The following is a 118,300-nucleotide window of genomic DNA, read 5'->3' on the forward strand; positions in this document are numbered from 1 at the left end:
ATGAATCAGAAACCTAACCAATGCACCAACTTCAAACCAACTTATAATATTTTTCTCAACTATATTTTTATGCATAAAGGACGAATATTTTAATATTGGCATATAATAAATAATATTAGATTCCCTTTTTAAAAAAATTGTTCTCTTCTTATCTGAAAATTAAAAATTAGCTTTCATATTAATTAAATAATTGATATCGAATTCGAAATAATTAACTTCTAAGACCAGGAAAAATTTATAATAGGAATTTATTGATTTTTAGATATTTATAATTTATATGTCATCAGAAAATGAGGGTAATATATGTTTATTTAATTAATAACTTTTGGGATCCGCCCTAAAGTTGTAAATATTGGCTAAGGCTCAGACCGGTTAGATAGGTAGGCTCAATAGTTTACATTAGTCACCTCAGGAGTTGGCTCTAGTTGTCTCAATAGTTGGCTAGACTTTGACTTTGAGCCGAAATGTATTTATTTGTTGTTTAACTCTAATTCGCTAATGGATATTACAAAAAAAATAATTTCTTAATGTGTAGCCTAAAATTGCCTTCCCATCAAAATATAGTAACCTCATTACAAAATAAATGAATTATGACTTTTATATATTTTATTTTAGTTACCAAAATTATTATGATCTTCTCAACATTATTATGTGCATGAACCTGGCTTGGGAATTTTTTTAATATTATATTAAGCATAATATTTAACATGGAATATTTATATGGGTCCCAGGTAAAAGTTAAAATATATTTTTACTTAAAAAATAGTATTCACTCTTAGTCTTAGGTTGGCCTTGGTCTGAAGTAGGATTGAGCGGAATTAAAAAGATTAGAAAATAGATATGGTTTTAGAGATTTACCTATCTCCAGGCTTGAGAAAAAAATTTGAAAATTATTATGGATTGGCCAGGTTAGAGAAAAAATTTGTTAAAATTATTATGGGTGGGGGGTGGGGTTGGGCATAAAAAATATTTTTATAAATTATATTGGACTGGGCTTGGGGAAAAATTTTTCAAAACTATTATCAACTTGGACGCTTGGAAATTTTTTATTATTACCTATGAGTCACTCAGGCATTGACCTAAAACAAATTTTTTTCTAAGCCAAAACCAAGGCCCATGAAAATCTGATTTTGATTGTATTTTTAAATTCATAATGATTTTTAATATTTTATTCCAGTTCTCAACTACCAAAATTATTATGATCTTAGGTTGGGCTTGGGGAAATTTTTTCAAAATTATTTTTTTAATATTAAATATTAGGCATAAATAGGGGATCAGTAATATTTTAACAAATAATATTGATATGGGTATCAAGTAAAAGCTTTAAATTTATTTACTCAAAACATAGTATTTACATTTAGTTTTAATGAATTGGACCTAGCCTAAAGGGGAGGAAGGGGTTATAAAGAATAAAAATTGGATATTATTTTCAGTTAACAGGTAACAACTATCATAAAAGTAAGGAGTTCTCATTCTCCGTCATTTTTGATGGGATATCTACTAGTAATTATATATGAATAAATAAAATAATTTAAATAAAATTATTACGACTTTTGATAGTTTTGAGGAAATTTTTACGGGTCATTAAATTAAAAAAGATAAAATATAGTGTAATCACTCATGATATTCTTTTAAACAAAACGATTGTGTATTTTTATGTTATATTATAGGAATTAATAAATTAATATTATATATTTTGGTTATTAAATAGAATATGTTTATTATGTAACGCACATTTATTTAACTTATTCAAATTATATTTTTATTTTAGTTACAATTTTATTTTTATATGTTAACCTTTTTAATATTATAGTCTAATTTTAGTTATATAAATAGTCGATTAAAAAAGAGAAAAGTTAATTAATAAAATATTTTTTACTTACTCTCACCATAATCGTTATTCTCTTCATGGTGTTCCGTTGGCAAAAAAAAACTCGCCACCACGTAAATTTTTTTTCCCTTCGCAATGTAAATATGAATAATAAAAAATTATAAAACTAAACAAATATATTCTATATAAAGAAGGAAAAAAAAGGTAAAAATCATTTTAAAGTTATTTCCATTATGTTTTCTTTCAAACTCGTTAACATTCCCTGGGAAATCTCTGTTTATGATATACTATTTGAATTAACTTATAATTGTGATGTGCACTACTCAAGGATACTGGGTAGTGATGACGTCTTGTTTGAATTCGTTAACCTTTAGGAAATGATCAATTGTTTTGAACTACTTAAAGGGAATTTACGTATATAAGGATTCGGAGTTTATACAACTTCATTGTATTATTGTTAAAATATGATATGTTATAATTTCTAATATATACGAATTATTAATAAAATATGGATATAAAACCAGAATTAATATATAATATTCCAAAATTGGTTGGACCACTTACTGAGATTTACTTAGACAGAATATTAAGTTAATAATTTTTCGACCAGCACATTATCGGACTCTATTAAAATAAATACTTTGCTTAATAATTTATCAGACGAGGTCTTTGACAATATTAAATCAATTTGTTCCGATACCGACAAATTAGATCTTAAAATAGTGACTAAAAAGTTAACTTAACTTACCTATTACCTGTACAAGATAAAAACATTTTGATAAACAAATTTAACTTATTACAGCGGAACTCGAGTGAGAATTTCATGCAATGGTACATAAGAGTATCGAAACTACATAAAAAATGTAATTTTTCGGACGACAGTAGATTAAAAGAAAAATTACGTACATCTACCTTAGGTGACAAAATAATATATTAATTTTGTAAAAATATTAATTTTGTAAAAATATTAATTTTGTAAAAATATAATTTAACCTTAAATGAAATGGTAGAGCTAGGAATTAAATTAGATAGTATTAATGATAAATCAGATGTTGATAACATAAGTTATATGAATAACGATAAAAATTCTGATAAAGATAAAAACTTTAACAATAGTAGTAGAAATGACAATAATAATTATTTTAGATCTGATAATAATTTTAGAAATAATTATGATAATAGAAATAGAGATAGGAATTACAACAATAATTTTAGATATAATGATAGGAATTACGGTAATAATAATTCGAGATACCACGATAATTATAACAACTATAACTACAATAACTATCGCTACAACAATAATAATCAATCTAATTATGGTAGAAATAATACATGGCATGATAATAATCAAAGAAAACAGATCCAATACGGTGACGGAAATCGTAACAATTACCAATCTTATTACAACAATTCAAATAATTATAGAGGTAGTTACAATAATCAGAGAAAGCAAATACAATATAACAACAACTCAAATAATTATAGAGATAGCGACAACAATAATAGAAAGCAAATACAATACAACAACAATGATTACAATATGAATATTGAATAAATTATTGAAGAGAAAGTCGACTCTAAAAAGAACAAAGATGATAACGATTTTAATGTTAACAACTTATCTGGTGACATGCTCAATGACAAAGATAATTCATTTATGACTACTTTAAAAGTGAACGATATTGTTACATGTATGCAAGTCGACACAGGCTCAAAACATGCGATTATACCTCATGGTCTGGCTAAAAAACTTGGTATTAGAGATGTTAAGAAATCCGAGTTACAACTTACCGCTTACGGAAATTTAATCAAGATCATCGGCATCACTCAAGTTAAAGTGACTTATGAAGGTATCTCAAAGTATTTACAAGCGGTAGTCGTCGAATCAAGTAAAAATGCCTTGTTGGGACGTACATAGATCAATGCTTTCAAAAAAATTTTAAATAAATTTATAGCAAATGTTGACACTAATTACGAAGATGGAATAAAAAAAATTGATTAAAGAGTGTGAATCCAAATTGACTAATGGGCCAATCAACAAAACAAGTGTCAAGTTACATTTAAGAAGACCAACCTTAAATTATATAGACGTATTCCTTATTCAAAAATTGATCTTGTTAGCAATGAACTTAAAAAATGGATACATGATAAAATTATTGAGCCGGTGAATGATGTCCGATGAGCAAGTCCTGTTACCGCTGTCTACAAAGATGATGCGAGTATTAGGCTTTGTGCTGATTTTAAGGACACTGTAAACCCAGCTCTAGGAGATTTCAGATACCCTCTACCACGAATCAATGATCTAATAGCTAAACTTTCAGAAGGAAAGAAATTTACGAAGATTGACTTTAAAAATGCTTTCTTACAGATCCCAATTGATAAAAGTTGCAGAAATATTTTAACCATATCTACGCACAAGGGATATTACCAATTTACTAGACTTCCTTTTGGGCTTAAAACCTCATCTGCAATTTTTCAACAGATCATGGATCAAATCTTCGGTGACATGGATGACGTCATATTTTATATTGATGATTTACTTATAACTAGAAAAAACGATGAAGCCCACCTTAACAACATAAAAAAGTGTTTGATAGAATATCATTGTTTGGGCTAATACCTAACTTCAATAAAAGTGTTTTCTTTAAAAACAAAATGAGATTCCTGGGTCATGATATTGACGCTAAGGGGATTCATGCTAATCACGACAAAATTGAAGCAATAATAAATATGCCAGAACCAAAATCAGCTGCTGAATTATCAACATTTCTGGGAATGGCTGGCTACTATAGAAAATTTTTGAACAATTTTGCAGAAATAGCCGATCCTCTCTATAAGATTGTCAACAAATAAAAATGGGCTTGAAACCTAGAACCCTCTAAAAGTTCTAATGATCTTAAGAAGTTGATTAGTCTTCCACCTGATTTGACATATTTTTACCCTGAATTACCTATAGGGATAGCCACTGACGCATCGAAATGGGGTTTAGGAGCTGTATTATTTCATACTGAAAAAGATGGTAAAGAAAAACCTATAGCTTTCGCGTCAAGAACTTTATTAAAATCCAAAATGAACTATACCAATATTGAGCGTGAGGCTCTCGCTATTATGTTCGCTATAAGGAGGTTCCAGGAATACTTAATCGGCACGAAATTTACAATTATTACTGACCATAAACCTCTAGTTCACATCTTTACCAAGGGTCTTAAGGATAATAGCACCATGTCCTTAAGACTCCATAAGTGGAATATAACATTAGGAGGATAAGATTTTAATATAAAGTATAAAGCCGGTAAATATAATGCTGTTCCTGATTGTCTCTCGAGATTACCACAAGAATGTCAGGATGAATCTGTTGAAAATATCACTATAATAAATGAATATGGGGATTTACCTATTAATTTTAATCAAATTCGTGATGAAACTTTGAAAGATATGGAATTAAAACAAGTCATGAATAATATTAAAAACAACAGGCCTATAATGAATAATATTTATAAAAACATTGATTTGGAATTAAGTATAATTAAGGAGTGTCTTTACAAAAGCAACAGAATCATAATTCCGTCTTCTATGATAAAAAATATACTACAGTCATTACATGAAGGTCACTTGGGAGCAGGAAAAATCAAATCCTTAGCCAAAGATTACATGTGGTGGCCTGGTATAAACAATGACATAGTAATGGAAGTGAAAAGTTGTGACGATTGTAACATATATCATGATAATCCTATAAAGATACAAAAATAATGGGTTTCGGCAACCAAATCTATGTGTATGCCTGTTAAAAATATTACGACTGATGTTACTTTAAAAGAAATTTTTAAAACTATTTCGCTATATGGAATACCTGAAACCATAGTTACTGATAACGGCACTAACTTTACGAGTAACGATTTTGAAAAATTTTGTGTGCTCACATCTGCTTATGACCAGCAATCCAATGGCCAGGTAGAACGCATGGTGAGAACGTTCAAAACACATATGAAAAGGAATATTAAAATTGACCTAGATATCGCACTTGGCAAGTTTTTATTTAATTACAGAAATACGCGTAATGATACTACAGGAGTTACACCATCTCAGAGAATGTTTAATCGAGATATTATAATTAAATGGGACTTATTAAAACCGTTGGAGGAGAAGGAGAATAAAATAAACGTTACTTTACCACGAAATAGAACCTTTAACGTAGGAGTTTTGTTTGGTACAAAGTACAAGGTGATGATAAATGGTGCAAAGGTATGATCACACATAAAGAAAGTGACATGATGTTTCAAATTAAGATAGAGAGAGGTATTTTGAGGAGACATTTAGATCAAATAAGAATTAGAAACTGTTTTAACACACTTATTAATTATGACTCTAAGAATTCTTTTAAGGAGGGAAGTGTGGACAAAAAATATAAAAATTACTGATAATAACGATATAACACCTATTTCTAGACCTGTGCGAATTAAACAAAAACCTGTTTATTTAAAAGAGTACATAACTTAAAATATAAAATCAGTATTAAAATGCGTAAAGTAAATTAAATATTAAAACGCTTACACTAAAACGCAAAAAATTAAAACGCTGACAATATTATACACAATCTTATTGATTTATCATTCTTCGTTTATTCTTATATCCAATTTGATGAATTATTATTTCTCATTATTCGTAACTCACTGATGATAATAACAATTTTGAAAAATGATAATAATAACAACTGAGTTTGACAAGCAAACTATATGACAAAGTCACGATTATAAGGACAACTTGCGATAAGTATATCAAGCTTACGATTTAAACAAACCAACGATTGGGACAAGCCAACGATTTCAATGACTTATGAAACAACTTGATGACCAAAACGATAAACCACTTGGACAACAAACTCTCTATGACTTCTTAGATGAAATTATGGGAAGGTTTTTTAGAAGAGTGAGAATGTTATATTATAGGAATTATTAAATTAATATTATATATTTTGGTTATTTAATAGTATATGTTTATCATGTAACGCGCATTTATTACTTATTCAAATTATATTTTTATTTTAGTTACAATTTAATTTTTATATGTTAACCTTATTAATATTATAGTCTAATTTTAGTTTGTAAAAAATATATAAATAGTCGATTAAAAAAGAGAAAAGTTAGTTAATAAAATATTTTTTACTTACTCTCACCATAATCGTTATTCTCTTCATTTTATAAAGATAATTAGAAATATTAAAACAAATTGGGCAGATCTATGTACAAATGATTTTCTGAAATTTTATTTAATTCTTCTAAATTTATAATTGTTTAGCAATTTAAATTATATTATTCAATTGCTCACCATAACAAGTATAGTATTGTCTTAAATAATAGGGATATCTTATCTAACATATCTTGGTATTTTTATACCAATATAATGAGGTTCAAGAGAGACCGGAGTTCTCCTCTGAATTTTCCTTAAATATTAATTAACCATAAAGATATGTAAATGAAAAAATATAAAATATTTTAAAAAATATGCTTAGTCTATTTTTTATGGATAAAAATAACCACGGTCTCCTGTATTAGATTTTTATATTGAAACAATATAAGTTTTATATGATTAGATTCATTTCTGCTTACAGATATTCCACACCTAGCCCCCCATAATAACAAATTAAATTTTCAGAAAATTTATAAAAATTATTAAATTAAATTGAAATGTGATGTGAGGTCTAACTAAATATAAATTTCATTTTTTTAAATTTTTTGATTTTTGAATACTTTTTATTATTATTTATAAAAAAACAAGGAGAAGTTGGTGCCAGCTAAAAATAATTTACAATAAGAAAGTTTCATAAAAGTATATTTAAACATTACACCATAATCTTTAATTCGAAATTGTATATTTCCTTTATTGTCCAAACAAGTGGAATAATAAGAATTTCCAACAAAAATTGTATTTCACAAATATAAATTAAGAACAAAAAATACATTATCTATCTTTTATTCAAAATCAATTAATAAAATGTCCATAAATGTCAATTATGTATCAACAGATACAACAGAAAGGGAAAAAAAATTATTATTAAAGTAAAGGGTAGATGGGGGAGGGGGTGGTATTGAATAAATCAAAGTTTAACTAAATCCTTTTTTATAATTTAAGTAAAATAATATATAAAAATAAATTAAATAATTATAATATAGATTTTTTTTTAGACAAAAAGATAGGCCCATTTTTATAAAATAATTACTTCCCATGTCAAAATTTCCTCTCCCCCCCTCTTTACTTTAATAATAATTTTATTTTCCTATTGTATGATTATTTTTAGCTACCACCTTGTTTTTTTATAAATAATAGTAAGAAGTATATAAAAATAAAAAAAATAATACAATATTTTTATAATTAGACTTCACATCACATTTCAATTTAATTTAATTTATAAATTTTCTCAAAATAAATTTTTAGATAATGAGTATATGTAAGATACAAGTCTGTTTGGATTAGATTTGGTATCACAATTACAGTCAACACAATATTCAGAACCATCGTTTTACCATTCTTCTACATCGTTAGATATAAAGGGGAATTTTGTTGAGATCCCACCAAGATGCATAAAAAAATGTATTCATTGTTCAAAAAAGTACAGAAGTAGAACTTACACAAGTAAAATTTTATTCCTATAAATTATATTTTTTCTAAATTTTAATTTTAGCTAATTTAAAAGACACTTGGGATTATTGCATCCTAATTTAATATCAGAAACATCTACTGTCACAACCCCTGATGTGATGCCGGAAATAAGAAAACCCTTAATTCATGAAAATTTAAAATTAAATATGCTGATATTAAGATATCTTATCTTTATTATTTCTTTTAGAACAATAGAACATGACAGTTTCAAGGAAATGATACATTAATGAAATAAAGGCTTTAAAATATGGACTAAACAAACAATGGAAAAAATTAGAAACAATATATGAATCAGCCAAACAAATAATCATTGTAAAATTAAATTATGTGTAAATTAGCAATCACTACAGATTGCTGGTCTAGTCCAAGTAGGGAATGGACATTAACGAATATATTGCTAACCATTGTTTCTTTTGAGCCTGAACAGCAAATTTCAGATTTGCTAATTAATTGTTTTGATGAGTTTGAAATTACGGCAAAGATATTAGTAATTACTCATGACAATGCAAAAAAATGTGTTTAGCGGTGTTAATATTTTGAAAGAGGAGTTCAAACTTTTATACAAAACAGACTTGTACAACCATTGTTGTCTAGCCCAAGTAATAAATTTAATTGTATAAGTAGGACTAGGGTTTTTATCAAATAAATTGGAAATAATTCATAACCTAGTCAACAAGCTTCTTACCTCGCCAAAATTAATAGAAGAGTGATCTCATGCTTATTCGACCCAGCCAAGCAATTTAACCACATTAAATAAGGGTCTTATTATATTTTAATAAATTTTGCTCGGTATTTAGCAAATTAGGTTGGTATTTATAAACTATACGTTGACTTGGCAGTATCTATTAGTAACCTATATAGTCTTATGATTTAGTCGTTTACATTATCCTCTTTAAGATTATTGATTTGGTTACCTTATTAGCCAATTCTATAAAACATTGAATAGTAGCACAACGTTATATTAGTTTAATGACTTTTTGTCAATGTAGGTTGCTAAGAATTATATCGCCCTGTGTGGTTTTTGAAAATTATAAATTGAGGTAAACCTTTTTTTATCACTTGTAATTCTTTAGACAAAATTTTTTTTTCATATTCTCAATCGAAAATATTTAATACAGTAATAAATGGATAAATTTTGTATTAAAAAATATTATATTTAGAAATGTCTTGCATTGTTCTACTTTTATTATTTGTACATAATAAATAACAAAGGATGAAATTCAGAATAATTGGTCAGAGTTTGCAAATTTCAATTAAAAAAGTATAATATATTAATATAAACTCGGCCGAATGCCGGAAAGCGAGCTGAAAGCCCGCAAAATGTGAAGTATGGGTAGGCGAAGCCCTCCATAAAATTTTTTTTAGTTGAACCCCCTGAGATTGTAAAGGCTAGTGATGTCCCTTCATTTTAATGTAGCAATGTTTTATGCATTCTTATAATCATAATTCTCTAAAAGTAATTTATTATTCTTAAGTTGCCGCTAAGTCAGTGGCGTCACTAGTGGGATGGGTGCAGGGGCTCGATCCTCCTGAAAAATTTGAATAGCCCCCTGAAGCAAAAATTTTTTTTAATAGTTAATTAATATCCTCTTGAACTAAAAATAAATTTTTTGATTGCCCACTGAATGATTTCTTTTATAATTCTATTGAGTAATATATAGATTTAATTTTATAATTTAAAAATTAATAAGTCTATCTAAATTATTCTTAAATGACTATTTTAATTATTAAATTAGATTAATATATATAAATAATTTTTTCACTATGTCAGCTTGCAATCAAATTCTGTGTTAAAAATAGAATATTAATATCACTCACTAAATATTAATTTAGCATTAACAGTTGAAGTTTTATTGACTTTTATTATTTAACTTATTATATTACCCTAATTAAATAAATATTAATTGAAAATTAACAAATTTAATATTGTAATTAGCCGAATTCAAAATTACTAATCAACTATATTATTGATATTTATATTTAATTACCATGCCTCTTCCTAAAATTATTTTCAAGGTCCAAATCCAAATAATTATAAGAGATTTATTTATAAAAAGTAAGTAAACATATAGTTTATAATTCTCTATTAGATATAATTGGCTATAAAATATTAGGTTAATTAAATACCACTTTTACAGACGTATTTGATATTATAATATATTACAGTTAATATTTTAATAAATTTTACTAATAAATGCTTTTGATAAAAAATATAGGCAATAATTTGCTATGCTTTCAAATATTTAAAGCCATCTATTTATTTAGAAATAATATAAAAAATTTAACATCTTATTATTTATCCCAGAATGGATATAATAAATAATTAGATAACTTTTCTTCTCTTTTTTACGTGTTTTTAGGAAAGATATTTTTTTCTTATTTGAAAAATAGTTTTGAGTTAAATTTTTAATACTAGTATATTTTTGATATTACATTACAAACTACTATTACTTTAAGATATAATTTACCAACTTCCTGAGGTTCAAAATTTAGAATACCTACCAAATAATTTTTCCACTCTATTTTCGATAAATATTACTACACATTTCTATTAAAAACTGGATGAATAATTTGTCTTATTTAATATGAATATAGAATATTTGGTGGGAAAATTCTGAAGATGAGATACAGAATGATAGTCAACCTGTATTGAAAGAGGAGGAAATAGGTGATGATGCCATTGATATAGTCTCACCCCAAACAAAGATAGCCCAATTACAACCATGAAGACTTCCGCTAATAATTTTTTTGAAATAAAAGATAGTATAATAGAAAATCCATTCGACGCCTTCTTTAAATCAAAAAATACTCAAATGAGTATTTTTGATAATCTATCTTATATTAAAAATATGTATATAAGATTAAATACTCCCTTGCCCTCAAGTGCTAGTGTCGAGAGATTATTTAGTAAGGCAAAACTTATACTTTCTGATCGTCGCTCTAGACTTGGGGATGATAATATTGAAATGATTTTATTATTAAAATGCAACAAATACCATAAATATTTATTTTTATCATATTAATTTTTTTTTATCAAAACTAACTATATTTTAATATTTATAAATGTTGATTTTTATATTTATACAATACAATAACATTATAAGCAAAAAATAAAACAAATTTGTTTGTAAATTTTTTTTATAAAAATGTAGCTTAAAAAGTGGCTAATCTACTTTTAAAAAATAGTAGCTAATAGCGTGCTACTTTTTTTGACAAATAGCGATAGCACGCTACTTTTAAAAGTAGCGTTTAACAACTCTGATGCTACTATTAAAATGACTGAGGTCTGCATAGTTCCATCACCTATACAACACAGGGTTTAGTTTAGGTATTAAGATACAAAAATAAATTTGGGGGAAAAATTGACGAAAATTTTTGTATGTCTATAAATATAGAGTATGTGATATGATTTAAAATATTACTTAATGCAGTGTATACACTAAAAATTTTAAAACATTTTATACATTTTCTTTTTGCTTTTTTTGGTGTTAATTGAAAAACCTTTATATTAATACAAATACAACTATTATTTTGAGATGTGCCTGAGGTTGTATTAGATATATCTGATATTTAGCTTATATTTAACTCTTCTTCGGCCATAAAATCTGGCTTAAGTCCGTCTACATGTATTTTCAATATATAAATAAATACGGAATAATATATAATTTTACCTTCAATCACGGTCTACTATATCATCAGGCTTAAGGTAAATGTCGTCCTCTTCACTTTGGTTACAAATACTCAAATTATCAGACTCTGCATTTACAGAGTCGAATAGAATAAGAAATTGATATATGCAGTCATATAAAAAATAAAATTCTAATAAAAGAATTTATACAAAATTATTAATAAAAGTAAGAAAAAATGTTTAAATTTAAATTATAATAAAATATGATCACATTTTGTGATTTTATATATTTATTATTTAAATTCGTATATTTTTTAAAATTATTCTTTTCGAAAATAAATAACCAATCCCTTCTCCGTCTCTCCCTCTCCCCCATTGTTATTTAAAATTTATTACATAAAAAAATATAAGCTTATTTTTTTTGAAATATTATATCTTATTTTAAGTTTGATTTTGCGCCTAGCTGGCACCACAAATTTTTTGTATATTTTTCCGTTTTCCTTTAATTTTTTTATATACTATGTAGTTTTTAAATCAATAAATTATATAAGTAAAATAGTAAAAAGGAGAATTGTTAGTTAATGTTATAATAAGAATATTCAATCATGGAGAAAGAAAGAAAGAATTTAAAATGAAATTATAAATAATTTTTATAGGCTCTTCGTCTGCCCCCCCCCACCCCATTATTTCTAGAAAAATTTTAAATCACGCTCTGCCCTCATAAAATTTAAACGCCTATTATTTCAATTTTTTAAGTAATTAATAAAAAAAATGATTCAGTTCACCTCTACAAAAAGTTTTATAATTGAGTAAGAATAAGAAAATATTGTATTTAAATTATGATTAAAATATTTTAAATTATTATTTATTGATATCATTTGTAATTATCATGCAAAAATAATAATGAACCATATTCTCTGGGTTCAAACATGTTCCTATTTGCTTTTAATACCTTCCTGTAATAGAATTACTATTGCCAATATTTTTTTAACCAATTTTGAACCATAATATAATTATGTAATTCAATAATATTGAAAGAATATAGTGAAGGTCAACGGTCCGGTCCTATCGGTCTTAGAACGGGACCGGACCGATTGTCAAACCGATCTTTTTGTTGAGGACCGTGGTCCGGACCGGTCTTTTATTAATATTTAAGTTTACTTTACTATTCAATTAATATATTTTTTTGTATATTTTATTTTATGATATTTTTCTAGAGGAGTTATTTAAAATTTTGTTAATTTTTTTTTTACAATATGAAAACCATAAGTTTTTCCAAGAAACATTTTACTTATAGTCCTAATAAAAAACATAGAATATGTGTTCAGTGTAATACCAAATTTAACATATTGTCAGCAACAAGTAACAAAATAATTGTTTATAATTTTTTAAGCAATAAATTAATCAAAATAAGCAGTATTATTATTAAACTATTTTGGTTATTATTTATATATCTATTTTTTCTAAAGAAACTGTCTGAATAATTCATTCAAAATAATTTAACCTTATTCTTAATAAAATAATTAGGTACCTTAAGCAGACATTTGATAAAACATAAAATTTATACTTCTAATAATGAAAATGAAAATATCTCAAAAACACAATCTACTCTTAATTTAAACATGCCCTCCACAAGTACAAAATCACTTTCTTCAATACCATTGGATAAATTCCAAACAGATCATATGAACCAACTCATTATAAGATGGGTAATAATGGACTCTCTGCCAATGAAGACTTTTGAAAGTTCAGGTCTTCATAATTTAATCAAATATTTAAACTCAACTGCTACAATTTGGTCAAAAAACAAAGTTGAAAATTTTTATACAGCTAATTTTGAGAAACTAAGAAATTCTCTAAAAGATATTTTAAATAAAAATAATTCTTTAATAAGCTTTACCACAGATATGTTGAGCAATATAAATAAAATTTCATTTATAGCCATTACTGCACATTATATTGATTCTTCTTTTACATTAAAAAATATTTTACTTGATATAAATCATATCCATTTCCTCATACTTCTGAAGAAATATCCTTAGCTATAAAAGAAGTAATTGATGTATATCAATTGGAGGAGAATATACTGGCCTGTACTACAGATAATGCCAATAACATCCTAAAAAGCATAGATATTTTGCAGAATATTTATAAGGAACAAAAATTTAAAGGCTTTAGATGCTGTGCCCATATTCTAAATCTAATATCTCAGGAAGGTTTATCATATATTACAACTATCCTAGAAAATTGTAGAGACATCCTTTTCTATAAATAAATCACCCAAAATAAATCAAGCATATGTACAAATATGTGAAAATAAGGGTATTACAAAATTTAAAATCCCTTCTGATATCCCTATTAGATGGAATAGCTCCTATTTAATGATGAATACAATTTATGAGGTATTTACATTTTTATTTAATTATTTTTAAAAAATATTTAATTTTTAGAACATGGATGCTATAGAAGAAGTACTTTTTTTGAATTACAAACAATTTAAAGGGGTTTTCTTTACTGAGTGTGAAAAAGAAGACCTTAAAGAGGCTGTAGATTTTCTAAGACCCTTCTATAAAACCACACTTGATTTATCAGGATCCAAATATCGTACAGTTGGGATTTCCATGTTATACATGGAGAATATAAATAATGAAATTTTTAATAATATAAAAAAGGATAATAACAATACAAGAAAAGAAATTCTTAATAAAATGCTGGTTAAAATGCAGAAATACCTCAAAGAATTATTTTGCTATGAATCATATGTCTCAACATTATTGGATCCGAGATTAAAACAAGTTTACATGCCTAATACTCTTAATAGAATTGAGTATATGACCAAATTTTCAAAATATTTAAGGAAAATAAAAAATAAAAAAAATACAGGAATAACGGATTCTCAGGTATATTTTTAATATTTATTTATTAAATCCTAATTTTCAAACATTTGTGCCAGGAGGAAATCAATGAATTTAGTTTTTTAGAAAGAATTTTATCCCAAAAAAGAAATTCAGAAGGGGATTATATATCGGCAGAAATCATTGAAGAAAATATATCAGAACTTCACACCTATTTGAATGAACCTCTTGTTTCATTAAAGGATGACATATTAGTATGGTGGAATACCAATAGTGAAAGGTCTTTTATATTTTTTAAATAGTCAATATAGTTTATTATATAGATTTCCAGTCCTCTCATTAGCAGCTATAAATTTTTTAGCAATTCAAGCAACATCTGTCTCCTGTGAACAAATATTTTTGAAAGCAGGAGATCTTGTCACTTAAAAAAGGAATAGGATTTCAAACAAAACAATACAAGCTTTGATGTGTATGGGCTCTTGGTTAAAGAATGGAATAGATCTACCGCCTCCATTAAGTCCCTCTTCTAATTCCTTCCAGAAGTTTTACAAACAAAGACATTAGCATTTATTTAAATTAAATATTTGTATTAATTATTATATTATTCATAATTAATTTTATATTGTTTATATAATACTCTTATATTTAATAAAATGATAAAACAAATTAAATTAGGTTAAAAAAAATATGTTTTATTTAGGACCACGGTCTGGATCGATCTTTTTTATGGACCGTGGTCCGGTCCGGTCCGAGGGTATCGGTCCAGTCCGGACCAAAGACCGGACCGTGACCTTCACTAAAAGAATATAGCTTTACAATTTTGAACTTTTTTGAGATAGAACATTGCATAATAAATATTATAGAATTTATATAGAATTTTATTATATATCAATAACGGTGGTGTTGTATGGACAATAAAAAATGTTTTATTTATTATAAATTTATCTAAAACTAAAAATGATAATAAAAATAAATATAAAATAAGGTATATAATATATGTATTATAAAAAAAACAATTTAAACGAAACACATGGTTAAAGGCTAACATGTTTAAAATAAAAGCAATTTAAGTTAAACAAATTTAAAAAATCAAACTCGATTAACATTCCCCTTCTTCTGAAAAACCTTCCCATAATCCATCTGAGCTGTCATAGAAAGCTTGTCGTCTAAATGATTTATCATTTTGATTGTCAAGTTGTTGCATAAGTCCTTAATCGTTGGCTTGTTTAAATCGTAAGCTTGATATCCTTATCTTAAGTCATAAATCGTGATTTTGTCATGTAGATTGCTTATAGTACTCAGTGGTTATTATTATCAATTTTTTAAAATTGTTATTATCATTATTATTATTAAATAGGATGTTGGATTATATGAATAATCAGAGAATTGATCAAATGTGGATGTTAGAATAATAAAAGGAATCAACAAGATTGTTAGATAATATTTTTAGCGTTTTTTATTTTTTTATATGATTTTTAGCGTTTTTTTTGCGTTTTTGTAATTAATTTAATTTTTCGTGTTTTAATATTTAATTTATTTTTACATATTTTAATATTTTAAGTTATATAATCTTTTAGATAAACAGGTTTTTGTCTACTTCGTGTCAGTCTAAGAGTCGGTGTTACAATATTTTTGTCCCCACTTCCGTCCTTCTTAGGAGAGTCGTGGTATGCAAATGTGCTAAAGCATTCTCTCTTTCTTAATTGGTCCAGGTGTTTCCTTGTAATATCTTTTTCTGTATAAACTTTAGGCCTGTTGTTCTAAATATCATTTATGACTTGTTTTAATTCAATATCTTTCAAAGTTTCATCATGCATTTGATTGAAATTGATAGGTAAATCCCCATAGTCGTTTATTATAGTGATATTTATAACAACTTCATCATGACATTCTTGTGGCAATCTCGAGAGACAATCAGGAACAACATTATATTTACCGGATTTATACAATAAGTGGTTTGCCCAGGCCTTCCCAGTTTCCCTTAATACGGAATTCACATGTTTTTTTTTACATCTTAGACTAATTGGTAAATCAGATATTTCCCCTTGATAAATCAATTAAAAATTTAACTATCTCCAAGGTGGGAAAAAATTTTCAAAATTATATTGGATATGACTGGGCTTGGAACCTCAAAATTAATATTAGCTAGCACCTGACTTGGGAATATCTTTTACAAATTATTAAGGGTTGAACTGGGCTTGATCAACTTTTTTATAATTATAAGATCTTGGATGCTTCCTAATATTGTGAGCTTGGACCTGGCATGACATCTATCGTAAAAAAATGAATAAAAATGTCATTCCCCGTCATTTTTGACGGACTTTCTATTAGTATTAGTAATAAGGAGGAAAAAAGAGAGGGGGGGGCTTTAAAAAGTATTGAGGTTAAAACGGAACATTTTGTGCAATGAGACTGCCTATGAAGCTAATATAATTTGCCTTGTGTATCGCTATGGCAAGTCTTTGTCTTAAGAAGAAGCCTTCGCGGGGTTCATCGGTTAGTTGACGAATGTGAGAGCCAAGTTCCTTGAAAAAAGATAAGGCATATTTCCCAAAAGTTGTAAGGGTTGTGGAAATGGGAATGAAAATATATTCTTGAGAGATTTCAGAATATTTCTCTATTTTGAGTGACTCCTTTTTCTCAAGAATATTAAATGTTTGGTTTGATGGAGCAAGTGGATCAATATATGAGTAGTCCCAGACAAAGAATTGACCGCGCTTCCAAAGAATTTGAGAAATCCCGTCAGGCCGTTTCCCATCATATCCGAAAAGACCGGAAGGTTCAATAGAGGGGATTTGAGCAGATCTCAGAGCTCTAAGGATGATTGAATTGCATTAACGATTCGACTTTTACACGAGCAACAGTGAAGACTATGCAGAACTGCAACCTGAACATGTGTGGGGTTGGGTACAGGGTTGCCATGTCTCCCACTATCAGCGGGAGACTCCCGCAATTTTTTAGTTTACATGCAGACATCTCTCTCCCGCAAAACTATCCCAAATGGAAATCTCCCATTTTTTTTAGTATTTTAACATTTTTAATATATAAATAATATTTTTGAGAGACATTAATTGATGATTTTTATATTTTTAAAATAATTTTAAATATTTATTCGAAAAACATGTCTAGTTTGTAAATTTCTTTCTATCCTGTTTTATTTTTATCCAATAATAAATCAACATCATTTCATTCATATAAGTCAGTACAGAGGAGTATATCAACATCGATTGCAATACAAAAATATTCTCAAATAACAAATAATACAGATGCAACTACATTTGCGGAAATCGTATACATCTATCATGTAGTTCAACATTCACAGAGCTATATCATCACAATGTGGGTCGAATCTTTTTCTCATGATATTTAACGACTCCAATATAAGTGCAAACCTTACTTGTGGCAGAACAAAAATGAGCAGGCTATCACAAGTGTTTTAGTACCTAAATCCTAGAGGTCAATTCTAGACGATTTGAAAGATGAGCATCCATATAAAATTCTAACATAATCAACTAATAAGGGAAATATTAAAACATTTCCCTCGATCCTTCGCTATTTCAACTAGAATAAGAACATTTCAATAAAACTGTTAAAATTTTTCCCTCGGATAGTGAAAAATTCAACGATGTAGCTAACCACATAATGGTAAATATAGCTGATTCAGGGTTATCATCAATGATTTGCATGTCAGCTTTCTGCACTGATAATGCCTCTGCAAATTTTAGCAAAAACCAAAGTTACCGAATTGAGGTAGCACAATAATGAATTAATACCAATTGGCTGTATATGCCATATACTATATAATTCTTGCAAGAAGGCAATAAATGCACTATCAATGGATGTCGAAATAATTGTGATGAAATTTTTTAACGAATTTAGTTATCAACTAAAAGATTTAAGGAATTAAAAGAGTTGGTGAAGTGGTCTGACTTGGAATGGTGTGAATTGTTGCATATACCTATTAGGTGGTTGTCATTAATACCTGCCATCGATAGAATTTTAAAATTTTACAAACCCTTAAAAAAATACTTCTTAAATAAAGATTTTAAAAGCTGTCCTAAAATTTTGAAAAATTTTTTAGAGTATGAAATGGCAGAAGCATATTTGGGATTCGTTTCACATGTAGGAAATCTACTTCATGCAGTTAATATTCAGTTGCAATCAGAATATTCTTTATAAAAAATATTCACAAAATCATGCTACAGCGTTGTTCATATCTACAGTTAAAAATTGATAATAAATTTTATGGCGCCACTGCTAAAAATATTATATCATAATGTTCAAATAATACTCTAATTAATACATTTTTAAATGAAGCAGATATTTTTATTAAGACAATTTTAGAATATTTACAATCAAAATTTGATTTTAATAACTCTATTTACAAATGTATAAATATTATGACCTTGGAACAGAAACCATCAATTGATGGTTTTTATAATTAATAAAATATTTAAAATACCGAAAGACATTGATTTCTTGTTTGAGGAGTTTGTAATTCTCTCTATTTTATATGATTCGCCAAAATACTTAAAGTTAGATGGTCTAAAAGCAGAGGAGAAATGGGTAGAATTTTTTCGTAATAACGATAAATCCCCATGCTTGGAAAATATATACTAGTATGCCTTCTCCTCACCTCATTCTAATGCTTCATCCGAGCGCATTTTTACACTGATGAGGACTGCCTGGAAAGGAGAGAAATCGGATTGATTTAACAACATTAGAGGCCGAGCTAATGATTAAACAAATATATAATATGTCATGCCAGGAATTTTATAAATATCTCAATAACGATGGTAAACATTTAGTTCTATTATTTAAATCTCAAATAAAATATAATTAATTTTTAGCAATGGTGCCATAAAATTTTTTGTTAATTTTTAACTGTAAAGAAGAACACATCTGCAGCATAATTTTGTGAATCTTTGTTAAGATTCTTCTGATTGCAACTACACATCAACAGCATGTAGTATATTTCCTACATGTGAAATCATTCCTAAATATACCTCTGCCATTCATTATTGAAAAAATTTTTCAAAATATTAGGACAGCTTTTATAATCTTTATTTAAGAAATATTTTTTTAAAGGTTTATAATATTTTAAAATTCTATGGATGACGTATATTAGGAACATATCGCAACCAACATTGTGCTGACTCAATTCTGTAAATACACTCTGTTTTTACCAAATTCACTGAGGCATTATCAGATCAGCTGACATGCAATTTATGATAATCTCGAATCTGCTATATTTACTATTAGCTATGTCTTTGAATTTTTCGCTATTTGAGGGGAAAAAAATTTAATATTTTTATTGAAACGACCTTAATTTTGATGAAAATGCATCTGTTAGAATTGCATATGTATGCCCATTTTTCAAATCGTCAAGAATTGACCTCCTAGATTTAGGTCCTAAAACATTGATGATAGCCTTGCTCATTTTTGTTCTACAAGTATACTTTTCATTTATATTAGAGTCGTTAAATATTATGGGAAAAAGATTCTACCAACATTGTGATGATAAGTATCTCTGTGAATGTTGTACTACAAGATAAGTGATTACAATTGCCGCTACTGTAGTTTCATCTGTATTATTACTTATTTTTGGAGTACCTTATTATGTATTTAAACGTGATACGTGATAATTAAACGCCCATCTCTATAATGTTATACACACACACACTGTAGATTTCCATTTGCGGTCGTTTTGCGGGACATTCGCATAAAATATATTTTTAATTGTAAAATTAAAATTGTTTTTTTTATAAAATTTTATCTTGTTTACGTATTTAAAAAAGATCGTTGGTTTTTTTTATAAATTAATATATTTTAATAAATCAAGATGTTATTTTATTTTAAAAAATAGTTACCGACTTTGTATTTATATAAACTATAAAAAATAATAGGCGCCCGCAAAAAATTTTTTTTAGCAATTTTTATATTTCTACCGCAATTTTTATATTTTTCCCGCATAATACCAAATTTCTCCCGCAATTTAAAAATTTTGACCTGGCAACCCTGGTTGGGTAGACAATTTAATCGCATGCGTCAGATAATTGCATTCTGGAAAGGAGTGATTCAACGCAAAATGCAATAATAGGCCTGTCCCAGTCCTTCTGCTTATTCGATTCAGGAAGAGGGTGATCCGCAATAATTTGAGTCTTCCATTCGATGATTGCATCATTATAAGACGAGTCGGGTTTTAAAAAATTAGAATTTACTATATTTTTAGTTAAAAGACAATTGGATATGAAGGCTGTTAAGGCGAGATCAGACGGAGATCTGAAACCGAGACCTCCCATCTTAGTGGGTAAAGAGCCTTGTGTCCCTGCTATTAGAGGTGGGCGCGGGCCGTGAAATTAGGCGTGAGTGTGAATAAATTTTAAATTCTGAGGCGTGTCTGGGAGTGACGGACTTCCCAAAATTTTCCGCGGGCGTGATCGGACGTGAACATAAATTTCCCCTGAATCACGGAAATTTTAATTTTTAAAATTGTTTTTTATAAGTATAAATTTGTAATTTTATAATTATAAATTTCAATTATATAATAATATTATATATTTTCTGATTTAATTTAGTTCTTTTTTAAAAAAGAATAATTTATGAAAACTAAAAATCTTCCGCATTTTATAAACAACATCCGGTATCATTTTGTTAGTTCTATTTTTTTTTTATGTTTAAGTGTTTTTTATCGCGAGACTTTATGCTAAGTCAGTTACATTTTATTTGTAAAGATCTTATCTTTAAATGCAACAGAAAGTGAAGGATTTTACAATCTAGGCCAAGAGATAAATGTTGGTGTTACATATGAATAACAAAATATAAAAGTTGTGAACCGGAAAACTCTCATGAATACTATAAGTCCAAAAATATACCATGAAATAAAATTTAAGATTAAAAGCATGATCATTGTCCATAATCACTGATATTTGGACGAATGACTATAAAAATCTAAGTTTTTAACCATTATAGGACATATTATCATTAAGGATTTTAATTAAAAACATTTGTTTTGGCCACAAGGGTAATGGATGAAAAAAACGTAAAAATTAAAGGTGCAGTCAATTCAATTTTAGGAGAATATACAGAAGTAGAAAATTACTTAAATAAATGTATAGTTGTGAGTGATAACGGAGCAAATCTTATAAGTGCATTCAAAGATGACGAAACGCTAGCATGTATATGTCATATACTAAATAATATTTGTTGTATATGCAAATACATTTTGAGAAATTAGAATGTTAATTTTTGGAAGTTATTATTCATAAATAAACTGAAAACGAATATAATATTTTTTGGGGGGAATTATTTTTTGTAAATGAACTTAAAAATTAACATAATATTATTTTATATATTTTCATATATTCAAATTAATTGTAAAACAATTATTATATATATCGCGTTAAAAAGTGAAATAAGATACATAATATTATTATTAAATTTTTTAAATATAATTTGGATTCTTTATCGAATAAAGTGATTTTCTATAGTCGTAAAGTTTTTTTTATTCTTTGTTATATTATATATTGTTTATCCTAATTTATTTAAATATATTTTATTCTTTCTTTATTTAGATTCCAATATAATAATAATTCTAATTAAGAGTTTTAGTTAACATCGATAATAATTTAATCAACTCCTATACTAATTTCAACTCAAGCTTGCAGCCACCTGCAACAATATTATGCATTATATTTTTGACAATTGTTTAACTGAAATAGCCTTAAATATAAATGGGGTAAATAAAAATAGTACAATATTACAATCTATAGCTAATAGCAAACTAAGCCACATCAACAAGATGTAATAGAAAATAACGAGATGGAACTCTGTATGATACAGAGTTTCTTAAAATCATATTCTGAAATACAGGTGTACTTGTTTAGCAAGCAAGAATTAAATAGATTAGCCACAATTGATATCAGCAGCATACGCGAGTTAGTTATATTTTTATCAATATTTAAAGAATGCTTGGATAATCTGAGAGCAGATTCTCGTCCCACAAAAAGTTTGTTGGAAACAAAAATTAATAAAATTTTGTTAACCTTCTGAACGTGATACAATAATAATCAAAACCTTAAAATACAGAACAAGATTTAATTTAAAATATTATTATGCAGCCACTATAGTAGGCTTAATTCTAGATCCGAATTTCAAAAGACTTAAGTTTTTAATAAAAGAAGAAAATGATATATATATAACAATCTTTAAAATGCTAAATGATATAAAATTAGATGATATGCATAAGTCGATGCCAACTACCATTTATAACTTTCCTAACTTATCCTAGATACATAAAAACCCGTATATTCTAAATGATCAATACCAACTATCACTTTCCTAATTCAATCTACACTCATAAAAGACCGTATATTTCTAGATGATTCTGATGAAGCATCAACATCACCGATGAAAACTGTGAGGATGAACTTAAAAGATTCATATAAGATAAATAACAAGACAATATTTTGAAGTTTTGGAAGCGATATCGGACATCGAAAAAGCTGGATCCTTCACAAGAAGACTACCAGACTAAGAAGGTATCAAGCTCAAATCGATATGTTCACCTACCGACTTCATCAATTCATAAATATTGATTAAAAAATTCAGGTTATTACACCCAAGGAAATCTACAAGTTCGAACTTATTATTATTTAACGCAGCTAGACAAAGTAAAAATGAAAGTTACATCAATTGAGTAAGTAGATTATGCATTTTAAAAAATGAGTGTTTTCTAGATGATAGTAGAGTTATTGAAAAAATAAAAATTTCGTCAATTAGAAAAAATATTAGGCAGAAAATTACGTTAAAAGATAACATTACATTAGCAGAAGTTCTTACTTTAAGAGATGATTTTGAGGAGTTAGAATTAAAAGAAAATATCTAATTAAAGTATAGGTATTGTATTATTAACATTTGTTTTCAAATATGTTTTACCATTATTAAGAGATATAATATTCGTTGACCTTTATTTAATCTGGTCTAAATGTCTTTTTATAATTTTGTTTCTAGTATTCATTTCATATAATAAATTCCCATCTTTACGCGTTACCGTATTTGTGTCCAAATGTTTTCCTTGAAAGTTTTATAACAAACTTTGTCACCCCTAACGTTATTTCTATTTGACGATATATTTCTATTAAATTCATTCACTTTATCTTCTTGTTTAAATCCCATCTGGTTCTTATAGTTCTGGAAAACATCGCTTGGTATCTTGTTGGTTTTTGCGTTTGGTGTGTTACGATAATTAAATAAGAACTTTTCTAATGCTATATCTAAGTCTATTTTATTTTTACTTTCCATATTCCTTTTCATGCTCATTATCATTGATCTTATCATTCGCTCACACTGACCATTGGACTGTTGGTGGTGAGGTGAGTATGTGTTCAATTCTTTGATCTTGGCAAAATTTCTTGAATAAGCTACTAGTAAAGTTAGTTCCATAATCACTGACTATTTTTTCAGGTATACCAAATAAGCTGATTATTTTCATCAATTCTTTAATTGTTAATTCAGTTGTTATGTTTCTCATTCTTCTAATAATAGGGAATTTGCTAAATGCGTCAACACATTCCAAAAAATTGCTATCTTCAAATTGCGCAAAGTCTATGTGCACGCGTTAGAATATTTTTGTTATTGTTTCCCATGGGTTTTGTATATTATGAGGATTGTCTGCATATTTATTACATGCATCACAATTTTTTACCTCCCGATCTATTTCTGCATTTAAACCAGGCCACCACGAATAATCTCTCGCAATGATTTCGTTTTCCATTACCTAGATGTCCTTTATGCAACTCTTGCAACATCTCTTTTCTCATATTTTATGGTATTATAATCCTATTTTCTTTTAAAAGACAATCTTTAATTAGTTCTAACTCCATATTTTTATATGTTTTATCTTTATCTGTTCATGATTCTTTATATTGTTAATTACTTCCATTAATTCTTTATCAATACTAGTTTCTTTAACTATTCTATTAAAAATTATCGGTATGTCCCAAAATTTGTCATCAATTATTTCACCATATCTTTTGTACCATCTCTTCTGTATTCGTTTGTGGTATTAATTATTGTATAGTATTATCATAATCTTCCTCAATAAGATTCACAAATTTATCTAAAATAATTCTAAAAACTGTTATTCAGCTCCTTCCCAAAAGTGTAATCTTGTCACTTTGGACCACATAAGCATTTAAGATTTGTGTTTTGTCCTCGAATGCCTTGACTTGGACAGTACCTAATACTTTTATCATTTTTCCATCGTATCCAGTTAATGTTGTATCTGATTTATCTAAGATTTTTTATTCCAATCTTTCTTGCAATATGTATCGGCAGGATTCTGAATCTAGAACTGGTACCTATTTGCATCAGTATTGGCACGTCATTCAAATATACTGTAACTTTATATGCATCATTAGCTATGTATCATTATCGGCATCCATATTGTTTATGTCCAAATTAAATAAATTATATTGTTTTTTCTCGAATTTATCATTACCATCTTCTTTTATCTCTTCTATATTTACAGTGTTTACTTTGTTTGTGTATCGTGATTGATTATTATCTTAGTTATGATATCTACAATTGCATACTTGATTTCTTCCTTGATTTCCAATATTATGATTATTGTTATGTCTTTGAATAAATCTTGAATTTTTATAATGTCTGTTATATCTGTAATTTTAATCATTATTAAATCTATGGTTATTATAGTTATTGTTATTATAACTAGTTCTATTATCAAATCTTGAAAAATTATTGTGTGAACCTGAGTAGCGTGCCCTGACGTTGTTGTAATAACTCGAATTATAGTTCTGATATCTAGGGTTGTAACTATTTCCTTGATATTTTTCTTTGAAAGTCATGGCCTCTTGTTTTCATCGTTGTCTGTTATCGTAATTAGATTGTAAATTTTGTCTTTCGTCATGGTCAGCATATCTCAGCCTCTGTTTGTTTTCCTATGTTTTCCTACCTCTTTGCCTTTCTAAATGTTTCACGGTTGTTTCATTTTCTGTTTTTTCGTTTAAAGAAATATTGTCAATGATAACATTAAAAATTGAAATTATGATTGCCAAAGATAATTTTTCAATTTCTTATTCAGAAATATAATAAAAGGCAGGAAAAATATCTAGGTTCAGTTCTCTAAAACAATATTGCTCCATAGTTTTATTCTATATATATATTTATTTAAAATACATATTTATTTAAACAAAGTTTTTTATAACTATTTTATTCTTTTAATCTATAACAATTTGAAGTTTAACCAATAACATACTAAAATAAGAAATAGAAGATATTGTTTGAACCAAATATAATTAAACCAATACCAATATTTTGTTAATCTTGAGTTTTTAATGTTGGTTCCCAGCCATAATTTAATTGCTTATATTTTAATGTCATGATTAAGCTTCAAAAATATCATGAATGAATACTTCTTTTCTTTTATAATACCCATGAATTAATATTCTATTATTAATGTTTAAAATAATAATATATCAATTCATCTTTTTACCTTCATAGTTTGAACTGCTGGACATTGAGGTTGAAATGAAATATTTGCGTTGGGACATAATTAACATTTACAAAGTGTAGCCTCAAATTGGGGCCAGGGAAGGGTTAAATCATCTTCATCTGAAGAAGTAAGTACTATGAACATAATATTCTCAAAATAAATTATAAAATAGAATAATGATATTATTATTAACATTTACTTTGAATTTTGATTGAATATTAATTAGATTAACATTCGACTGAAAATTTAACAACGAGAATTTAAAATAAAGATAAAGGAATGGTGGATGATATGAATTAAAAACTCGGCTTAAATTATTTATATTAAACAATAAATAAAGATAATTTTATTCTACAATAAAATATGTTTTTCTTTTTTAAATATTTTTTAAGAAAAAATTTTAAATATCCAGTAACGTTTTGCGTTACCGTTACTCAAAAAAAAAGAAACGCGCCCTCTAAAAAAGGTAACGAATGGCATTCCTTTTCTTTAAAAAAGGTAACGACGTTACATTTTTGACCTTACTTTACAGCACTATATATAACTATTTTATTTGCACCATAAATGGGGGCACATGGGTGCGGCTACCAATGTGAATGAATTTTTCGAAAAATTATCAAATAATTTTTAAAATTAGAGTCGTTTCCTCAAAAATAGGCACTAGATATATATCTAATATATTAGGTGAAATGAAAACTACTACTAAAAAAAAATTCAAATCTAATTCAGTTGATAATGTAGCATTGATTCCAACTTTAGCCTATTTTCAAGTTATAGGAAATGGTTCTAGAGGTTCTCCTAAAAGTATACATCTATTTACTAATTCCTACAGGTATTAAATAGTGAATCAATTTTTTATGATATTTGATTAAGATATCTATTTAATATTGGTGAAGGAGCTCAAAGATTAATTATTGAACATAAATGCAAATTGTCAAAATTATCAGGAATATTTATAACCCACTCTTCTTGGGATAACATGGGAGGATTACCTGGAATTTTACTGTGTTTGAGAGATATAGGCATTAATAAAGTTGTATTGCATGGTCCTCCCAAAGTTGAAAATCTTTTTATCATGACAAAAGGATTTATGGAAACTACAAATATAGAAATCGGTATCTAAAAACAATAATATTACAATCTTTAAATATTGCAGAGAAATATGATTATCACAAACATTATTATGATGATGGATGCCTAAAAATTGAATACATTCCAATATTTAATGATAATCCTAATTCTCTTATAAAAACTATTGATTATTCTTCATCTGACAATTCACAATCAGAGACTGAAATATCCAGTGGTAATTATAATACTATTAAGTATTTATTTTGCATTTTCTAAAATGATAATCCACAAAATGAATATATTATTTATCACTACTCTTTATTTTAGAAATGAAGTCAAATGCCCCTAAGAGAATGTCCACCAAACCCACTGACAGAGACACTGTCATAGCTTACATTGGGCAAGTAATAATATTTTTATCATACATGCTATTAATATATAAAATATATCGATATTCTATCTTGAAACTTTTTTATGATATTATTTTATAAAATAGCAGTGATGGAGGGATTTAAAATTTCTTTTAACCAATAGTCAAAAATGATTATTAACCCTCAGAAATTAAATAAAAAATATTAAAAGTTGTTATGGAAACTATCTCACCTCATGACTTTTTAAATATATTCTTTTTATCACATAATAAATAGAGAACACTAAAAAAATATTAGTGATAAATTATATTATATACTCCTTTTTTTATAAACTTTACATATAATGATGATTTTATATCATTTTTGGAATATCTAATTGTTATTGGATGATGATGATATTTTATCAAAATTCCTGTTATCATAAAAAAAAATGTAACGATATATCTCTGTACTTTACTTTATTGTATACCAAATATATATATATAAATTAAATAATATAATTTGAAGCTTCATACCAAGCCAGGAATGTTAGATATTGTCAAGTGTTTGAAATGCAAAGTTCCTGCCAACAGTTATTTATTGGGTAATTTGAAAAATGGTTTGGATGTCGTATTGGAAGATGGAACCATTGTAAATCACATTAAATCTTATTTATCTTCGATTACAAAAAAGAATGAGGGCAAATTAAATAATACAATTTGTACCAGAGACTCTGACTTTGTATATGATAGATTGTACTGTTAAAACTTTCATATATTATGTTAATCACTACCAATCTTATAAAGAAAAGTAGGTTCTTTTTTTGCCATCCATTGTAAAATGAAAATTATAAGTTTAAAAATAAATAAATAGTGCATTTTATTAAATTACTTTTTAATAAGTACACGATCACCATTCCTTTATTAAAGTATATTGGCCAATATGGTTTCTGCTGCCAGCACTTATTTTTATAAAAAGGATCTGTATTTAAATACTATATTAGAGGTATCTATATCTGTTTTTAGATGTACATTTTGATAAACTTTTATTTAACACATTTTTATATTAAAAATGAAAATATTAGAATGCAAAATTTATTCCATTTTCTATGAGCATAAATATATAAAAAAATACAGGGTTTTGGACCCGTCAAAATTTTCTACTGAGTTCAGTCCAGCCCTGGGTTCATTCGAAATTTTAAAAAGTTGGGCAGGTTCAATAGGCCAAACCCAGGTCCCGGTTTGGTCCAGATTCATAATTTTTTAAGAAAATATATCAATATTATATAAGAAAAATATATTTTAACAAAATTTTATTCATTTCATTTTTTTTAAAAAAACCTTTAAAAAAAATTATCTAAATCTTAACAGAATTAAGGGTTAATTTAAATTTTGAAAATTGGTTCTCATTAAAATATCTTAAGTGTCTTCTTACAGTCGTGCTCGATTATCAGATAGTATAAACTTTAGACGGAAAAGGCATCTTTTAACACTCACCTAAATATAAAATACTAATAAATGTTGGATTATTATAGTATACATATCAGTTATGACTTATTTTTATTACAGTAATTCAAGATTTTTATCTAATATTTTTATCAGGGACGGGAACCCAAACCCTGAACCCTCGATATTTCGCTGAACCCAAACCCTTTTTTAAAATTTAGGGTTCAGGGTTCAAACCTATTTTTTTAATTTTTTAAAAATTTATATTTTTTATTTAAAACTTTCATTTTCCTTTTTTAAAATTATGTTAAAAAAGATATAAAAAAACATGTAATTTACGATTTATATTTATAAAAGATTTCCAGAGTTCATATTTAAAAAAAATTTTTTTTTTATATTTAAGAGTCGGCCATTTTTCGTAAAAAATTTTAAATCAATTAAAATAAATTAAAAAAAAAATGATAATTATTTTAACTAATTTTAATAAGTCATTATTTTCGGGTTCAGAGATTTTTCACTGAACCCAAACCCGAACCCATTTTTTTAGAAGGAAGGTTCCCGTCCCTGATTTGTATATCCATACAGAGTTCCTATACTTTTTTCAACAAGTGTTTGACATAATTGATATCTACTTTGTTGTTTTTCTTTGGTTCCTAAATTTTTTTATTCATCATCATTTGTAGATGAATCAGATGCACTAACTGGATAAATATTATCAACGTTCAAAAGAGTAAATCTATTCACAAAATAATTAAATACCGTTATCTTTTCATCATCTATCCAGATTATTGAAAATTTTGGGTCCAGAAGAAGTACAAAGTATAAAACTTCATTAAATTTATAGCCCTTAAACAAAATAAGTGGATTACTTTAAAATGGCTAGAATGCGTTCCAAGTCGAGACAGCATTTAATCCATTAACAATATAAGTCAGGTAGGGTCAATTGTTCTGTTTGAAATGATTTAGTGGCGATTTCTATTACATTTAAAATTGTAATAATAATAAGTATATCATCCCATTTGTTTGTAATAGCCTAAAATTTTTATGCATGCTCCAGGAAAATCGAGATAATTAATTTATTTAAGGAATTAAATTATTCATAAGGTATAAAAAAAGATTCCTGAACGCGATTCTGGACTCGGGTTTAGAAAAAATGGGTTCGGGTCTAGGTTCATAATTCTAAATATTTCCGGGTTTAGTTTGGGTAGAGCACTGGGTTCGGGTTTGGTCCAGAACCCTGGAAAAATATGTCAATATTTATTTTTTCCCCATTTAAATCTATAGATATCAGTTCAAGATTATGAAGGATATTTTTAAGGAATAGAAATCCTTGCTTAGGATGCCCATTAATTATTAAAAAAACAATACCATTTAAGATTATTTTAAGGAAATAAATTTATTTCGAATTTTTTAAAATAATTTTATAAATTCTCCCCTGACTTTTAATGAATAAATTACAAGTTCAATGTAAACATTTTTTTATAAATGCTTGCTTTAAAGGAGAATTTGCTCGAAAGAATTATAAAATAGGAGTATTGACATTTTTTTTATTATTATCTCGTTTACATATTTTGTGCTCTAAATAAGAGACGGCGAACCCTGTATGTAAATATGATAAAATTGTATCTGCATTCAGATAAACTTTAAAAATATGTCTGTATCAAGATACCTATAAAAAATATCTTTTAAAAATTCCTGAAATTATACACTCACTAGATTATTTTTCAATCAATAAAATTATTCAATTTGAAAAAACACTCTTTAAGACCGAAAATATTTTGAAAAATGGGAAATGGGTTCTATCCAGCCAAATCGAATAAGACCTGGTCGGTCTTGGCTTCAGCCTAGGTCCAGTTTAAATATAAATTATTAGTAAATTAGATTGTTTAAACTATCGATCAAATAGAACGTTGTTTTTTATTTTTTGTAAATTTTTTTATATTATTTCTAAAAGTTTTAAAAAATCTGAAAAACGCGGTAATCAAGTTAACAGTTATTTCTTAATACCATAGACGTAAAAACAAAAATCAATTTTGGAAGTAACCTAATATTTTTTATTTTTATAAAAAATCAATCATAAATTACTAAAATTCTTGACCCAGTATGAACATAAATTCAAAAGAAAAATCAGCTGAATATTCATATATTTAAATATTTTCAGGTCCAGTTTGAGTAGAGACTTGTGTAAAAAGAGTCCCCGGTTCAGGTTAGGTCCAGGACACTGGTTTTTTTTAAAAATTTTCTCTTGATTAAATTTCCAGTATATTAAAATGTCAGAAATTTCTAAAATATATAAAATAATGCATGTAAGACAATGCATGGTAGTATCAATCCATAAGTACATTAATAATCATAAAGAAAACTTTGAACGGAATGAAAAAAATCCCAGTCTAATAAATATCCAAATTTATAAAAACATCTATGTCTTTAAAATGGTAAAAATTTATTTACAAATTACGATTAAATTTCAATCGATGATTAAACATGGCATAGTTTATATTTAATCATATCACAACTAATAAATAAATAGCTAAAGTCATCAAACATAATAGACACGCTAACTTACATCACCAGTGTTAAAGAAATTATAAGTTATTCTTTGGTTTGGTTCTTTCTTGGTCTTATCATTTGTAACCAGTTGTAATAAGTGAAGAAAACAAATAATTAAATCCACTAAAAGGAAAATATAAGCTTTTAATAATAAAGAACTTTTTTTACTATTAGATAAATAATTGATTTACACATGATTCATAAATACCAAATTTATTTGTTTTATATTACAGGTAAAATCTGCTGACGTTAAAGGAATAGATCAACCAGGTTTCAAATTCGCTATCGTTGACTGCCCTTCCAGGGATTACTTAAACAACCTTGTAAGTAACGCATCTTTCATCGAGTACCATCGGGACGATGATCAAGCGATCATTTCTAATCAAAATGGTGTAAATTTTTATTTTCGTTTTTAAAATAATTTTGTTTTAGAATAAATATATTTTATAAAGGTAAGGTAAAAATAAATAGGGTACACGATTATCATTATTTTTATTATAGAATAGTGGGCACAAGAACATCAGTGTTGCATATCGTAGATTCATGCAAAACCCAAATGACGTTTTTTATACTGTTAGATTTGAAATCTTTTTTATTAAAAACATTTTTTTTATCATATTGTGGCACATTGAAGCACTTCCAAAAACGTCTCTATTTCAATAAAATATATTCATTTTTGTATATATGGTAATTCAGCAATTTGTATAATTTTCATTTTTGAGATATTTCGATAACTGATTTTATTATCCTTGTCAAATCATTCATGAAAAAATTATTAAGAGCCATACACATAAGATATAAAATATTTATTAGAAACATATTTTTTATCAAATCATTTTTTTCAAAAATGTTTTTTGTCTCTCCTGAACAATTTTAAAAGATCTTTTCTGAGGTTTTGCAATGTGACCAACGATATGCCCACCATATTTAAAATTTTAATTTACCCATCTTTAAAAAATCCATTTTTGATCCTGCTAGCTTTTTGAGTGGCCTTGGGTATCTTATTCACCTTCAGAAAACGGGTATACCTAGAGATCTGCAAGAGTAGGCCCGGCTTGAACCCAGCCCCGGGTCTATTTTTTAGTAAAAGTTCGGGCAGTATCGGGTCTAATATATATTTTTTTTAAAATCCTGGTCGGTTTGGGCCTTGATTTTTTTAAAATATATCTAAATCTATTATTATATCAAAAAGGGCACCAATATTTTTTATTTAAAATATAAATATTTAATTTTATTTATAGAAACTAAACGCCATATAACATTTATCTTTTATTTTAAGCATAATTTGATTCAACTTTTAAATTTTTTCAAAAACTTATATATCTTTTATTTTGGGTATGATAATTTAAAAAAAAATTAATTTCTATATTTAATTCGGGCCAGGTGGACAAATAAAAAAAATAAGGTTCGGGCCGACAATGCTTTTTTTAAAAATGTCGGGCCAGACCGAGCTTGAAAAATTAGACCTGATGCAGATCACTATAAACCCTACATATTATTCAAAATATGCCGGTAAAATATTTTATTTCTTGTACTTGCAGTATTTCTATTTATTGATTTTTTTATATTTATTTTTATAGTGACTTGTTTTAAATTTCCTAAAAACTAAATTAAAACATTTCAAATATTGTTAAATAAATATTCCAAAGACCAAATTATAATAATTTTTTTAATTTATCCTTTAAAGCGTAACAATATGGTTTCTTTTAGAAAATATTTTGCATACATTTTATATAATTTTCTTTATTTCTTTTGATAAAAACCTCTTAGCCAAAAATTGTATTTAAGTTTTATAATTTTGCCAAATAACTTTATTGTTTCCTTATTCAAATTGAATATTTTAACATTTGGTATCTTATTATTTTACCTTAACTTATATTATATTTCATTAGGGATTTACCGATATTTTTTATCAAATCGGATCGGCCCGATATTTCACCCATTTTAAAATATCGGTTATGTGCCAATATTATAAAATTTTCCGATCCGATATAAAAGGGCGTCTTTAACAAAAATAAAATGTTATAAAATTTTAAAAAAAAGTTGTCTAAAATCATTTATTTTTATAAATAAAATCGAAATCCGTTTTTATATATATTCTTTTAATAATAATAATTAATTAATAAACATTCTGCCATTATTTTTTTGCGCATTCTGTTTATAAAAGTGTGCGATAATCTCTTCAGAATCTGTTTTTAGTGAAGCTGGTGATATTGACAGTTCCATCGCTGCAGGCTGACCTCTGGTAAATTGGAAATTTTGGTATTTCTAAGAAGAAATTTTCGATATACTAATGTTAAATATTATTTTAAATATTTATTTCAAATTTCATAATATATTTGTTTATTACTTATTATATATATAGCTTATTACTTATTATATAAAAGTGATTTAACAATAAAAATATTTTATATACTTTTAAAATTGCAATTGAATTGAATATAAACTATAAACTATTGTTAAATGACTCGTTTTGGGCCGATTTTTAAAAACGGCTAACTCAATATTTTAGTCAGAAAAAATATTGCCTGAGCTTCGAAATTTCGATAATATATGTCTAGATCATTGTTCCTTCTATGAACAAAATCTTCAGGCTTACGTAATATACACGGAAGTGCTGCCAAAAATTTTGCAAATATAATGATATTTATCAAAAATTGTAGGAAGTGCTGCCCAAATATTTTTAAACATAAATCTGTTACAAGAAATTTACAAGAATTTTGTCATCAATTGACCTATTAAGTGTGCATGTATATGTGCATCATTGGCTTATTTACGTTACTTATAATATCTTACTTGTTGACATTACAGATAACCAAGATTTTTATTTTGAAATTGATCATAAATTTTTTATAACGCCATGATGAAAAGTAAAATTTGTTAAATACTGGGAGGTTCAGTATAATATTTTTGGAGCGTTGGTTATACTATTAATATGGATATGTAGTTTAGTTTGGGGCAGGAGAATGAGAAGGAGTTGCAGCGTTAAAATTAAAGGACAAACTTTGACCATTGAGGGACATAATGTAGAGGAGGATATTGGGTAAGGTTACTTGGTTACCGGTTCAGGAGTTAATTAAAGGGTGGACGGATAGCAATATAAATAGTAATGTATATGGCTCTGAGAAACAAAATTTTGGAAATAATCAAGTGTTGCGCCCGTATAGAGAGCCCAGAGAAAATTCTCGGGGAAGAGGGGTAATTAGTTGTTATAATTGCGGTAAACTGGGTCATATGCTCAGAGATTGCCGGGAGGCGAAGTGTTTCGGTTGTGGAAAATTAGGACATTTAGCCCCTTATTGTCCGGGTAGACAAGAGAGATTAAGTTGTGCTGGTTGTGGTAGGTTTGGGCATAATAAGGAGGAATGTAATACGAACAATTACAATATTACAATAACAAAGGGGGTTTCCCACAGAGAGGTATGAGTCCAAATGCTTTAAATGTGAGGACTATTGAGCGGGAGAGAGGGGAAGAGGGGCGAACAAATAATATCGGAGAGTTAGGGGAGAAAAATATGGAATGTTTTAGATGCCGAAAGGGTGGGCATGTGGCGAGGGATTGTGAGAATTTGTGACTATATGATAGTGAAAAAATTGCAGTACAGGTCGGGGTGATATGGTTAGGGGGTACGGAGGAGGGATTTAATCAGCGAACCAAATAAAGAGGGGTGCGTAAATATGTTACAAGAGGGGATAGTCCATGATCCTTGTCCTAGAGTAATGATAAATTTGGGGGGAAGAAGGGTTCCCATGTTATTTGATACAGGAGCTGCCATTTCGGTAATTGGTTATAATGGATATCAAATATTTGGCCTGGGGAAAGGATAGAGAATGAGGGGTTGAGAATAAGGCAGTTTGATGGAACCTTGTTGGCAGCCATGGGTAGGGATAGTGGCGACATCGGAGGAAAGGGTGGAAATATTAGATTTATGGATTGTTAATCGGAATATAGAAGCTGTGATGGGTTGGGATTGGATCACTAGAATTGGTCCATGGTATAGTTTTTGGGGAGTATTTTCATGGTGGGGAATATTTGTACCAATAACGAGTGAGGAATATGCTGTTATGGCCTTGAGAGAGAATGTGTTGCCTGGAATTGAGATTATGTTGAATGAGGGAAACCGCGAAAGTCTTACAAGGAGCGAAACAAGGAGAAATAACTCTAGGAGCGTTAATTCAAAGAGCGACAATGCAAGGAGCGAAACAAGTCAAAATAATTCAAGGAGCGAACTAAGGAAAAATAATTCCAGGAGCGATAATTCAAGGAGCGGAATAAGTGAAAATAATTCAAGGATCAAAATAAAGGAAAGTAATGATATAACAGAAGTAAAAGAGAATAACTCCAAGGGCGAAATAGGGAAGAAGAATCATAAAGGCAAAATGGAGGAAAAAAGTTCCGGGGGAGAAGCCGGAGCAGGTAGAAATTACCCGGGGTACGTTGGAGTCAATGAAAGGGGTCGTGATATTACGAGGAAGGAGGAGGAAGGAAAGGTGAAGGTAAGGAAGGAGGAATCACAGAAAGAAAATCTAGAAGTGATGAATACCACCATCAGGAAAATCGAGAAATGACGAAGGAAACTATGTCCAGTGAAGAAAAGGGGGGAATTAAAGAAGACGAGGGGAGAAAATTGGCTATGACCAGAGTGCAAGAAGGAGTACGGAGATTAGTACAAAGTTATCAGGAAATTTTCAATGAAGACTTAGGATGTCTCAGAGATTATGAAGTAGACATTAAATTAAAGGATGGTTGCGTTCCAAAGTTTTGTGCGTTATGGAGGATACCGTTTGAATGGAGAAAGGAAGTGGAATTGGAGTTAAATCAATGGGTACGAAAAGGTATTGTATGTCAGGTGGAGTACAGTGAATGGGCGACTCCGTTAGTGCCTGTGAAAAAAAGCCAACGGGAAACTTCGCTTATGTGTAGATTATCGAGTTACAGTAAATCCGTGGGTAGTGGAGGTTAAATATCCCTTGCCAAAAATTGAAGAAATACTGGCTAATCTAAAAGGAAGTGTTTATTTTTCAAAAGTGGATTTCTCGAATGCATATCTGCAATTACGAGTAAGGCCGGAGGTAAGGAAGTTATTAACGATTACTACTCCGAAAGGATTTTTTGCGTTTTGTAGATTACCATTCGGACTTAATGTTTCAGCTCCCATATTTCAGCGTACGATGGCTGCGGTTTTCCAGGGAATGGAGGGAGTTTTCTACTATATGGATGATGTCTTGGTGACGGGGAAAAATCCCGAGCAACATGAACAGAGATTGGAGGAAGTATTTTGAAGGATCAAGGAGAATGGATTGAGAGCCAGCGGGGAAAAGAGCATGTTGGGGGTGACCGAAGTGACTTATCTGGGGCTCACAGGAAAGGAGGTGCGGTAGGTGGATAGAAATATGACTGGAATTAATAATATGATAATACCCAGGCATTTTTGGGGATGGTAAATTATTATCATCGGTTCGTGGAAGGATTTTCTCAAATAGCAGCGCCCTTATATCAATTATTAAAGAAAGGGAGAAAATTTGAGTGGACAAATGAACAAGAGGAGTCCTTCGAAGAATTAAAAGGTCAAATAGGAAAGGTACCCGTTTTAGTGTGCTTCAATAATGAATTGGAAGTGATATTGGCCGTAGATGCATCCAATAAAGGTGTGGGAGGAGCGCTGTTGCATTCTATTGATGGGGTAAAAAGGCCGGTGTTATTTTTCTCAAGAATTTTTAGAGCGGCAGAGACCAGGTATTTCAGTGATTGAGCAAGAAGCATTGACCGTTATTTTCGGGTTAACGAAGTGCCGTGAATATCTGATCGGGTGCAGATTTATTTTTACACCGATCACAAGCCGTTGGTGCATCTATTCCGGAAGGATAACAAGGAACTAATGCTATCGCCTAGGCTGCAAAGATGGTTATTGCTAGTAGGCAGTTGATGTCCAAGTGAAATATCGACGAGGGAGGGAAAATTATTTACCAGACATTTTATCCAGATGCGGACCTGGGGAAGATGTGGAGGAGAAAGAACAAGAACGGGCGGAAGAAATTGAACAAGGACTGATTCCTATGGCAGGAGTGTCTAGAGGCGGGCCGGTAACATGGGAAGAGATTAAAAGAGTGACTTTGAAAGATAAGGAATTGAGACGGATCAAAGCGTGCCTTAAGGGACAGAAAACGTGGTGGGTGGGAGACCGGACCTATAAATATGTACAAAAGGAGTTAGCGATAATAGATGAGTGTTTTGTGCGAGGAAATAGGAGTGTTATACCAATCAAACTAAGAGAAGCAGTAAAGGCGATAAGAATGTACAGGAATGAACCTAGTCATTGAAAATATCAGTCGAACCTGTGTTAGATGTAATTCTTGGGCTCCGATGCCCCGAAAAGATAAAGAAAGTGTGTGGCCGAAGACAGCGCAGCCTTGGGAGCGCATCCATTTGGATTTCTTTGACTTCGAAAATAAAATATATATATTAGTGGTAGATGCTTTTTCGAAATGGGTGGAATATCAGGAAGTAAGAGGATTAACAACACAGATTGTGATAAAAGTATTAAAAAATTTATGGGCCAAATTTGGGGTTGCTATGACAGTGGTAACGGACGGGGGCCCTGCCTTCATTAGTAGACAATTCGAAATCTTTTGTGCAGAAACTGGAGCGAAACACATTTTATCGCCGCCGTATCATCCGAGTTCTAATGGACAAGCGGAAAGGATGGTAGCGGTGGTCAAGAACTGGTTGAGAAAGTGAAAGAATGGAGGCGGAGAGTTGTGGGTGGCCGTGACGTACTATAACAACAGTAGAAAAGGAGAGAAGCCCTCCAGCGGAGAAGTTTTAGGACGGAGAACTAGAATTTGGTTGGATTCGCTGAAACAGACAAGACAGGGAAAGAAGATGTCTGAGGCCGGGAATGAAGCGGAATTTAAGGTAGGGCAGGCAATATGGGCTAGGATATTTGGAAGTAATAAGAAATGGGAATCTGGGGTGATCGTGGAGAGCATGGGACAATTAAATCGAGTGAAATTCATTGACGGAAGAGAGGGAGTACGGCATAGGGATCAATTGAAGAGGGGCGTGGAACCTGGGAGGTTACGATCGGGAGTATGAATAGGGGGATATACTTGATCAAAAAGTAATGGTAAAGAAACATTCATTTTAGTATGGTGCGCAATATATCCAGGAAAAATTGAAGGGGACTGTTAAACCAGAGGTGGGGTAGGCTCAATACTAAGGTGATTGATAATAATAGTAAAAATAGCGGGGTGATTGATAATAATAATAATAAGGGAATCAACCATATAATGGTTGATGGGACAAAATAGTTAATGGATTGTACAAATGGTAAATGAAGCCAGTTCGAACTGAGATAATTTCTACGGGAAATCGACAATAGCGACACATAAATGGAGGAAACTCAAGAAACTAACAACCGTATAAATTCGTGAAAACACCATAAAGCGACGAGAATTATGCCGGGTGAAAGGTGAAATGCGAAGTTGGGTTTTCAATTAGTGGGGGCGTGTTATGTGTATCTTGTTAGCGAGGAGTCACTTTGTATAATAAATGGGTTATTTGTGATTAATATTTTTTTTTGATTTTTTTTGCGCATTCATTCTTTCAATTTTTATTTGTGATTTATATTTTTTAATTTTTTTGCGCATTCATATTTATGATATATTATAAAAAATTGCTATTTTTAAAATTAGAAAGAATTATTATTATTTGTTTATTATTATGCATTAATTAAATAGATATATATATAGAGAGAGAAAAAAGAAATAAATTATTATTATTACGTTTTTTTATATTTTTTTTAAATTCAGTCATTCATTTCTGGTTTCTTGTAAAAAAGGGAAAATAGATAGAACAAAAGTATCAAGTATGAACATATTTGACTTTGAAAAACATTAATTATAAACAGTATAATTTTTACATTAATATTTAGTATTAACATTTAAAATATATTTAGTGTTTTGACATTTAAAGTATTTAATATTTGACTTTTAAAATAGTGGTGGCCAAGACGAGTCTCGAACTTGCGACCTTCGCTTTAATCATTTAATATATTTAAATGACATAAGTTATGCTATAGTTTAATTATAGATGTAATACTAATAAAAAGTATATTAAAAATTAATTGGTATCTTTACAGAATACAAAATTAGATATGATATCGGATCGTGGCCGATATCAATTTAATATCGTGTATGTCGGATCGGATCGGCCTCCAAAAAGTGGTATCGGTACATCCCTATATTTCATTATTCATACTTATTAATTATAATTTTATTATATATGTATCTTAATCTTGATGCAATAAAAAAAGAGAATTACAAAAAAAGTAACAGTTAGGAAAACTTTATGCCCTAAAGAATAGCTTTTTAAAATTTATTTTAAAAATATTTTTATTATAATTATCCTATGTGCGATTATGAATTATGCAATAGAGCTCTTAATTATGTTGTATACTAAATAAAACGCTTAATTTTTTATGTTGTGTACTAACTAAATAAAATATCTAAAAAATTTAGTTTTTGGAGTACTCAATGAGTTCAACATTTCCAGTAGCCTGAATGGGAAATATTATATTTTTATTTCACTTTTTTATTTTATATGATCCTTAAAAAATAAAAAAATAGTTATATGATATAAAATGATATATTTATGTAATATTTACATAAAAATAATTACGAATATTTGAAAAAAATTAGCAAATAATTTTAATATTTACTAAAAAAAATACGATTTTCAAAAAAATTTCAAATTATTTATTATTTGACAGAATTTTAATTTGTTATGTATTCGTAAATTTTGAATCGAATAATTTTTTCTAGACATAATTGTTCGAAGATAAAGTTCAAACAAAAGTATATTTTATTAATTTATTCCCATACAAGATATGATAGGTTCGGATTTTGCAAACACTAATGATTTTAGCTTTATAACTATCCATGGAAAATAAACATAGTTTATTTTGCCTATTATTTTACCAGGTAATTTTTATTATGGATTATTATTTTGGAGCAGTATTTAGAAACAACTTCATAAAAGTTTATGGTTTAAAACACTTTCTTAATTAGGCCAAAAAGATATCCGAATGATGGATTATAAGAATTTTAGTATTCTACATATTTTACTTCCACAATTGCGATTCTTAGCTTTTTGAATACCAATTGTACCTTTGTTTTAATATTTGTGAAGATCAATATTACTTGTTATACGGGGAATAGTATTTTAGATATCTTATATTATCAGTAGGCCTAAAAAAACGAATTAAATCGAATGTTACTATTATTCGTATTCGATTATAATGTTCGAATCGAATAAATGTGGCCATCACACGCCGTTAAGTATGAGAGCCCCAGTGTTGCGCTAGGCGTTTATAGTAGTATACCAGCTTTCATTATAATGCTGTTAAACGCGTTTATTAACTACTTCGCTTAACTCTTAAATAAATTAAGCAAATGATATCTTAATTCCTAAAAAAAATAAATGTAATTTTGTTTACCTATTCGCACAATCCACCAACAGATTCCCTGGATTCAATCGATAAACTATTGAAAATCATGGTTCATTTTACTCCCGTGGATATAATGTTAACTCAGGAATACGTGGGATGGATGCAAAAGTTTTTAGACATAATTTAATTTTTAAACATAATACTCTAATTCAAAATAACTAGAAATAAAACTTTTTTTTATGGAGTTCTTTTCGATAATATATAATTTATTCACCTATTCAAGAAGACGACCGTTTGTGTCAAGGAGTTTACTTCCCAATTGTGTTTAAAGATAATAGGTATAAAATTAATTCTCCACCATTTCAAATTTTTACCGCTAGAATCGATGCCATTAATACTAACCTAGACTTACGAGTTATTTATTAAAAATTTACATACATCGAAGTCAGCTGTGGTCATCATCTGTAGTAAACGCCATTGAAATACCTTTCACATTTCGTCTAAATGCATTTAAATGGCGGATTTCAATGCATATGGACACTTTCATTTTAATGAGTAAATCTTTAGTATTAGTAACGTTAATTACTATTTTTTAATTTGAAAAATGAAAATTACTATACTAATAGATATTTTCCCTTTTATAGTGTTGTTTAATAGGACTATATTGCCATAAATTACATCGAAATCTCTTGAACTCGGTGGGGCAAGACCTTGATTTTAAAATTTTAATTAGGGCTGGGTAAGACTCGGACTTCTACATTAATGTTAAACGAATATATTTTCCTATTGCTTTTATAAAATGTGAATAGATTTCCAATAATTTTACTTTTTTTAGAATCATTTTTCATTATAAAATTAAAATTTAATCAGTATAAATATTATAATTTAACAAAATTCAAGATTGATTAGTATTTTATAGTGTTATAAACGAACGCGTTCGAGAATGAAGTTCGTTTTTTTGAAAAAAATGATGAACGGCGTTCCTTTTATTCTTGATGAACGTTGAACGCGTTACTTTTTTATGACGAACGCGTTACTTTTTTATGACGAACGCGTTCTAGTTTAACATTCGTTCAATTTTATAAACAATTTTATTTTTATTTATTTGAAAAATTTAATATTAATCCAAATAAAAAGCTTATATTTTTTAATCAACTGTTTTTCCTTTTTCACATTTCAATTTTTTTAACACGCCATTATTATTTAATTTGAATATTATTGTTTATATTTTAATTTAATAGATTAGCATTGGATATTATTATTTCATCATCTGATTCTGAATAAATGGCTCAAATATGATATATTTTACAGTAACATCCTATATTGAAGGAACTAATTCAATTCTTACCAAATGTAAAATGTGCCCAAAAAGTATTATATCAATTTTGAAATCTTCAAGTTCCAATTATTTTATATAATATAACTAAGTAATATCATTAAATTTGAAGAAAAAATGCATTTGGGCTATTTGACCCCATAACGTTAGTTATTTTAAAATTAAAAAAAATTAGTGGCCTAAAATATGGTCAACCATTGATAGACGCAGTATTAAATGGGATTAATAAAAGATATTAAACCTATCACTATCAAATTAATTGCATATATTTTATTTTTTTTAAAGATTTGAACATATACATGAAGACCAATATGTTTTTCTGCAATTATACATCCAGTATTCAAGCTTCAATGGCCATGGATAAAACTTCCACAGAACGAACCTATAATAAACTTATAGCGTTATTGAAAAAATGCATATATGCAATAACTGTTAATTTCGAGATATCCTTTTTTTGACGAGGAAGTAGAGGATGGATTGGAGGAGGATAACTTATCTCAATTTTTTGAAGCAAAGGACAAAACAATAAATGTGTTTAATTAATTCCACACGTTAAAAGGTTGTTTATTAAGTATAATACCGCAATCCCCTCATTTACCCTGTAGAGCACGTTTTTAGTATAGCTAATGCCGTATTAACTGCCAAGCGTTCCTGTCTATCAGATAAAAATTTTAAAAAACAATTTTTATTAAAAATTAGTGAGAAAAATTTTTATTAAAAATTAGTGAGAAAAATTTTTATAAATAAAAATATCATTTTATTTGCTATATTATATTATGTTGTAATTATATTATCAAAATGAAACTATATTTCTTTTAATATGGCTAATGTATTGTGTTAATATAAGATATTTATTTATATTAAATTAAATTTTAAAAAAATTTTTGAACGAACATGAACACGTGTCTTTTTTTTGAAAGTGAACGTGAACGCGTTCGATTTGTGTCAATGAACGTACGCCTTCTATTTTTTTAGCATCACTAGTATTTCATGATTTGTGAAAAAAAAATTTAATTATATAAAATAAAATTTGTTCAGTAAAAATCTTATTCCAACATTGGGTCAATTATTTTACTGAAACCATTCATTGAGCAGGTATATTAGGAAATGGGCTAGGTTTATGATTAGACAATAATAGTTTAGGGTTAGTTTATTTTATATTAAAAAAATAGGTGTATACTTTTGTTTTTATTGCAAATGTGATGTTAGCCCTTCACCCACTACCCCCTTATAAATATGTGGGTAAAGACCTGATGAGAGCTAATGAATATTTTACTAATAATATAATTAGAATAATGGGGGGGGGGGCTATGCTATGCTTATAGGTTCCGTTACAAATTGACTGTAATAACTTGATTATTGGACGACCTTTTTTAAAATGAAACTTGGAATGTTGGTTAAATGGATTGTATATTTAGACAAATCAAAATTTTAATGCTCTAGTTCAAATATATCCCAAGTTATGGGCTTCAAAATTCGATGAGAGCCTTTTCCTTTTTTAAACAATTCAAAAAAGATTTGATTATATAACAAATTTTATATCATTTTAAAAGCTTTCAAAATATTAATGGAGAAAATAAAAATATAAATTTTATTTAGTTTTTTATAATGAATTAAAAAATCAATTATAAAGGATGTCTTAAAACGATGAAACTCATCAAATTTAAATTAAGTAAAAATGTTATTGGGAAAATAAAGATTTGAATTTTGTTTTGCTTTTATAATTTTTAGGAATTTAAAAAATTATTATAGATGGCGCTATAGTTGAAAATAATTATAATATATTTTTAAGATCGTCCTCTATAATTATATTAATTCCTAAAATTTAAGAAGAGCTAAATAAAATTTAAATCCTTATTTTCTCTATTAATATTTTTACTTAAATATTTGAATATATTGTCAATAAAGACATTTCATGAGTTTTATCGTTTTAAATGGGGCACTTTTCAAAATAATTTATTTTTGTTTTACGGAAATACAACGACACGGAAGATATTTATAATATAATTTTTTCATTTTCTTGAGGCGAATTTTATACTAAATGATATAAAATTTGTTACTTTGGGCCAAAAATATTTGAGTATTATGAGATTCGTTAAAAGAGGAAAAGGATCTTATTGATGGCCCATAACTCCGGTTATATTAAAGCTATAGTAAAATGTTTATTTGCATAAAATATAAAATCTAACCTTCATACCAAGTTTCATCCATTTATAAAATGGTCGTCCTAATCACTGGGTGATTTGTCATGGAATTACCCTTACTGAGAAATTAATTATAAAATAATGTTATAGATAAATTTTGATGAAAATTTTAGACCAAACTGTATATGATATTTATTAAAAGAAGACTGACAATTCCACGAGCATGATTCACCAGAATCGCTCACTTGCAGTAGTAACTGAAGATGCTGGAATATTTTTCTTGATTGAAAAAATAGACATATTTTTATTGTTATATTTACACTTCCCATTCAAGCTAATTATTACTTAATATTTACCTACATTGAATTTAAAAATTTCTTGTCACACTTAGGCTAAGGCATGCCAGAGCGTTCACGAGCATAATATTAAAAGATAACAAACCTAAAATTGAGAAAAAAAATATTTTTTTAAAAAATTTATATATTCCAAGTATTTACACATCAGAGATTTATCACCTACTTAATAGTCGTATTTAAAATCACTGAATAATTTATAACATAATTTTTGTTAATTATTCCTAAACACTCAATTTGCCCTAAGTCTTATAGTTATAATAAAAAATGATCAAGTAAAAAATTTTTTAAAATGCCTTTTTTAAAAGATTTGGCCCTGAAACATCGCATATGGTTTTAAACGAATCCAACAATGGGGATTTGTCATTCTTAGATACATTTCGATTCCAGGCCAAATTAAACACTGTGCATGCTGGAATATTTCCTTTTAACGAACAATTGAAACACGAATATACACCGCAACAAAGTTAGCATTCAACTGTGTTTTTTATAATTACTAGTTAAAAACATCACTCTTTTTGGGGGGATGGGGTCGGGGGCACTGGGGTATAAGGAAAATAGGACACATTCTTTCTTTCTCCTGATATTTAATAGGGGCAGCCTAATATTGAGGTGAATGGGAACTAGAAATAAAAATCAAAATACTACCCATTATTTTTTTATGAAAAAAAATAAGTTAAAAAAAATGCTTGATTGTTGGAAAGCATGTGAACGCAGACTCGCATCCATACCCTGAACATTCATTATTTTTGCTAAACCCAGACCCGAACCCTTTTTAAAAGTCACGGTTTCTAGGTTTCAAAAAAATATTAAAAAATTTTTTTTTTACCTCAAAAATAAATTAATAAAAATTTTTTTTGTTTTTCTACTTATTTTTCAAAATTTCTGGTTTTTATACTTCCATTTTATAGATAATATTTGATTATAAATGATATTTTATGCTAATAATGTAAAAGGAATTTGCTTATCTTGTTTTACTTTATATCAATCTTAGAAGTGAAATATCCTGGATTTTGTATTATACTTAATAATATTTTATTATAAATGATATTAACGCTATGATTTTTTGGGCAATAAATTAAACAAAATGGGTAGTGTTTTAGTTATAAAAAAATTTGTGTTTTTGGCAGTATTTATAAAATATGGAGCAGTAACAAATTTAAATAAAGTTGAGTTATAATATAAACTAAAATTACCCATTACTTATTTGAAAGTTATTTAATATTTTATAAAAATGTATCTTTTTAATGGAGTATAAAAAATAATTAAATAAATAAAAAAATGTTGTTATTTTGAGCCAATATTTCTTTATCTTCTCCGAACCCGGACCTTAGAACCGAACCTTTTTAAAAAAAAATTTATTCTTGAACCCTGATCCTTATTTTTTACTGAAGGGTTCACATCCCTGATAGAAAGAAACAAATCCCAATATTAACTGATTGATTTTTTTAAATTTAAAACTTTAGATGTCGTCAAACTATTCGACCAACACTTCCCTCCACAATTAAATATCTGTCACGGGACCACTATGTCGAAATACGTGTTAAGACCAATTGAAAAATGTGGCTTTGACATATCCGAATGCGTTCGCGATCTGTCCGCAAAAAAGACCCCTGGCGCCAGAGATCTTCTTAAAAAAATATCCAACGGCTGTGATATAAGGGAAATAATTGGAAATGATGATCATGGAAACTCATTGGCTTCACCAACTATTCTTAACGGGGTAGAAAGAGAGGCTATTAATAACGATGATGATAAGAATAAGATTCACGCCGAATTAATCTACGCACAAGCCATCAGTCATATGAAGAAGCAAATCGAAGGTTTCTTCATTATTTTAAAAAAGGCACTTTCGATTTTTAATATATTTTTATCGTTTTTCAGGAAGATTTCAAAATTTTCTGAGGTTTGTTTTATGCTTTAACATTCGCAATTAATGAATAACTTCAGCAATAACAGTATAATAGCTTTTTATGGTTATAATTTGTTCACTTATCTCACATTTTTTTAAACCTCCTCATTAAATTTTTTCCCCTATTAATAGGAATACTGTATTACCCATATACCTGTGTGCCCAAGTCTCAATCGGCAGCTACGGTTTTTTAAAATTTTTACTGGCGTTTATTAGCACCCCGATTTGCCACAGTCTAATGAATTGGCGATGGATTTGGCGACATTACATATTTTAAATATTATTTTTATTTGTAATTAGTATTATTTGTGCACTCTTATTTCTAAGATTGTTAATATATTAATTCTTAAATCATTTCCTTTTCCATTCCTAGATAAATTTATGTATTTCTCATTTTCCGGAATAAACTAAAGAATTTTCTTTTTACTCAGGGTCAACTATAACGTCTGTAATATTCTATTGATTTATATTAAGACAAATTTATATATAAATTTGGAATTGCAAACAAAATATAAATAAATTTGAAATCAAATTTATTTAAATTATAATTGCCATCTTTAAAGATTTGTGGGACATAAAGAGGTTCTTTTAGCATAGAGTATTAATCCAGCGATGGAAAAGATCATTTTAAGTATACTGGTAGCAGGTTTACAAAGTACTTTCCTAACTAAATTAGCAAATTAGGAATATCATGGATACTTTCTAGCATAATTAATATGCTGTTCCAGTGAGTACGATATTCAAATTTTAAAATTTCATATTCAATTTGGTGTATTGCCGAAAAACCAATTCATATTTTATTGAACTTAATATTCAGATTTAAAAAATATTATTTATTAGCATTTTAGAAATTTAACATGCTGTGCCGGTGCCATAAAAAATAGGTGGTCAGCCGAGCGGCGTAGCTCATTTTAATTGGTGACTATCCGGCATAGAGAAAATTGCTTGCGTGAGCTAGCGGCGCACAGGTTTAATTTCAGTCACGTATTACGACACTAGTTATTCTGAAACTTGACCCCCCCCCCTTGGATTTTAGGTGGGTACCTTATGAATATTTAGTGATTTGATTTATTTTAAAGATTCAGATATGGAACCAAACGCGAAATTATTAATGGATTATCCTCAATTCGTATTTTTGGGTACAGGTTCAGCCGTACCCAATAAGACTCGCAATGTTAGTTGTATATGGGTAGGTTTGGATCTGAACACATCTATCCTCATGGATTGTGGGGAAGGAAGTGCCGGTCAAATTATTAGGTTTTTTGGTAGCCTATCATCTTCTCAACCTCCTTTAAGGTACACAAAAATATAAATTAGTAAATAAAAATAAGATACATTAAATTAAAATGTTACCATATATTTTTTGATTTCGAATGTTAATTTGTAGTTATGAATTATTCAAAGGAATAATCTTTCACTATCAATTTTTTAGATTAAAAATATTTTTTTGGTGTTTTCTAGCCCTATTATAATATTTAGTAAAAAAAATATATAATATATTAATTAAAAACAAAAGTTTAAACAAAGCATATTCATTATTCGATTAAAGGATATAATGTAAAAAAGAAGGGGTAAATAATGTTTAAACAAATATCTATTGTTTATTTGTAAAATATATTTAAAACAAAAATTAATTTATAAAAAAAATTTAAATTTAATAAACACTGAGGCGGATAAGGTTTTCTGCAAGTTAGACTTTCGAAATGCCTTCATTAGCATTCATGGGAGCTCATTTTTACTCTCTTTCTTACATTTCCCCAAATATTGGAATTTCCTTAATTTCTGTTACGGATTTCCCTCGTTACTCAAATTCCGGGAATTTTCCATATCCTCTGAAGAAGGGATTCAGCAAGGTAATCCCTTAGGTCCATACTCTTTACTATAGGTATTCAGGATTTTATCAAAAATAAAAGCCTGACTTCAAACTAGATGTTAATTTATAATATCTCGACGATGGCTCTTTTGGCGGATCTTTACCCAATGTTATGTCGGCCATCGAATACGTTGAAATGGAAACTTCGAAAATTGGTCTTTTCTTAAATAGAAAAAAATATCTTACTTCAACAATGAGGATTTTACTCCCCCAGATTTTAAAATCATTCCGCACAAGGAACTTTGTTAGGTTCTCCTATCGGCTTTTCAACTTCCTTTTGTCAAAATTTTTTTGACAATCTGATTCAATCTCTTTTAAATTCGCTAAGGAATCTTCCTCATCTTCCCAATTATTAGTTTTTTTTCTCACCAAAAAATGTTCTTTCTTACCTAAATTCTTGCACATCTTTAAATCTTCCCCGACTTTCCAATATAATTCCCTCTTTAAATCCTTCGAATTAAAATTTAAACATTTTATCGAATCCCTTTTAGTCCTAAAGTTTTTGATTTTAATTGGTCATTTGCCTCTGCCTGCTTAGCAGGGAGGCTTGGATTTTCATCCCCCAATTTTATGGCAATTGCTCCTTTCTTCTCGTATATCCTTTAACGACTCTATTTCCTCGCTAATCGAGTTGAACGATCATCCACTTTTAACTTCGGCCAAACAATCTTGGATTACTCTAACTCTCCAAAGATCTGAACACCCCGTTTCTAGCCATTTAAAGAGCTTTCTAGTTCCCATGCTTCAATGTGCATTTGAAAAATTTTGTTTGTGTCTCGATCTAACTAACCTTCAACTACTCATAAACGTAAAAAAAATCCTAAAGGCCATGAATGTCTAGATGCGATTCCGAGTGGATAAAAGGAAATGTGACTTAAACCATGAGTTATTGGTCTTAGGCTAGGTTGTCTTATCCCGTCCGTTGACATCTGTGCTGCCTCTATTAAACAAGTTGATCCATTTTCTGGACATTGTTTCTCTTGTCTTAAAGTCATTGGCCGTTTTTTGCGACATGACAATCTAACTAAGTTGATCGGCAAATCTTTGATTTTGGCCGGTTTCTCCAATAGTTTGGAACCGTTAGGTCTCCTAAATTAGGATGGGTCCCGATGGCATGTCTTTAACGTCTTGACTCGGCGGAAAAAGACTTGTCTGGGATATGTCTTACGTTGTTAAAATGCTGAGTTGGCTCAAGCCGGCTCAGGAGCTGGCTCGAGTTTAATTTTGAGCCAAAATTTATATATTTAAATATTTTAAAAGAATATATTAAATATCTAAAATTTATGTACTATGCCAGCCTAGTTCTCTCATATATGTTTTCAATAATATTTTTATTAATTTTGTTTTTAAATTTTTTTTTAAACAATAATTTATATTATATTTTTCTTCTTCTCCGTTTTATGGCCATTTCCAGGTTTACCCAGTTAGGCCAGTTTTTCCTCTGATTTTTTTTTCCATTTTTGACGGTCCTGAGCATCAATATTTGTAAGATTCATGCTTCTCATATGCGCCCATATCACATTTGTCCACGTATTGTCACATTTCTATGCTATATTTTTACCCATTTGCATTAAAAAACTTTAAAAATAACGATTATGACGTCAATTTTTATGCTTCATCTAATTTTCATTTAACATGTTTCTACGTCAAAAACTTTAAAAATAACGATCAAGACAATTGTCATTTATCTAAGCCAACTCCTGAGCCGGCTTGAGCCTGAGTCAATTTTTGACTCAAAAACTAGATGATTTAGGGTTAAGCCAGCTTGGCTCAGCCGTTTAACAACACTAATCTCAAATAAATAAATTTCGGCTTGAGCCAACTCCTTAACCAGCTTAGCTTAAACCGAATTTTCGGCTCAAAAACGGGCTTAGGGCTAAGCCGGCTTGGCTCAGCTATTTAACAACACTAAATGTGTGATGTGTTATCTCATTTCACACTAATAGAAACTCAGACCTCTTGGAACTCCAAGAAATCAAAAAATGCAATGAATATAAATCCCTTTTAAATAATTTTACTTTTATCCCTCTAATTTTTAGTGTTTGGAAACCCGGTCCCCAATCCCTAAAATTTTTAAATCAATTGGGTAAAAAAATTTCAATAAGGACGGGGGTTAAAAACGAGTCCTTTCCCTTCAAACAAAAAATTTAATTTGAAATCATAAGGGAATTACAAGTTTTTCGATACACTCCCTTTTCCCTCTTAGACACACATGGCATTCCTTTTTTTTATATTTTATTTTTTTCCCCCTTTACTATTGATTGTTATATATATATTTTTTTTATACAAAAATATTTTCTTTATAAACAATTAAATTAAGGATTATTGTTATTTTTATAAATTAAATTAATTAACATTTTAAAACTCCAAATATTTTTTGCAAAAACTCTTTTGGGATTTTTTATAAACAAAATATAATATTTTTTATGAAATTTTAAATATTATTTTTAGAATTATTTTTCTTTAAATTTATATCAATTTATTTCGATAAAAATATGATATATATATCAGAGACCTGCAGAGATACCATTTGCATGTCCAGGCCCGGATTTTTTTAAAATATATTTTATTTATTTTTAATTTCTATTAATGGCGATTTAAAATATACGGCCGTACTTTTTTGGAAAAAATTTTGAGACCCAGGCCTGTATTTTTATAAAGAAAAATTCAGACCCACCGCTGCCCGGGTATATTTAAATAAATCAAAATACGGTCCGGGCCTGCAGGTCTCTGGTTATATTCTATTTTATAATAATTTCGATGTAATTGGTATATTAAAATTTTTTATAAAATCAAAATATTATAAACCCATTCCACATGTTCTTCGACTTCGAAGATGATACCTATTTAGAAAATAAAACAGTAAAAATGTAAAATATTAATATAAATTAATTATTAGAGATTACCTAATTAATCGACTGTCCACGATAACCCAACTCCAGAAATTGTTGCATATAATTGTAAAAGTTCGTAAAATCATATGGAATGAGTCCACTAAAGAGCTCAATAATATTGGTAATAATTTCATCTCGTGAATTAAGTCAAGGAGTGATTACTCTGAATTTATTTGAATACACCAAAAAAAATTTCTTTGGGTTTAAGCTAGGGCGGTAGATATTTAATCCTATCTTTGTAGTTGATTAAATGTGATTTATGAATAGATGCATTATCCATTACAATAAATGCATGAGTTGGCAAAATTAAATAAGCTTTCACATGGAATCTCGGAATAATACACCATTATAAGCTCCCTCTTTAATTTTAGAATGAATTACCCCTCCCATTCTAATTGTTCAAAGAATACTAACATTTTTACCCTACGAGGATGGGATGCACGTTGATTCATCTAAATAATTTTTTTTTGTAATATTTAAAACACAATAAATTTGACGAATATTTATAGCCCCAGACTTATTTCTTATGTCAGGCTCTTTTTTTCTATCAGCCAATATTTTTTATATATTTTCTTATAGTTGCCTTATTTTTGGGACTTGTCTTTTATCGTAAACATTATTTGTCATTAATAAGAGCATGATATTTCTTTCACTAATATGAATTTTTTTTCTTACCTCCTCTATTTTGAATAGTGTATTCCTTTTTAAAGGATCTTCATTTATTTCTGGAAATGTATCTTGCTAAATTTATGAATGACGCTGTAGACATTCCAATATATTTAGCGATCTCTTTAACCTTCATTTGTTGTTTTTCCGGTAGAGACAACGTTTTACTAACGATTTTTTCTTTTTTCCTGGTCTTGAAATAGTAGACGAGGATTATGAGTTTGCCTTTAAGTTAAAATTGACAGAAATGGATAATATAATAGTCAGAGACCTGCAGGCCCGGCCCTAAACTCGGCCCGGCCCTAAGCCCTAAGCCCGGCCGTATTTAAAATTTTTTAAATATACCCGGGCCGGGCCTAAAAAAAATTTTTTTAAACATATCCGGGCCGGGCCTAAAAAAATTTTTTTTAAATATATCCGAGCCGGCCGGGCCTTAATATTTTTTATAAAAATTTTTACATTATGAGTTAATGGTTATAAGATTATATTATATTATAGTTATGATTAATATAATATTGGGTGATGGTTAACACTACCTAACACCCACAGATCGATCTAATTATTAATTTCCTGCAAATTTATTCAAAGTATTAATATATTTTTTTATAATTCATATCTAAATTTTTAGAATATATTTTACCAAAACAATCAAATAAAGGAATATCACTTCTTGAAGTTTGTAATACCTTTCAAAGCGAAAAAGGAGAAATAAAATTGATTTTACTTAATATAAAGCATTTTTTAATTGAAAAATTTGTTTTACACAAGTATCATTTTATTTCTCTTTTTCTCTGTCCCAAATTCAAGCAATTACGTATATAGTCAGGGACAGATCGCAAGATGACGGAAAACTATATAAAAGATTATATTAAATTACAAGAGGCTCAGGAAGTAAATGAAATACCATCGACCAGTCAAATTACGACTGTTGTTAAACAAACTGAATCGTTTTATGATAAATGGGGCGATGGTAATTCTGGTAATATGTCAATACCCGATGATGAATATTATAATTACATAAATAAAAAAATAGATGAAACATTTAAGGTGGATAATTTGTTAGAGTGGTGGACGGCTCATCAAAGCGAATTCCCAATTTTAGCAAAATTGGCAATTCCTGCTTCAAGTGCAAGCTGTGAGCGGAATTTTTCCACTCCGAGAATTCTTGAAGAAATAAGAAGTAATCTTCAACCTGAAAAGGTAGATATGCTTCTCTTTCTTCATGATAATTTGTGAATTTTTAATATCTTTCTTGAGTATAGGGTTTCGTCAATCATACTGGTTTTTTACTTTGTAAACTGTCAAATATTTATTGCATTTATTATATTTACCTTGAGTCATGAAAGTTTTTAATCCTAAATTTTTCATTATTTTTTTTTACAATATTATATAATACAATTATCTTCTTTTGTTAAAAATTTATATTATAAAATAAATTATATTAATATTGTGCAATTAGATTTTATTTTCAAAGTACTATTTATTATACATGCATTTTTTAAATAGCGATTTATTTTTATTTTATAAATTAAATAGTAAATTAAATACAATATATTATATTCTCAAAATATTTTCCATTTTTAAAATTAAATATTAGTTTTATTATTTTTAAATGCAATATAAAATATATATATGCTCAAAATATTATTACCATTTTTATGAATATTAGTTTTATTTTTATAAATGCAATATAAAATATAGTATATGCTCAAAATATCCATTTTTATAAATAACAGTTTTATAATTTTTATAAATTCAATATAATATTCTCAAAATATTAGCCTTTTACATGTATTTTTTAAATAATAAGCGATAATACTCGCTGAAAAATATGTTGAATACCTCATAGGTGAATTTTTGTATATACCAGGTCGAATATAATTTTAAAAAATTCCGAGCCGGGCCTGAAATTTTTAAATCCGGGCATGGCCGTAAAAAATTTTTTTAAAAAATATCCAGGTCGGGCCTTAAATTTTTAAATCCGGGCCGGGCCGTAAAAATTTTTTTTAAAAAATATCCGGACCGGGCAGGGCCGTGCAAATGGTACCTCTGCCGGTCTCTGATAATAGTAAACATTATATGTAAATTCAAATTAGGCAGTTAATTAAAATTTTAATTTTTTTAAAGAAATTTATATAATTTTAATTATATTCTTTAATCGAATAATAAATATGCTTGGTTTAATTTTTTTTATAATATATTACATATTTTACACTGTTTATAATAATATAGTAGAAATGGTATTCACTTTCAATTACCCACCAGGTACTCTGACGAAAACGTTAATCGTATGTTAAGAACTCTCAAGTGTGTTTTCGTGTCCCATTTACACGCCGATCACCATTTAGGCCTGGTTCAAATTATCAAGTTTAAGATAACTTTTATTTAATGATTAGCACGCCAAAGAAATATTCCTAAATATGACATTTTGAAATGCTTATATTTGTCTTTTTTCTTACTATGGATTTTTTAAAATCAAGCTAATAGTTACCGTCTCTCAAATGAATAAAAACATTTTTAAAAAAATGTAAATATTATCAAAATAATTTTAAGACATTTAGAAATAGAATATTATTTCTGTTATAAATCTTTTGCCACTGGTTTCATAAAAAATCTAAATTTTTAATATTTTCTTTAAAGTGAAAGACGTCAAGCTTTTCGAGACACGGATGTCAACTATAAGTCCGATCTAAGTTTGAGTTCAGAATTGGGAAAAGATATTCCTAAGCTTATGGTCGTAGCACCGAAGGGCTTGATGAACTTCCTTAGACCCTACAGCAATAAACACCAACACATATTGACCGATATCAAGTTATACGATTTTATATTATGGAGTATATTGTGTGACAACAAAATATCTTCTTTGAACTATTGATTTGAGCATCAATTATTTAAATAACTGGTCTTTAATAGCAGTGATCTCGGATTCTTTTTCCTTCATTATTTGATGATGAATTAGAATAACCAGAAATTAAATATATTATTTTTTCTGCATCCAAAAATTTAAAAACTATTTTTTAAATAGATTCATGCCCTCGCATAACTTCCAACCCGATATGGTTGATGAATACCTTCACGCTCTTATCTGTTCCCACCTAAATCTAAAACAAGTTTTCATAGAAATAGAATTCTAGTTAAGGGTCAGATGATTAAAGATTCGCCTCATAAAATTAACCTAAGCCTTTTATATATAATTTAAGTTTAAAATTATAGTTTACAGGGTTGAAATGATATACTTTAAGTTTGAATTTTATATTTAGTTGATTGCAATGCAATTTTTAAATTAGATATATAAATATTAAGGACCCTGACGAAAAGGTTTTTTTTGAATATTCAAAAAAATTAATTTAATTATTTATTCTTGAAAAGTTTCTAACTATACCAGTCTACCATTACAAAAGTCCATACGGCTTAAGCTTCACGACAAATGACCAAATCTCGGTGGATAAAACGGATAAGACTTTCCAAAATTCATCTATAACAACCACAAATTCGAAGAAAATAGTGTATTCAGGTGATACCATCCCTTGCGAAAATTTGATAAATTACGGCGAAAATGCTGACTTATTGATTCACGAAGCGACCATGGAAAATAGTCTGACTACCGAAGCCTTTACAAAGAGGCATAGGTTTTCTTTCTTTTATTTTTCATTTTGTAAAAAATATTGGACTAATCTTGAACACTGAAACCAAATTTTTAAAAAAAGTTCGGGTTTGGGTTAATAAAATTTTGAGGGTCCTGGTTCACATCGTTTATAGCTATTTCATATTATTCTCCTTTTTATTTTTTAAAAAATATTTTACATATTATAATTATATGAATGTGAAATAACTAAATTTTTAAATTCCAATCTATATAAAATTATATTACAAGTTTATAATATTTAAAAATATACATTAAATGAAATTTCCTCCTACTTAATTTAATATTTCTACATTTTTATTTTTATTACACTAATTGAAATTATGTCTAAATTACAGAGATTTTAAAAAAGGTTCATCAAATAACTTTAAATTAATACATAAGAACCTAGAATTTCGATATTCATGGATAAGAAAGATAAACAAAATAGTTCTAAATGCAATTTGTATTATATACAATACAAAATTTAATAAAAGACATGGAGTACATGATGTGAAAAATATTCAACAAGGCAAAAATACATATTCATTAAAAAATTAGGCATTATAAAATATATCAAACAATAATTTATGTGATGATAATTCTGTAAATATTCCAAGCGACATTCATCTATACAAATTCATTTTCTATTCTCATTTTTTTTTAACACAACATAAAATGTAAAACAAAATCTTTATAGTGTTGAATATCATAGGTCTGCTAAGAGACACATTTTAATCATTCCCAATAATACAGCATTATTTTAATATAGAAACCGTGGTTTCAGATAAACTTCTAAAAATATTTTATCGAACTTAAAGAATTAAATTCAAGGATTTTTAATCTATGCTTGTGCCAGGGATCCAAACCGCTAAAACCGGTATTTTTTATCAAACCTAAACCGCTAAAAAAAATCTAGCCAAACCTAAAACATCTAAACCTCTGAATCAGTTCGAGTCTCATAATTTTATGCTTATAAAATAATGTGTAAGTTATTACTAGTATATTGCAAAAATTTTAATTTATATTTGAATTGTTTTAAAGATTATTATAAATACATTTGATTGATAAGTGTCATTCATAATTTTTATAAAATTTAGTTTATTGCTATTTTACATTTTTTAAATATTTCAGGCTTATAAATTATAATGCCTAGAGAAAAATTAAATACAATATATAAATTATTTTATTTACATATATTATAAATGACATTACCCAAATTAGTGTGGAAAGATGTTTTTCAACAATTAAATTTATATTATCTCCTTATAGATGTAATTTGGGTGAGACGAATTTTGAAAATATATTAATTGTGCAGCTTAATAAAAAAAATTATTTATTTGTTATATTTATAAATTAAATATTAGTTTATAATATGCAATTAATAAAAATGAAGGTTTTATGTATGTGTTTTTTATTTTAATTATGAAATAAAAAAAATTCTTCCCTATACATAATTCGAAATGTAGGTTTGAGTATAAAAGTGTTCGAACCGGGTTTTAGAGGTTCGAACTGAACTGATATTTTTTGCGAACCGAGCCTGAACCTTAAACCATTATTTTTACCTGAACCTGTATTCGTTTAATGTAGAACCTTGATTTTCAAACAAAAATTAATTTATAGTATTAAATCTTCTAAAAAAAATATGAATAAAATTTATTTTATGTGCGATTATTACAATATTTTGTGTGCATATTCCTTGCGTAAAAATTTAGTTAAATAATTTTTGAAATTATGGTTAAATACTCCAGCTTTTTTTAAGGAATCTGCTAAATCTATTGGTTAATTTTAAATATCTAAAACAATCACTATAATTATAAACAAGTCAACGAACTTATAAAAGAGTAACATAATTGATTTCAATATTTTGGGGGGATCAAGAAAATTTTTCTTCTGGATATTTTATTAACAACATATTTGTTGAAAATTAGTACCATATCACAGGCTATTGATACCGGTCACAAAATGAAGGCAAAATTTATCCTGTTGACTCATTTTAGTCAAAGATATTCCAAAATGCCCCTTTACGGTACATCGAGCGAAGTTCAGGATAGCACCGATGGATCAGTTGTCAACCAAGAACGACAACTTAAAAACGTGGGAATAGCCTTCGATAATATGAAGGTTTGTAATATAATTTAAAGACCTTTTTTAAAAAGAATTAAATTATTAAATAAGAAATTGACCAACCATTTTCCCAAATATAATCGATTTGGCCTTCCTCCATACCTAAATTCTTATTTCAGCTAACAACTCTTATCTATTATAGATACATTCAGGCCCGGTACAATTTAACCCGGACCTATTAACCTTTTTTTAACCCATACAGGAGATCTGCAGGTCCTTTTATTTTTGCTAAATTTTTATTTAAAAAAATATTTTACAGGTAAAATTTAACGAACTGTCTATCTTACCCCATTTGATCCCACCTTTGAAAGTTTTATTCGCTGATGATATGTTGGAAATGGAAGAGAGGACATCTAAACTGGTTCATAGAAAAAAAATGTCTTGGGTCTAAAAATTTATTGAATATCAAAATGAATTATTGTAAATATTGATAAATTGTACGAAAAATATTATATTAATCGATATAAAATATAAAGTGCTTTATAAAAATAATTTTAAATATATTTTTTTATGAACTATTTTAAATTAGTTAGAGATGAAGTTGCTGGTATTTTTAGTTGAAATTAGCTCCTATGTCATAAAATTTCTGAAATCGGATAAGTTATTTTTATAATTAGTAGCCATTTTAGGTTATTCATATTTTATTAGATATCTGAAATAGCTTAGTCGAATTAATGAAGGATCATTTTAAATAAATATTTATTTATTTTGAATTTTTAAATTTAATTATAAAAAATATTGTAATGTAAGAGATTAAAATTTAGAAAGGCCATGGAAAAAATTTCTATTATTTCATGGTTGGAATAAAGGATTCTATAGAAGGAACATATAGTGAACCCTAGAATTATTTTTCTATATTATTTTAACCATAATAAATATCAGTTGTTTTTTCTGTAAAATTGAAAAATGAATAAAATATATAATTTATTTTATATTATCAAATATATAGCGATCATATTTATTGATATTGGGGAAATGTAAAGTTTTGCGCATTTATAAGGAATGCTTTTTTTAAAAAAGGTAATAATTTTAGAGCGTAAATTAGAACAAAAAAAGAGAATAAATTTATTTTTGGAACTTATGGACATGAACATAATAAAGATAAATGACATTAACTATAGAATATTTAAGTTGACAGGTTATTATTGGATATGACTACAGCTTTGCATCTCCTATTTTCCAAGAAATTATGTTTTTTATATTTACAACTTTTTAGGGTTATGATTCGATATAAACTCAAACAACGGTAATAAATAATAATTAGTGGTAATCTATTTTTGATGTCTAAAAAATAATAATCTCTTAAAGAATATTTAACGGGTTTGACAAATCATATAATAAGGACACCACAATAGAACTACTTATAAAAATTATTCAAATATTTTAATATATTAATATAAATTAAGAAATTCTAATATTTAATACACTTTTGCAGGAAAGGGAAATATAAAACAAAAAATTATTGAATAGAAAACATATTTTAGGTAAAACGGTATAGTGTATTATCTTTATATTTTTTAGGTAAAAAAAGCGAAAAAATGAATATTATTTTTTTGGTAGATTATAAAGTTGGGATAAAGAATACGATTTATATTGTGAAATTTAATAAAATATTTCAATATATATGAATAATTAAAGCAAAAGTTGCTAATGGATTTAATATACAGGTGGTGGGTATTGGGTCTGAATGGGAGGGGGAGGGAAAGGTGACGCCATTTGATTGAAAGGCGGGTGGCTCAACCCTGAACCGGCCTCGGATCCTATCGTACCACTTTCTTGGGCGTTATAAGGAGGCGCGAAAGCTTGGGAAGCACCTATTTTGTATCGCCGGTAGGAAAGGAATGTTAAGCAAGCCTGATTTGTAAATAGAGATATTTTAAAAAAATCCATGATTTCTTATTAATATTTGAAGTTTTGTGATATAAATTAGCTATCGTAAAAAAGTGGAAGTGCCTTTAGGACAATAAATTAACGCAATATCGGATGGCAGAGCAGGTATACCGTTGGTAAATTATTGTAGAATTTATAAACGCAATCATGTCTGTGTCTGTTAGGTTGAATATAGGAATAGAAAATACTTCCCCTTATGCCAGATTTAATTACGATGACCTTTTCAAATATTAGTCAAATGTTTCAATATAATACTGTTTATTATAAGAAAATAGTATAGCAAATATTTTTTTAATGGAAAAGGAGATTCTTTCTTATCAAGGGTTAGCCTGGTATAACTTTGCACTGTTACTCTAGTCAAAAAAAAAGAATATTCTAATGTATTTAAGGCTGATAATACACTTTGTCGGATAGCATAGAGCAATTTATTGACTAACCCAAATGTTGCTTTTTAGCCATACCATTACCTCGTCCAAGTTAGTTTGAGAGAAATAAAAGAAATGAATTCAATTCTATAACAATTTTTTAAAGTTTAACAATTAGAATGATAAAAAAAAGAATTGTGTTAGTGTATAAGAATAAACGAAAATACCATCATATATCACATTTCGAGATAGTTTTTGTTCGATTTTACCGTGTCAACAAATAATATGTTACAGTTATATAATTATATGCGAACGAGAAATATTAATATATATCGATTTTATATTTAAAAAAATATGAAATTGCCCCCCCCCCCCCATCTTATATTTTAAGAAAACGCATGAATAAATTAATAAAATGTATTCATGAAACAACGGCTCGAATTTTAATTATTATCTTGGTTTAGAATCAATATTTCTAAATTCATTTCGCAAAATATTTTCCAAAAAAATGAAAAATTATGAACCCAAGATCGGTTTATGATTCAGGTCCGTAAGAAATAAAAACATTAATTCGGTTTGAATCTTTAAAAACCAGTTCAAACCTTTTATCATTTAGAATTATATAAAGAGAAAAGCAATCTTTAAAATTTTATAACTCTTCCCAAAATAAAATTGAGAATTCTCTTATATCATATAGGTTAAAGAAGAAAAAAAATTCTGTAGTTGGGAACATTTCTATGCGCTAACTAGGGAAGCTTGCGCCAAATATTAAATACAAAAATATCAAATAAGTGCTGATTAGTAGACGGACGTCTAACCTAATATTTTATCCAGAAAAATATTATGCAGGCCTGAATTCACACCTTTATTAGCGAAATTTCAAATCTTAGGCAATCTTTTTGGCTAAAATATTGAGTTAGCCATCTTAAAAAATCGGTTCAAATAGAACGGTTTAATGATACTAACTGATGCTTATCAAAAAATTGATTATTAATCATCTTTAATGTTAGGATATCATAAGGTTAAAATCGGTTCACACACCTTTTTAGAGATTTGGATTAAATTTTTTTAACAGGTTCAGATTCTATAAATAACGGTTAATACCAGTTTAAGGTGGGTTCGGATTCCTATAAACGATATATAGAAGAAAAATTTCAAGTTTTTGACATTTTAAAATTTTTTTTTATTTAGGTGCAATAATTCTTTAAATCTTATCTTACCTAATATGCGTAATATGTAAATGTTTTAAAAAAAACCTTTAAAAGTATTTTCCTATGGAAAAATTTGCGAAAAGGTTATATCTAGCAACATAGCATTATATGGATTTTATTTATTTATAGAATTTTATTCAAATAATTTACTATCATTTTTAACTTGATCAGTTTAGTAATTCCGCTAATTCCATTAACATCCGCCTCTTACATATCAAAAAAATGTGAAAATAATATATAATCTTAATATAAAAAAAGCACTCTTCATTGTGGCTAATTAAGAGAGAGAGCTATAAGGGTATATTTGTTTTTAATACCCATGAAAACGTCGAAAATAGTGAAAAGGTGATAGCGGCTTGGACATTGTTCCTCCCAAATTTTTGAGGGGGTAGCATGGAATGGGGAGTCTTGCGCCATAGATTGGACAGATGGCAAAAGCAAATGAGCCAAATAAATGTCCACAATCCTGTTCAGGTAATTTTTTAAGATAATTTGGAAAAAGATAATACTTTATGATTTTCTTCGACATTTTATAAAAATAATTAAAAGCATCTTTCTTATCGCTCATCTCACCAAAAAAAATAACGAAAAAATTATTTGATCTACTGACAGGATAATTTTATTCATAATCGCCTTTATTCATCGCATTACGATAATCTCAAAAATGGTGAAATGATTAGAAAATGGATCTCCAATGATCCTGACGGAAATAACTTTAAAAAAATCTCTTCAAAATATGAGCATTAATTTAATCACAAAATGTATTCAAAAATAAAGGTAATCATTTACTTTGCTTATAATATATATTTTTAAATTTATTTAAAGGAAAAAGATATACGATTTTTAAAATAAAAAATTTAAAAGATGGGTTATATTAATTGATATTATCCTTTATAAGTATTTATAATCAGCTTTCTAAATACCCCCCCCCCCCCCAGAAGAAACTTTAAAAAAAAATCATAGCAAATGATCATAAAATCTTATGTCGGTTAACTTACTCCACCAAATTAAGTTAAATTTTGTCCATTCCAACATAATTCGTTATTTTACTCCACCCGTCCAGAATTACCGGAAAATCCTAGATCAGCAATTACGACCCGTTTCCTATCCACCACGCTGACTAATGAGTCGAATCTTGCATCGGCCAAGAGGAAAACAAGACAAGCTAGCATCGCCATTGTACCTACAAAGGTACCGAAGCGGCATGCTGAGGCTTCCCCGTTGTATTGACAGCGGCCTTGGTACCAGCCTTGTGAACCTATGCAGCCCATTACGATGACGGCAAATACCTAGTGGATACAAAAGTTTTTTTATTGCAAGTTTGCCTTTTTAAAATTGTCATCATTATTATTAAATATTAGAAACATAAAGACTCGGCACTATTTACACCCATTAAAATCAATGACTTTTTTAAAAAAAACTTTTTCAATTTAAATATTTTTTTAAAGATAGAATTTTATGATCAAATTAAACATTCCAAGTTGGATATTATATAACCAATGATTTAAAATAAATTTATGTATTAATATATGATTTATAATTTTTGGTTATGAATTTATGAAAATTTTCGCATTAAATGTTTACCAAAATTTTAATCTTAATTTAGTTTTATAAAAAATTCCCTAGATTTAAATCAAATTGATTTCAATCTCCGCACCCTGATATATAGCAATAGCAGTTACTATGGTTTAAGTTAATGATTTTGCTGAGTGATGTTGTGGATGTTAAATACATAAGACTAGATAATAACGCGTTCTGGTGTCCGAGTGCATAAATGTTAAAAAATATGAAGCCAAAAATCGAACGTTGTAAAATAACGTTTTCAAAATTTGGATATTCGATTTCGATCTTGTGTACATTAGAAAAAAAGAGAGAAAGATTCTTTCTGTCTTTTTACCTAATTTATAAAAGTATTTTATGTTAGCAATATCAAATCTAATTATAAGAAACAATATAAATATTTAATTTAAAAGTAAAATGCTTTTTTGACAAACTTTTCGTTTTCATTATATATTATATTACTAAATAAAAATGAATTAAAAATGAAAAATAATCACAAGTAAAGTAACTCCTTTAGAAAAAGTAATGTAAAATAAAATATGCACAAAAAAAAATTATATGAATTAGTAAGGCAAACTTAAATATTAATAAAAGACCGATCCGGACTGCGATCCTCAATAATAAGACCGATTTCCAATCGGTCCAGTCTAAGACCGTTCCTGTATAACTTATATTTATAGTTTTAATTGTTTTTTTTATGAATACCAAACTAACTGTTCACCATTTCATACGCTAAAAGAGCTCTAATATGTCCTTTGCCTAAGACAGGAAATAATTTAAAACAACTAATTATAATGATGTATATATAGCCAGCTAGCATTAATCATATCTAGAAATATAAATAGTTTATATCTTTTATTCTGACGTTAATATGAAAATCGATGGCCGAAAGAAAAAGATCTCTATTTTTAGAGAGATAGATTATGCATTTTATGACATACACACATTAGTAGTCAGGGTTGCCAGGTTCCCCCCCCCATCAGCGGGATAGTCCGGCAATTTTATTACACGCTGACATCTTACACCCGCCAAACTATTAAATTCTCCCGCACAATTTTTTATAGCATTTTAACGTTTTTAATATATAAATAATAATTTTGAGAAATAGTAATTGATTATTTTTATATTTTTTAAAATAAATTTTAAATATTTATTCAAAAAACATGTCTAGTTTGTAAATTTCTTTCTATTTCCTTACCTTAGTCATATGTTTCGTTTTTATCCAATAATAATTCACAACATTCTATATTTTATCATTTTCATGTTTGTTTGTGTATAACATTATTAGACCTGTGCGCCGTCTGCTCACGCCGGCAATTTTATTCAGGCCGGAACAGCCGCCGATTGAGATCAGCGGCGTGAGCCGGCTAGCCGTCGATTTTTCTTAAGGCGGCGGCGCGGCGTGTATAATATTTAGAATGTTGTTTAATTATATTTATATATTAAATTATTATTATTTAAATTTGAATATTAACATTAATATAATAAAACATGAATTGTATTCTATTGCTTTATATAATAGAATAGTGTATATCATTTACATTTATTCATACACCATATTCATTTCGGCTATATTAATTATTTTTATGGATTTGCGCGTTTTAAACTACCCTATATACAATTATGAAATAACAACTCTCTCTACTATTCAAAAATCAAGTTATGTGTGGAAGTACTTTGGAAATCTTATTTTGAAGAATGAGAATAAGAAAAGCACGATAATGCCTGATTATATTTATTGTGAACCTTGTTTAAAATTGGGGAAAAAAGATGAGGAAGATTCGGATAAAAATAATCCATTTTCACAGTAATTTATTTTAATTTTAGACTTATATATATATATAATTTATATTTTAGTTATGATATCAAATGTTATAGCAAAAATATAAGTACGAGTAACCTTTCTCGTCACTAATGTGCATAAAATATCAGAAAAAACTAATAATAATAAATCCATTCAAACTCTAAAAATGTTTCTAAAGCCAACGCCAACATGTAGCAAGAATATAAAAGATAAAAAATGGCTCTTAGGTTAGTATTAATGTTTATTAATATTCATTTTAAATTTTTAACTGGTTTGTTAAATTAATTTTATTAAGATCTATTTGTTCAAAACAACTAAATTTTTTAGTTTGTTTTGTCAGCTCTTATTTTGAGAACTTTTTAATGTACAAACTTAATATATAATTTATTAAAATAATTATGTAAAACTTTAAAACAACTAAATTTTTAGTTTGTTTATTGTCAGCTCTATTTTGAGATCTTTTTAATGAATAAACTAAAAATATATTTTATTAAATTATGTAAAACTTTATTTTGAAAGTTCAAAACTAAATCAAATTTTTTATTTGTTTCTCTTTTTTAAATATCTTTTTTCTAATAGGGCGAAATTATGTTTTGATGTGCTGCTTAGATTTATTGCCATTTGATTCTATAAGCAATAATGGGATGACAGATTTTCTAAAGGTTTAAAATTTAAATAAAATGATTATTAAAAAATAAATTGCCTAAAAAAATAGAAATATAAGATAATTGATTCCTCATCAGAATTGCCTAATAGGACAACTATTAGTCGGGGAGCACTTGATGATGTTTATTGTTCTATAAAGGCACATGTTTTAAACCTGATTGATGCTGGTCCAAAATTCTGTTCCATTACTTTTGATTTATGGACCGATCATTTCAAGCGGCGAAATTATATTACATTTAGTCTTCATCATTTAGATGAAAATTTTGATTTAAAATATTTTACCCTGGCAACCCGAAATGTGACTCAAAAGCATACTGGGGAAACCATATTATCGGAGATTGAAGGTATCGAAGAGGAGTTTCATTTAAAAGCCAAAATAATACAAATGGTAACTGATGCAGGGGCAAATGTCAAAAGAAGCGTCAGATTGGGGGATTATGAGCATCATAGGCCATGGACTACATAATTTGGTTACAGTTGATGGCATAAAAAAGGTTGCCAGAATTGATAATCTCCTTAAAAAAATTAGAGAAATTATTTCAGCCCTCAGATATCGAGTAGCTGATTTGGAATGTGAAATTGAAGATGAGCATCGTAAATGTCTCCAGTCAATTTATGAGACAGGTCATATCTTGGATATTGATGATTCTGATCCATACCTTGATGACCATTTTGATAACGAAGCAGATAATAGAAATGTTATTACACCAACCAATCTATATAATAAAAAACGTTAAAATTAAATTGTCCTACCCGCTGGCACAGCATATTAATTATGCTAGAAAGTGTTCGTAGCGTGAACAAAAATCCTATTAATAATGTTTTGAATAAAATAGGAAAACAATGTTTAAAACTTTTTAATAATGAATGGGATATGATTGACGAGCTTTGCCGTATTAATTCCATTCCGAGAGTCGGTGGAATTTCTTTCCTCCCAAAAGGGATCGACTATAAATCTAGGGTTATTATTTCGGAGTGAAATAGAAACCCACATACAGATCAATATATGTGATTCCTCAGATATTATTTGTTTAAAAGAAAATATGCAAAAAAAGCTTGACCATAGGTTTCCCATTACTGAACTTCAAGTTATTTTATATTTTTATTAATAAAATTATATTTTGAACATTAGATATTAGCGACTCTCCTTGATCCCAGATTTCAAAATCTGAAAATTGTGTCAGGATATTTAAATTCTACTACATCATTGCAATTTTTAACAAGACATTTAAAACTTTTAGAAAATGATAAAAATGCACAAAGTGAAATCCAAGTTGAAGATAATGGGGAGACTTCCAGTTCTTATATCGCCAAAATAGCTCGTAAACATTCCATTCCAGGCAGTGATTATAACAATATAAGTAATTTAGAACAAAAATGCCATATTTTGCTAAGCCAAAATAATATCCCAGAAAAAGATGCATTAACCTTTTGGATGAAAAAGCAACTGGAACTTCCTAGGCTTGCTAATTTAGCTAGGAAGGTTCTTTGTATACCTGCAACCAGTACACCCAGGGAAAGAATTTTTTCCATTGCTGGATTTATACTCAATGCAAAAAGGACTTCTTTATGTCCCACCAATCTTGATAAAATTCTATTTATTCATGATAATTATAATTTAGCTAAATCTGAATTCTGATTTATTATATTTCTTACTTAATATTTTGTTTGCATTCCAAATATATATTTGTTATAATAAAAATCAATAGAATATTACTAATATGTGTTGTTTATGTGACTCTGATCTGAGTGAAAATGCAATTCCTTAGTCTATTTCTGAGAATGAGAAAATACATGAATTTAAATTGAAATGAGACAGGAAATAATTTAAGAAATAAACTATGTTAACAATGTGTTAGAAAAGAGCGCTAAATTATAAAAAAATGTAATACATTGATTTATAAATTAAATTTATTAAAAAAAATTTTTTTAATAAATATCGCGCCGCCGCCGAACGCCGATAAAAAAATTTAAAAAAACCGCCGCCGTCAATTCGGCGCACAGGTCTAAACATTATAGGGCTAGGCACGTTTAAATACATAATAAGGTAATATTGTACTTAATTTATTTATTATAGTTTAATCACATTATTATTGGAGTGTATCTACATCTATTGTAATACAAAAATATGCTCCAAAAAAAATAAGAAATAATATTGATACAACTACAGTTGAGGAAATGGTATCACTTATCATGTAGTATAAGATCCACAGAGCTGTTTATCATCACAATGTGGGTCGAATCTTTTCCCCATTTTAACGACTCCAAGATAAGTGAAAACTTTACTTGTGGTAGAACAAAATGAGCAAGGCTATCAATGTTTTAGGACCTGAATCCAGGGGTTAATTCTTTACGGTATGAAGGATGGACATCCATATGCAATTCTAACAGATGCATGTAATAAGAGAAATTAAAACATTTCCATCCTCCGCTATTTCAACAAAAACAAGAGCGTTTCAATAAAACTATTAAATTTCTTTCCTCGGAAAGTGGAAACAAAGACATAGCTAACCATATAATAATAAATATAGCAGATTCGGGATTATCAATGAGTTGGCCTCAGTGAATTTTGTAAAAAACCAGAGGGTATTTACAGAATTGAGGCAGCACAATTTTGACTTAATACCAATTGGCTGTATATGCCATATACTACATAATTCATACAAGAGGGTAATGAATGTATTATCTGTGGATGTCGAAATAATTGTAATGAAATGTTTTAACGAATTTAATTCATCAACTAAAAGAGTTAATGATTAAAAGAGTTGGTGGAGTGGTCTGACTTGGAATGGAGCGAGTTGTTGCGACATGTCCCTATCAGGTGGTTATTATTAATACCCGTCATCGATAAAATTTTAAAAACCTTTAAAAAAATATTTCTTAAATAAAGATTATAAAAGCTGTCCTGATATTTGAAAATTTTTTTCGAGAATGAAATGGCAGAGGCATATTTAGGAATGGTTTCACATGTAGGAAATCTACTACATACTGTTAATATGCAATTGCAATCATAAGAATCTTTTTTTAATAAAAATTCACAAAATTATGCTGCAGCTGTGTTCAGTTACGGTTAAAAATTGACAATAAATTTTATGGCGCTATTGCTAAAAATATCATATACAAATATTACTCGAATGTATATTTAAATGAAGTAAATATTTTTATTAAGACAATTTTATAAAATCTGCGATCAAAATTTGATTTAAATAACTCGATATAAATGTAAAGATATTATGACCCTGGAAAAGAAACTATCAATTGATTGTTTTTGTAATTTAATAAATATTAGAGACCTGCAGGCCCGGCCCTAAGCCCAGCCAGGGCCGTAGTTTAGTTTTTTTAAATATACCCGGGCCGGGCCTGAAATTAGCTTATCATCTGATATATTTGGAATTTAATGAAGATTTTGTATATAATATAAAGAAAGTAACTCCACTACAAAGAAGTTATTTTGAAAAATGTCGTATGGGGATTCGAAATCTCTTGATTTTAAATTCTTTACCGAGGGCGATTTAAAAAAATTTAAAATCCGATTTAACCGGAAATGTTTTCTAGCGTGTTTAGAGTACCCAAACTGTAAATTTCAAACAATTTTGACATGAACTTTAGAACTATTTCTAAATATTAATTTTTATATGGATTTTCATATAAATTAAAAAATACCAAAATGTCTATGGCTGAAATTGGCTAAATTTATAGGGCAAATTCTCTACACATGCTAGAATACATTTCTGGTCAAATTGGATTTTAAATTTTTTTAAATCGCCCTCGGTAAAGGATCTAAAATCAAGAGATTCTTGATTTCCCCACGGATTCCGAATCCCCATAAGACAGAAATATTACATATTTTGAAATTATAAAACGTTACCGACTTTGTTAATATTTATATAAAGTAATTATAAGAATTAATAGGGGGATAACTAAGCTAATTCACAATCCCCGCTCAAGGGCCCTCAAATTTTTTTTTTAGAATTTTTATATTTTAGTCGCAATTTTCATATTTTACCCTCAAAATACCAAATTTCTCCCGCAATTTGAAAATTTTGACCTGGCAACCCTGTTCGTAGTACGATATTATGTATGCTTTATTATCTTGCTAGTGGCCCATTAAAAAGTTTTTCATTGGTCAATTTCAACATGCTAAAGGGTTTAATAATAAGAAAGAAGGATGATTTGATCAAAAACTGCTATTCTGCCATGACAAGTAACCGAACACAAAACTTACTAAAACCTCCGATAACTCATCTGCTGCTTAGTCCATAATTTTACTCCACCCTTTAAGTTTGACACCGGTTTTATTCAAATTGACATAATTCTTGAAATTAACCTTTCTATGTAATATAAAATATCCTCATCTAAATCATGATAGTGGTCAATCTAAACTATCATCCTAAATCCAATTTTTTCATCCACTTTTGTCTGGTCATCTCATAATTAGATATGTTTCAACAGTCAAATCATTGCTTAAGCCTGATCAGAAAATTTTATTTATAAAAAATATACCATAGCGCCGATATTTAGACGATATCACCGGTTACAAACCGGCACGTCTGATATCAAATATATTAACCGATATTGACATCAACCAAGTCTCGGTGAATCTCTCTATTCAATTCATTTTTTATAAGGTTAAATTAAATTCGCTAATAGCTTGGTCATAAATCTCGAATCATATTATAAAAATTTATATTTTAAATAAAGGATGTAACATTAATTTAGATAATTTCTTTTTTTAAAAGCACGTGCCCAACCCTATTTTTTAAAATATTTTCCAGCCCGATTCCGATTTTGGATTAAATAGTGGGCCATTTCGCAGTTTTCGTAAATTTATATAAAAATTTGCAATTAATTTTTTTAAAATTATATACCCAACTTAACATCAATGCATTTCTTTTCACAAGAGTTGTTAAAGTAGCGGGCTATTTTTGGTAGCTATAGCTAATAGCGGCTACTTTTTTTGTAATTATTTAATTTTTTAGCACGCTACTTTTAAAATATAATGAAGGCAAGTATAAACATGAAAATTTAAATATAATATCATAATTAATTATAATTTATGATTTAATTTTGAAATTGAAATATATTTTCAATTTGTAATTTATATTTTCATTTGTATTATAAACCTAAATCACGTGTTAATAATTTAAAATGTCATCGCCTATGGATACCCAAATCGTTGAAAGTAATTCAGACAATGATATTAATGAAATGGAAGATACCAGGGAAGAAAATGTTCTTAATAGCTATAATACGAATTTCATATTCCCTAGATTTGAAAATTTTTTTAAAATAAATATAAAAACCAAAACTGGCTTCAAATTTATTTGCTTAAAATGTAAAAAAAATATTTCCTCAAATCAATAACAAAAGGTAAATTGTCATTTTTACATTCTAATAGTATTTATTTTATAAGACTGTTCATGCCAATAGTTTTAAGGAAATGGAAAAACATCTAAATAATTTTGGTATAGGCGACTCTAAATCCAAAAAGACTAATTCAATTCAAACCAAATTAATTAATAATACAAATGCCTATATTTCTCAGAAATTGGCTAATAAAGTTATTGTTGATTTTATGATTATACTTTCTGATCGTGGCTCTAGAATTGGGTTTGGGGATGATAATATTGAAATGATTTTATTATTCAAATTACCAAAAATATTTATTTTTATTATATAAATTTTTGGTAACAGATTAAATCATGGGGAAATTTTCATATATTATTTTTTTTTATTTATTTTTTTTTATTTATTATTTTTTTTAAATTTAAAAAAAATCTTAAGTATATTTAAGAATTTAGAAAAAAAGAGTATATTTAAGAGTATATTTAAGAATTTAGAAAAAAAGAGTATATTTAAGAATTTAGAAAAAAAGAGTATATTTAAGAATTTAGAAAAAAAGAGTATATTTAAGAATTTAGAAAAAAACAGTATATTTAAGAATTTAGAAAAAAAAGTATATTTAAGAATTTAGAAAAAAAGAGTATATTTAAGAATTTAGAAAAAAAGAGTATATTTAAGAATTTAGAAAAAAAGAGTATATTTAAGAATTTAGAAAAAAAAGTATATTTAAGAATTTAATAAAAATAGGTATACTAAATAATTAATCAATTTATTTGAATAACATAACATATATACAATGATGATATAGATATATATATTTTTAAGGAAAAACAAAAATATTTCTATGTTATCCATAAAGAGGTAAATGTTAAATTTAAAAAACTTTGATATTGTATCAAAAAATTTCCTTCAAAATCCACACGATATTTATTTAATCAAAAAAAAATCTAAAAATACGCCAATTGAAAGAAAAAGGTAACATTCAAAATTTTCTACCAAAATCCAGACAATCTAAAAAAAATAAATAAAAAATTTAAAAAAAAATAAATAAAAAAAATAAATAAAAAAAAAATAAAAAAAAAATAATATATGAAAATTTCCCCATGATTTAATCTGTATTTTTTTATAATCAAAACTAACTATATTTTAATATTTATAAATGTTGATTTTTATATTTATACTATACAATAACATTATAAGCAAAAAATAAAACAAATTTGTTTCTAATTTTTTTTTTATAAAAAGTAGCGTTTAAATCTCTGCTTTCCACTGCTTAAATAAGTTAAATAACGAATTTTAAAATTACAGAGAAATATATAAATGTCAGCTTTTCTGGAGAACTTTACCAATGCTGAAAAATTTAGACTATGCTACATTGGATTAGAAAAAAATAAAATTATTTTAATCTAGCCGACAATGCTAATATACCCCCCTTGTTTTTTCTTAAATTAAAATGTATTATTTATGCTTTCTCTTCTATCTTGCTCACTTTGAATATGCATGGAACGTTATACAACCGAACTAAATTACCATGATAAAAGCATTTAGTTTGATAGATTTATTTAATTTTTTTTCTAAATGATTATTATAATTTTAAATCAAAAATTTAATCAATTCTTATTTACTTGTCATCACATGCTTATCTTCTTTCCCAAAAAATTTAAATTCTAATCCGGTTGACATGCGTATCTTCTTTCCCAAAAAATTTAAATTCTAATCCGGTTGATATAGCCGAGAAAAAAAAAACAATGAAATATTCCAAATTCACAAATTATATTTTTACACCGATTGTCATCTCTTCCCTTGGACATATGCCAAGTGGAACTTTAAAGTTTTTAAAAAATATAGGGGATAAGATAAGAGCCCTTACATCAGAACCTAAAGAATCTTATTTCTTAAAACAAAACCTCCAAATCATAATTTTAAAATATAACTACACATGTTTTTTGGGAACTTGTAGTCCCACCTCGGTTTTTATATAATATTTTATTTTATATTATTTTAATTTAGTATTTTAACGCTATGTATTATTTTACACAAATTTTATCATAAATAAAACGTTTTTTATTATGAAAAAAAAAAAAATTAAAGGGTTTAAAAAAATATTTTTTTAAAAAAACTCTACTTTCTCTTTCAGATCTACACTAAATAGGACCAGCAGCTTCAGATTAAATATTATTTAACGCGGTAAATTTATATATATGTAATGATATATAAATAATAATACCGAGTGCCGCGAAGAAATAAGGCATAATACTAATTTCCCCATATGCCTGAGCGGATATTATTTATTTTTGAGAAGGACTGTCGTTGATACTATAAAATTACTTAAAAAGGACAAATAAATTGAATCAATCAAAGATGACATTATATGATTATTTGCTGGCTTGCAAAATCGATAGAAGAAATAAATAACGAAAAACAACCAAATGCAGATTATTTATTGATCGTTTTCTATTTTAATTTCCGATATTGAAAAGACTATTAACAAAAATGGAGGATGGCATGATTGCTATTGTTCGAAAAAGAGAATTTATGTTCTTTGATTAATAAGTGGAAAAAAGATAATTAGAGTATATGTGGGGTGTACGGTTAGAGGTGTTGCTACGTGCTTATAAAAAATTTGTAAATTAGGCACTTTAAGAAAAAAATAAGTTTTTTGATTGATTAAAAACTATTTTATATGACGTTTTCAAATTAAATGCAGATGTTAACTCTTTCCTCCTCAATTTAGTAAAGCTGTTGACAACGGTGACTTGATGACACGCTATTTCCGTGTCCACGAGTAATCGATTAATAAACAAAATTAAATCTGTAATATAAGGATTAGTATTCAGTCATAATTTTTTTTGTTGATATTTTCAACTCGATGGCGATGTATTTTTAATTTTTCTCTTCTAATTTCTCGTGAAAATCTGACCTAGACCGTATCCGGTATATATATAGTTATTGAGGGTCCACAAATGGTAAAATTTTAAAAGCCAGCCTGGTGAAAATTTAGTCAATACCCGTCCCAAACAAATTTTGCCCTGCCCTGCCCAGTTTCAATTTTTCAACAAGTTAACACGCCCTGTTTTTACATTTTTTAAAAAATAAAATACATGTTGAACATCAAAATAAAATTATTTATAATCTTGGGGAAGGGAGTGGTTAAATTAAAAACATTAAATTTAATTGCTTATCACTTCTATGAAATATACGAATTCATCAATTATACATACTAAGAAAAATTTTTTTTTTGCTTGGCACGACCTGTTTATTATTTTTTTGCCCGGCCCATAAAAAAAATATCAGGGTCGGGCATTACAGATCTCTAAGATTTATATTTATTTAAAATTTAAATAATTAAGACCGTAAAAAAAGCAGAGCTGTAGCTATTAGAGGTGGGCGCGGGCCGTTAAATTTTAAATTCCAAGGCGTGACTGGGCGTGATGGGCCTTCCCAAAATTTTCCCCGGGCGTGATCGGGCGTGAACATAAATTTCCCGTAAATCACGGAAATTTTAATTCTTAAATTTGTTTTTTTATAATCATAAATTTGCAATTTTAAAATTATATTATATATTTTCTAATTTAATTTAGTTCTTTTTTAAAAAAGAATAATTTATGAAAACTTCCGCATTTTATAAACAACATCCGGTATCATTTCGTTAGTTATATTTTCTTTTATGGTTAGGTGTTTTTTATCGCGAGACTTTATGCTAAATTTTGCTTAAACTTTTTATAGAAAAGTCAGTTATATTTTATTTGTAATGATCTTCAATCTTGAAATGCAACAGAAAGTGAAGAATTTTACAAGCTAGGCCAAGTTAAATGTTGGTGTTACATTTGGATAACAAAATATAAAAGTTGTGAACCGGAAAACTCTCATGAATACTATAGGTCCAAAAATATACCATGAAATAAAATTTAAGATTAAAAGCATGATCAATAATAATTACTAATCGCTGATATTTGGACGGATGACTATAAAAATCTAAGTTTTTTAACCATTATAGGACACATTATCATTAAGAATTTTAATTAAAAACATTTGTTTTGGCCACAAAGGCAATGGATGAAAAAAACGTCAAAATTATAAGTGTAGTCAATTCAATTTTAGGAGAATATACAGAAGTAGAAAATTACTTAAATAAATATATAGTTGTGAATGATAACGGAGCAAATCTTATAAGTGCATTCAGAGATGACGAAATGCTAGCATGTATATGCCATATACTAAATAATATTATGCATTATATTTTTGACAATTGTTTAACTGAAATAGCCTTAAATATAAATGGTGTAAAAAAATATTACAATATTTCGAACAATCTACAGCTAATAGCAAACTGCCACACCCTTAAACAAGATGTAATAGCGAGAATAACGAGATGAAACTCTGTATATATCATGATACAGAGTTTCTTAAAATCATATTCTGAAATACAGGTGTACTTGTTTAGCAAGCAAGAATTAAATAGATTAGCCACAATTGATATCAGCATCATATGCGAGTTAGATAAAAAAATTTCAATATTTATAAGAATGCTCGGATAATCTGAGAGCAGATTCCCGTCCCACAATAAATGAAATTTGTCTATGGAAACAAAAATTAATAAAATTTTGTTAACCTTCTGAACGTGATACAATAATAAACAAAACCTTAAAATACAGAACAAGATTTCTTTTAAAAGATAATTATGCAGCCACTACATAAGGTAGGCTTAATTCTAGATCCGAATTTCAAAAGACTTAAGTTTTTAATGAAAGAAGAAAACGATATATATAAAGCAATCTTAAAAATGCTAAATGATATAAAATTAGATGATATGCATAAGTCAATGCCAACTATTATTTATAACTTTCCTAACTTATCCTAAACTCATAAAAAACCGTATATTCTAAATGATCAATACCAACTATCACTTTCCTAATTCATCCTACACTCATAAAAGACCGTATATTCTAAATAAAAAATTTAGAGAATTTCTGGATGATTCTGATGAAGCATCAACTTCACCGATGGAAGCTGTGAGGATGAACTTAAAAGATTCATATAAGATAAATAACAAGACAATATTTTGAAGTTTTGGAAGCAGGAATATTCATTTCCTTTTTTGAGAAAATTAGCCAGTAATTTTGTCAACCCCGACAAGTTCGGCTTCAAGTGAAAGGTTATTTTCTGTAAACAATCTCTTATTTGAGGAAAGGCGTACACAATTGAAATAAAAAAAAGATGGACATTCTTCTTTTTCTAAATAAATTTCGATTTATAGATTGTATTTATTTTTTGTTATTAATATGGATTATGAAATTAGAGAAGAAATAGAATGAATTCAGAAAAGTGTAAAATTATAGATAGTTTTGAAAAATTTAAAAACACCGTGAATTTTCGGGCGTGAATCAAAATATTGCTTGTCGTGAGCGGGCGGGTTGGGTCGAAAATTTTTTAGTGATAAGTGTGAATGGGCGTGATATTTTTTATTGCCACCGTGAGCGGGCGGGCCGTGAATGAAAAATTAGGCCCGCGCCCACCTCTAGTAGCTATAACAAATATCGGCCATTACTTTTATTTGTTACCAATATCATGGACGATAAAAAATTATATTCGGCCTTCTAAATATAAAATGAATCAATGACTTTTCAACCCAATTTTGAACTAAAAAAATGGGTAGTGATATATGACGTTTGACCACTTTCTAAACAGCGACCAAAATTTATTAAAATGCAATAAGACCTATATATTTTTTAATATTGACGGAATCACGTGGTCGAGTCCGATCTACTATATCACCCCCCTAAAGACAGAAACACGAAGTTTGTTTAAGAAAAAAACATGACCCTTCCTGAATTCGACCCAAAATCATCCAATTGTGATACACATACTGAACCGATTCTCAAAATATTCAAATTTTTTGTATATAAGGATAAAATTAAAACATTATCTAATATTTCAATAAAACACTTTTAAAAATCACTTTTAACCAGGGTTGTGCATTTGACTGGTCAAATACGTTTCGGTCAATTGACCGATATTTGACCGGTCAAATATGGTCAAATCAAATATATGTTTTTTTAAGTTAATATTAACTTTATTTTGAATATAATAGTAAAATGAATCTATATTATTAATTTTTTAAATTCATTGTCATTAAATAACAAACGTTTAGCTATCCGTAGCAGATTATTGTCCTGATTCATATTCAATATTATTATTTTCTTTAATATTTTTTAATCAATTTTCCCGATGTCTTAGATCTCAATCAATTTCTATTTTCATAAGAATATTAACCCAAATCGACCTATTTCTTTCTAAAGAAGTAGAACTAGAAAATTTTAATCTCTTAATGGGTATGGTGGGCAAAGTTTAATCTATTAACTTGAGGTCGGAATTGATTGTTTTTGGGAATTACTACTTTCCTAATTCGCTATATTAAACATGCTGTTTTTGCTTCTGAAATTAATTATATCACTTAAAATAATTTGGTCATCACACTATCTTGTAAAATAGTTAGTGTTGTTAAAACGCCGCGAGTCGCGACCCCGACCCAAAGCTCGGGTCGTTTTATTCGACTCCGACTTAATGTTTGGGTCGTTTTTTTCGACTTCGAACCGAGTTCAAGCCGAAAAAAACGACTTCGACCCAAAATATGGGTCGTTTTTTACGACTCCGACTCAAAATTTGGGTTGTATTTTTCGACTCAAACTTGAAATTTGGGTCGTATTTTTCGACTCAAACTTAAAGTTTGGGTCGTATTTTTCGACTCAAACTTAAAGTTTGGGTCGTATTTTTCGACTCAAACTTGAAGTTAGGGTCGTATTTTTCGACTCAAACTTGAAGTTAGGGTCGTATTTTTCAACTCCAACTTGAAGTTTGGGTCGTATTTTTCGACTCCAACTTGAAGTTTAGATCGTATTTTTCGACTCCAACTCAAAGTTTGGGTCGTTTTTTTGACTCAGACTCAAACATCGGGTCGTTTTATTCAATCCGACCCAAAATATGGATCGTTTTTTTTAAATACGCCTTAAAGTTAGGGTTGCTTTTTTTCACCTAACCAAATATCTAGATCATTTTTTTCGACCAAAAGTCAAATAACATTTAGTAGATATTAATATTATAGGCGGGAAAGTTTCTTAAAGCTTCTTTAAATTATAACGCTCTGGATTAACTATTCCATCATAGTTATTTTTTAAAATTTTTAAGTAAAGATGTACCATAGATAGGTGACAATTGTCATAATCGCTATTTTTGAACTTTTTCAAATTTTTTTAAAGGAAATAGCTAAGAATATATATTCTAAACATGTTAAATTTAAAATTCAGTGAGGATGTATCATAGATAGGTGACAATTGTCATAATCGTTATTTTTGAACTTTTTTCAATTTTTTTAAAGGAAATAGCTAAAAATATATATTCTAAACATGTTAAATTAAAAATTCAGTGAGGATGTATCATAGATAGGTGACAATTGTCATAATCGCTATTTTTGAACTTTTTTCAATTTTTTTAAAGGAAATAGCTAAAAATATATATTCTAAACATGTTAAATTAAAAATTCAGTGAGGATGTATCATAGATAGGTGACAATTGTCATATTCGTTATTTTTCAACCTTTTTTAATTTTTTTAAAGGAAATAGCTAAAAATATATATTCTAAACATGTTAAATTAAAAATTCAGTGAGGATGTATCATAGATAGGTGACAATTGTCATAATCTTTATTTTTGAACTTTTTTCAATTTTTTTAAAGGAAATAGCTAAAAATATATATTCTAAACATGTTAAATTTAAAATTCAGTGAGGATGTATCATAGATTTGTGACAATTGTCATAATCGCTATTTTTGAACTTTTTTCAATTTTTTTAAAGGAAATAGCTAAAAATATATATTCTAAACATGTTAAATTAAAAATTCAGTGAGGATGTATCATAGATAGGTGACAATTGTCATATTCGTTATTTTTCAACCTTTTTTAATTTTTTTAAAGGAAATAGCTAAAAATATATATTCTAAACATGTTAAATTAAAAATTCAGTGAGGATGTATCATAGATAGGTGACAATGGTCACAATCTTTATTTTTGAACTTTTTTCAATTTTTTTAAAGGAAATAGCTAAAAATATATATTCTAAACATGTTAAATTTAAAATTCAGTGAGGATGTATCATAGATTTGTGACAATTGTCATAATCGCTATTTTTGAACTTTTTCAAATTTTTTTAAAGGAAATAGCTAAAAATATATTCTAAACATGTTAAATTTAAAATTCAGTGAGGATGTATCATAGATACGTGACAATTGTCATAATCGTTATTTTTGAACTTTTTTAAATTTTTTTAAAGGAAATTGCTAAAAATATATATTCTAAACATGTTAAATTTAAAATTCAGTGAGGATGTATCATAGATAGGTGACAATTGTCATAATTGTTATTTTTGAATTTTTTTAAATTTTTTTAAAGGAAATAGCTAAGAATATATATTCTAAACATGTTAAATTTAAAATTCAGTGAGGATGTATCATAGATAGGTGACAATTGTCATAATCGTTATTTTTGAACTTTTTTCAATTTTTTTAAAGGAAATAGCTAAAAATATATATTCTAAACATGTTAAATTAAAAATTCAGTGAGGATGTATCATAGATAGGTGACAATTGTCATAATCGCTATTTTTGAACTTTTTTCAATTTTTTTAAAGGAAATAGCTAAAAATATATATTCTAAACATGTTAAATTAAAAATTCAGTGAGGATGTATCATAGATAGGTGACAATTGTCATATTCGTTATTTTTCAACCTTTTTTAATTTTTTTAAAGGAAATAGCTAAAAATATATATTCTAAACATGTTAAATTAAAAATTCAGTGAGGATGTATCATAGATAGGTGACAATTGTCATAATCTTTATTTTTGAACTTTTTTCAATTTTTTTAAAGGAAATAGCTAAAAATATATATTCTAAACATGTTAAATTTAAAATTCAGTGAGGATGTATCATAGATTTGTGACAATTGTCATAATCGCTATTTTTGAACTTTTTTCAATTTTTTTAAAGGAAATAGCTAAAAATATATATTCTAAACATGTTAAATTAAAAATTCAGTTAGGATGTATCATAGATAGGTGACAATTGTCATATTCGTTATTTTTCAACCTTTTTTAATTTTTTTAAAGGAAATAGCTAAAAATATATATTCTAAACATGTTAAATTAAAAATTCAGTGAGGATGTATCATAGATAGGTGACAATGGTCACAATCTTTATTTTTGAACTTTTTTCAATTTTTTTAAAGGAAATAGCTAAAAATATATATTCTAAACATGTTAAATTTAAAATTCAGTGAGGATGTATCATAGATTTGTGACAATTGTCATAATCGCTATTTTTGAACTTTTTCAAATTTTTTTAAAGGAAATAGCTAAAAATATATATTCTAAACATGTTAAATTTAAAATTCAGTGAGGATGTATCATAGATAGGTGACAATTGTCATAATCGTTATTTTTGAACTTTTTTAAATTTTTTTAAAGGAAATTGCTAAAAATATATATTCTAAACATGTTAAATTTAAAATTCAGTGAGGATGTATCATAGATAGGTGACAATTGTCATAATTGTTATTTTTGAATTTTTTTAAATTTTTTTAAAGGAAATAGCTAAAAATATATATTCTAAACATGTTAAATTTAAAATTCAGTGAGGATGTATCATAGATAGGTGACAATTGTCATAATCGCTATTTTTGAACTTTTTCAAATTTTTTTAAAGGAAATAGCTAAAAATATATATTCTAAACATGTTAAATTAAAAATTCAGTGAGGATGTATCATAGATAGGTGACAATTGTCATATTCATTATTTTTGAACCTTTTTTAATTTTTTTAAAGGAAATAGCTAAAAATATATATTCATGTTAAATTAAAAATTCAGTGAGGATGTATCATAGATAGGTGACAATTGTCATAATCTTTATTTTTGAACTTTTTTCAATTTTTTTAAAGGAAATAGCTAAAAATATATATTCTAAACATGTTAAATTAAAAATTCAGTGAGGATGTATCATAGATAGGTGACAATTGTCATAATCGCTATTTTTGAACTTTTTTCAATTTTTTTAAAGCAAATAGCTAAAAAAATATATCCTAAACATGTTAAATTAAAATATCAGTGAGAATGTATCATAAATAAGGGACAAAAAATGGTTATTATATATACGAGTAGTTAGGTACATAATAATTTTTAAGTGATAAAATGAGATGCTAATATATTTCTTGTAATTTTAATTTATAATAAAATTCTTAAATATGTTATTGTCATAGACTGGGTTAGAAAATCAACTATCACATAAACTCCTATGTTTTATTCATATTATATTTTTAAGTTTGAGGATATTAAAATATTTCCTCTTTGAAGTTACTAAGGAAATTACATATTATTGTACAGAGAATTAACTTTGTATATATTATATGCACCCATATCTTTTATATCAATCTCTATCGATGACATTTTAAATTATATTGGAAACTAGATTGTGTAGATTTCTAAATATTAATTTAAAATAAGATGCTAGAATTAATTATAGATATATCTTAATAATTTGTATATGCATTTATTATTTAAAATCTCTCGTTTTAACCCTATATAGCAAGAAAAATAGGACAACTTTTATTAATAAAATTTATGTTACTCTTTAAAATTAAATTATAATTTTAAAAACAAAAAATGAATTAAAAAAAAAATTAAAATTTAATTTGGCTACCCTCAAAAATAATAAAAAAAATTTGGAAAGTTAAAAAAAATGATTATTAATCATATCCCTATCCCTAACAATGAAGAAAAGAAAAAATCTCAACAAATTTGCCGTCTAGCTGGCACCACGCCAAGTAAAATAAAATATCTTTTTTAATTTTAGAATTTAAATAGTCACTTCACTTCCATATGGAATTTTTAAACTAATAAAACAATAAATTTTTTTTATAAGTATTTGCGATTCCGGATGCATTTTTTTAATAAAAATATGAATTTTTTTAAATATAATTTAGTAATTTAGGCGAGCCATATTTTTCAAAAATGTAGTGTTAAGTCGAGTTTTTTTAAGTCGTACTGTAATTCTGAGCGTTTTCCGTAACTTTGCATGTTGGCTAAAGATTTTTTGTCGCAGCAAAGTACATCCGTTGAGAGCGAGCGTGTCTTCTCAAGAGGGGTGGACACCGTAACAAAGAAAAGAAATCGCATGGCCTGTGAAACACTTAAACAGTGTTTATGTTTAAATTCATGGGATATCAATATCATGAATAATAAATTTTATATATAATTTTATATATCTATATATATTGTTAAATTAAATTTTTTGTACATTAATAAATATATATAATTTAAATAAAAATATTTAAACTATAAATGTATCAAATATTTAAGATGTTTTGAGCTTAGTATTCTTGTTTCAGGCTGTTGTTTTTTATGAATACTGGAGAATATTAGTGTTTTAATATTATTTGACTTTAAATTGATAACTAAAATAGTTTTTGATATTAAGATATAGAATTTTGAACACTTGAGAAAAATTACTAATTAAAATTGATACTGGGATTAACTTTGGACCATGTTATAAAGCGCTTACTTTTTTTCAGGCGTTAATTATTCACTATTTTATTAAGAAGAATATTATGAGAGCAATTTTTCTCATAGATTATATAAAGGTATAGATATCTATTATCAATTTCAGGATTAGTCAATATTTTTCTTGCTAAATAGGCTTAAAACGAGAGATAAATAATAAATGCATATACAAATTATTAAGATATATCTATAATTAATTCTAGCATCTTAATCTTTTAAATTAATATTTAGAAATCTACACAATCTAGTTTCCAATATAATTTAAAATGTCATCGATAGAGATTGATAAAAAAGATATGGGTGCAGATAATATATACAAAGTTATTTCTCTGTACAATGATATGTAATTTCCTTCATGAGATATCGCATAAAATTTATTCTCGAAAAAAAAAACAAGTATAAATATCATTGTAAGATGTACCAAGTAAATTTTATCCTAACTAGTAACTTCAAAGAGGAAATATTTTTATATCCTCAAACTTAAAAATATAATATGAATAAAACATAGATGAGTTTATGTGATAGTTGATTTTCTAAACCAGTCTATGACAATAACATATTTAAGAATTTTATTATAAATTAAAATTACAAGAAATATATTAGCATCTCATTTTATCACTTAAAGATTATTATGTACCTAACTACTCGTATATATAATAACCATTTTTTGTCCCTTATCTGTGATACATCCTCACTGATATTTTAATTTAACATGTTTAGGATATATTTTTTTAGCTATTTCCTTTAAAAAAATTTGAAAAAGTTCAAAAATAGCGATTATGATAATTGTCACCTATCTATGATACATCCTCACTGAATTTTTAATTTAACATGTTTAGAATATATATTTTTAGCTATTTCCTTTAAAAAAATTTAAAAAAGTTCAAAAATAAAGATTATGACAATTGTCACCTATCTATGATACATCCTCACTGAATTTTTAATTTAACATGTTTAGAATATATATTTTTAGCTATTTCCTTTAAAAAAATTAAAAAAGGTTCAAAAATAACGAATATGACAATTGTCACCTATCTATGATACATCCTCACTGAATTTTTAATTTAACATGTTTAGAATATATATTTTTAGCTATTTCCTTTAGAAAAATTTGAAAAAGTTCAAAAATAGCGATTATGCCAATTGTCACCTATCTATGATACATCCTCACTGAATTTTAAATTTAACATGTTTAGAATATATATTTTTAGCTATTTCCTTTAAATAATGTGAAAAAAGTTCAAAAATAACGATTATGACAATTGTCACCTATCTATGATACATCCTCACTGAATTTTTAATTTAACATGTTTAGAATATATATTTTTAGCTATTTCCTTTAAAAAAATTGAAAAAAGTTCAAAAATAAAGATTATGACAATTGTCACCTATCTATGATACATCCTCACTGAATTTTAAATTTAACATGTTTAGAATATATATTTTTAGCTATTTACTTTAAAAAAATTTGAAAAAGTTCAAAAATAGCGATTATGACAATTGTCACCTATATATGATATATCCTCACTGAATTTTAAATTTAACATGTTTAGAATATATATTTTTAGCTATTTCCTTTCAAAAAATTGAAAAAAGTTCAAAAATAACGATTATGACAATTGTCACCTATCTATGATACATCCTCACTGAATTTTTAATTTAACATGTTCAGAATATATATTTTTAGCAATTTGCTATAAAAAAACTCAAAAAAGTTCAAAAATGTCGATTATGACAATTGTCACTTATCTATGGTACATCTTCACTGAAATTTTGATTTAACATGTCTACAATATATATTTTTATCTATTTCATTTAAAAAAGTTCAAAATAACCATCATGACAAATGGCTCTTTTCTATGGTACATCTTTACTTAAAAATTTTAAAAAATAACTATGATGGAATAGTTAAATCAGAGCGTTATAATTTAAAGAAGCTTTAAGAAACTTTCCCGCCTATAATATTAATATCTACTAAATGTTATTTGACTTTTGGTCGAAAAAAATGATCTAGATATTTGGTTAGGTGAAAAAAAGCAACCCTAACTTTAAGGCGTCTTTAAAAAAACGATCCATATTTTGGGTCGGATTGAATAAAACGACCCGATGTTTGAGTCTGAGTCAGAAAAACGACCCAAACTTTGAGTTGGAGTCGAAAAATACGATCTAAACTTCAAGTTGGAGTCAAAAAATACGACCCAAACTTCAAGTTTGAGTCGAAAAATACGACCCAAACTTCAAGTTTGAGTCGAAAAATACGACCCTAACTTCAAGTTTGAGTCGAAAAATACGACCCAAATTTCAAGTTTGAGTCGAAAAATACAACCCAAATTTTGAGTCGGAGTCGTAAAAAACGACCCATATTTTGGGTCAAGGTCGTTTTTTTCGGCTTGGACTTGGGTCGGAGTCGAAAAAAACGACCCATATTTTGGGTCGAAGTCGTTTTTTTCGGCTTGAACTCGGGTCGAAGTCGTAAAAAACGACCAAAACTTTGAGTTGGAGTCGAAAAAAACGACCCAAAATTTGGGTGAGCTATGTTCGAGCCGACTCGGCTAAGCCGATTAACAACACTAAAAATAGTTAATTCTTGAATTATATTAAATACTCATTAAATTCACTACTAGTGAGATTCTTCACTTGATATTGTGGACCCAAAAAATAAGCAAACATTGTGATCACATGTATTTATATCGTTTTTCCCTTTTTTAAACATATTTTTAATTATTTTCCTTTAAATTTTTTTTAGAGTATTTGACCAGGTCAAATACTCCTCCCATCAATTGCCTGAATTTGACTGGTCAATTGACCGAATTGCCAACCCTGCTCTTAACGCTATGCATCATTGATAAAAAAATCGTCTTTCTTTGCAAAATACATTAAAATCTATCATAAAAATTTAGTTTTCTAAGGCTTAAAAGTTGCCACTGTCATCGTGCTTATCTTTGCTGAAACTTGCAAAGGAATTAGAGCCTACTTATTTCCATTTAATATATTTTTTAAATTCTTAGAACTTTCTTTTAAGAATCACATTGAAGAGATAAACTGCTTATTTTTCCATGAATAATACACCAGCCTTTAGAAATAACTGATTATCCAGAATGGATAAAGGCTAATTGCTACAATATTAAATATTGGATTGGCACCGATATTTAGCGTTTCCAAAAAATAGATGATCAGACCGATATTTTTTAAAAAACCAACCGGGGTAATTCCATACCAAATCGATAACTTTTCGGCCCGACCTTTTTAATTTCGATAAAATTTTGTATGCTGAGAGAATATCATTTGAAAGCATCGAATCCAAAATTTTAGCTTCCTAGTACTCATAGTTCCAGAGATATCAATGGTCAAAAGTGCCAAAAATGAATACGATTTTTTGAAACTGAGATAAGTTAAAAAATAATGATTTTAAAAATATAAGTTATATGTCATTTTGTAACTCTATTAAAGGCCTTTTATTAAATATTAAGGATTTCTTTGAAATAACATTGTTACGGTTTTTATTTACCTTATAAATTTTAAAAATAAAAATTCCAGGTGTTTCGCTTTCCATATTTTTTTGAATTTAATATTTTCTTATTCTCTAACCTTATATCTATTCATAAAAAAAATTTAAACTTGGGACAGCCATGGGTTTTTTAGTTATTACAATTTAAAAAATAAAAAAATAAATATTTTTTTCAAAAATAGATGGCGCTCCTTTATAAAATAACGTGTTTTGTTATAATTATTATTTTTTAAAACTTTTTTTCATTTTTAAACATAAATAATAAGATTTTCCAGCATTAATATCATGAAATGAGATTATTTAGCTGCGGTTATAATCATTTTTTTTTGTAAAAAATTTTAATTAAATTATTTTATAAATTTTTAAGATATATAGGATAAATTAAAATTCATGAAAGATATTACCTATTTTCGGTTTTTCATTAAATTTAGTTTTTTTGACGCCATGAAAATTTCGTTTTGCGATAAATTATATGTACGCCCAGTAGCCGTTGATGGGCTAACTATTGTTAAAATATTATTTTTTGGTATGAAAAGGATATTTTGTGCAGCTGGATAAACAAAAGAATTTGCTGGTCCTTTAGGGTGAAGAAAATTATTTTTAACTTCATCTCGAATTACATTCACATCTTGTACAAATCCTAACCACCAATCGTTTTCATATGCACATGTTACATATCCTCTAATCTCATCGAATATCAGATCCTCAATCAAATATATATTGACATTCGTTGCAGTCACCAAAATAACAGGTGGGTAACGGGGGATTGCAAATCATTCTGCCTATAACATCTCTATAAGTTGTTAATGTATCCTCAACATTTTTAGTCAATGTTGCTAATTCACAGCTTAAAATCATAAGTTTAATATTCTGATGTATGCTACAAACGCATACACTATGTGTTCCGCTAGCCCCTGCTAATATACAATTTTTTGGTCTTAAGCTAGCAAATTTCGAAAATCCAATTGTTAAGTTTGAATTACTCGCCTTAAAATAATTATATAATTCTTTCAAATTATTAAGAACTAACCTTTTTTGAGCGTTCACTCGTTCCCCCTTTTCAATGATAGATATGCAATCTTTTTTTCCTGGTAATATCTACTAACTTTATCAATGCAAAAAATTTTTAAACAATATCAACTGTTTTTTGATTGAGATATTTTGCAGGCTTTCGATTTGGAGTTGAAAGACTCCCCTTTTCTTCTAAAATGATTTTGGAATTATATGCCATATGATATGTAGCGTTTTTCGATATTTTTTTGTGATAACCTTTTACGGCATTTATCACAAATATAATGTTCCGCCTCAATGTTTGGATATTGTGTCATCCACGTCATGACTTTGCGCAGGTTCTTTTTATAATTAAAGTATTTAGATTCTTTAAAAGGATTTACGCATTTATATTTATACATTATAAATAATTTTAAGAAGAAAAATAATTAATATCAAATTATTTGTAAAATAAAAATTAATTAATATTAGAGCAGGTACATGAAAACTAGCTTTTATCTTTCAACAATTAATTATTATATTTTCTTGTATGAGATATCGGAATCTTAACCATGTTTTTAGGTAATTTAATCATTTATTATAAAAACTATTTACAAGTTATCAATATAGTAATAATAATAAGTGATCTGCATCCAGCCTAATTTTTCAAGCCCGGCCCGGCCCGAAATTTTTTTTACCCGGCCCCGAATTTATTTAAATATAGGAATTAATTTTTATAATTACTCAAAATAAAAGACATATGTTATATGTCGTTTAGTTTCAATAAATAAAATCAAATATTTTTATTTTACATAAAAAATTCAATATAAAATTGATAAATTTATATATATTTAAAAAAGTTTCCAAGGTCCGACCCGACCCAGCCCGAATTTTTTTCAAAATATTAGCCCGGCCCGAATCCGATTATTTTAAATAGAATTAGGCACAAAGCCCGTCCGGGCCGGGCCTAACTTTGCAAATCTCTAAAAATAAGTAAGCCTATGAAACGATCTATATAATATTTTTTCCTGATATTAATGCTGGAAAATCTTATTATTTATGTTTAAAAGTGAAAAAAATAATAATTATAACAAAATACGTTATTTTATAAAGGAGCGCCATCTATTTTTGAAAATAATATTTATTTTTTGATTTTTTAAATCGTAATAACTAAAAAACCCATGGCTGTCCCAAGTTTAAATTTTTTTTATGAATAGATATAAGGTTGGAGAATAAGAAAATATTAAATTCAAAAAAATTTGGAAAGCGAAACACCTGGAATTTTTATGTTTAAAATTTATAACATAAATAAAAACCGCAACAATATTATTTCAAAAAAATCTTTAATATTTAATAAAAGGCCTTTAATAGAGTTACAAAATTACATATAACTTATATTTTTAAAATCATTATTTTTTTTTACCTTATCTCAATTTCAAAAAATCGTATTTTTCGAAAAAAGGTCATTTTTGGCACTTTTGACCATTGATATCTCTGGAATTATGAGTACTAGGAAGCTAAAATTTTGGATTCGATGCTTTCAAATGATATTCTCTAAGCATACAAAATTTTATCGAAATTAAAAAGGTCGGGCCGAAAAGTTATCGATTTGGTATGGAATTACCCCAATATTTTTTCTGTTTTTGGTAATAGTATGATTGTAATATATAATTTTATAGATAATTCCATAATAATAAACTAATGAAAGGAACTAAAATACAATTTATTTGTTGTAATGTTAAAAATAGTTTAAAATTTTATAATCTTATGTTATATTATCTACAAGAAAAGGATTTTAAAATATCTAACGAGTCATAATCAGCTAGTGTTGTTAAACGGCTCACTTTAGCCAATTTCTAAAAACGGTTAACTCAGCATTTTCGCCAAAATACTCAAAATTATTTATTTTGCCACATATTTCGAGGCTTAAGTAAAAATATTATAGCCATTTATCCATAAACATGGCAAATATTTTAAATGAAATTAACTTTTGGAGAATAAAAAAAATAAAATAAACTTAATCATTCATGAAAGTTAGTTGATTTCTTTTAAAATAGGAAATACATATATTTTTATATTCAAGAATAACTGGTAAGTATAAATATCGAATTGGTTTTTTTGGTAATATCAGAAAATATCAGATCAATGAATTTTGGATTGGCACAACCCTAATTCTATGTTTGCTCTTTGCCATGCTAAAATCCTGCTTATATTCTAGTATATGTAATTGTGTGGTCATCATTAAGACTTGCTAAAATTCTTAGGCATTCTTAAGCTGTTATGTTTCTGAAGGGATAAAATATCTATTCATTTTATGGCTATTTTAAAGTTTTAAACAGTCAGGAGTTCTCCTATTTGTATTCCTAATATTTAGATTCATATATAATTTCTTACTTTTTTAAAAAATATTTTTTTATTAAACAAAATTAAATCAATATATTTTAAATAATTGTGATTTGCAAATAAACTATACATGTAAGAAAGGATTAGAAATAATATTTTAAAGAATGCATTAAATATTTGGGAATGCACTATGGAAGATGTTATGCTAGAATAGTACATTTCTGTGTCAGGTGAATATTTTTTTATTGCAACAATTTGTTGCCCATAAAATTATATTGGTTATTTCATGATTATATATAGTTTTAATTTTGAAGAAAGGAAAACAAAGTAATTGATGATTACATATATATTTTTATTGACTATGATCCTCCTTTAAGACTAAAATGTAAACTGTTGACTAATTGAGTTGTATAATGGTTCTGATTGAACCATTGATTTTCAAGAATGTGGGTGTCTGTTTTAGCAATAAAAATGGTATTAGATATCTCAACAAGTTACTTTTAAGTGTGATCAAATTAAAATGGGTTAAATTTAATAGGTATTCTTTTATGTAATGTTTTAAACACATATATTCACTCATATTACAAGCAAGATTTTTTTAAAAATTGCATTTATTTTTAGGAAAAGGGTGGGGGGGGGGGGTGCATGATGGAAATACTAAATGATATTCAGATTACAAATTTCAAGGGGGTGTGGGGGGGGCATAGGAATGGAGAAGTATTTTACTTTTTACAAATTTTGATATTTTGCTGCTAATTATTTTATTTTACTTATTTTATTGCAGTAATTTAAAGAGTTTATTCATAACTTTATTATCCCAAAAACTTTATTAAATAATTTTAAAATCCTCTACATTCTTGAAATATTACCTTACTGAACTAATATAGGATTAAGATGTGCAATCAATTTATTGAAAGGAATATAAAATATTTTTATAAAAAGTAAATTAAAATAAAAAATATATATTTAGAAATTACCCAACATATAAGTCGAATTATGACTTGAGGATTTTTAATATATGCAATTGGATCAAAGGGGGCCCCTGCTTTAGCAGCTCCATAAGCACCATAAGGATCCATATTGTAATTCCTAATAATTTTCTATCGCATAGAAGAAATAAATATAAAAAAATGTTAATCAATAAATGGATAAATGAATTATTGAACAGGGTTGTCTCTTAATAACAACAAATGCGAATTTTATTCACCAGATGAAATCTTTACCGCTCCTCATACTTCATACCTATTAATCTATCCGATTTCATACAACTTGGATCCCCAATAGGAGAAAATAAAGCATTCGAATATTTCATAACAAAATTTCTCCGTAATTTCCACCTTTTACATAAAATCCACAAAGTCCTTCCTTCCCATCAAGCTTTCTTCCTTCTCAAAAACTTTTTCTCTATTCCCAAAATCTAACATGCCTTCTGCTCTATCCCACTTTTCTTATTCCCGGAAATTCTCACCCAAATAGAATCAACAATCAAAGACTCTCTAGAAGGCATCCTCAATATAAAATTCAGCCCTAATTCTTGGATGTAGGCCTCCTTGCTTTCGAAATTTGGGTCTTGGTCTAAGATCATTTGCGCCACTCAGCCTTGTTGCCTTTTTAGCTCAGAATCAAACTGCCGCTTAATTATTCTAAAAATTAATAATAACTCCACCGACCCCCACCTCCACCACGCCCTAACAATCTGGTAAGAGAATTCCCTTTCTGCTCCAATCTCCACATCACAAAAGAAACTTGGCTGGGATCTTCCCTTAATACGACACTCCGTTGAATATCTAATATCGAGTGCTGCGTCTAAGGGATCCCCATCAATTCTTTCACATTTATTAACACCCATTTTAGTTGATGAATCTAACTGTCATCCCTCTCTCCAACAACAACTGCAAGTTCCACAACTTTTACCTTCCTTATCGGGTTACGAATGATTAGAAACTTTGCCCAGCTCAAACTTAGGACTCCGCCTAACAAACAAATAATTAAGCATTGCAAACACGATGGAGTTTTACTTATTGGATGTTGGAAAGCCAAAAAAAATGCCTTGTGAAGAACTTGTTACTTATGGTAATGATAGATTAGAGGTTTTGGAAGAAATACTATTACTAAACAGAATTAAACGTCAACTTAATACAACTCTGAAGAAAAGGAGTTATATGGCAAATTTTAGCTGTTCAAAGAACGTTTTGGATTGCTACCTACTCTGATCAAAGAACGTTTTGCATTTGTAGAAAATTCAATTATTTTTATAGTATTGAAGGTACCTCTTTCTTCATAACGTATATAAATAGAGTAATATTGTATTTATCCATTAAAACAGTAAAATAAAGGTATAATAATTTTAAATGTTATATGAATAATAAAAATTATTAAAGGGCTAATTTTGCAAATCTAAACTAGAAATAATACGATGATACTGCTGCGCTGCGCATCAAAAATATAAGAAAAAAGAATGATCCCAAGGCTTTTATAGTTTGAGCTAATGTTGTTAAGCTGTCCGATTCGTGTCGATTTTTAAAAATGACTGGATTAAGATTTAGTCAAAATAATACGTAGTGTTGATATCACCTAATTTTAATATTGTACCTTCGAAGTATTTTATTATAAACCAAACGTATTTAGGCTTTTATTTTATTTTACTCAAAATTTCTAAGTGAAATTGTTATTTTTTATTTTTACATTAAATTAATTTTTATTATTTTAACATGTTATTTTAACATTCACATTTTAACTTAACCATTTTGATTTCAATCAAATATACGAACGCATGTATGTTATGACCTTTGGTTAAATTGTGATACGATACTTTTTTGTGATACGATTTTATATACAAAGATATTGAATTATATATTTATTTAGTAGTTTTTAAAATGTAGCTTCAGAATAATATAATTATGCCATATTGTATTTTTAAAAAAAGGATATATATAATTATCTTTAAAATTACAGTAAGTAGTAGCTTCACTAGAGGGGTGGGGGGGGGGGTAGTGTTGTTAATTTGCTTGGTCGTAAGATTTACGACTCTTTTATGTGCTCAGGCCGACCCGAGGTTCAGACCCGGGGTTTAGACCCGAGGTCCAGACTCACCTAAGAATTACACCTGGGACTCGAATGAATGTAAAGTAAAAAAAAATAAATCTCATTTTCTAATCTTAAATTAAATCTTATACTTTTCTTATACATTCTAAATTAATAAAGCTTTTAATCTCATTTTCTTACCATTTAAATATTTTTTTAAATTTGGGGAATTTCTTTTGATCAAAATGTTTTTGGGTAAAATAAAAATATCAGTAAATATTAAAATAATAAAGTAACCTATGACCGGAAAAAAAAATAAAAAAATTGTAATTAAATATAAACAAAATATAAAAATAAAACGTCATTCATGCATGTATAAATAAAAAAAAGAAATGTAAATTTATAATTTGTGATGAAATGGCCAAGTCAAGTCTCATGATGCGTTTTTTTAATATTTTTGAAGTTGTTTATTAATTATTATTTTTTAGTTATTTACTATCGTGTTTTATAAATCGTTAAATAAATTGTCTGAAAAACTTTATTTTATATAGTGAAATCTTGATAATATATATTGTCCGATATCTTGTTTTATAAATCGTTAAATAAATTTTTAATCTAGTAATATAAATTATTTCTCTAATTTTTAATTACTAAATAAATTTACTAACATTACAATGAACAATTTTTCTTGTTCTCTAAGAATTATATCCCTAAATGCTAGATCCCTAAATAATAATAAATTTGCCCAACTAAGAATAATATTAGATACCCTAGCGGTTGACATTGCTTGTATACAAGAAACACATTGGATTGATACTTGTAAAATTAATTGCAAAGGTTACCTACTCTTTAACTCGGGCGAAACTGAAAAAAACTGGTGTGGAGTTTGTATATTGATCAAAAAGAATCTATCGGGCTACATCTCAAAATTCGATGGCGTAAATAGTAGGGTATGTAGCATAAAAGTAAATACGAGATGTAAAACCTTAAATATTGTAAATATTTATATACCAGTGAACTATACTGAAAAACAACCATTCTTCATTTTTCTTGACGAATATCTAAATAAATTTCCGAAACGCGAAAACTTACTAATTGCTGGAGATTTTAATGCGAAAGTAGGAAAAATTGATATAAAGAATCATATTTCCCTTGGTTCAGGAACACTAAATATTAAATCCGATATTGGAGGAAAACTACTATTAAAACTCTGTCATAAGTTAGAACTTCGAATAGCTAATACTTTCTTCGAACATTCGGATAAAAGAGAGATATACACATATTTTAGCCCAACATACAATACTTGGTCTCAAATAGACTATTTTATTTGTAATAGGTCGACTATGAGTTGGATAAAAAATATTAAAGTTCTTCATCAGGTTTTATTTAACTCTGTCCATAAAATTATAGATTGCTCTATGGTAATAGACCCGAAGATATGGCATATGAGGAAGAAAAGAAACGGAAAGTCACTTTCGAAACGTCCCAAATTAGATATCGAGGCTTTTATTGAAATCCTTCACTTCTTTCAAAAAAGAGCAATTTTTTAAACTTAGTCACAACTCAAAAGAAATTACAGATCCAGAGATACAAATGGAAATATGGGTTTCACATTACTCTAAAATATTTAATAGCAACGAACCCTCCTCTACATCAAATAATTGCAACGATCCCTCCTCTACATCAAATAACCAAATAGTAATATCTCCCATTGATCAAAGTCCATCTACCTCAAGTTTCTGGCTTCCAAATCTGCTAAACCTTGGACTTCCCCAACTCCTTCCCGCTCAAAATTCTTATATCTCAAATTTTTTATCTAATTCTACATACAACTCAAATTTAGAATCTCCCATTGACCAAAATGCATCTTCCTCAAACTTCTGGCCTCCTCAGGTGCAATTACTCCAGAACCCTCCTAAATGGCCTTCTGATCTATGCCCTCAAAACTCTTCTTCCTATAATCTCTTGCCATCTAAATTATTACATTTACCAAACCAAAGTGAGTCTTCCATTCATCATGGTCCATCCACTTCGTACCTCTGGCCCCCACAATTATTTCTCCCACAAGATAATACTCATAATACTACATCTTTATCTACACATTCTTCCCTCTCTACCTTATTCCAAAATACAGATAGAATCATAGATCCTATCAAGAGTGAAATAATAAATATAATAAAGAAACTAAAAAATCACAAGGCGTGTGGTCAAGATAATATTCATAGTGAATATTTAAAAACGGACCCTATATTATCCGCCGATATACTATTCCCTATCATATCGAGAGTATGGAAGGAAGGGATCTGCCCTAGTGATTGGCTATCGGCTACCCTAATTAATTTTCCAAAAACTAAGTACCCTAAAACTCTAGAGGATTGGAGAGGAATCTCACTAAATTCTATAATTTATAAGTTTCACTAACATAATCCTAAATCGACTCAAACCTTTTATAGAACGAGATTATGTGGATTCAATAGTTTCATTTAGAAAGGGGCATAATGCTCTTGAGGCTATTCTCAACTTAAAGATACAAATAGAGAAATCTATAATACGAAAAAGGCAATTAATAATTATAGCTCTGGATTTTAGGAAAGCTTTTGATACGATTATTCATGATAGGTTATGGATAGGATTAGAAGAAGTTAATACTCCAACTTCTTTGGTAAAAATATTAAAAAATATCTATAATGATTACTCGATACAAATTATCCATGCGGGTCATAAATCAACAAAAATACCAGTTAGATAGGTTTGAAACAGGGATGTGTCCTTTCTCCTCTTCTTTTTAATTTTATTACAAACTATATCATAAAAAGAGTGACTAAACAATGTTTAGCGCAGATTCCCATCGTAAAATTTAATATTCTTGCTTTTGTCGATGATATTTGCATTATAGGAGATTCTATATCACACCTCCAATTGCTAGTGGACATGATGTCCCAAGTTGCTGATTTTTTTGGTTTAAAAATAAATATTGATAAAACAAAGTTGTTGACATCAATATTCTTCCCTCCAAACATGAATCTAACGATACAAGGGAGAAAAATAGCAGAAGTTCAACAATTAAAATATCTAGGAGTGATACTGGATAGAAAAGGAAATACTAAACTAGACCTAATAGCTAAAATAAATAAAGGAAGACTGAAATATAGATCTTTTATGAAAATATGGAGTTCGAATCAATTATCAATTCCGTTAAAGATTCGATTATTTAAAACTTTAATATTCCCCTCCTTAATCTATGGTATAGAAACTTGGAAAGATACCAAACAAGAAAGTAAAAAGATGCAAACGTTCATTAACAAATGTCTTAGATATATTACCAAAACTTTCTACCCGTATAATACTTCGAATCATAATCTTTGGTCCAGATGTGACATTCTCCCTATATATAGACTATGTGAATATAGGAAAATCGAAATATTAGGGCACATTCTCAGACAAGCCCCAAACAACCTAGTATATCAAGCCCTTTTTATTACCCCTTTGGAAGAATTATCTCTCAAACCTTTCCTATCCTACAAAAATAGTTGGTTTGGTAGAATAAATCGATCATTATCGGACATAGATCTATCTTGGGAATTCATAAAACGTGCTTCGTTAGATAGAAAAACTTACAAAATCGTATTAAGACTTATTTACGAACACTTGACGAATAACTGCTGAGAATGTAACAAGTAAAGATGATTAAATTAAATTTAGTTTAGTTTATTATTTAAAAATACAATTCCATATATTACTTTGATATATAACAAGTAAAGTTGAGTAAGTAAAGTTATTTTATTTTATTACTTAAAAATACAATTTCATATATTGCTTTGATATATATCTAAGAGTTGAAGTTATTTGAATAGGGCTATAGTAAATGAAGGCAGATTAAATTAGTGCACATTGTAAGATAAATTCTAATAGATTACATTACATTATGAGATTTAGGTCTAATAGATTAAATAGATAGATATTTTTAACTAAATAATTATAAAAAATAATATAATTATATCTTCTAACTAAATAATTGGGAATAAATCGTAAATAAACTAAATAAAATTTAATAATCATAATAAAAATTAAGACTAACTATAAAAAAATAATTTTAGATAATTAACTAATGACTAATAATTTGTATTGGATGATACAGTACTACTATTTTTTCCTTTTAAATATGCTCATAATCTTATTCCCTACGCTATTATTATTATTGGATTGGGTGAGTTCCACTCCTCTTAATAATTATATCTGGGTTACAAGGTTTGTTGGTATCCTTGAGGAAAAAATCGGCATAATTATTATGGAGGATAGGGCCTCTATAGTAATTCACGTTCGCTCATTTTGGGCAGGTCCATGACCAACGTGCTAGATAAGATAAGATAAGATACAAAATTAAAATTTTATTTATTTTTATATTTAATAATTAAGATTACCATACATAAGATTAAATATAATTTATTATATTACACATGTATGCATTTTTGTTTATTTTTTTTATATTTAAAATTTTTTAAAATAATGTAATATAATATATTAAAAATTTAAATAATAAATGATTATTTATTTAATAATAAGATATTATTACATTATTAGTAAAATAATGTAATAAAATAAAATAACATAGATTAATTATACATTAATATAAATTTAGCGCTATAACATTATAATAATATGCAACAAAATGGCCAAAGTCTATACTATGCATAGGATGTTCAATTACGGCGTTTCGGATATTGAAAAAATAAAGCTGAGATAATTGTATTTTACTATGTTTATGGCTAATCGTTGGCTTAGGTAGAATCCCTCGTTGGGATTTCCTAGCTCTTTAAAGAAGTCTACGGCATGAGAGCCGAACGACGTTAAGGTAGTGACGATTAATGGTAGGAATGTTTAGCTAATTTATTCGCCTCGGCAATACCTTAAAACTCATGAGGATGACGATTGAATCAATAAAAAAACATCCCATATAAAAATATTTTGTTTGAAAATAAAATATATTTTCAATCTAATCTAGTAAATAACTTAAATTTTTTCTTTAAATCATATTGCTAAAGAAAAAAAATTATAATATGATATTAGAATTTTTTTTCTTCTTTTTTTAAAATTTACTAGTAGATAGCCCGTCAAAAATGACGGAGAATGAGAATTTTATTCGTTTTTTTAAGGAAGATGTTACCTTTTATTTAAAAATCATATCCAATTTATATAATTTTTAAACCCCCCCTCCCCATTTATGTCAAGTCCAAGCAATGTCATTGAGTCTAACCCATTAGGACTAAGAGTGGAAACTATTATTTGAGTCAAAATATATTAAAATGAGCTTGTACCCAATACCAAAATTCTTTGTAAATATATTACTGGTTACATAAGACTAACATTTAACATTAAAAAATTTCAAGCCAGGTCCAAGCTCATAATATTTGGAAAAAATTTCCACGCGTTCAAGACCTTATAATTTATAAAAAAATTTCTCAAGCCTAGCTCAACCCATAATAATTTTGAAAATTTTTTCCTAGCCCGGCCCATTATAATTTGTATAAGATATTCCCAAGTCAGGTGCAAGCAAATATTAATCTTGAGGAATATTTTTCAAGCCCAGTCCATCCCATATTAAGTTTCAAAACTATTTCCCAAACCCGGAGATAGTTAAATTGCTAAATAATTTATCAACACATGAAGGGGAAATCTCGGATTTACCAATTAGTGGGTTAACTCCTTTTATCAAAAAATTTGATAAGGGCTATCTATATCTTTTGTTAAGTACAAAAAAATGCTATTTATTTAAATTACAAAAATGCCATTCAATACTAATGAAACTTATATGCAATTTATTTATATATTTTTTAAGAAATTTGTTTTTCTTGCCATATAAATTTAGGTAATTTTTTTAAAAAATGATGAGGAATAATTATTACTCTGTGTGTCTGGTAAAATTAAGAGCAAATCCTTTCAGTCGTCTGCAGAAGGAAAAATTAATGTATAATATCATCCCATTTAGGGTTGTAGGTGAAAGTAATGAATAATGACGGATTACCAAAGCAGTGTACAACACCCATTGCGTCCTGATAAAGCTGAGGCCCTGGGCTACTGGTAAAAGAAAAACGCAAAATGATATTTCTGCCAAAGTGTCAGTTTTGGTATCCCCCTCTAAAATAGAATCATGAACGACATTGTCAACTCAACCATAAAACGGTCGTAAGTATTGTTATAAAGGCCTTGACAAAACTACCACATATTTTCCCATTAATAATGTTAATGAAATTGGCTGCACTACACATTCACGTTTGAACATCTCTCTAAATTAATGAAAGTTCCTCAGGGAATCGGATAAAGTATTATTTATAATAACTCCTAATGAGGTAAATGATAGTGGAATTGCTTTTATTTGTTAAAAATTAGGCAGAGGTGTCATAGGGATTGTGGTAGTGGTGATAGAAATATCATTTGGAGGCAACTGGGTGTATAAAATAAACATATAGATATAAAACATTAGATAAAAAACAAAATAAACCTCCAGAGGAGTTCACAGTGCCTTATTATCTTGGCCACCAGTAACTCTAGAACGGGTAAGGCGGTTGTTGAATTGCCATTTTTTTTTCTTTGCTTATCTTTAATAAAAGATTCATCATGTTTGGTAGCAATGTGAGGGATTAGGGCTAGCCTAGACAAATAAAGAAATCAGGCAAAAATATAAATATACTATTGTTGAAATTAAACAAACATTAAAATAATGTAAAACCGGTAGAAGGGTCAATATTAGATGCATATTTCTAATAAGTTGGAGGGCTATCATCAAATAAAATTTTTGGGGGACTAATCAAGTCTATTATGATATTCTAAAAGTTAAAAAATAACATGATAAATGTAATGATCCAAGCATCCAAGATCTTAATATTTAAAAAGATTTTCTCAAGCCCACCTTTCCTAATAATTTTGAAATCAAGCCCAGAGATATTAAATTTATAACATAAGACTAACATTTAACATTAAAAAATCCCAATATAGGTTCTACCCTACAATATCTGGAAAAAATATCCAAGCATCCAAGACGAACATTTAATAATAAAAATCCCAATATAGGTTAAACTGGATAAAATATCCAAGCATCCAAGATCTTAATATTTAAAAAGATTTCTCAAGCCCACCTTCCCTAATAATTTTAAAATCAAGCCCAGAGATATTAAATTTATAATTAATGAAGAGGAAATATCTGATTTACCAATTAGTCAACAGGTAAAATATATTACTTTATAAAAAGAATAACATAAGACTAACATTTAACATGAAAAAAATATCCAAGCATCCAAGACTAACATTTAACATTAAAAAATCCCAATATAGGTTCAAGAAAAAAACATCCAAGATCTTAATATTTAAAAAGAATTTCTCTAACCCACCTTCCCTAATAATTTTGAAACCAAGCCCAGAGATATAAAATAAGACTAACATTTAACATTAAAAAATCCCAATATAAGTTCAAGCCTACAATATCTGGAAAAAATATCCAAGCATCCAAGACTAACCTCTAACATTAAAAAATCCCAATATAGGTTCAAGCCTACAATATCTGGATAAAATATCCAAGCATCCAAGATATTAATATTTAAAAAGAATATCTCAAGCCCACCTTCCCTAATAATTTTGAAATCAAGCCCAGAGATATTAAATTTATAACATAAGACTAACATTTAACATTAAAAAATCCTAATATAGGTTCTACCCTACAATATCTGGAAAAAATATCCAAGCATCCAAGACGAACATTTAATAATAAAAATCCCAATATAGGTTAAACTGGATAAAATATCCAAGCATCCAAGATCTTAATATTTAAAAAGATTTTCTCAAGCCCACCTTCCCTAATTATTTTAAAATCAAGCCCAGAGATATTAAATTTATAATTAATGAAGAGGAAATATCTGATTTACCAATTAGTCAACAGGTAAAATATATTACTTTATAAAAAGAATAACATAAGACTAACATTTAACATGGAAAAAATATCTAAGCATCCAAGACTAACATTTAACATTAAAAAATCCCAATATAGGTTCAAGAAAAAAGCATCCAAGATCTTAATATTTAAAAAGAATTTCTCTAACCCACCTTCCCTAATAATTTTGAAACCAAGCCCAAAATTTATAATTAATGAAGAGGAAATCTCTAATTTACCAATTATTCTACAGGTAAAATATATTACTTTATAAAAATAATAACATAAGACTAACATTTAACAATAAAAAATCCCAATATAATTTTGAGAAAAATTATACTTGATAAATAAGAGAATGTTCTATTTTGTAGGTCCTCGCTATCCCTAGTGCGTTTCTTTTTTTGATTGATCTGCCATCTTTTTCTTTTATTAATGACGGAATCCCCACCTGTACAATCATTAACTGAGGTTAGGACATGGTTTGTTATCTAAAATAGAAACAAAAGAATAAATAAAAAAAATAAATGCATTGAACTTGATGAGGAGTCAATATACCACCTGTACAATCATTAAATATGGGTAAGACAGGGCTTGTTATCTAAAATAAAAACAAAGAATAATATAAAGAATATAAATGCAATGAACCTGAAGAGGAGTCAATATTAGGTTCAACTCCCTAGAAATAGTTGGGACATTATCAGAAGCTAAAATAGATGTATTCTATAACATAAAAGAGTATAAAAAAATATATATATAAGGCTAACTTTATTTTGAGTTGTATTTTATTGGGCTTCATGTCTAAAAATATTTTCTATAAAAAAAATAAAATAAAATCAATAAAAAAATAAAAATAAAAATAAGTACGTACCGATGACATGACGTAGCGATGCCGTAGTGAGGACATCGGAAAATTATAATATAGATAATGATTCTTCTATTTTTTGAGTTTTAAAATAATTTCCGGTATTAAAAAAGAGGATTCAAAACAACAGACCGGTCATGAAACCTTCTTTAAATGTGTGTATATCTAGATTTAATAGTATCGTTATGTCCCATCATAGTTCAGAATTAAGTACGAACTTTTACCGGATTTGTTTAATTTCATCGCTATTTTTTAAACACGTATATTTATTTTTTTTCTTCTAATTTTATATATGTATCTTGGACAAGTACATTTAATATTTTTAAAATATTTTAATAGTTATTAACCATTAATGACTAAATAAAATGATTACCTAAAAGTAGGACTAAAAAAATAATATTTTAATTACCTTTAATTTGATACCAATATCAATAAATATTATTTTTTACACCCCCCTCTCCATCCACCCCCCAGACCAAGTCATACCCATCAAGACAAAAATGAATACTTTTAATCTAAAGATATTTAAATTAGATTTTATTTGATACCCATATCGATCTTTTGTGTTGATAAAAATATTCCTGACCCCCCAAGACCTAGACCCGCCCTCAATGAGTGATTATTATTACAATAAATTTTTTTTTAATTAACTTTAATTTGATACCCATATCAAAAAATATTATTTTTTACCCCCCCCCCCCCTCCATTCACCCCCCAGACCAAGTCATACCCATCATGACAAAAAATGAATACTTTTAATCTAAAGATATTTAAATTAGATATTATTTGATGCCCATATTGATATTTTGTGTTGATAAAAATATTCCTGACACCCCAAGACCTAGTGATTATTATTATAATAAAAAATATTTTAATTACTTTAATTTGGCACCCATATCAAAAAATATTATTTTTTACACCCCCCCCTCCATCCACCCCCCAGACCAAGTCATACCCATCATGACAAAAAATGAATACTTTTAATCTAAAGATATTTAAATTAGATTTTATTTGATACCCATCATATCGATATTTTGTGTTGATAAAAATATTCCTGACCCCCCAAGACCTGCGCCTCGCCCTCTATCAGTGTATTACAATATAAAAATATTTTGATTATCAGCATGTTTTTTAAATCGTCACAACACAACACGACCCGGGTCTGAACCTAAGGTCTGAACCTCGGGTCTGAACCCCGGGTCTAGACCCCTGGTCTGAACCAGGGTTGCCAAATCAAAATTTTCAAATTGCGGGATAAATTTGGTATTATGCGGGAGAAATATGAAAACTGCGGTAGAAATATAAAAATTGTTAAAAAAAATTTTTTGAGGGTCTATCCGCCTATTATTTTTTATAATTAGCTATTTTTCAAAATAAAATAACATCTTGATTTATTAAAATATATTAATTTATAAAAAAAACCAACGATCTTTTTTAAATATAAAAGAATGTAAACAAGATAAAATTTTATTAAAAAAAACAATTTAATTTTACAATTAAAAATGTATTATTTGCGAATGTCCCGCAAAACTACCGCAATTGGAAATCTACCGTGTGTGTATAACATTATAAGGATAGGCGCTTAATTATCACGTATCACGTTTAAATAGGTAATAAGGGATTTCAAAAATAAGAAATAATACAGATGCAACTACAGTTGCGGCAATTGTAATGTAATTACTTATCTTGAGTACAATATTCACAGAGTTACTTTTCATCACAATGTTGGTAGAATCTTTTTCCCATAATATTTAACGACTCTTATATAAATGAAAAAAATGAGCTAGGCTATCATTAATATTTTAGGACCTAAATCCAGGAAGTCAATTGATGATTTGAAAAATGGGCATACATATGCAATTCTAACAGATGCATCTAATAAGAGAAATATTCTCCGCTATTTCAACAAAATTAAGGTCGTTTCAATAAAACTATTAAATTTTGTCCCCTCAAATAGTGAAAAATCTAAAGATATAACTAACCATATAATGGTAAATATAGCAGATTCGAGATTATCAATAAATTGCATGTCAGCTTTCTGATTTGATAATGCCTCAGTGAATTTGGTAGTCAGCACAATGATCTGTCTTAACATTTGGGAAATTTTTTTTAATAATGAATGGCAGAGGTATATTTAGAAATGATTTCACATGTAGGAAATCTACTACATGCTGTTAATGTGTAGTTGCAATCAGAAGAATCTTAACAAAGATTCACAAAATTATGCCGCATATGTGTTAATCTTTACAGTTAAAAATTGAGAATAAATTTTATGGCGCCATTGTTAAACTTAGTTATATTTTATTTGAGATTTAAATAATAGAATTAAATGTTTACCGTCGTTATTGAGATGTTCATAAAATTCCTGGCATGACATATTATATATCTGTTTAACCATTAGCTCGGCCTCTAATGTTGTTAAAGCAACCTTTTTCCAGACAGTCCTCATCAGGCTAAAATGCGCTACGATGATAGAATTAAGTAAGGAGAAGACATACTCGCATATTTTTTCCAAGCATGGGGATTTATCGTTATCACGAAAAAATTCTAGCCATTTCTCCTCTGCTTTTAGACCATCTAACTTTAAGTATTTTGGCGAATCATAAAAAATAGAGAGAATTACAAACTCCTCAAACAAGAAATCAATGTCTTTCGGTATTTTAAATATATTTTATTTATTAAATTATAAAAACCATCAATTGATGGTTTCTGTTCCAAGGTCTTAATATTAATACATTTGTAAATAGAGTTATTAAAATCAAATTTTGTTTGTAAATATTCTAAAATTGTGTTAATAAAAATATGTGCTTCATTTAAAAATGTATTAATTAGAGTATTATTTGAACATTTTATTATAATATTTTTAGCTATAGCGCAATAAAATTTATTGCCAATTTTTAACTGTAGAGATGAACAGAGCTGTAGCATGATTTTGTGTATGCTTCTGCCATTTCATACTCAAAAAAATTTTTCAAAATTTTAGGACAGCTTTTAAAATCTTTATTTAAGAAGTATTTTTTTAAGGGTTTGTAAAATTTAAAAATTCTATCGATGGCAGGTATTAACGACAACCACCTGATAAGTATATATCGCAATAACTCACACCATTCCAAGTCAGACCACTTCACCAAATCTTTTAATTCATTAACTCTTTTAGTTGATGAACTAAATTTGTTAAAACATTTCATCACAAAGATTTCGACATCCACAGATAATACATTCATTGCCTTCTTGCAAGAATTATGTAGTATATGGCATATACAGTCAATTGGTATTAATTCATTATTCCGCTGCCTCAATTCGGTAACTTTGATTTTTGCCAAATTTAACAGAGGCATTATCAGTTCAGAAAGCTGACACGCAAAGCATTGATAACCCTGAATCAGCTATATTTACCATTATGTGGCTAGCTACATCGTTGGTTTTCACTATCCGAGGCAAAAATTTAAACAGTTTTATTGAAATGTTCTTATTCTTGTTGAAATAGCGAAGGATCGATGGAAATGTTTTAATATTTCCCTTATTAGATGCACCTGTTAGAATTGCATATGGATGCCCATCTTTCAAATCGTCTAGAATTGACCTCGAGGATTCAGGTACTAAAACACTTGTGATAGCCTTGCTCATTTTTGTTCTACCAGAAATAAGGTTTACACTTATATTGGAGTCGTAAAACATCATGATAAAAATATTCGACCCTTAATGTGATGATATAGCTCTATGAATGTTGAACTACATGATAGATGTATACGATTTCAGCAAATGTAGTTGCATCTGTATTATTTATTTGAGAAAATTTTTGTATTGCAATCGATGTTGATATACTCCCCTGTACTGACTTATGAATGAAATGATGTTGATTTTTATTGGACAAAAATATAACAGAATAGAAAGAAATTTACAAACTAGACATGTTTTTCGAATAAATATTTAAAATTAATTTTAAAATATAAAAATAATCAATTAATGTCTCTCAAAACTATTATTTATATATTAAAAACGTTTAAATACTAAAAAAAAAAATTCGGGAGAAATTAAAAAATTGTGGTAGATTTTTGCGGGAGATTTCCAATTGCGGTAGTTTTACGGGAGTGAGAATCTGCGTGTAAACTAAAAAATTGCTGGAGTTTCCCGCTGATGGGGAGACATCGCAACCCTGGTCTGAACCCCGGGTCTATGCTCGGGGTTCGTGCTAAGAGCTGGTTTGGTCGATTTTTTAGACCCAAACCCCGGGTCTGGGTTCATCAAAACCAACCAATTAACAACACTATAGGGGGGGGCGCATAAGCTTAATTTTTTTAGAACACTCCTGAGAATGTCAGGACTACTGACGGCCGTTAGTAAGCCAGGAGATTTTGCTTATATGGCAGAAAGATCGAACCCATATTAGCCAAATCTTGAGGCTAGAATGATAATATTTTGACTAAAGTTTTATTTTGTCTAATTTTGACCTTATTGGAAAATTCATAGCTAGGCCAATGATTATTTAGTAATGAGTCGTATCTTATTAGCCATCAAAGAGGTACTAGGATTATTTTATATATTTATACTTATCCAGATATCATTTATTAGAAAGTTTAAGCCAAGAATATGTAAAAAATAAGCTTAAGTATTTCCTATTATTAAAAAAAATATAACAATATTCTATTTGCATCAATCCTACATTATCGATTTTTAAATACTCAAAATTTTCTTATTTTTTTTTCTGTAATCTCTTAATATATTTAAAACATTCAATAATTATGTAAAAAATTTAAATAATTATATCTAAAAATTGATATTCGAATTTAATATGACTACATTTGAAGATAAAAATGTTTCTGTTGAGGAACTACAACTCCAAGCAGATCAACTTAAAAGTAGATTGGAAGAAGAGAAACAAAAATTAAATGACACTTCATGTATATAAATATTAATGTTCTCTATATTTCCAAAAATAGTGGTCGAGGCAACAAGTAAACTGGAATGTTTACCTCCTTTGACAATTAAAACAAGAAGAATACTCAAAGGTCATCAAAGTAAGATTTTATGTATTGATTGGTCACTGGATAAACATCATCTGGTATCATCATCTCAAGTAAATATTTGAATTTTAAATTTTGTAAAGTAATTTGATATAGGATGGGAAGATAATTGTTTGGGATGCATTTACTACAAATAAAGTTGAATATAATTTAATTTGAATATATATGTTAATTAAAACAAAGGAGCATGCATTTTCTATGCCAACAACATGGGTTATGGCATGTGCATTTGCACCTTCTGGGAATATGATAGCTTGTGGGTATTAAATTTTCTGAGCTTATAATCTTGTTTCTACATAAATGTTTTAAAATTTAATTAATCTTAACATAAAGTTTTAATAGATTAAAACTATTAAAATTGAAAATATCAGTGGTTTAGATAACAAATGTACAGTATTTAACTGGGGTACAAATCCATCACTATCTGGGTCTGGAACAAATATGGCAACAAAGGATAATAATGAAGAGGATTCTGGTTATGATTCCCATATATTATGATTTTTAAAATGTTTTTTTTCAATAATTATAAAATATCTAGGATTTTACTAAAGGAAAGAGAAACCTATTAGCTTTTCTCCCCATAAATTTTATTTAAAATCTTTAGACTCCATTTTTGCATTTTTTTTCTATTTTAACTTAAATTATTATTTATATAAATTACTAATCTTTAATTATATTTATTCATTTATAATGGCATTGTTATATTTTTTTGTGGAGAAGGAGTATAGTTGGATAATTTTTTTAGTTTAAAATGATATTTGTTATATATTTTGATTTACTATAATTATTATAAACATATATTGTCAATTGACTTAAAGGTGTAAAAAAGAAAGCTGTAGCCACCCATACAAGCTATATGTCAACTTGCACATTTTCTGGATTAGATCAACAGGTTTTAAATAGAAAAGGGGGCATTAATTATTTTTTGATGCAAAGCTATTAGGGATTTGGAAAAATGCAAAATGAATCAAATAATTTACTATTTTTGTGAATCATAAATAATAAAATCATCATATTATTTGATTTGATTCTATTTTTTCAAAAAACAAATAATGAATAATTTTAATTACACATTTTTATGAAGTTAATGAAATATATTCTTATTATAGATAAATTTTAATTATTATTTTATTTTATTTTAATGTTATTTTATTTTTAAATATTTTGTAATCCCAACCTAATTTAAAAAGAAAAATAACTCAATTCATATGTAGTAAATTAATCTATAAGTTTAAATGCAATTTATGAGTACATTGAAATTAAAAAAAATTTTTTATCCATAGATTACAAATATGGAAAATTATTTAAAATTGACCAAATAATGAATAATTAAATTAGGGATGCACCAACCCACAATTATTTCACTGATCTGATCCGATATTTGCCGATAAAAATAAAAAACTATGTTTAATAATTTTTAAAAGCATTTCAATCAGAATAATATGTCCAATGCTTTTAAAAATAAAAGTCTTGAAGCTTTGAAATTCTGAAAATATATCTTACCTTTAAATTTATATATAATGTTTTATTTTGTTAAGTTAAAGAATTATACATATAGTTTGATATTATTATTTTTTTAATTATTATCAAAATTTTCAATTATCTATTTTGGCTTTAATGCAAATAAATATAAATTAATATGCTAGCACACTATATATATTTATATTAAATTTTCTATATAACAAACTATATACTTTTATAGTCAAAACAATAGGTAACTTTATTTTAAATTGTTTTCTATATATAGTATTAATAATTATGTAATTTAATTTTAATTTTATGCAATTATATTGACCTCAATAATATAATATTAAATATAGGAAAGTTATAATATTGTATTACAAATATAATATTCAAATTATAACCTTTTAAAATATATAAGATATAACATATACCTTTATTTGAATAAAAATAAATTAAATATTAGGGCTGTGCCGATCCACATTTTTACCTATCCGATATTTTCCTATATTGGTTCAAAACCGATCCGATACCGATATTTATACTGATTTTTCACCACCCCCCTTTGAACAAAATATAATTAAGAAATCAGTATTTTTTATGCAAAAAATCGAATTATGCATTTAATTTTTTAATTTATACAATTAAGACTATAATTAAAAAATAAAATTATAATAGATAAAAAAATATAATAATTTAAAATAAATATACATAAGATAAAATAACAAAAAAAAAGTAAAAAGATCGGATCGGGTTTCTACAGGTATCGGCCTGATCCGATATTTTTGGAAAACACCAAATATCGGTGCCGATCCTATATTTAATATCAGCACAGCCCTATTAAATATTAATTATTAAATAAAGATTTATTACTAGGAAGGAAAATTAGTTCAAAAATAAATGAAAAATATCAATAAAAAAGCAATAAATAATTTGTATAAAAATAAAAAAATATAAAATTATGTATCGGTGTTTAAAAATATCGACCATCCAATATATTTTTTGAAAGTCCAATATCGGCACCGATTCGATACCAATATTTAAAATCGGTAACAACGCTAAATCGAATTATTTTTATTCAAATCTGAATGTAACAATTCATATCTTTGATCTATTTTCATTGTTTAAGTTAGAATATTGATTTACATGAAAATTTCCCCAGCAATAAATTCGAAATTTAACGAATTTACAAATGATACTAATACATACGAGTACAGGTAACGTTGCATAAATTAACGCTTCTGTAATTATATTATTTTAAAAATATATTGAAGAGTATTATAACCGTTACATTTTTCGTTACTTTATAAATTTTAGTCCATTTTTTTGTAAAATGGCTAAATAAGAATCTGCCTTTGTATTTTTTTTTAATAAAAAATTAACAAACATGTTTCTGTTTATAGTTTATACTGTTTTAATAAAGAATATTTAGGCTTTACATAGTGAAACGAATGCTGATAATATAAGAAGCCATGATAAATTAGTGATGGCATCTCTTCCTGATTTTAAAAAACATACAAGCTTTAAAATAAATTTAAATTTAACTTTTTAAGGTTGCTAAAAAATGTTTTGATAGACGTATTTTATTATCGTTTTTCCCTTTCTCTATTCTTCCTAAAATTTTAAAATAAGAATGCCAGCACATAATTATATAACGAAGAGCTTTTAATACAATTTTTGTAACTATATATGTATAACGTGCCCAACCCTGAATGTTATACAAATCTGTTATAGATGTTAAAAAATAATATTTTAATATTAATTTAAATATAATATAATAATATAATATTATATTGATTCAAATAAATTATATTGGTTCAAATAAATTTTAATATTAATTAAAATAAATTATAATGTTAATTAAAATAATTTATAATAATATATTATAATAATCGAATGACCTTTTCGCGATTTATATTTTTTACTTTTACTTGTTTTATTTTATATAATATTCAAATTTATATCCTAAAATAATATTATATAAAGTGAAAATTTTATATATGAAGAATCACAATGTAATTCTTATTTTAATAATATGGTTTTCTTAACTCTAGTTAGCCATCATGTGTTTCCAACAAAATCAACGAAATCTAACATTTTTAATAGCCTTTATTTATTAATAACTAATGGATTTTTACGTTTTACTTATGAATAAAACACATAATAAAAAAAACTAATATTATATATCGTTATAAATATAATCTTAGATTTTGACGGGCAGTGGTGACAGTATTTGTGCTTTATGGGATGTGGAAAGTGGTTCTATGATTCAATCATTTCATGGCCACACGGCAGATGTTATGTCCTTACACATTTCCCCAACTGAAACGGGCAATATATTTGTCTCAGGGGTATAATAAAAATTGATATTTCTTCTTTTTTTTGATATTTTGCGTAATAACTAAACAAGTAGGAATAGGAAAATAAAGAAAAAAATTTTGAATTTTAAAAATATGAAAAAGTTTCAATATTTTCGATTCTATTTTTTACAGGGTTGTGATCGAGCCGCCATAATATGGGACATGAGGACGGGTAAATCCATCCAAACCTTCCAAGGACAACATCAGTCGGACATCAATAGCGTGCGATTTTATCCCAGTGGGGACGCCTTCGCCACTGGTAGTGATGATAGCACAGTATCAAAAAAATATTTGCCATACTATTATTGTAATAATAAAATAAGGCAAGTTTAAGAATGATTAGAAGATATAATTATTGATTATTTAGAGAAAAATTAAATTATATATTAGTGTAGATTATTCGACCTCCGTGCTGACAGGGAAATTTGCGTCTATACCAAGCCTAGTATTATATTCGGCGTTAGTTCCATCGATTTTTCTATTAGCGGTAACCTTACTATTTACTACATCACATTATATATGATGGCAATTCATCTGATTAATGTTAATCAATTCATTCGTTAATTGTTACTAACTTAAAATAATGGCACAAAAGTTTCATGACCAAATTGTCGAAAGTTTATAGGATATGTAAGTATTCCATCAGATGATTTTTAATTTTAAATAACACGCCCAGTAAATGATTGATCATTTAATAACTTTAAATCACATATTTAGCGCAAAGATCTGATTTTGTCGGAAATGTAATTTCAACATGTTTTAGAATATAAATTCGATAAATTTGAAACAATTTTGTAACATATTATACATATTGACTGAAGGCAATACACGCATATCTAGATTCCGAACATTGGCGATAACTTTAAAATTATAAATTCTCTCTCTGGAATGTATAACTGAACAGATGTTCCATCTTCTAAAATTTGCACTTTAATGTATTATTTTTTAAAAAATCTATTCTCTTTGAAAATTTTCTATTATATTTTCTATATTTTTATTATGCAAGATACTTTAATCTAAAATGAGTTCAAATAACATTAAAAAATTAAATTTAAAAGAATGTTTAATTATTGTGCTCTCGGAACTATAATTATATCTAAAATTAATTTTTGTTTAATGTATAGAAATTCTTTGACTTTGGTGGTAAAATGTGTAGTTTTGCTGCCTAGATTTTTTAAAAACTTTAATGTTTTTGTCGAAAAATGGCAATTTGTGGATGTTACTATAGGAATGAAAAGAAAGTTATTTTTATAATATTTAATCTGGTTTCTGCTTTGGTTAGTGGGTTGATTGAAGGGAATGCAGAAGCTCAAGTTTGTCTCATATTAGATTTGTCTAGCTAGGAATAGTTGCCATACCATCAGATCTTAACACATTTACATGAGATAAGTTAGTGGACTTAAGATTGTTAATAATATTTACGGTTGCATGATTAATTACTATATGGCTCTGGTGTCTGATAATATAAATAATCTAGATCATTGCCTGCTAGGGATCTGCATTGGGCGTCGGCCATATCCCGAGCAATTTTTTTCTATTTTCCAAGATAACCTGAAATAAAAATTATTTGTTTGCCCGGTCGGGCTTGAATTTATTTAAATATAGAATTAATTTTTTTCCCAATATGGTTTATTTTTACACTCAACATAAATATTAGCGCCTTGTTTCTTGCAAATATTTAAAAATATTATAATTTTATTTCAAAATTTAAACTCGTGGCCCAGTCCTATTTTAAACTTTTTTTGTAGTGGCCCTTTTCCAGGTTTATTCGAGGATGCTATTTCCCCTTCTAATCGCCTTTCTATTTTCCACTTTCTGGGCAACGCCCCGAGTCAAACCTAACTCTTTCACCCAGCTTGTCTTTCGTCGCTTTCTGAGTTGTCTCTTCTCTTCTAATCAACAACGTCTATCCAATCAATCTTCTTTTGCCTTCCGTTCAACATGTCCAAACCATCTAAGTCTACAAGACATTTCCTATTGCTTCTATCCTACTCAGTTCTTCTCTTGTTTTTTCCTCGCTCAGAGATACTTTGCATATCCATCTGTTCATTCTCATCTCCATTCTTTCCACCTTAGTTCATGAGTCTCCTAATTGTCCATGCTTCTCTTAAATTTTGCATAAATTTTTCCTTCAAAGCTAGAAAGACATTTTTACCGGTTAAAATTGTAGATATCTCTCTAAATTTCTTCCAATCATATCCTATCCTTGCCACCACTTCCAAGTTAATGCCCATCTGAGTTATCACCTACTTAACAGTACTTCCCTACTTTCCATACTTATTTCATTTCCAATATAAACTAGTCATTCTATTATCTTGCACTCCTTTCACACTTTCTACAAATATATGTCGTGCTTGCCTTCTTCAGGCTTTCATTTACATTACTACACCTATTGTGAACCCATTACAAAGCAGATACAACTAAAGTCTCTAGCAACACCTTTCCCATATACACCACATGGCCACGTGCCTGTCTCCTCGATCTTTAGACTCAAGACGAATTATTTTGAAACTTTCCCTATCCCTAACATTTCGAATCACATTTCATGCCTCTTCATACATCACCATCACTGCAGATATTAGCCATTCATCAACTTCCGATTTCCTCAGGGCCCATTTTGTAATCTCATGCGGCATTCTGTCAAATACCTTCTCCTGATCTATAAATGCATAATAAAGCCACTTCCTCTTGGTATAATTACCTCACATCAAAAATAGTGTCAGTACTACTCTTCCCATGATTAAACCTGAACAGCATGTCATCCAATTTCAATTCTCCTTTCTAAAACTCTCGAAAACCTTAATTGCATGTTTTTGAAGTTTAATAGCTTTGTATATACAAACTAGTAAATTACACTTTTTGTTGTATATCAGGATTATCACACTTTTCCACCATTCGTCAGGAGTAATTCATTCAAGAATAATCAGCATACAATGAAAGGTGGTTCACTCGATTCCCTGATCTTCATCCTTAAACATTTCTGATCATTCTCGTAGACCCGCTCCTTTATCTTTCATATATTTTAAAGCTTTTCTAAACATCTTTATCAAATCTACAGCAAGGCCATTTCACATTATTGTCTTAATCTCTTCATTCACGACTTCCTAACTTTTTATTTCATTACTACCAATTATGATTTTTCCCTCAAAATAATTTGAACAGTTTACACCCATTACACCCGGTCTCTCTTTCACCCTCTACCCAGCGATCCTAAACATATTCTCTTCCCTTTCTCCTTCTCCAACTTTCCTGCAATCTCCAGCTTTTTAGTTTCTAGCGTTTTCGCAACTATTTTTTTTAGCATTCATTTTGCTATCTTACATTTTTCCATACCACCTTTCGCCATATTTTTTATCTATTCTCTGTAGCATCTTTTTTCTCATTAATTGCCTTGGCTCATCATAATTATACTACCACTTGTCTTTATGCCCGGTTCTCTTATCCAACCACTTTCCATTGCCTTTAACCAACTTGTTGATCATTTCCCACTTGTTATTTACACCGGATCCTTTAGAGACCCACACTCGTACTTGTGGCTAGCGTTGTAACTTGTTTATTTCTTTAAATCTTTTTTAACTTTTAAACCTTTAGTCTCCGGATATACCTTTTCTTATGGCTTTAACTATAATATCGCCTTAATTGTGTTGCTATATACACTCTTCTTCCGGTATCATCATCACATTTTTGCTATGCATCCATCTCTTTTTCTCATTAACAAATAATCAACGGTACCTTTTACACCACCAGATTCATGTCACCTAATTCTTTATATTTCTTATATAAAGTGTTACTCAATACCATTTCAATTGCGTAAATTCTAATATTCCCTCGCCTTACGAATTCCTCACCAGTCACCAAGTCTGAAGGCTGATTGAATGAGTTTGATACAATCCAAGGGTCAATTTACTTATTAGCTGTTGAGATTATTAAAGGTGTAAATCGATTTTTGGGAGCGATGATTGATAGGAAAGAAGGGCTGGATGGTATATTAGCTTCACATTTGTTGATGCGTCAGCTAATATACTCGGGGCATATGAAGTCTGAGCATTGAGTTGCTTATTAATCTGTTATAAAAATAATGATAAAAGATCAAGTAGAAAGAAGTTTAAACAACTCTATTTAGAAGGTAATTGGGCGAGTGATCAATTGAGTAGAATGTTTGAAACATTTTCAACAAATATTAGAAATTTGTCCTTAATTTTGGATATAAAATTTGTCTTTAAAGGATGAATAGGGAATGTATGTAAGAATTTAGGTATGTAGTAGAGACCTATACAAATTAACAATAGGATGTGTTCCGTGTTGTAAAAGCATTTGAAATATTGTGTAGAATCGGACGTGGTATTGGCTAAAGGAGAATCTAATATGGTTAAACAGTCATGAGCTATTATGTAGCCTGCCAAATTGTGGTTAGTTGTTTAAAAAACATAATTCTGTTTTTAATATTGAGTTATGAGGCCTGAAAAATGGGAATAAGCTTCAAAATATTTTAATTCACTAAGTGCATTACTAAAGGGCCACATATGTTTCCATCGTTTAAATACCACATATTTAGGTTTAATTTGAACTCTGATTGAGTTATCCCATTAATGGTCAAGATTTTTCTAATGGTTAAAAATGCTCAATTTTTTCAAATATATTGATTAATGCTCAAATATGATATTCTAAAAAAATCAGCCGAAAAAAATAATTATAAATAGAAAATCTAGCCAGGTGCATGGCTGCGGTTAAGAGACTAGATAATGAATTCCGAAGCAAAATAAAAGAAGATGGTTCCCTTTGTTGTAAACCTTCTTGGGACTTTTGTATAAACTGTAAATTGTGTTTAAAAAACGTTTTCCTGCCTACAATATACCACTTTCTTAAAATTTTCTATAAACTCTTCGTAGTTAGTGTAAATCTATCGATTCATCATATGGGTTTTAAATGCTTGTTACATACCGACCATTTAAGATTATATCATAAGAAGGTATACAAGGGGATCCATTAGGACTACTTTTATTTTTCGGAATCCATCAGTTTCCCAACTCAATCAGGTTCAAGACTTATCATGGTATTTAGACGATCCAACCACGTGAAGCCCCTCAACCATTGTACCTAGCGCATTAAAATATTTAATTTGTTCCCATGTTTCAAGCTTAACAGTCTCGATATTAATAAAACACAAACCACCCAATTTGGTAGCCTACATAATTTTTCCGACAGTTTCATCCTATTCTCTGCTTTAGCTAATACCAACACGACCGAATAATTTATACACAACATTTTCAAAAACTTTTAACATTCCATTAACCAACACATCAATATTTATCTTTAATACGTAAATGTATCCATTACATAGCTAAGTTTTTACATATATTACATTCATCATCCATCTACGACAAAAGAAATCCCGATATTTTTTTCCAAAATTTGAATTATCCCTCTCTTTACAAATCATTTTTCCCGGGGTAAGAAACAGCTTTAATTTTTTTTTAAAATGCAAATTACGCCTTTTTCTTCTTAGTAAAGATAAACCAAGACCGATTCGAAACCACATCGTAATCCAAAAATTTTTTCAAAAAATATAATCTAATGAAAAACGGTTATTTTATCTAACAAAATTGGTCCGGATCGATCGATTAATCAAATTAAATTTAATCTTGTATAAATAGGTCGTCTTTTATTTGCTGGTTACAATGATTACACCGTCAATATTTGGGATTCGCTTAAAGGCACCCGTATAAATCAAGTGTACGGTCACGAAAACCGTATCAGCTGCTTGCAGACCTCGGCCGATGGAACCGCCTTCGCAACTTCTAGCTGGGATTCTACCATCAGGGTAACGGTCGCAATACATTAAGATACAAATGAGAATGTGTCAGGGTTTAACAAAAAATATTCAATGAATGAAAAAATTTTTTACAATGGAATTTTGAGCAAAATCTCAGGGAAAAAAATCTTCGAGGAAACTGGTTTTATAGAAATAAAACAATAGGAAAGGGTAATCCATAATTTTAAGCTAAGGAAAATAATGAATACAAATTATTACCAAGAATAAAATTCATTTTTTAAAAGAAATATGTAATTGCTTATTAAAAATAATACCTACTAATAATATAGGTATGGGCTTAACTTTCTCAGCGTATCTCACAACCCCTGAACATAGCAAACAAAAATGCAGTTGCTTATTTATAATCGAAAAAAAATTATCCATTTTTAGACGCATTCCTTATATATTTTGATACATAATAATTATCCAAATCAATTCTCATATTTAAGTGCAATATTTATCTTTTATACATAAATGATATATTTATTGAAATGATCGTAGAATTTTTTAAAATCTATTTTCAGTTCTAATTTCTGTTAATATATTTTCAAAAACAAGATATTTGAATTCAATTTTCGTATATTTTATTTTGAGTCCGACCTATACAATTAATATTTATTATATTACCTTGTTAATTATGAAAATTGTGAATTTATTTTTATAAATATAAAAATCATTAGCAAAATTTTTGAATTTACTTTATATTCCTAAAAAAATAAATGATTTATATGTTATAAATCGTAAAATGATAGTAATGTTATGTAATGAAAATTGTTTTCCGTCATATAAATTAATTAATTTATCTATTAAAAAGGTGCAAATAATATTTTTTGATCATGTTTTCATTTTATAAGAATTTTTTTTGGATTTTGAATGATTTCACAGGTTGAATAATATGGTGGCTGAGAAAATAAAAATTTACTATATTTTGATTATTTGAAAATGTTATTTTAAAACTAGATGTCTGCATAAATCTAGTTATTCCAATCTCAGTTCGATCCCGAATATAAACAAAAATTATTTACTTAATTTTTTGAAGATGAGCAATTTATTAGAACACTTTTTAAAAATAATCTAACAAATTTTAATATTTGACTTTCGAAAAATTAGATGATAAAAAAGGCGAGTAGTTAGGGTGAGGAGGTATAACTCTTATTTTAAAATTGTTTTATTTTATTTAAATTTTAATATTAGCAGGGTTGGCAAGTCGGTCAATTGACCGGTCAAATTCTGTCAATTGACCGGAAGAGTATTTGACCTGGTCAAATACTCTAAAAAATCTAAAGAAAAAAAAATTAAGAATATGTAAAAAAGGAGAAAACGATATAAATACATGTGATCACAGTGTTTTATATTTTTTGGGTATCAAGAGGAGCATCTCACTAGTAGTGAATTCAATGAAATATGTGATATAACTCAAGAAACCATTTTAGAATAGGTGATGACCAAGATATTTTAAGTGACATAATTAATTTCGAGGCAAAAACAGCATGTTTTATAGCGATTTATGTGGAAAACAGTAATTTCCATAAGAAACAATCAATTCCGACCTCAAGTAAATAGATTAAACTTTGCCCACCATCATTAAGAGATTACAATTCCTAGTTCTGCTTCTTCTTTAGAAAGAAATAGGTCGATTTGGGTTAATATTCTTATGAAAATAGAAATCGATTGAAGATCTCGACATCAGGAATATTGATTAAAAAATATTAAAGAAAATGATAATATTGAATATGAATCAGAACAAGACTCTGCTACGGAGAGCTAAACGTTAGTTATTGAATGACAATGAATTTAAAAATTTAATATTATAGATTCGTTTTATTATAATTCAAAATAAAGTTAATATTGACTTGAAAAAACATATATTTGAATTTGACCAGTCAAATATCGGTCAATTGACCGAAACGTATTAGACCTGACAAATGCACAACCCTGAATATTAGTGATATTAAAAACAAGAGTGAAACATTCGTCAAAATAAAAAAATCTTCAAAGAGGTTTGATAATGTTCAAGCAAAATTTTACTTAAAATTCCAAATCTGTGATCTTATACATCTCTCATGATAAAGTCACAAATCTTTAAAAATAATTATCTTATTTTCTTTAAAAAAATCCTATTCAAAGAGTTTAAAATAACCCGAAACACTGTTACTTATACTTACTATAATGATATTTTTAAAATACCAATAAAAGTGATACTTTTTATCTGATATATTTATATAATATCTTCATTCGTATGATTTAAAATAATTCAATCATTTTACCCTA

General features: G+C 27.7%; 4 protein-coding genes across 5 annotated transcripts; 3 read left to right on the top strand and 1 right to left on the bottom strand.

Annotated features, from left to right (window-relative positions):
- The first annotated feature begins 27,068 nt into the window (after positions 1 to 27,068).
- Positions 27,069 to 58,736, top strand: LOC135922627 (zinc phosphodiesterase ELAC protein 2-like). Of its 2 annotated transcripts, none has more exons than XM_065457074.1 (16): positions 27,069 to 27,321; positions 27,363 to 27,604; positions 27,646 to 27,795; positions 27,888 to 27,964; positions 28,439 to 28,561; positions 32,139 to 32,295; positions 41,426 to 41,522; positions 45,496 to 45,653; positions 46,654 to 47,010; positions 48,179 to 48,395; positions 54,798 to 54,899; positions 55,173 to 55,343; positions 55,558 to 55,642; positions 55,902 to 56,161; positions 58,086 to 58,278; positions 58,541 to 58,736. In XM_065457074.1, the coding sequence occupies exons 1-16, from the start codon at positions 27,086 to 27,088 to the stop codon at positions 58,670 to 58,672; spliced, it is 2,757 nt and encodes a 918-aa protein (XP_065313146.1). In that variant the 5' UTR covers positions 27,069 to 27,085; the 3' UTR covers positions 58,673 to 58,736. The 2 variants fall into 2 exon arrangements, with proteins under 2 accessions (XP_065313146.1, XP_065313212.1); XM_065457140.1 differs by having other exon boundaries at positions 27,386 to 27,604; positions 58,541 to 58,735.
- A 503-nt stretch (positions 58,737 to 59,239) lies between these two features.
- On the bottom strand, positions 59,240 to 90,724 carry LOC135922094 (synaptogyrin-like). Its single transcript, XM_065456538.1, has 4 exons — positions 90,543 to 90,724; positions 62,817 to 63,036; positions 62,065 to 62,213; positions 59,240 to 60,135 (listed from the first exon to the last, which is right to left on the bottom strand). The coding sequence occupies exons 1-4, from the start codon at positions 90,642 to 90,644 to the stop codon at positions 59,938 to 59,940; spliced, it is 669 nt and encodes a 222-aa protein (XP_065312610.1). The 5' UTR covers positions 90,645 to 90,724; the 3' UTR covers positions 59,240 to 59,937.
- A 4,552-nt stretch (positions 90,725 to 95,276) lies between these two features.
- Positions 95,277 to 96,255, top strand: LOC135923225 (uncharacterized). The gene is made up of 2 exons (XM_065457870.1): positions 95,277 to 95,338; positions 95,406 to 96,255. The coding sequence occupies exons 1-2, from the start codon at positions 95,277 to 95,279 to the stop codon at positions 96,253 to 96,255; spliced, it is 912 nt and encodes a 303-aa protein (XP_065313942.1).
- Positions 96,256 to 106,069: 9,814 nt separating this feature from the next.
- Positions 106,070 to 116,607, top strand: LOC135931107 (guanine nucleotide-binding protein subunit beta-5-like). The gene is made up of 11 exons (XM_065467988.1): positions 106,070 to 106,273; positions 106,313 to 106,449; positions 106,493 to 106,534; positions 106,580 to 106,656; positions 106,768 to 106,871; positions 107,215 to 107,288; positions 110,065 to 110,208; positions 110,350 to 110,493; positions 110,608 to 110,704; positions 115,872 to 116,038; positions 116,320 to 116,607. The coding sequence occupies exons 1-11, from the start codon at positions 106,165 to 106,167 to the stop codon at positions 116,329 to 116,331; spliced, it is 1,107 nt and encodes a 368-aa protein (XP_065324060.1). The 5' UTR covers positions 106,070 to 106,164; the 3' UTR covers positions 116,332 to 116,607.
- Positions 116,608 to 118,300: the final 1,693 nt, after the last annotated feature.

Source organism: Gordionus sp. m RMFG-2023, chromosome 1 (genome assembly GCF_954871325.1).
Source record: "Gordionus sp. m RMFG-2023 chromosome 1, tfGorSpeb1-WG-v2, whole genome shotgun sequence".
NCBI lineage: Eukaryota > Metazoa > Nematomorpha > Gordioida > Chordodea > Parachordodidae > Gordionus > Gordionus sp. m RMFG-2023.

Excerpts from the sequence above, each read along its gene's own strand:
- LOC135922627 (XM_065457074.1), top strand. The coding sequence starts at position 27,086 with ATGAATTTTTCGAAAAATTATCAAATAATTTTTAAAATTAGAGTCGTT. Across the intron at positions 41,523-45,495 it reads TACGTGGGATGGATGCAAAA|ATTTGGCCCTGAAACATCGC; the intron begins GTTTTTAGACAT and ends CTTTTTTAAAAG. Across the intron at positions 54,900-55,172 it reads GGCCTGGTTCAAATTATCAA|TGAAAGACGTCAAGCTTTTC; the intron begins GTTTAAGATAAC and ends TTTTCTTTAAAG.
- LOC135922094 (XM_065456538.1), bottom strand. The coding sequence starts at position 90,644 with ATGGATCCTTATGGTGCTTATGGAGCTGCTAAAGCAGGGGCCCCCTTT. Across the intron at positions 63,037-90,542 it reads TAATTCGACTTATATGTTGG|GTATTTGCCGTCATCGTAAT; the intron begins GTAATTTCTAAA and ends TGTATCCACTAG. Across the intron at positions 60,136-62,064 it reads TATTTTCGACGTTTTCATGG|GCTTGCTTAACATTCCTTTC; the intron begins GTATTAAAAACA and ends TTTACAAATCAG.
- LOC135923225 (XM_065457870.1), top strand. The coding sequence starts at position 95,277 with ATGATTACTCGATACAAATTATCCATGCGGGTCATAAATCAACAAAAA. Across the intron at positions 95,339-95,405 it reads CAAAAATACCAGTTAGATAG|AGTGACTAAACAATGTTTAG; the intron begins GTTTGAAACAGG and ends TATCATAAAAAG.
- LOC135931107 (XM_065467988.1), top strand. The coding sequence starts at position 106,165 with ATGACTACATTTGAAGATAAAAATGTTTCTGTTGAGGAACTACAACTC. Across the intron at positions 106,535-106,579 it reads ATGCATTTACTACAAATAAA|GAGCATGCATTTTCTATGCC; the intron begins GTTGAATATAAT and ends ATTAAAACAAAG. Across the intron at positions 110,705-115,871 it reads CATCGATTTTTCTATTAGCG|GTCGTCTTTTATTTGCTGGT; the intron begins GTAACCTTACTA and ends TTGTATAAATAG.